At 42.6% G+C, this 144,179-nt stretch overlaps 1 protein-coding gene across 1 annotated transcript; it reads right to left on the reverse strand.

The window, feature by feature from the left end:
- Positions 1-4,818: 4,818 nt before the first annotated feature.
- Positions 4,819-103,224, reverse strand: LOC144604795 (uncharacterized). The gene is made up of 48 exons (XM_078419457.1): positions 103,152-103,224; positions 100,209-100,244; positions 98,572-98,646; positions 98,247-98,475; positions 93,620-93,737; positions 88,377-88,479; positions 81,155-81,234; positions 77,879-78,056; positions 77,609-77,731; positions 71,683-71,803; positions 71,457-71,595; positions 71,254-71,355; positions 71,105-71,177; positions 70,886-71,023; positions 69,889-70,047; positions 68,910-69,001; positions 67,836-67,962; positions 64,689-64,923; positions 64,544-64,605; positions 64,362-64,453; positions 61,457-61,602; positions 61,223-61,361; positions 60,816-60,920; positions 59,415-59,603; positions 56,321-56,566; positions 53,841-53,997; positions 52,422-52,547; positions 47,644-47,782; positions 46,292-46,320; positions 45,416-45,466; positions 44,264-44,315; positions 43,254-44,231; positions 41,788-42,877; positions 35,158-35,317; positions 34,812-35,044; positions 33,149-33,335; positions 32,794-33,019; positions 31,208-31,377; positions 29,833-29,902; positions 27,559-27,659; positions 27,439-27,470; positions 24,379-24,489; positions 17,535-17,586; positions 16,335-16,366; positions 15,525-15,635; positions 9,129-9,180; positions 7,793-7,910; positions 4,819-5,128 (listed from the first exon to the last, which is right to left on the reverse strand). The coding sequence occupies exons 1-48, from the start codon at positions 103,222-103,224 to the stop codon at positions 4,951-4,953; spliced, it is 7,635 nt and encodes a 2,544-aa protein (XP_078275583.1). The 3' UTR covers positions 4,819-4,950.
- Positions 103,225-144,179: the final 40,955 nt, after the last annotated feature.

The raw sequence follows: 144,179 nt of genomic DNA on the forward strand, positions 1-144,179 counted from the left end.
TCGGGGATACCGGGGATGGCCAGTTAATTGGTATTTCGTTGTGAGGTGATGGGTGTTAACTGGTTTCCCATCACCTACCAGGTAGTTTTCTATGGGCTATTGTGCCCCCTCAACGAGATGAACTGTTTAGGTCGGCTTGGGGCATTGTGAGTATGCTGATGTCAGCGCCCCAGTGTCTGGACTCCGACCTGGTTTCGTAGGTTTCTGCATGACCAATACCCATCCTTTGTTCTGGCCGTGGCTTTGCAGAAAAACCTAGAGACTGGGTTGTAAAGTTTTTACTTTTTGTGGCTGGTCACGAGGTCCTGCGGCCATTTTAGGACCCACGGATTGTGACATCCTTTGTTAATCTGACCGCAGCCTTTCTCCGCTATCAGCCCCAGTCTCTCGTTTAAAATGTCCAAACTGCAGCTCTTTGGTTTGGTGTTGCTTTCCAAATGAGGGAAAACTTCTCAAATCTTACACTGTGCATTTCAGGAGGGTGCACAGTGAATTTGTCCATTTGATGCTTAGAATGGAGGTCTTGAAATGAAAAGAAGGGACTTCCTGCAATTTATACGTTGTTGCCAAATTAAAATAATGTTCCATTTTTGAAAGGAAATGAATGAGATAGCACGTAAAACAGGCAACATACGATTGAATTTCTGTGCAATCTCATCCATGAGGTTCAATTCATCGTGCCTCCAGCTTCTCCCCACTTTTCTCCGTTATACTGGTGAATATTGTAAAGCTCACAGAAAAGCTAATTTTCCAATTTAACCCAGAACAATCCCAACTCGTCTCTTGAAAGTTTCCCCCTTTTCATTCCTGTCCATATGTTTTATACACCAATCACCTAAATTATGGCCCACAGTAAACAGTTCTAAAGATTGCAAATGTATTATATTGAATAGTAACAGACTTTGCACAAAAATTAACCTGACTGATAAAATGGACAGATACAAGGGAAATTAAATTAAATACAGATAACAATGTGATACTTTTCATAGGAAAAAACTATCGTGAGATAAAGTAAATGATGTAATTTAAAAAGAAATGCTAAAGCAGAAAGCATTGGTGTGTACCTACAATAACAGTTCAGGCTGCTGCTATAACATCATTTAAAAGGCATTTGGACAAGTACATTATTAGAAAGGTTTGGAGAGATATGGGCCAAACACAGGTAAGTCAGACTAGTTGAGATAGAGCATCTTGGTTGGCATGGACGAGTTGGCCCTAAGGGGCTGTTTCCATGCTGTATTACTCTAAATATTTAAAGGTGGCAGTTAATATACAATCTTTACAGACGAATAAATAGTAAAAACTATCTTTATAAAAACTATCTTTACAAAACACTAAGCCCCAAACAAAATAATGTATTCAATATATGAAAGAATCCTAAAGGGTTTTAGGAACAGAGGCAGATTTGGGCAATGTTGCATAGCACAAAACCCTTCTAATTTACTTCTAATTAAATTAATTCTAATTCTATTTAATTCTAATTAATTCTAATTAAATTTTAAAAAACAAAACCCTTCTAATTTACTGTAAGTACAAGAAAACCAATGCCAGTGATCGCTCCCTGACCAACTGCCTGGGTATTGAGCCCCGAATTATATTCAATGGACTATGTTAGGCAGGCAATATCACTTTATCCTCAACACTTTATATCAAGCGTGACGTCAGGGGTAACACCAGCTTCGGCAGTAGGGTGAACTCACAAGATATATTTTACTGAGAGGTGTGAGGAGGTCCAGGACTGCATGGGGGCGGGCACTGTCTCTCACCGTCAGGGCTCAGTCTTCCTCAAATCTGTGACAGGAGAGCACAGATAGCAGGGGGCAACCAACTTTTTTTTTCTTTCTTTTTCTTTCTTTCTCTCTCTTCCTCTCTCTCCCCTGGGGCTAGAATGCTTGGGAGTGGGCTGATGAGGTGCAGGTGGCCGAGCCAATATCAGCTAATTGGAGCCAGCTGTAGCTGGTGATGCTGGGGTTGGGCCCCTCCCGGCCTGGCAGCCAGTGATTGGGATCAGAGTAGCATCCCAATCACCATAGGGGACACTGTCACACTAGGTATATCACAGGAAGTGATCACAGGGCAGGCAGAGGAAAATGTTCAAGTATAATGCTCAAATTTCCTTCAAGAAATGTTCCTTCTGATCCTGAGGAATCTCTGGCCCAGGACTGCCCAGAGTGGAAAAGAAGGCAGGTTGAGGCAAATCAGGTTTATTGTCATGCGCACAAGTTTGGAGACGTACAGGTATAATGAAAATCTTGCTTGCAACAGTATCACAGGCACATAAACACTGACCATACATGGAAATATCAACCAAACCTCAATTATACACCTTCTGCAAGACAATGAAAAGAAAAGAACTAGGCAAGTTCATGAGTGTGGAAGAGATGGACCACGGTGTTCCGTTGCCACGTTGGGATTCGGGTTATGCAGGTCAGTTCAATGATCTGCTGGTTGTACGAAAGGAGCTGTTCCTGAGCCTAGTGGTGTGTGACCTTGGGCTTCTGTGCCTCCTGGCTGGTGATCGCAGCAAGAAGCGGACATGGCGTGGATGGTGTGGCTCTTTGACGCTAGATGCCCGCCTTCTCGAGGCAATGCCTCATGTAGATGCTTAGATGATGGGGAAGGATGTGCTCATGAATGACTGGGCAAAGTTCACCACTCTCTGCAACCCCCAGCACTTCTGTGCATTGGAATTGCCATTCCAGACCATGATGCAACCTGTCAGGGTATTTTCTACAGCACACCTGCAGAAGATTTTTTTAGAGAATTCAGTGACTTGCGGAATCCTTTTAAACTTCTAAGAAAGTAGACTGCTGGTGCCTTCTTCATGATTACATCCTTGTGCTGTGCCCAGGACAGGTTATTTGAGATGTTAACAGGGTCACAGTCACAACAGTTAACAGTGAGCTGCTATCTCACTCCACTCCCGACCCACCAATGAAAACTATTGTGTGGTGCCCCGGTTTCATCTTTCAGAGTCAGTGATTTGTTCCTTGGTCTTGTTGACAAGGAGCGAGAGATTGGTTTTCCGGCACGACTCAGGCAAGTGTTCTATCTCTTTCCCGTTCTCATTGCCAGCATTGATCCGGCCGGTCAGTGTGTAGAGAATAGACACAAAAAGCTGGAGGAACTCAGCGGGACAGGCTGCATCTCTGTAGAGAAGGAATGGGTCATTTCGGGTCAAGACCCTTCTTCAGACGGCTCTGAATCTGAGTCTGAAGAAGGGTCTCGGCCCGAAATTACCCATTCCTTCTCTCCAGAGATGCTGCCTGTCTCGCTGAGTTACTCCCAATTTTTGTGTCTTTCTTCGGCATCTGCAGTTCCTTCCTACACAGAATGCAGGGAAGATGTACAAGGATGTTGTCAGGACTTGAGGGCCTGAGCTATAGAGAGAGGGTGAGCAGGCTAAGACTTTATTCCTTGAAGCTCAGGAGGCTGTGTTGATCTTATAGAGGTGTATAAAATCATCATCGGGTGAATACACAGAATATTTTACCCAGGGTCAGGGAATCAAGAACCGGAGGACATAGTTTTAAGGTGAGAGGGGAACGATTTACTATGAACCTAAGGTGCAACTTTTTGACTCAGAAGGTGCTGGGTATATGGAAAGAGCTGTCAGAGGAGATAGTTGAGGCAGATGCTATAACAGCATTTATAAAACACTTGGACAGGTACATGGATTAGAGGGTTATGGTCATTGAGATAAAAATGTTGTTACCGACTAGCACTGAATGAGGTCTGCCACTGAGGAAGTCAAGGATCCAATTGTAAAGGGAGGTGCAGAAGCCCAGGTGTTGGAGCTTGCTGATGAGTTTGGAAGAGATGATATCCAAGCTTTATTCAATGGACAGCATAAAAATATCTTTCTTATAACAGGGTGACCAAAACTGAACATAACACTCTAAATGTGGCCTCGGCAATGTCTTGTTAAACTGTAACATGACCTCACAACTTCCATACTCCATACTGAATGAAAAGAGCCTCGCAAGTATCAGAACCATTTAAAATGCAGGCAAAATACCAGCTACTTATATTTGCAGCCTTCACACAGCCACTTCAACGCTATATTCATTCGAGGACTGCCTCTGTGACATTCAAGCCAGTTCTTACACAGTGGCAGTAATATTTTGGGGTGAAGGTTGGGAAATTAGCTAAAGAGTTAAGCAATTTCCATTTTCCACATTAAAAGGAGGCATTTGTCCAGCAGCTCTTAGAAAATAATATATTTGGTAGAATATTTTGGATGTGTTTGGTAATGACAGGTTTGATCAGATCTTTCTGCCCTTTGTAGATAGTCAGATCATTTATCCCAGGATGGGAAGATTTAAAGGGCATAGCTTTAATGGCAGAGTGGGAAAGTTTTAAGGACACATGTCAGGTGAGGTTTTCTTTCACACCGAGTGTGCGTGCCTGCAGTGCGCTGCCACAGGTGCTGGTAGAAGCAGGTACATCAGTGGTGCTTAAGAGGGTTTTTGATAGGTACATGGATATGCAGGGAAGGAAGAATACGGAAGGAGAAGGGTCAGAGGAAATTAGTTTAACATGGCATTATGTTTGGTGCATTCGTTGTGGGCTAAAGAGAATGTTCCCATGTATTCTGTTTCTGTATTTTTGTCCAAGACTATCTCAGATCTGGCAAAAAACACATTTGAAAATGTTAAGAAAATGGTATGAATGTGATGAATGAAATGCTCATCCTTGGTTCCATATTTTACAACTTAAACCATCTTCACAGATAATAATTGACCATGGAAATATGCTTGCAGTTATTTATTGATATGCTTTTGAAATTGAGAACAAGTAAGCAGTTTACAGAGCAATGTAATAATGATGCAGATTCTAAACGTATTATGATTGGCTAAATGTAATGAATTATATATTTATGCAAAGTGATAATAGATTGGATTCAATATCGTGCTTTATCATCTAGAAGAATATTTCAGCATTCGGCTTTTAGGTAGAAGACACAGGACAGACGTTCTTCTTACAGAGACAGGATGTGATGTGAGGGTAGGTGTACAGTTCATTTTCTCTACTATCTTGGCAAGTAAGTTCCACATCCCTATCTAAGGCCACCACTTCGTGACAACACTCACATTTGCGTTCAGTTTTGTGTGTCTGGGTATCATAGCTGGAAAATAAGAGGAGAGTTGTACATGTAAGAACAATGGTCTAGGATTATATAATTGCGATAATCAATGTAAACATTTTCATTATGGTAAAGGTTTATCTGAAATATTTAAGAGAATTTCATATTTGAATGAATGATGCAATGAGTTAAAGAACATCTTACCACAATTGAAATACAGCTATGTATAAATCAACAGAGAGATTGAAAGAGATTAAAATAAAATGATGGAAATAGACACTGAGTGGGAGATGTAGATTGCAACGAATGGATAAATATCATGATTAAGTTGTGCTTGGAAGCCTATAAACAGCCTCCTGCAGGTTTAGCATTCAAGTGTCAATAACAAGTAATTTTTGTGGAGCTGTATTGTAAGCAGGCATATACTTACACTGACTGTTACTGTTGTACAATGGGTTCAGGAATAAGTTCACAGGTTCTCATGTGCAAAAAATCTGGGATAAGTCACAGATGCAAGGAGTGGAGAGGAGTCTGCTACTACCTTAGCCTGTGAAGTCATGGTGCTGTATAGCACAGAAATAGGGCCTTTGACCCACCTTGTCTATGTTGACCAAGTTGGCATACTGAACCAGTCACATTTTGCTCACAGGCCACCAAATCATTCCTATCTGTCCAAATGTATTTTAAAAGTCATAATTGTATCCACTACTCCAGCTTCCTCTGGCAGCTCATTCCAGAAATGGACCAACCTCTGAGTGAAAAAGTTGCCCCTGAGGGCCCTCTCCCCACTCACATATATCATCTGCCCCCTAGTTATAGATTCCACTACCCTGGGGAAAAAAACTGTGAGCTTTCACTTCATCCATACCCCTGACGATCTTGTACACCTCAATAAAGTCATCCCTCAGCCTTCCATGCTCCAAAGGAAAAAAATCCCAACCCATCAATCTCTGCCTCTAACTCAAGCCCACTAGCCCAGGTAACATGTTAGTGAATCTTTTTTGCATCCTTATCAACTTACTAACATCTTCCCTTTCTCTGGGCGACCCCATGACTGCACACAATCTCTCAAGTGTGGCCAGTTGCAGAGAGGAGTTTTCTCACTGCACTGCAAAAAACTAAAGGTCGGAGCTGCATGAAAGATAGATTTATTATGAGTGGGCAGTGGGGTGCGCTGCCTGTCTCCTCAGGAAATTTCTGATTTGGAAGGATAGTGACTGTTTCCCCGGAGGTGGCTCAGGAAGATTCAACAGAGGCTGGAGCTGATGAAGAGGGATTTTTGTTGTTACCTTCAGTGAACTCCCTCCCCACACAGTTCTGCTTTGCCATAGTCAGCCGGGTGTTGGAAGATTTGTCAGCATGTTAGACTTTCCCGAGGGCCTCTCCTGAGCTGCGGGATGGGTCATTGACATGCCATTGACATGGTGCACTCCTTGCATTGCTGGATTGCACTCCCATTGCTTTTCCTTCTCTCCTGTGCTCTGTTCTACAGCAAAGTGCTTGGTACTGTCCGCGGTGCTATTGTAACTGTTATTGACTTTATAATGTTGAACCAATGATGTCTGGGTGCTCAACTGAGCTGCAACTTCACCATTCCTGTACCCATCACCTTTCAGAATGTTAACCTGCAGGAGTGGTGTGAAAAGTTATGTGCATCCTGACATTAATAGATGGCCTTGTGAAGGCAATGGCTGGGATTGTTGGCCCTTTGGCCATTGTCATGACCTCCAAGATGTCAGGAATGACTGCGATCTTCCTGAAGACTAACTGGGCAATGTCCCAGGCCCTGAGTAAGGGGATCATGGTGGGTGGGACATTCCTGCTGGTGGTCCCACTGGGGGCCATTGTACTGTGGGTATTACTCTCCAACATCCCATGCTTCATACCCGATCAGCCCCTTCTCCCCCCATCTCTGCCATCTGGGGGAGGTGCAGTCAGATCTTACCCCTAGCTTCTAATGCTCCCAACTTCTATACTCAATACTCTGATTAATGAAGGCCAATGTGCAAAAAGGCTTTTTTAGCACCCTGTTTACCTGTGACTACTTTCAAGGAACTATGTACCTGCACTTCCAGATAGATCCCTCTACTCTACGACATTCCCCCAGGGCTCTCTGCAATGACTTGTTTAAACCAATTCAGCTGATCACTGTTAAGGGTTAATTGAAATGCCGACCACAAATATGCTATGCAGCCCTTTTGATGATCAATAACTCGTTGTGTCAAATCTCAGTGAAATTTTGGGCAGCTGTTCCTGGGAGGCAATTTGCCACTTTACCAGGTTCTTGTGTTAAATCAAGGGGAAACCAGCATTATAACTTGAGACTCTATTTTAGTCAACTCTTCAGAACTATTACAAAAAAATCATCCTGATGAGATGTTGGGTGACCATGAAAGCTACTAAAGAAGTAAACCACATCAGCTTTGTTGTGTTCATTATCTCCATTCTGTCTTCATGGAAAAAGTACTTAAAATGTTGAATCTCCACCTTGGCAGAGAATATTTGGGAATATAAAGGGAATAACAAAAATATCATATGAAAGTGTGCAAAGTTAAATTTACATTTACCATATATCTCTCAAGCAGAACAGATTTGTTAATGTGGGAAGTATCGTTCTGGTTATTGTTTCAGTCTCAGTCATTATTTAATCTCTCACATGTAACAGTACTAATAATTCGAATGAGAAGCAAAAGAGAAAATACTTACTAAACTGAGCTGGCACAATTCCCTTCACACGTGTACAGTTTAACGTTTGCTGTACAGGTTGTACCGTGAACTACTTTTGTGACGTTGGTCATTCTCAATATCCGCTTGCACAAATCTACTGGAATGAATAAATGAACAATTGTAAACCTCATCTGCAATTGAATAAAAATTATTTTTGTAACTTGCATCACGGTGAACATAGTTCAAACGTCAGATGACTTTGACTTTTGGCAGATTCATTTACACTTGGCTATACTTAGCTATTTGCAGATTTTCCCCAGAATGCCCTTGGTACATGAAAGCTAACAATGTGAAATACATGCAGGTGAAACATAAGAATCAGGGGAAAATATCCTTTACAATTCTGCTATTGAAAATGAAAACTGAAAATATCCACAAGATTCAGCAGAACTCAAGGTGATTTATTTGTTTTGAGATAGGAATTGTTAGAGTTAAGGTAGGGCATGCCCAATCTCCAATATAACAGAGCTGAAAGAGAATGGAGAGGTATAGTCTTAAGGGCCTGTCCCACTTAGGCGATTTTAAGGTGACTGCCGGCGACATTTTCAAAACATTGTTTGTTTGTTGCTGAACTACAGCCAAAACTGTACATGATCGATCAACAATTTTAGGCCCACCTTACTCATCATTGTCCTATGGTGCTATGGATGAAATTTCATTCAAATTGGTGTTATATTTTTAAAGTTATTTTAAAGTTTAAAAAACCGCGCATGCGCAGTTGGGGCCCCGTTGATCTGGTACTTACGTAAGATGACCGCCGCATACGCGTTTGCGCAGAACAAGCACATCTGCGCCTGCGCAGTACAAACGAGTCTGCGCTTGCGCAGTGGGGGGCCCGTTAATCTCGGGTACGAGCCCGGCTCAGCTGCCTGTCTCTTGGGGGCGGGTTTGCTGGCACTGTAGCAGCGAGAGAGCCAGGCCTGGTGCCAGAGGAAGCACCCGAAGCCTGGGCCTGGGCCTGGATGTGCCCGGGTAACTGCGAGCCTAAGGTGGGCCAAGGAGGAAGGCGGCAGCAGCAGCAGCGGTGGCGAGGTCGGGCGTTGGTGGAGATGGAGGCTGAGGCCTGGGCCTGGTGCTGGGCCTGCCTTGGGCTCCCCCGTCCCCCCTCCACTCCCCTTCCAGCTCAGCGCTTTCCCCACGCCGCCCAAAGTCCAGCAGCATCGGCACAGCAACAGTGGGAGAGCCCCCGCCATCGACCCACCACACTAAACATGCAGAGGTTGCTGCACCATTGCATGGGAAGTTTGGGCCCATCGGGTCCACTTGGTCTAGTGTTCTATAAAATTAAAGTATTTATTAAAATATAAACATTTACCTGGTGGTTCACAACTGTAGCAGCAGTGTTCATCATCCCATTTTCTGTCAGACTGAACAAAGAGATTTAACAGTCAGATTTAATACTGTGTATGATCCAGGCATATATTGTTTAGCTTTAATTTAGTTCAGAGATACAGCATGTAAACAAGCCCTTTGGCCTAGGACTGAAAAGGAAGGGAAGCAGAACATAGAGAGTTCACATTTAAGAGTTTAAGATTTTTATTCTCTGCTTTATGTCAGAGGGATACCCACAATGTTTAGCCTTCTCTGGGTAATATTTGACAATATTTAAAAGTGCTTAAATTAGGAAAGGACACTGGGTTTCATTAACAGCAAGAACAAGGACACATCACTAAACCTGGAGAATGTACGGAGAAAATTCATAGTATTAAGGGGTTGGACACGTTAGAGGCAGGAAACATGTTCCCAATGTTGGGGGAGTCCAGAACAAGGGGCCACAGTTTAAGAATAAGGGGTAGGCCATTTAGAACGGAGATGAGGAAAAACTTTTTCAGTCAGAGAGTTGTGAATCTGTGGAATTCTCTGCCTCAGAAGGCAGTGGAGGCAAATTCTCTGAATGCATTCAAGAGAGAGCTGGATAGAGCTTTTAAGGATAGCGGAATCAGGGGGTATGGGGAGAAGGCAGGAACGGGGTACTGATTGAGAATGATCAGCCATGATCACATTGAATGGTGGTGCTGGCCCGAAGGGCCGAATGGCCTCCTCCTGCGCCTATTGTCTATTGTGTATTGTCTATGTGTCTGAGCATGAAGAACTTCCATTACTTGCCAAGATTGGTTGTTTGGAAGCCGAGGGTATTGAGAGGCCTTTTTAGAGGCATTCAAAATGAAGTGTCTAAAAAGAGGGACTATATCCATTTATGGAAAGATCAAGACCAGAGGGTGTAGATTTAAAATAATTGCTAGGGAATTACAGGAGCCATGAGCGGATTTAAAAAAAAAAATCTACAGTTTTTGAAAATCTGGAATAAAAACAGATGGATGTTTTTATATACTGGAAACACTCATCACATCAGACTGCATCTGTGGAAGGAGAAACAGAGCTAACATTTCTGGTGAAGACACCTTGTCAAAATTGGGAAGGGGAAAAAACAAGTTGATATTAAGCCTCAGGGAAGGTGGTGGATTGGCGGCAAAGGGTGTCCTTTGGAAAGGGCAAAAGAAATGCCTGTGATAGGGTGAGTGAGATCAGTGTCGAGTGGGAATAAGTTGTAAATAAAGTCAAATTGTCAGTGGGTTAATGAGGATGCTTGGTGGGAGAGAACATGTTAACTTGTTAATACAGTGTATGAAATGAGACAGATAAAGAGTGAGAACACATACAAATTAATGTAAAAGCTGTTAAATGCCAAAACTGTAACAGTTACTAGCAGTGTCAAACTGTGTTAATGGAAAATTCTCATATAGTCAGAGAAAATGGGTTACCTTAAATTGTAGAATTCAATTTTGAGTCTGGAGGAGTGTAATGTGTCCAAAATGGAGATTGCTGAATTGTTTCTCCAGCTCTGCTGAATCTCACTACAACAGTGCAGGAGGCCCAAAGAGTTAGATTGAAATAGGAGTCAGATAGTAACTTAAAACCAACAGGGTAGCCCCTCCAAACTGAACACAAGCCTCCTGCGAAGTGATCACCCATCTTTGCTTCCATCCTCCAATACAAAGGAGATCATTTGTAAGCACCAAATGCAGCTTTGAATTGTTGCTTCAGCAGGAAGAAATGTTTAGGTCTATGGATACACGGAAGAGAACAGGTCGCTACATTGAACAACAAGGGAAAGACCTTGTTACTGCTGGAAAGACAGCTGACAGGAGGAAATAGACCCCATCTGGGGCAGGCATGGGTTAGCTCCCCATGTCAGCAGGATCCAATACTATTCAGTTATTCAGGCAGAGGAAAATATGGAGCCCATTCAGCCAAGAAAGCCAGCAATGGAGAAAAAGAACAGCGGAAGAAAACCCCGCGTGAAATGGCCTGGAGCCTTGGAGATGAAAGAATGGGAGACCATAAATGCAGACCTGACCAGTATCCTACAGGGTGTCAGGGGTACAGTCGAAAGAAAGCTTGATAAGATGGGGGACATCATCTATGGCTATGGAGCAGAACAATATGGAGTAAGGGAGGAAAAGGAAAGGGCACCAGCTTTGGAAAGCAAGTCCAGACGGCAAAAGGAGATGGAATGCCTAATCCGGGAGAGAAGGCAGCTCAAGAAGCAGTGGAGGAAGGCTTCTGATAGTGAGAAGGAGGGCATCAACATTCTCCAGGGAAACATCAAAAGCCGTTTAGCAACCCTGAGACGAGCAGAATACCTGCGGAAATCACGAAAAAAGAAAGAACAAACGAGATCACGCTTCTTCAAGGACCCCTATAAGTTCGTAAAATCACTTTTCATCAAAGAAAAGGGAGAAAACCTGAAAACATCAAGGCAGGAGCTAGACGAGCATCTGAAAAGAATATATGCGGATGACAAGAGACACCTGCAGACAGCTATTCCATCGGACATTCCACCAATTGAACAACCAGAGCACCAGATGGACATTAATCCTCCAAAGTGGAGGGAGATGGAACAGACATTAAAGCGGGTAAGAGCATCTTCAGCCCCAGGGCCAAATGGGGTTACGTATCGACTGTACAAGAGTGCTCCTGATGTTCTTCGCTTCCTGTGGAGGCTAATGAGAGTGGCTTGGGAGAAGAGAATTATACCCAAAGCATGGCGCAGGGCAGGTGGAGTCCTGATTCCGAAAGAGAAGGAATCCACAGATATCAGCCAATTCCGCCCTGTCAGTCTCCTCAATGAAGAGGGTAAAAGCTTCTTCAGCATCATAGCTCAGAGGATGACCAGCTATTTAGAGAGAAACAACCTTGTGGATACAACAGTCCATAAAGCAGTCATCCCAAGGTTATGATTGTCATGTCATCCATGTAGGCCCTGATGGGTGGTAGACAGACTCCAGACCTCAGCTGCTCGCCTCCCACCACCCACTTGGAGGCCCTTATGATGACTTCCATAGCCATTGTAAAAATCAATGGGGAGATGGTACACCCTGCCATTATGGCTCGAACATACCAGCATGATTTGGCACCAAATCCAGACTGCAAGAAAAGAGAAGAGAGATCTGCATGTCATTTTCCTTGACCTTGCCAATGCGTTCTGAACTGTTCCTCACAGTTTCCTCTGGGCATCCTTTGACTTCTTCAGGATACCAGAGACTATCGCAAGCCTTGTCAAGGCTTATTTTGAAGATCTGCAGCTGTGTTTCACCACGCCAGACTTTACCACCACATGGCACTGCATGGAGATTGGCATAATGGCAGGATGTACCATCTCCCAATTGATTTTTACTATGGCTATGAAAGTCATCATAAGGGCCTCCAAGCGGGTGGTGGGAGGCGAGCGGCTGAAGTCTGGAGTCCGTCTACCACCCATCAGGGCCTACATGGATGACATGACAATCATAACAACAACAGCACCTTGCACTAGGCGCCTTTTAGGGAAGCTTCAAGAGAACATCACTGGGGTTAGAATGAAATTTAAGCCATCCAAATCAAGAAGCATTTCTATAATCAAAGGCAAACTGACAGATCAAAGGTTTTTCATTGATCAAGAACCAATCCCAACTGTGTCAGAGAAGCCAATTAAAAGTCTGGGGAGATGGTATGACTCTAAACTGAAGGACACTGATCAGGCAAACGAGCTTAGGCAAGAAATCATCAAAGGTCTAGTGAACATCGACTGATCCATGTTGTCTGGAAAGCTGAAAATCTGGTGCCTGCAGTTTGGGTTACTACCTCGCCTTATGTGGCCACTAACCATGTATGACATCACCATCACAAGAGTTGAGAAGATGGAAAGAACAATCAGCTCTTTTGTGACAAAGTGGTTAGGTGTTCCTCGATGCCTGAGCAACGTAGGCCTGTACGGTCAGGGGGTACTTCAGTTGCCTCTCTCTAGCCTCACAGAGGAGTTCACGTGCACTAAAGTCAGACTAGAGATGACCCTGGCAGAATCAAGGGACACTGTCATCCGAGCTGCTGCCCCAACCCTGGCAACAGGAAAGAAGTGGACGGCTAAGAATGCGACACAGCAGGCAAAATCTGCTCTCCACCAAGGCGACATGATTGGGCAAGTCCAACACGGACAAAGTGGCTTGGGGCTTGGCGGAAAGCGACCTTGCTGGAACAAGGCATCCTCATTGGAGCGCCGGAAGTTGGTCACGGCCGAAGTCCGCCGACAGGAGGAGTCGAGTAGGTGTGCCAAGGCTATGTCGTAAGCAAAACAGGGCCAGTGGATGAGATGGGAGAGTGTGGAAAAGCGGAAGATCAGCTGGAAGGACATGTGGGAGATGGAGGCGAGCAGGATAAGTTTCCTCATTCAGGCAACCTATGATGTCCTTCGACCCATCATGCCGCCTGTGTTCAACACCAGCCACGCTTAAGCACATCCTCACTGGGTGTAAAGTGAGCCTCTCCCAAGGACGGTACACCTGGAGACATAATCAAGTGCTCAAATGCCTGGCAGCGACTCTGGAAAGCAGAACAACCAACAATGCCCTGCTGCCCAGAACAACCAACCCAGTTCGGGAGGGGGAACAAAAGCAACGGAAAATTCCACCAAGGACAAGGTTTGGACAGCTGGAGGCAACCCTGGACTGGCAGATGCTGGTGGATGTGGACCAACGGCTTACAGTTCCATCAGAGATAGCCATCACCAACTTGAGGCCTGATCTTGTCCTCTGGTTGAACTCTCAGCGCATGGTGTATTTTGTGGAGCTCACAGTCCCTTGGGAGGATGCTGTGCAGGAAGCCTTTGAAAGAAAGAATCTGCGATATACAGAGCTTGCAGCGGAGGCAGAACAGCGGGGCTGGAGAGCAAAGATCTGCCCGGTAGAAGTTGGATGTCGAGGATTTGTGGCAACATCTACCGTAAGACTGATGAAGGACCTGGGGATCAGCGGACAAGCCCTACGCCAGGCTATCAAGGAAACATCACGGGTGCAGAGCGGAGTAGCCAGTGGCTCTGGCTGAAGAGGAAAGACCTCATCTGGTCTCCCAAATAAGCCGGCTAGGCAGATGCAGAGGGGGGTGGTTCTGGGATGCCAGAATGCACTGCTGAGCCTACTGGAGACGTTGTGGGTCCAATTAGCGAAACGTTGATGAAAGTAGGTGCCCACTTGATAACCCCAATGACGTGTCTGCCTAGCCTTTCTCAACATCGGAGGAGCATAGGTGAGTGCATAAGCCTCCCATCACCATCAAGTTGACATTTGGCAATTTGGATTTTTAACATCTTGTCCTGTGTATTTGGAAACATGTTGGTGTAAGTAGGAATAGTTGGAAAGGGAATAGTTGGTGGAGATGGAAGAACAGAACAAGGAGTCACAAAGAGAACAGTGCCTTCAAAATAGTAAAAGGGGAAGGGAAGGGAGATGTTAGAAACAAATTGAAGGTAACAGAAATTGTGAAAATAACCTGGTTAAAGTGGTAGGATGCGGTAATCTGGTCAGATGGATGGTAAGGACCAGGGGTGATCTATCTTTCCTCTGATTAGGAAGAGAGGGGTTGAGATAAACCTTTTTTTTGGATTGAGAGTTATCATGATTAAGAATTCATTGTGTGTGGCAGTAATGAAAATAGTTTCAATTGTCATTTTCAAGAGATGACTAAATGCCTACTTGAAGGAGAAGCAAATCAGAGCTACGAAAAAAGAATGAGTGACTAACTTGTTCATAGAAAGCCATTGACCTTGCATGGAATAACAATTCTGTGATGCATATTTAAATAGCATAATAAAGAGGGAGAAGTTTGGACTTTATTACCTTCCATCACAGTGAAGAATGTGGGGGGGGGGGGGGGGCAATGTGGTGGATGTTTATGTTAAATTTTATTTTATGTGGCTGTGTCTTGTTGCTTTTCACTTAGTATGGCTGTATGGTAACTCAAATTTCACTGCACCTTAATTGGTACATGTGACAATAAACAGAACTTGAAACCTTGAAACCTTGAAATCAGAAGCATATTAATATTTTGAGTGTGGATTTGCCAAGAGAGTCTGGAGAGGTTTGCAGGGGTCCCTGTCACGATTTATTCCGAGCAGCTCCGTCACAGAGGACTCTGTGATCTACGGACAGTTCCCAGGGACGCATTCAGAGACTGACATCGAAAAATGAAAAGGCACTTTTGTTCCTTTTGTTGTGTATTGAAGATTCTTTTGCTATTTTATGTTTCAAATTTAATGTTTTTTCATCAAATTATTCATTTTATAGTAACTGTTAATTTCAATGAAGTAATTCCATCTTTCATCCAATCACATCACTATCGAATTAAGGTTGCCAAAATTTAAACTAAATGTATCTTGCAACTTATTTATTATACAAACCTCTTTGCAATCTTGTTGATTGGCACAAGTCTTTGTATGTTTTACGACCCCATTTCTAGTACATCTGTAGGAAATACACATATTGTTCTGATCCTTCCAGATATCATTTATCTAGGAAAGAAAGAAGCAAAGTAAGTACATTCAGTTGGCTTCACAAAGAAAAACTACAAGCAATTAATGTCAACAATTCTGAATTAAATGGGCAGTGTCTGGAACTCCACAATTAACATTATAATTAAGCACAAATGTACTTGTTAAATATATGCCAAAGATTTCACAGCATTCATTCCAAAGGGACATGCATTGCTCTTGCCACCGGAAATAAAATGTGGGTGTCCAAATAGTGTGAAGGCTAGAAAGATGAAAGGTTGAACTAAAACCATGCCCAGAGTTAAAATGTCCAACAGTAGAAGGCATAGAGAAGAGTGGGAACGTTTAATGGAGATGTGCAGGACAGGTGTTTTCTACACGGAGAGTGGTGAGGACCTGGAGTGTAGGGCCAGGTGTGGTGGTGCAGCAGGCTGACTGCGGTGTTTAAACAATAAAGAGGCTTTTAGATATATACATGGAAGTGCAGGGAATAGAGGGATATGGATCCTGTTCAGGCAGATGAGATCAGTTTAACTAGGCATTGTGTTCGGCACAAACATTGTGGGCCAAAGGGCCCGTTCGTGTGCTATACTGTTCTATGTTCTATCTGATCATTAAAATGTTACACCTTTTTGATGGTCAGAAAGTTGGACTGAGAAACAAATTGTTTAATTGTGCTTATAAAACGTATTTTGCACAAAGGAAATTTCAAAATCCTACCTTTCTTCGTTGTCCATTATTATCCAGGCAACCTGTTTTTTTTTAAGAAAAAGGTTCATGAGTTCTTTTATTTTAATTGATACAATGATCAAATTGTGCATTGTTCATTCCAAACTTACATGTTGAAACACATTTCGTCTTGTCTTCAGATTTTATCATTCCTTTACAATTCTGCTATTGAAAATGAAAACTGAAAATATCCACAAGATTCAGCAGAACTCAAGGTGATTTATTTGTTTTGAGATAGGAATTGTTAGAGTTAAGGTAGGGCATGCCCAATCTCCAATATGACAGAGCTGAAAGAGAATGGAGAGGTATAGTCTTAAGGGCCTAAGGGTCCCACTTAGGCGATTTTAAGGCGACTGCCGGCGACTAAGTTGTCGCCGAACGTTCACCGGGGTGTCGTGGGCATGATCTTGAGGAGTCTTCAATGAATCGTAGCGGATCTCGGCACGTCGCAGAAAAACTTTCCGGATAGAAATTTCTCGGCGGCAGCTGGCTTGTCGCCAGGTATGGTAGCATATTGCGGGCGCTGTTGCATGTTGTCCCCAGGTTTGCTAGGTTGTCGCAGATATTAAATTAAGAAAAGGCATTTGAAGATACCAGAAGATAGTTTTGTTTAACCAATTTATTTACCGTCAGGACATTTGACAGGTAGATTGGAGGCGACAGTTTGAAGGTCAGGTAAGCGTGGGAATTTTGCGATATTTCCGAAGATGGTGTAATCTCTTAGCCAGGTGCTAGTTTCACAAAAAAGTAACTTGTATCGACCTGACTCGGCATTGTCGTGGTCATTGAAGCCAGGCCTGGTGCCAGAAGAAGCACCCGAAGCCTGGGCCTGGGCCTGGATGTGACCGGGTAACTGCGAGCCTGAGGTGGGCCAAGGGGGAAGGCGGCAGCAGCAGCAGCGGTGGCGAGGTCGGGCGTTGATGGAGATGGAGGCTGAGGCTTGGGCCTGGTGCTGGGCTGGCCTTGGGCTCCCCCGTCCCCCCTCCACTCCCCTTCCGGCTCAGCGCTTTCCCCACGCCGCCCAAAGTCCAGCAGCATCGGCACAGCAACAGTGGGAGAGCCGCCGCCATTGACCCACCACACTAAACATGCAGAGGTTGCGGCACCATTGCATGGGAGTTTGGGCCCATCGGGTCCACTTGGTCTAGTGTTCTATAAAATTAAAGCATTTATTAAAATATAAACATTTACCTGGTGGTTCACAACTGTAGCAGCAGTGTTCATCATCCCATTTTCTGTCAGACTGAACAAAGAGATTTAACAGTCAGATTTAATACTGTGCATTATCCAGGCATATATTGTTAGCTACAATTTAGTTCAGAGATACAGCATGTAAACAAGTCCTTTGGCCTAGGACTGAAAAGGAAGGGAAGCAGAACATAGAGAGTTCACATTTAAGAGTTTAAGATTTTTATTCTCTGCTTTATGTCAGAGGGATACCCACAATGTTTAGCATTCTCTGGTTAATATTTGACAATATTTAAAAGTGCTTAAATTAGGAAAGGCCACTGGGGTTCATTAACAGCAAGAACAAGGACACTTCACTAAACCTGGAGAATGTGCGGAGAAAATTCATAGTATTAAGGGGTTGGACACGTTAGAGGCAGGAAACATGTTCCCAATGTTGGGGGAGTCCAGAACAAGGGGCCACAGTTTAAGAATAAGGGGTAGGCCATTTAGAACGGAGATGAGGAAAAACTTTTTCAGTCAGAGAGTTGTGAATCTGTGGAATTCTTTGCCTCAGAAGGCAGTGGAGGCCAATTCTCTGAATGCATTCAAGAGAGAGCTGAATAGAGCTTTTAAGGATAGCGGAGTCAGGGGGTATGGGGAGAAGGCAGGAACGGGGTACTGATTGAGAATGATCAGCCATGATCCCATTGAATGGCGGTGCTGGCTCGAAGGGCCGAATGGCCTCCTCCTGCACCTATTGTCTATTGTCTATGGGTCTGAGCATGAAGAACTTCCATTACTTGCCAAGATTGGTTGTTTGAAAGCAGAGGGTATTGAGAGGCCTTTTTAGAGGCATTCAAAATGAAGTGTCTAAAAAGAGGGACTATATCCATTTATGGTAAAGATCAAGACCAGTGGATGTAGATTTAAAATAATTGCTAGGGAATTACAGGAGCCATGAGCGGAAATTTAAAAAAAAATCTACAGGTTTTGAAAATCTGGAATAAAAACAGATGGATGTTTTTATATACTGGAAACACTCATCACATCAGATTGCATCTGTGGAAGGAGAAACAGAGCTAACATTTCTGGTGAAGACACCTTGTCAAAATTGGGAAGGGGAAAAAACAAGTTGATATTAAGCCTCAGGGAAGGTGGTGGATTGGCGGCAAAGGGTGTCCTTTGGAAAGGGCAAAAGAAATGCCTGTGATAGGGTGAGATCAGTGTCGAGTGGGAATAAGTTGTAAATAAAGTCAAATTGTCAGTGGGTTAATGAGGATGCTTGGTGGGAGAGAACATGTTAACTTGTTAATACAGTGTATGAAATGAGACAGATAAAGAGTGAGAACACATACAAATTAATGTAAAAGCTGTTAAATGCCAAAACTGTAACAGTCACTAGCAGTGTCAAACTGTGTTAATGGAAAAAACTGACCCAAAATTATAGATGGAGGATCTGGCCAATTCTCATATAGTCAGAGAAAATGGGTTACCTTAAATTGTAGAATTCAATTTTGAGTCAGGAGGAGTGTAATGTGTCCAAAATGGAGATTGCTGAATTGTTCCTCCAGCTCTGTTGAATCTCACTACAACAGTGCAGGAGGCCCAAAGAGTTAGATTGAAATAGGAGTCAGATAGTAACTTAAAACCAACAGGGTAGCCCCTCCAAACTGAACACAAGCCTCTTGCGAAGTGATCACCCATCTTTGCTTCCATCCTCCAATACAAAGGAGATCATTTGTAAGCACCAAATGCAGCTTTGAATTGTTGCTTCAGCAGGAAGAAATGTTTAGGTCTATGGATACACGGAAGAGAACAGGTGAAAGGCCAAATGTTCCTCTCGCTACATTGAACAACAAGGGAAAGACCTTGTGACTGCTGGAAAGACAGCTGACAGGAGGAAATAGACCCCATCTGGGGCAGGCATGGGTTAGCTCCCCATGTCAGCAGGATCCAATACTATTCAGTATTTTGGATTCACCCGCTTATAGCTACGAACAGAATTAAAGAAAGAATATCCCTAGAGTCTGCGAGAGTAGGGGCGGAAGAAGACTCATTGACGGATAATAAGGCCATAGACTTAGGAACGGAAAAGACCATGAGCAATACATGCACTCAACAAGAACAATGCGCACAATCAGCATCCGAGAAGAGGCTTCAGGTCTGCTCCTGCAGGTGGATGAAAATAACATCTTCAAAGGGCTTGAAAATACATCAAGGAAAGAAAGGGTGCTTGAGGGAGGGAAAACAGGGACCTCGCATTGATAAGTACTTCCTGAGAAGTCAATCAAGTCAGTCGAATGAAGTCCAGCGACTGGAGTCTCACCAAAGTTCGCAGGGCATCAGCCCCCCTGATGAAGGGAACTCAAGCACAGTTATTCAGGCAGAGGAAAATATGGAGCCCATCCAGCCAAGAAAGGCAGCAATGGAGAAAAAGAACAGCGGAAGAAAACCCCGCGTGAAATGGCCTGGAGCCTCGGAGATGAAAGAATGGGAGACCATAAATGCAGACCTGACCAGTATCCTACAGGGTGTCAGGGGTACAGTCGAAAGAAAGCTTGATAAGATGGGGGACATCATCTATGGCTATGGAGCAGAACAATATGGAGTAAGGGAGGAAAAGGAAAGGGCACCAGCTTTGGAAAGCAAGTCCAGACGGCAAAAGGAGATGGAATGCCTAATCCGGGAGAGAAGGCAGCTCAAGAAGCAGTGGAGGAAGGCTTCTGGTAGTGAGAAGGAGGGCATCAACATTCTCCAGGGAAACATCAAAAGCCGTTTAGCAACCCTGAGACGAGCAGAATACCTGCGGAAATCACGAGAAAAGAAAGAACAAATGAGATCACGCTTCTTCAAGGACCCCTATAAGTTCGTAAAATCACTTTTCATCAAAGAAAAGGGAGGAAACCTGAAAACATCAAGGCAGGAGCTAGACGAGCATCTGAAAAGAATATATGCGGATGACAAGAGACACCTGCAGACAGCTATTCCATCGGACATTCCACCAATTGAACAACCAGAGCACCAGATGGAAATTAATCCTCCAAAGTGGACGGAGGTGGAACAGACAGTAAAGCGGGTAAGAGCATCTTCAGCCCCAGGGCCAAATGGGGTTCCATATCGACTGTACAAGAGTGCTCCTGATATTCTTCGCTTCCTGTGGAGGCTAATGAGAGTGGCTTGGGAGAAGAGAATTATACCCAAAGCATGGCGCAGGGCAGGTGCAGTCCTGATTCCGAAAGAGAAGGAATCCACAGATATCAGCCAATTCCGCCATGTCAGTCTCCTCAATGAAGAGGGTAAAATCTTCTTCAGCATCATAGCTCAGAGGATGACCAGCTATTTAGAGAGAAACAACCTTGTGGATACAACAGTCCAAAAAGCAGGCATCCCAAGGTTCTCTGGATGTCTCGAACACACCAGCATGATTTGGCACCAAATCCAGACTGCAAGAAAAGAGAAGAGAGATCTGCATGTCATTTTCCTTGACCTTGCCAATGCGTTCTGAACTGTTCCTCACAGTTTCCTCTGGGCATCCTTTGACTTCTTCAGGATACCAGAGACAAGCCTTGTCAAGGCTTATTTTGAAGATCTGCAGCTGTGTTTCACCACGCCAGACTTTACCACCACATGGCACTGCATGGAGATTGGCATAATGGCAGGATGTACCATCTCCCAATTGATTTTTACTATGGCTATGAAAGTCATCATAAGGGCTTCCAAGCGGGTGGTGGGAGGCGAGCGGCTGAAGTCTGGAGTCTGGAGTCCGTCTACCACCGAGCTTAGGCAAGAAATCATCAAAGGTCTAGTGAACATCGACTGATCCATGTTGTCTGGAAAGCTGAAAATCTGGTGCCTGCAGTTTGGGTTACTACCTCGCCTTATGTGGCCACTAACCATGTATGACATCACCATCACAAGAGTTGAGAAGATGGAAAGAACAATCAGCTCTTTTGTGACAAAGTGGTTAGGTGTTCCTCGATGCCTGAGCAACGTAGGCCTGTACGGTCAGGGGGTACTTCAGTTGCCTCTCTCTAGCCTCACAGAGGAGTTCACGTGCACTAAAGTCAGACTAGAGATGACCCTGGCAGAATCAAGGGACACTGTCATCTGAGCTGCTGCCCCAACCCTGGCAACAGGAAAGAAGTGGACGGCTAAGAATGCGACACAGCAGGCAAAATCTGCTCTCCACCAAGGCGACATGATTGGGCAAGTCCAACACGGACAAAGTGGCTTGGGGCTTGGCGGAAAGCGACCTTGCTGGAACAAGGCATCCTCATTGGAGCGCCGGAAGTTGGTCACGGCCGAAGTCCGCCGACAGGAGGAGTCGAGTAGGTGTGCCAAGGCTATGTCGTAAGCAAAACAGGGCCAGTGGATGAGATGGGAGAGTGTGGAAAAGCGGAAGATCAGCTGGAAGGACATGTGGGAGATGGAGGCGAGCAGGATAAGTTTCCTCATTCAGGCAACCTATGATGTCCTTCGACCCATCATGCCGCCTGTGTTCAACACCAGCCACGCTTAAGCACATCCTCACTGGGTGTAAAGTGAGCCTCTCCCAAGGACGGTACACCTGGAGACATAATCAAGTGCTCAAATGCCTGGCAGCGACTCTGGAAAGCAGAACAACCAACAATGCCCTGCTGCCCAGAACAACCAACCCAGTTCGGGAGGGGGAACAAAAGCAACGGAAAATTCCACCAAGGACAAGGTTTGGACAGCTGGAGGCAACCCTGGACTGGCAGATGCTGGTGGATGTGGACCAACGGCTTACAGTTCCATCAGAGATAGCCATCACCAACTTGAGGCCTGATCTTGTCCTCTGGTTGAACTCTCAGCGCATGGTGTATTTTGTGGAGCTCACAGTCCCTTGGGAGGATGCTGTGCAGGAAGCCTTTGAAAGAAAGAATCTGCGATATACAGAGCTTGCAGCGGAGGCAGAACAGCGGGGCTGGAGAGCAAAGATCTGCCCGGTAGAAGTTGGATGTCGAGGATTTGTGGCAACATCTACCGTAAGACTGATGAAGGACCTGGGGATCAGCGGACAAGCCCTACGCCAGGCTATCAAGGAAACATCACGGGTGCAGAGCGGAGTAGCCAGTGGCTCTGGCTGAAGAGGAAAGACCTCATCTGGTCTCCCAAATAAGCCGGCTAGGCAGATGCAGAGGGGGGTGGTTCTGGGATGCCAGAATGCACTGCTGAGCCTACTGGAGACGTTGTGGGTCCAATTAGCGAAACGTTGATGAAAGTAGGTGCCCACTTGATAACCCCAATGACGTGTCTGCCTAGCCTTTCTCAACATCGGAGGAGCATAGGTGAGTGCATAAGCCTCCCATCACCATCAAGTTGACATTTGGCAATTTGGATTTTTAACATCTTGTCCTGTGTATTTGGAAACATGTTGGTGTAAGTAGGAATAGTTGGAAAGGGAATAGTTGGTGGAGATGGAAGAACAGAACAAGGAGTCACAAAGAGAACAGTGCCTTCAAAATAGTAAAAGGGGAAGGGAAGGGAGATGTTAGAAACAAATTGAAGGTAACAGAAATTGTGAAAATAACCTGGTTAAAGTGGTAGGATGCGGTAATCTGGTCAGATGGATGGTAAGGACCAGGGGTGATCTATCTTTCCTCTGATTAGGAAGAGAGGGGTTGAGATAAACCTTTTTTTTGGATTGAGAGTTATCATGATTAAGAATTCATTGTGTGTGGCAGTAATGAAAATAGTTTCAATTGTCATTTTCAAGAGATGACTAAATGCCTACTTGAAGGAGAAGCAAATCAGAGCTATGAAAAAAGAATGAGTGACTAACTTGTTCATAGAAAGCCATTGACCTTGCATGGAATAACAATTCTGTGATGCATATTTAAATAGCATAATAAAGAGGGAGAAGTTTGGACTTTATTACCTTCCATCACAGTGAAGAATGTGGGGGGGGGGGGGCAATGTGGTGGATGTTTATGTTAAATTTTATTTTATGTGGCTGTGTCTTGTTGCTTTTCACTTAGTATGGCTGTATGGTAACTCAAATTTCACTGCACCTTAATTGGTACATGTGACAATAAACAGAACTTGAAACCTTGAAACCTTGAAATCAGAAGCATATTAATATTTTGAGTGTGGATTTGCCAAGAGAGTCTGGAGAGGTTTGCAGGGGTCCCTGTCACGATTTATTCCGAGCAGCTCCGTCACAGAGGACTCTGTGATCTACGGACAGTTCCCAGGGACGCATTCAGAGACTGACATCGAGTGCTGCTGGAAGGTGATCAACTCGGTGAAAGATTCTCTTTGGTCTGCCCGAACTTTGTTGACCTCCCGGCGGAACGAGCTGTGCATGGTGGAATGTTGCCGACTGGCCCGCTGCAGACTGCATGCGTATGTGCTGAGGGATGCACTGAAGCTTGGTGCAGCCAACGCCAAGGCATTGTGGGGAAGGACCACAGTCGAGGGTCCTTCTGCTGCTGGACATGGGGGGCAGGGTGTGGTGGAGACGCCCATCCAAATAAGGGAAGGGATTCTGTATCTGTATTGAATGTATAACCTCCGGGAATGCCGGATGGAGTTTTGAAAAGAAAATGTTTTGTAAATATTTATTTCTGGAATAAAGTATTTTTTTATATTAAAAAATATATATATATATTAATATTTTGATGTTAAAAAAATGAAAAGGCACTTTTGTTCCTTTTGTCGTGTATTAAAGATTCTTTTGCTATTTTATGTTTCAAATTTAATGTTTTTTCATCAAATTATTCATTTTATAGTAACTGTTAATTTCAATGAAGTAATTCCATCTTTCATCCAATCACATCACTATCGAATTAAGGTTGCCAAAATTAAAACTAAATGTATCTTGCAACTTATTTATTATACAAACCTCTTTGCAATCTTGTTGATTGGCACAAGTCTTTGTATGTTTTACGACCCCATTTCTAGTACATCTGTAGGAAATACACATATTGTTCTGATCCTTCCAGTTATCATTTATCTAGGAAAGAAAGAAGCAAAGTAAGTACATTCAGTTGGCTTCACAAAGAAAAACTACAAGCAATTAAAGTCAACAATTCTGAATTAAATGGGCAGTGTCTGGAACTCCACAATTAACATTATAATTAAGCACAAATATACTTGTTAAATATGTGCCAAAGATTTCACAGCATTCATTCCAAAGGGACATGCATTGCTCTTGCCACTGGAAATAAAATGTGGGTGTCCAAATAGTGTGAAGGCTAGAAAGATGAAAGGTTGAAATAAAACCATGCTAAAAATTGTCCAGGGTCACGTTTGGTTTGCTTGGTCTCAGCTGGGATCCTGGCTCGAGGATCCTGGAGCTTGTGCGTATGGGATTGGAGTTTATTTTTTAATTATAGGTCACCCAATAGATAGCTGGGAGATAGAAGATGCGAGATGTAGACAGATTACGGAAGGATGCAAAAACAACAGGGTTGTTGCAGTGGGTGACTTTAATTTCCCCAATATTGACTGGGACTTCCTCAGAGGAAGAGGATTAGACAGGAAAGAATTTGTTTGGTGTATCCAAGAAGTTTTAATTAACCCTTATGTGGATACTCCGACTTGAGGAGGGACCATATGGACGTTGAGGAGGGACCATATGGGACTGGCCAGGTGACTGGTGTTGCAATGGAAGACGAACTTGAAGATAATGATCACAACTCCAAATGTTTTAGGATTGATTTGAACAGGAATAGGTCTGGATTTGGGGGAAGGTACTCAATTGGGGCAAGGCTGAATACAATGTAATTGGGCAGGAGCGAAGGAGGGTAGATTTGGAGCAGTTCTTATTGGGTACGTTCACAGAGGGCACGTGGGAGTCACTTGAAGGCCAGCCGATCAGCCTGTTCCAGTAAGGAGGAGGGATAAGGATGGCACTGTAAGGGAACTGTGAGTGACCAAGGAAGTTGTCAACTTGGACAGGAAGAAAAAGGAAGAGTATGTCAAGTTTAAGAAGGTGGTATTAGACGGGGCTTATGAGGAATGTAAACTCAGTAGGAAAAATCAAGCAGGCAATTAGAAGGGCCAAAAGGGGCCATGAAATGTCACTGGCGAGGTAGATTAAGGAAAGCCCTAAGGCATTTTACACATATGCTAAAAAATATGAGGGGGACCAGGGAGAAAGTAGGACCACTCAAAAATAAAGGAGGGAATCTATGCTTGGAGTAGGAGGATATCAGTGAGGTACTTTGCATCTGTATTCACCGAGGAATAGTCTTGGAGGACAGTGAGATCAGTGTGGAGAATACAAATACACTGGGGCAGTTTGAGCTTGAGAAAGTGCAGGTGCTGAGACTCTTGAGGAACATTAAGGTGGATAAGTCCCCTGGGACTGATGGGATCTGTCTCAGGTTATTGTGGGATGGAAAAGAGGAGATTGCGGAGGCCTTGAGGAGGATCTTTGCTTCATCTCTAGCAACACACATGGTGCTAGAGGACTGGAAAGTGGACAGTATCATTCCTTTGTTTAAGAAATGAAGCAGCGATTAACCAGAGTAGGCCAGAGAGCTTCACGTCAGTGGTAGGGAAACAATTGGAGAGAATTCTTTGAGGTAAGATTTACTCCCATTTGGAAGAGAATGGGCTAATTAGGGACAGCCAGCATGGCTTTGTACGTGGCAGGTTGACTCTCACTAATGATTGAGTTTTTTGAGGAGGTGACAAAGGAGATTGATGAAGGTAGATGGTGTATACATGGATTTTAGTAAGGCTTTTCATGAAGGTCCCTCACTTATCTAGAGACATGTGATGAGATTCATGATGAATTGGTTGTATGGATTCAGAACTGGCTTATTCATAGAAGACAGAGCGTTGCGGTGGAAGGAATATATTCGGCTGGAGGTCTGTAACCATGGTGTTCCACGGGGACCTGTGGTAGGACCTCTGCTGTTTATGGTATTTTTAAATTACCCAGATGTAAATGTAGATGGTGAGTAAGTTTGCTGACGACCATCAAAATTGGAAGAGTTGCAAACAGTGAGGAATGCTGTCAGAAGATACAGCAGGATATCCATTGGCTGCAAAATTGAGCAGAGAAATGGCAGATGGAGATTAACCCAAGCAAGTGCAAGGAAAGAGTATACAGTCAATGGCAAGACTCAACAGCATTGATGTGCAGAGGGATTTTGGAGTCCAAGTTCTCAGCTCACTAAAGGTGACAGCACAGGTAGACAGGGTGGTTCAGGTGGCATATCGTATGTTTGCCTTCATTGCAAGGGACATTGAATATAACAGTCAGGAAGTCATGATGTACATCTGTAGGATTTTCATCAGGCTGCATTTGAAGTATTCCATGCAGCTCTGGTCGCCCCATTACACGAAGGATGTGGAGAATTTGAGAAGGGTGTGCAAGAGGTTTATCAGAATGCTGCCTGGATTAGAGGGTTTCAGCAACAGTGAGAGGTTGGATAGACTTTTATTGTTTTTTCGGGAATGTCGGAAATTGAGGGGAGACATGATATAAAATTCTGAGGGGGTAGATCTTCAGAACCTTTTCCCCAGAGTGGAAATGTCCAACAGTAGAAGGCATAGAGGAGAGTGGGAATGTTTAATGGAGATGTGCAGGACAGGTGTTTTCTACACGGAGAGTGGTGAGGGCCTGGAGTGTAGGGCCACGGGTGGTGGTGGTGCAGCAGGCTGACTGCGGTGTTTAAACAATAAAGAGGCTTTTAGATATGTACATGGAAGTGCAGGGAATAGAGGGATATGGATCCTGTTCAGGCAGATGAGATCAGTTTAACTAGGCATTGTGTTCGGCACAAACATTGTGGGCCAAAGGGCCCGTTCGTGTGCTATACTGTTCTATGTTCTATCTGATCATTAAAATGTTACACCTTTTTGCTGGTCAGAAAGTTGGACTGAGAAACAAATTGTTTAATTGTGCTTATAAAACGTATTTTGCACAAAGGAAATTTCGAAATCCTACCTTTCTTCGTTTTCCATTATTATCCAGGCAACCTGTTTTTTTTTAAGAAAAAGGTTCATGAGTTCTTTTATTTTAATTGATACAATGATCAAAATTGTGCATTGTTCACTCCAAACTTACATGTTGAAACACATTTCGTCTTGTCTTCAGATTTCTTCATTCCAGCTGGACAGAAACAGCCTTCATGATAATTAAGTAGATTTCCCCCCTTCTTCACTGAACTGAAAATTAGAATGCAGTTACCATATTATAGGAGGAGGCATTTATTGTCACATCGATTTCTAGCCTGTAATCCTAGCAATTGTGCCAGAAGAATGGCTTCAGGGATCCTCTTGCACCAACTCAGAATAATGGGTTCAGTGGAAGAGCATAGAATGCACATATAGTGCAGCTCTGGATCACTTAGTTGGAAATGCTGCATCTCCCTTTCCATCAGTGGGACCCAGAGATTTCCCAAAGATTGTCCACCAAAAATTCCTTGGTGTAATTCTTTCTCAATAACAATTAAATGAAAAAGGCAAATTCACTTAAAGTCTCTGGACTCTTACTTGGACTCTTCCAGTGGAGTGTTGTGCAGTAGAGGCATCGAGGAGTGCAGGCGCATAGTTACTTGAAAGTGGCATCACAGATAGATAGGGTGGTTAAGAAGGTTTTCACTGCATTGACATTCATCAGTAAGGGTGTTGAGGAGAGAGGTTGGGATGTTATGTTACAGTTGTACAAGATGTTGGTGAGGCACATTTGGAGTATTGTGTTCAGTTTTTGTCACCCTGCTTGCAGAAAGAACGTTGTTAAGCTGGAAAGAGTGCAGAGAAGACTTACGAGAATGTTGCCAGGCTTTGAGGGCCTGAGCTATAACAAAGGTTGGACAGGCGAGGACTTTATTGCTAGGAGTGCAGGAGGCTGTGGGGTGATCTTATAGAGGTGTATAAGATCATAAAGGGAATAGATAGGGTAAATGCACAGAGTCTTTTACCCAGGGTAGAGGAATTAAGAGCCAGGGGACATAGGTTTACAGTGCTGGGAAACATTTTATAGCAATCTGAGGGGCAACATTTTCGCACAGCGGGTGGTGGGTATATGGAACGAGCTGTCAGGGGAGTTGAGCCAGGTTCCACAGCAATACTTAAAAAACATTTGGACAGGCACATGCATAGGAAAGGTTTAGAGGGATATGGGCCATATGCGAGCAGATGGCACCAGTGTAGACAGGGCATCTTGGCCGGCAATTTGGGCGGTAGGGCCTGTTTCTGTGCTGTATGACTCCATGATGATTTGCTGCCAGCTGACAGCCTCTACAAATTAACTAACTTGGCAAACCTGTACTAATCTGTAGGATCATGGCTGTGCAGAGGAAACAGCATCAGCATCTCCTGTCTACTAGACCACTTCTTGCTGTTATTGAACATTTGGCAAATTAGTGGATGCTGGACTTGTGGTGAACGTAAGTTTTCGAAGTATACCACCCTAACTAATTGTGATGCCACTCTAATGTGAGCATCTTAAACATGTTCTCTGCACCCTTTCCAGTTTGACTACATCTTTCCTATAACACAGTGACCAAAACTGAACACAATACTCTAAACGTGGCCTCACCAACATCTTATATAAACTGCAACATGACCTCCCAACTATACTCTGGGAAAGAGCATAAACCTGTGCTCACTACCTTTTGTTTCCTAACCGTATGTGTATTCACCCTATCTATGCCGGTCATGGTTTTATACATCTGTGATAAGATCAGCTCTCAGTCTCCTACGCTCCAGGCAATAAAGTTCTAACCAGCACAACCTCTCACTATAACTCAGATCCTCAAATCTTGGCAACCTGCTCACAAATCTTTTCTACACGCTTTGAGGCTTAATGCCATCTTTCCTGTGTGATCAAAACTCAGCACAATATTTGAAGTGTGGCCTCAGCAATCTCTTGTACAGTGACAACATAACATCCCAACTTCTTTACTCACTACCATGACACCTGCATCACCTGCAGTGGCAGGGGGTAGTTACTGATGAGGGTTCGGTTTGGGTGGGAAGAGATGAGCCACCCAAAGAATTGCAGAAGGACTGGTCTTTACAGAAAGCAGAAAGTCTGGGGAGAGAAGATGTGACAGGTAATGAGATTACATTGAATGGTGGCGGAAATTCATGTCAGTGATGGGTCAATTATGTTGGGTGTGGTGGCTGATGGGGTGAAAAGTGAGGATCAGGGCAAATCTATTCTAGTTCCATTTGGGGAGGGGGAGTTAGAGCACTCCCTCCACAGATGCTGCTTGACCTGCTGAGTTCCCCCAACACTTTGTGCTTTGCTCAAGGTTCCAGCATCTGGAGTTCCTTGCGTTCTCCACCAACTAATTAAACTGAAACCATAAATCAAAATTGCCCCAATACTTACTTGTCCTCACAGTAATCGTCAAGTTGAGTAGCACATGCCTTATAAATTAAGTTTTCTGTACAATTCATTTCTAAACAAACAAAGAATCTGGTTTAAAATATATAACATTCTTTAAGTTTTCAGATTAACTATTAGAAGAGAAAAAAAATCAAGCATTAATTGTAAAAGAGTTGAAGGCCACATGCCAATATTTTGATACAAATATTAATTCAAACCCCTACACTGGAATTCCCAATTTTCAAATTAAACCTATTCATATTGCTTGGCCATGTAATTTTCCCATCCTTTCTCTTCTTGCCTTGTGTTGAAGTGGAGAAAAATAGCAGAGAAACCAGTTCCCTTAAAAAGTTCCTATCATGCTGTGCCTGTAAGTGTCCACGCTGACAAATTATATCATCATCATGGAGATTAATCCTGATCCAGAGAGACCAATGAAATTTAAAAAAAGGTGATTTCTGATGCCAGGATGGGCAGAGAGGCAAACAGAGAGTAGCAAACACTTGCCATATTTAGCCAATTTTACAAATAATGCACAGAAAAGACAAACAGCATGGATCATTAGAAATTAAATAGACAGTTGTTGGCTTCAGTCAAAAATGTAGAAGGTAAACCTTTTCTGGCTTTTGGTGACTCTCACTCACTTTAACTATGGGATAAGGTGCATGGTACTATCCACGAACTGGCAGCATTAAAAGATCATACTCTTTGTTCAATTTGTAGCAAAACAACACAATGTGATGTTGGAAGAGGATTAACTAAACAGAGTGAAGAACTTTTCAAATTGGATGGAAAGGACATGCACAGAAAGCCACATGAAACTATAAAGTACTTGCACATTGAGGAAGACAGTCCGGCTAGAAATTTGATTACCCAGTCTTTTTAGAACAGAACAGGACAGCACAGGAATTGGCCCTCCCGGCCCACGATGTCTGCGCCGAGCATGATGCCAAAACCAATTCTTATTTGTCTGCAGATAATCCATATCCCCCCATTCCCTGTCCTGAACTCCAATCACTAATCATCCTCAAGATGTTCCCAAACCTTTCCCTGTAAATGGCCCACTTGTCGGAATGCCTTCCTTCGACGAGTATCCTCTGGCCACCTGAACTTTACTCAGTTGCTGGCCAGTTGACACTTTTTATTTAATTTGGGCAGATCTTCCGTTGCACACAGATTGAGCCATGGTATTAAAATATTCCAGAAGTCTAAGGCAGCATTCTGCTCCTTCCCCACTTCTTCCTGATACCTAAAGTTAGCCTATTATCTGCCCATTTAAAATGGATGATACGTTGAATCAAAGTTAACAAATGAAAACACTTATAAGAACGATGTTACAAAGTGCGATTGGATGGTTTCCCAGATTCAAAGTACTTACTGCATTCGCCAGCAGGGGATCTCCAGTCAACACATGCGTCATTGCCGCAATTGTCAGCAGCAGATTGAATGATGGAACAGACAAGTTCTGTAGAATTTGTCACAGCACAGTCAAATAAACAATTTTCATAATAAGTAGTAACCAAATCCTTTGTGCAGTTTTCAAATGGTCTGTAGGGAAAATCACAAACAGATCAAAATAAATGCTTTGTTATATTTTCCTATGTCGTTTTACATTTTAAACTATACATTTGTAAATTACAAGTGTCATCAATATAAAGCTAAAACAAGTTTTTCTGCCTTAATTCCACTGAGAAATAAATTATTCTTCTGACATTCAATATCAAAATGATGTTAGAGTGGAAACCACCTGTATATTTTGGAGGATGGTAAAGAATTTGAAGTAGACTTCCACACAACATGTTCAGCCACTGACCATTGTGCAAACTCTGGCCTTGCCCCATTTAGTTCCTTCGGAGGGAATCTGGTTTCCAGAAATAGGTCCATTTCTCATTGAGAGTTCTAACCAGCAACATACTCTTCCTTACAAAATCAGATTGCGAGGACAATAAAAAAAATAATAAAACCCTGCATGTAGTGAAATTAAAATCATTTCTGTCAGTCAGCTAAGCGTGTCCCTGGTTTAGCCAGTCATCAAGACTGACAATGCATTTTCAGATGTGAATATTCTCCTTACTGTTCAAAAACTAGAATTCCTGCTTCTGTTTATAAAAAAAGGCTGCCAAGAAATTGGAGTTCACCAATGATTAAAAAAAAAGAATAAATGAGAACATAATAAAGGAATAAAGGAAGGCAAATAACCAAAGAAAAATGTCCAAGCAGAGTGGAATTCTGTAACACAGAACAATAGAGCACAGGAACAGGCCCTTCAGCCTGCAATGTTTGTGCTGAACATGATGCTATGCTGAACATGTGCTGAACTGATCTCATCTGCTTGCACATGATATATATCTCTCTATTCCCTGCACTTCCAAGTGCCTATCTAAAAGCCTCTCAAAGCCACTATTGTATCTGCCTTGGAAAAACAATCTTGGAGAACAATTTGTTGGTTGCACACTATGTAAGAAGTGGATTGCCTCATCTGCCATTCACAAAGGAACAAGAGAATATATAATGTGGCATAGATCCCAATCCTCACCCCTGTCCACCCCATTATTATTTCCCCAATGTTATAATAATACAATGTTTTCAGAAATTTAGTAGCTGTTATAAAGGTAAATCTTGTTATTTTATGTTGACACAGTAAAAAATATAACAATAATATGAATGAAATGTTTATCAAGAAAATAAATATCAGTACAGTAGATATTGTAAGACTTTAAATTATTTTCTTGGGAAAGATAAATACCATAAATTGTATCTGAAATATTTGCCAAGAGATTGTCCATTGTAAGGGGATGTCCTGCTTTAATAATGAAAGATATTTAGGGAGAGCACAGTTTAATGATTACATGGAGAGTCATGAGTTATGATCCCCAGGGTTCAGCATGGCCTCCCTCCAACTGCCCCACATCAGGTATTTGAAATGTATCTTGAATGAAATTAATAGCTTAAAATCATACATACTTTTCTAATATTTTCTTGCACTTTGTCTTGCAATTTTTGGTAGGGGGAGGAGTAGGAGTAGGAGTTGGAGTGGACGTTGGACAAGGTTCTGGAGGAGTTGCGACACAATATGGCTTGTTGGGGTCATTATACATCCAATCTCGTGCTGTTGTGGTGCAGCAATCAGGGTCCTCTATTATTCCATTTGGTCTAATGCAGTCATCATCGTGAAATGTTGTACAAGTGCCTAAAAGATAAAAGAAACACCAATTCTTGCAAATGCTCTATAGAGAACATTAAAACACCAGTAATTTCAATTTATGAATTAAGTGGAAAATGATCAAACAACACATTATGAAAATATAAAATCACATACCACACTGTCCTTGGGTATTATTCAAGAAGAAATGTTCAGCCACCCTTAACTTAAAATCAAGCCGGGAGGCAACAATTGTTGTTTTAATATCAGTGAAGTAAATATTTACAGCTCCATTGGGCAATTCAGTTATCCATATTCCATTTGTAGTGTAGGGAACCTTTTGTTGAATTCCATCAATTGTCAACTGTAAAATTATAAAACAGTTGCATTAAACCATCAGCTGCAAAGCAACAAGACTTGATGGATATTGCACATTGTTAACCAGGAGGTGTTTTATCTGTTCATAGTATTAATAAAAGAAATGTATAGTGCTCCTAAAGAAATCTATTTAAATAAGTTCAGTGTTCTCTCTTACACATTCTAATGGCACCAAATTCAGAAATAGTTATGCAATTCCATTAGTGACAGTGACCACCATCTAGAAAGATTAGAATATTTGTCTTAGTTTAGTTTAATTTAGAGATACAACGTGCAAACAGGCCCTTCGGCCCACCGAGTCACGCTGGAAGTGCCTTGAGAGCAGTCAGGGTTACCGTCGAAGAAGTACTGAAAGTACTGTCGTGTTTGAAGGTAGACAAATCTCCAGGGCCTGATCAGATATATCCGAGAACATTGCGCGAAACTAGAGTGGAAATTACGGGAGCCCTGGTTGAAATTTACGAGTCGTTCTTAAATACAGGAGAGGTGTTGGAAGACAGGAGGGTGGCAAATGTTGTGCCTTCTTTCAAGAAGAGCAGCAGGGAAAATGCTGGGAACTATAGTGGAGCATCTGTGGAGCAGAGGGATCTTGGAGTACGGGTGAATGGTTCCTTGAAGGTCGAGTCGCAGGTAGATAAAATGGTCAAAAAGGCTTTTGACACTTTGGCCTTCATCAGTCAAGAGTATTGAGTATAGAAGTTGGGAGGTATTGTTGCAATTGTATAAGACATTCGTGAGACTGCATATAGAATATTGTGTTCAGTTCTGGGCACCATGTTATAGGAAAGACATTGTCAAACTTGAAAGGGTTCAGAAAAGATTTACATGGATGTAAAATGGATTAAACCAGCATTTGCAGTTCTTTCCTACAAGGATGTTGCCAGGACTAGAGGGTGTGAGCTATCGGGAGAGGTTGTGTAGGCTGGGTCTCTATTACATGGAGCGCTGAAGGATGAGGAGAGATCTTATGGAGATATACAAAATCATGAGAGCAATAAATCGGTTAGATGCACAGTCTTTTGCCCAGAGTAGGGAAATCGAGGACATAGACAGTACATGGATAGGACAGGTTTGGAGGGATATTGACCAAGCGCAGGCAAGAGGGACTAGTGTAGCTGGGACTTTGTTGACGGTGTGGGCGAGTTGGGCCGAAGGGCCTGTTTCCACACTGTATCACTCTATGACTCTATGACCACGATCACCCGTGCACACTAGTTCTATCGTGCACACTAGGAATAATTAACAGAGACCAATTAATCTACAAACCTGCATGTCTTTGGAATGTGGGTGGAAACCAGAACACCCAGAGACCCAGACAGCACCTATAGTCAGGATCGAACCTGGGTCTCTGGTACTGTAAAGCAGCAACTCTACCGCTGCGCCACAATGCCGATCTTGCCAATTTAATTGAGCTAAGGAGGTCTGGGGCAGTAATACTGCAAATAACCAACAGAATACTCACCACATTTACATCATGAGTTGTGATGACGATATCAACTTTTCCATAAGAAATGATTAAGCCTTTTGGACATGAAAAGGGCGCAAAGGAAAAGCAATAGTAATTGTCCACTAGAACACGCAAATTGTATTTTGGATTCTGTTCTTCCATAAGCACGTAAGTGCATCGTTCATAGAAATTATAGGACAGCTGATTGAAGGTTTTATAATGTGGGTCACCATATACTTCACATTCACCTGGAAGAGTAAGGCATTTGTTTGTTTTGTGAAAAGGCAAACGAAACAACGAATGTTAATGTATAAATAATTCACCCTGTATTAGTAATTAGAAAAAAAGAAATGATACTAACATCCACATTCCCAGTCTGGACAGCCACATTCATTTATTACTTCAATGGGCTTTAGATTTTTGGCACATGTAGGCTTTTTCATCACACATTGTTTTACAATTATAGTTGTTCCATTGTCACATTGTTTAATAGCACAGTCTTCAGTCCATGTTCCAGTGCACTAGAATTATAGAATTGATTAATTGCATTTGGATTAAGAGCATATTTTTTTTCATATTTTAGATACAGCGCGGAAACAGGCCCTTCGGCCCACCAAGTCCGCGCCGCCCAGCGATCCCCGCACATTAACACTATCCTACTCACACTAAGGACAATTTTTACATTTACCCAGTCAATTAACCTACATACCTGTACGTCTTTGGAGTGTGGGAGGAAACCGAAGATCTCGGAGAAAACCCACGCAGGTCACGGGGAGAATGTACAAACTCCTTACAGTACAGCACCCGTAGTCAGAATCGAACCTGAGTCTCCGGCGCTGCATTCGCTGTGAGGCAGCAACTCTACCGTTGCGCCACCATGCCGCCACGGACAGAATATATGGACAGAATATATGGACAGAAAGGAACCACTAGGAGGTAGTGACCACAATATGATAAAGTTTAATCTGCAATTTGAAAGGCAAATGGAAGTAGCCCAGTATGCCAATTTGGTCGGCATGGACAATGGAGCAAAGGACCTGTTTCCATGATGTGCACCTAAATGACTGAATAAGTGGATTTCATTAACCATGCGTATTCAGCACATACCAATTTAATAATGTCTTAGAACAAGTGAAAAATATCAGTGTTCAAAGTCCAACTTTTACATTGATCTCTGGGTTTTTCATCCACTTCACAAGATGTTGTGAAAATATGGCATTAACCCCAACATTCACTTCCAATCAAGAGGCCCACATAGGCAAGCAGAAGTGGTAGGATCACTTAATTTGCACCCTCTTAAACCTCTCTATAACCATATATAACCATATAACAACTACAGCACGGAAACAGGCCCGTTCGGCCCTACCAGTCCACGCCGACCACTTTCCCTGACCTAGTCTCATCTACCTGCACTCAGGCCATAACCCTCCAATCCCCTCTTATCCATATACCTATCCAATTTACTCTTAAATAATAAAATCAAGCCTGCCTCCACCACTTCCACCGGAAGCCCATTCCATACAGCCACCACCCTCTGAGTAAAGAAGTTACCCCTCATGTTACCCCTAAACTTTTGTCCCTCAATTCTGAAGCTATGTCCCCTTGTTGGAATCTTCCCCACTCTCAAAGGGAAAAGCCTACCCACGTCAACTCTGTCCGTCCCTCTCAAAATTTAAAAAACCTCTATCAAGTCCCCCCTCAACCTTCTACGCTCCAAAGAATAAAGACCCAACCTGCTCAACCTCTCTCTGTAGCTTAAGTGCTGAAACCCAGGCAACATTCTAGTAAATCTCCTCTGTACCCTCTCCATTTTGTCGACATCCTTCCTATAATTTGGCGACCAGAACTGCACACCATACTCCAGATTCGGCCTCACCAATGCCCTGTACAATTTTAACATTACATCCCAACTTCTATACTCGATGCTCTGATTTATAAAGGCAAGCATACCAAACGCCTTCTTCACCGCCCTATCCACATGAGATTCCACCTTCAGGGAACAATGCACAGTTATTCCCAGATCCCTCTGTTCCACTGCATTCCTCAATTCCCTACCATTTACCCTGTACGTCCTATTTTGATTTGTCCTACCAAAATGCAGCACCTCACACTTATCAGCATTAAACTCCATCTGCCATCTTTCAGCCCACCCTTCCAAAAGGCCCAAGTCTCTCTGTAGACTTTGAAACTCTACTTCATTATTAACTACACCACCTATCTTAGTATCATCTGCATATTTACTAATCCAATTTGCCACACCATCATCCAGATCATTAATGTAAATGACAAACAACAGTGGACCCAACACAGATCCTTGGGGTACTCCACTAGACACTGGCCTCCAACCTGACATACAATTGTCAACCATTACCCTCTGGTATCTCCCATTCAGCCATTGTTGAATCCATCTTGCAACCTCACTATTAATACCCAACGATTTAACCTTCTTAATCAACCTTCCATGTGGAACCTTGTCAAATGCCTTACTGAAGTCCATATAGACAACATCCACAGCCTTGCCCTTATCAATTTCCCTGGTAACCTCTTCAAAAAATTCAAGAAGATTAGTCAAACATGACCTTCCAGGCACAAATCCATGTTGACTGTTTCTAATCAGGCCTTGTTTATCCAAATTATTATATATATTGTCCCTAAGTATCTTTTCCATTAATTTTCCCACCACAGACGTCAAACTAACAGGTCTATAATTGCTAGGTTTACTTTTAGAACCTTTTTTAAACAAAGGCACAACATGCGCAATGCGCCAATCTTCCGGCACCATCCCCGTTTCTAATGTCGTTTGAAATATTTCCGTCATAGCCCCTGCTATTTCTGCACTAACTTCCCTCAATGCCCTAGGGAATATCCTATCAGGACCTGGAGACTTATCCACTTTTATATTTTTCAAAAGTGTCCGTACCTCCTCTTCTTTAATCCTCATAATTTCCATCACTACTCTACTTGTTTCGCTTACCTCACATAATTCAATATCCTTCTCCTCGGTTAATACCGAAGAAAAGAAATTGTTTAATATCTCCCCCATTTCTTCCGGCTCAGCACATAGCTGTCCACTCTGACTCTCTAATGGACCAATTTTATCCCTCGCTATCCTTTTGCTATTGACATATCTGTAGAACCCCTTGGGGTTTACTTTTACATTACTTGCCAAAGCAGCCTCATATCTTTTTTTCGCTTTTCTAATTTCCTTCTTAAGATTCCTTTTACATTCTTTATATTCCTCAAGAACCTCATTTACTCCCTGCCGCTTATATTTATTGTATATCTCCCTCTTTTTCTGAACCAAGTGTCCAATTTCCCTGGAAAACCACGGCTCTTTCAAATTATTATTCTTTCCACCGAACAGGGACATAAACAGCTAATAAATAATAAAAAACTACCAATAGGCTGAACACTTTCAACAATACAATATCATGTATACCGAAGCAATAAATAGCCAATAAACCGTGCAATGAACCAGATTTAATAAGAGAACTTGAGCTAAAGGAACCACTAGGAGGTAGTGACCAGAATATGACAAGATTTAACCTTCAATTTGAAAGGGAGAAGGGAGAGAGAGAAAGGGACAATTACAGAATAATGAAGGCTGTTTCCACAGGTGGGAGAGTCTCGGACCAGTGGTCATAGCCTCAGAATGGCGCTCGTTTAGAAAGGAGGTGAGGAGGAACTTCTTTAGTCAGAGAGTAGTTCATCTGTGGAAGTCATTGCCACAGAGGGCTGTAGAGGCCAAGTCAGTGGAGGCAGAGATAGACAAGCTCTTGATTAGAATGGGTGTCAAGGGTTATGGGGAGAAGGCAGGAATTGGGATTAGGAGACAGAGATCAGTCATGATTGAATAGACTCGATGGGCCGGATGGCCTAATTCTACTCCTATAAATTGTGAACTTGTGAATGTAGTTGTGCAAATTTGCATACATTGATAATTTTTCTCCAGCTGCTATAAAGGAAATTTAAACAGTCCACTTTAAACATGGTCCTAAATTCATGAAGTGGCAGTTTTGAAACGACATTTACATCCCTCAAAATGCTGAAAGGGGAGCAGAGGGGAATACGAGTCTGGTAGTGAATTCTTGTTGGAGCTGTTGATAAGTTGGAAGGCTGATCTATTGAATGCAGAAGCAGGGGGTGTGCAAAGTGAAGTCCAGGGGAACTCAGGGGATTTCTGTTCTTGCTCTGTTTCAGTTCAGGCAGAAGGGAGATTGGTCAGACCCACCAGTACAAAAAGTCTCATCGTCACACCAAATGTAATTGAGACAGAAGAACTGGGAGAAAAAAAGAACACAATCCTTATCGGAGGCAGGATGGAAAGAAGTACTATCAAGACATCCATCTGCAGGAGCCTATATTTGTAATGATTGTTTGTGGCTTGTCTGTCCCATGAGATGAAGACAAAGGGATTCAGAAAAAGAATGGTAGAATCAGAGGTAGACCATGTAAAGCTGGAAACTGGCAACAAAAGCAAATAAATAATCAAGTTGTGTATGAGTTAAAGAAGTGTTAATGTATTGGAGAAAGAATTGAGGGGAGTGACGCTGAATGAGAGTTTCTGGGTATCCCATGGCAGATAAAGCCCATACCTTTGATTTGGAGAAATGACTGATTTTTGAAGAAATTGTTCTATGTAGCTACAAGTTCAGCCAGGCGAATGAGTGTATTGATAGAGAAGGACAGGAGGTTTTGTGGAAGCAAGGGTTAAAATGGTAAGCAGCATGTTAAAGCTTCAGTGAACAAAAAGACCCTGGGAAGGTCTTGGTCTCAGGCTTCACAGAACAACAATGTTACAGTCTTCCTCTCCTACCGGGACAACATATCATGGGAGTTACTCTCTGTACCAGGCAATGTCCCATTGCTCCGGACAGCGTCCCTTCCCATGAGAAGAGTGTAATTGGCCAATGATTACTAATACCTACGAGAATATATTACGTTTGTATTGGCTATTAACACTATCAGAATGTACTTAGATTGCTAATTCCATATGTCAATTAGAATGTAGGTAGCACCCAAGATTCCAATTGATTAAATGTCTGTATAAAAGTTGACGTTCATCAAGTTGAATACAGAGCAGTATGGTATTTGGGATTGTGCTGCTCTCCTTGTGCACAAGTAAATAAAGTGTGTCTGGAAAAGAGTGTATGTTGTCAGAGTCCTATGTTATTCGGCGATATCAGCTTCTGTTCAAGGAGGAAGCAAGGTCCCTCAGACCCTCTTGCTATGAAGGGCAGACGGAGAGAGAATGCATGTCTACGGTGACCATGATCCAACAATTTCTCCTTCGAATCTACTCGCATTCTCCAAATCAAAGGTGTAGCTTTGAATCTCCCCATACAGTCTACATGAGGAACTTGATTGACCATAGAGGTAAGCTTTGCTGGCCTGAGGCATTAAAAAGTTAAAAGCTCCATAAGATATTGGTTCCGTCTTGTTGAGCAGGGCAACCTCCTTGGTGATGTTTGATGGTGGAATCATGATCCAAAGAGAGCTATAAAGACATACTTGAGAGCTGACATTTGGCTTCCAGGAGATAAAGGTCAGTTCAGCAGACCACAATATTACCCGAGTCACTAGATTTGATGATTATATCAGGATTGTTTGTTCAGAGCCTGTTTCCGTTCCCTTGCTTCCACAAGACTCTAAGTCTTAATAGGCAATCTTCCCAAAAAAAGACACAAAATGTTGCAGTAACTCAACGAGTTATGCAGTATTTCTGGAGAACATGGATAGGCAACATTTCACATCGAGACTTTTCTTCAGACTGATTGTATTAGGGGAAAGAAATCTGGAAGAGATGTAGAGGTGAGACAAAACAAGGTAATTGATAGATGGATGTGAGAAGTCGACTAACAGCTGTGAGATAAGGGGAGTTGAGGAGGAAATGTGAAGCTAGAGGAAGAGTGCAGGTGGAAGTGGATATCATCAATGTCACCAAATTGAATATTAAAACTCACAGTATAGTTATTCTATATTAAAATGAATAAACTGAGTTTAGCTTGGTTGAGATTTTTGAATGAAAGCCACAACAGAACAACTGATATAGGTTAATTCATGAGGAAGCCAATGATCTCTTCTCAAAAACAGGTCGTTTTAAAGACCAATAAAAAATGTGTATGAAAATGCATTTTGGAGGTCAGAGAGGTCAAAAACTGTGTAAAGAAAACGGATAAGAATTTAAATATAGAGATGGAAAATAATGAAATAATTCTCAATTATTATATGTGTACTCCTGCATTCTGCCTGCTAAAAGTCATCTCTCTCCGGTGCCATCCTTAAACAGCATATATCATCAACGATCCCTACTATCAGGGCCAGGCCTTCTCACTGCAACATCATATGGGAGATACAGATGCATGAAGTCCAACACAACCAAGTTCAGGAAAAAGCTACCATCCTACGTCTATCATGTACTTGAATCAATCTGCACAACCCATCTTACCAGAACACTGTAGTTCACCTCCTACACTACCACTAACTTGTATATTCGCCCTAATTATGTTTTTTTGCACAAATGTCTTGTATTTTGCATACAGTATTTTTGTCTTTTAGAAAGTTTATGTGTCATTTCTGCATAATTTAAGTACAATTTGATTTTGTGTGTTTGTATGAATCCTGTGATGTTGAGGTCATTGTACCTGTATTTCATCATACTTGTGGGTATGAAGATAAACTCAACTTGACCAAACTTGAGTTATTAGTCAAAGAAATGCCATTTGCAGGAAGAGAAAATAAACCTTCAAATCAAGACAACAGAAAAACCCAGGACGAATGTGCAGGACTCAATGGGGTCCTGACTTGTTGCAGGCTTTTATCATAGAATCAGAAGCAGAAAGCTTCTCATGTATAGCTTATAGAAATAGCTGAAGAAACTCAAAGCATGATCATTCACAAGTAAACGTTAAGATAACAGTTCAACGCTCTTCCTCCAAAACACTTCACTTTCAGGACTACTACAATATATAGTTAATTGCAAAAAACATACCTGATGTTCTTTGTTCACACTGCAGGGACATGTTGTTGAAGGAGTTGTCGATATTACTGTGGTTGTAACTGTTGTGGTTGATGTTGTTGTGGTTGGAGTGGTTGTTGGTGTTGTGGTGGTTGGTGGTGTGATTGTTGATGTTGTGGTTGGAGTGGTTGTTGGTGTTGTGGTGGTTGGTGGTGTGGTTGTTGATGTAGTGGTTGGAGTGGTTGTTGGTGTTGTGGTGGTTGGTGGTGTGGTTGTTGATGCTGTTGTGGTTGGAGTAGTTGTAACTGTTGTGGTTGATGTTGTGGTTGGAGTGGTTGTAGCTGTTGTGGTTGTAGCTGTTGTGGTTGATGTTGTGGTTGGAGTGGTTGTTGGTGTTGTGGTTGTAGCTGTTGTTGTGGTTGGAGTGGTTGTTGGTGTTGTGGTGGTTGGTGGTGTGGTTGTTGATGTAGTGGTTGGAGTGGTTGTTGGTGTTGTGGTGGTTGGTGGTGTGGTTGTTGATGCTGTTGTGGTTGGAGTAGTTGTAACTGTTGTGGTTGATGTTGTGGTTGGAGTGGTTGTAGCTGTTGTGGTTGTAGCTGTTGTGGTTGATGTTGTGGTTGGAGTGGTTGTTGGTGTTGTGGTTGTTGATGTTGTTGTGGTTGGAGTGGTTGTTGGTGTTGTTATTGTTGATGTTGTTGGGGTTGAAGTTATAGAGGTTGTTGTTGTAGGGCTTGCTGTTGTAGTGGTTGTTGTTGTAGTGGGTGAAGGGGTAGTTGTCAGAGTTGTGATTGTTGTACTCAATACACAACATACTCTAATTCTGTAGTCAGGGCACATGAAATCTTTGAATGATGGGGTGCATTCAAGTCCTTCCGGCAAGTCACAGGTCACATTGTGACTTGTTTCAGAGATTGGTTTGTTGGGGTATTTAATGGCTTGACACTGAATGCCATTAGGTGATTGATTGGGATTACAGAGACCGTCCGGTGATTCATGATCTCCTCTGCTTGTCAAATTGGGCTGGTGTTCATTGGTCCAGTTTGACCACTGACCTGTACAAGGAATTGCTGCAAAGTAAAAGGAAAAAATAATGTCTAATGAAGGACGTATTGAAATGCAACCACTGTAAGCACATATCAGGGATCAACAAATAGTTGTATATTAAGTGGCCAAATTGTCTGTTAAATGTCAGTTGAAAATGAAAGGTAAGATCATTCTTATTTTCTTTGCAATATCTCCCCCCCCCCTCCCCCCAGTCAGGATTTCAATTAATTTCAAACCACATCTGAAAAATCACATATCCTCACTATAGCACAAACATATTAGCCCAGATGATGTACTCATTCTTATGAATGAATCAGCAAAGAAGATGTACAATGTTATTTGAGGATAAAAATTCAAAGCATATAAAATAAATATAAATTCTGCTTTTGCCAAGGACCCATGTCCTTCTCTGTGCTTCCTTCCCAATGCCCATTCACCTTCTTGCCCGCACTTACTTGTGGATAAGGTTGAAGATGTTGAAAATGTTGTTGGTGTTGTTGTTGTTGTGGTTGGAGATATTGTTGAAGTTGTGGTTGGAGATGTTGTTGATGTTGTTGGAGATGAAGTTGATGTTGTGGTTGTTGATGTTGTAGTTGTTGATGTTGTGGTTGGAGATGTTGTAGGTGTTGTGGTTGGAGGTGTTGTTGTTGTCGTGGTTGTCGGTGTTGTGGTTGGAGATGTTGATGTTGTGGTTGGAGATGTTGTAGGTGTTGTGGTTGGAGATGTTGTTGATGTTGTGGTTAGAGGTGTTGTGGTTGGAGAAGTTGTGGTTGGAGATGTTGATGTTGTAGTTGGTGATATTGTAGTTGTTGATGTTGTGGTTGGAGATGTTGTTGTTGTTGTCGTGGTTGTCGGTGTTGTCAGTGTTGTGGTTAGAGATGTTGATGTTGTGGTTGGTGATGTTGTTGATGTTGTGGTTGGAGATGTTGTAGGTGTGGTTGGAGATGTTGTGGTTGTCAATGTTGTAGTTGGTGATGATGTTGATGATGTTGATGTTGTGGTTGTTGATGTTGTGGTTGGTGATGTTGTTGATGTTGTGGTTGGAGATGTTGTAGGTGTTGTGGTTGGAGGTGTTATTGTTGTTGTCGTGGTTGTCGGTGCTGTCGGTGTTGTGGTTGGAGATGTTGATGTTGTGGTTGGAGATGTTGTAGTTGGAGATGTTGTTGATGTTGTGGTTAGAGGTGTTGTGGTTGGAGAAGTTGTGGTTGGAGATGTTGATGTTGTAGTTGGTGATGTTGTAGTTGTTGATGTTGTGGTTGGAGATGTTGTTGTTGTTGTCGTGGTTGTCGGTGTTGTCAGTGTTGTGGTTAGAGATGTTGATGTTGTGGTTGGTGATGTTGTTGATGTTGTGGTTGTAGGTGTGGTTGGAGATGTTGTAGTTGTCAATGTTGTAGTTGGTGATGATGTTGATGTTGTGGTTGTTGATGTTGTGGTTGGAGATGTTGTTAATGTTGTCGTTGTCGACGTTGATGATGTCGTAGTCGGAGACGTCGTTGGACTTGTCACAGTTGTACTTTCTAAAAAAAAGTTATTAAGTCAGTAGCAAAAATTTTACTTTGTGCATCAAATATATTTAAGGAATGGTTACAAAATAGATATGGCACTTGCTCTCAAGAATATAAGTAAATATTTTTAGAGATTAATAGGAATATTTAAAGTTACTACACAATTAACTTTACTGTAGCTTGACTAATCAAGCTCCGAAACTAATGTTAAACATGTGGAAAAATGAAATAGTTGCTGATCCGATCAAGAATAGAACTGTACAAAAAGGACACAAAGTGCTGGAGTAATTTTGCGGGTCAGGCAGCATCTCTGGAGAACATGAAGCGGTGACATGGAAGTTTTCCTCTTGATGAAGGCTTCCAACTTGCAATATCTCCTATCCATGTTCTCCAGAGATGCTGCCTGACCCATTGAGTTACTCCAGCATTTTGTATCTGTTTTTGTAAACCTGCATCTGCAGTTCCTTGTGTTTGAAGAATAGAACAGTGTTCTGGTGTTAATGCAAAATTTTAGCGTGAAAGGTAGCAACCAAACTTAAATTTATTAAATTTATTTCAGAGCTGCATTATTTTTCTGTGAGAAAATGACATTTACAAAATAGACTATGGGAAAATTGATTGAGCTTTAGCCAGGCTGCATTTCACCGGGGATACAAAACTACCAATAATATTCTCTTATTCTGTGGCTGGCGCAATGACACAGCTTAGTAGAGCTGCATGTTTTGTCAAATTCAGGTCATATCAAGCTCTTGGTACAGCCATGCTGTCCTCGTGGAAACAGACCGATCACTGTATAACCCTAGAGAACAGCAGTACTGTGAACAAAGGTTTGTCATTGTATAATACTGAGGTACAGTAGTGAAAGACAATGATATGACACTATTATATATTCCTTATACAGTATGTGTAGGTGTGAATTTTCACACAATATTGCAATGCTGCAAGTCTGGCAGGCTGTACGCTGTTCTGGCAGGTTCTATCTGTGTAACAATGGGGAGCAGTGATGATGGGCACATGTCACCACGATCTAACATGGGGGTGCAGTACTTACATGCATAAGCCTACTTCATTAAATCTTGAATTATTATAACACCCAGCTATGCATTACACACCTGTTGTGGTAGAAGTTGTAGTTGTAGGTACTGTAGGGGTTGATGTACCTTCTAAAGATGAAGATAGATAAGGATTAATTGATATATGTTGAAAGACAGGCAAATATTAATTGATATGACAATATGATATTCTTTCATCTAAATCTTCATTCGTATGCAAGCAAAATATGAAAATGAGTAATGTATATATATGATATTTTGGTTAAAGTGAACAGCATAAACATGTATCTCGATCACTTTCATATTTACTCAGCTAAGCATTTGCCATTCATTGTTCTTCACCTAATCTAGAACCTGGGATCATGTTTTCAGATTACAGGGTAAGAAATTTAAGCAAGTCAGGGAGAAACTCTCTGTGTAATCCTTCATCACACAGCAGAGGCCAAATCACTAAATAAATTTAAGAGAGACATGGATGGATTTCCAGCTACAAAAGGTATCAATGGGCAGGGGGGGAGAGGGGGAATATGGTATTGAGACAGAGCATCAGCCATAATGGCATTGAATATATGACATAGGCTCAATGGGCTGAATGCCAACACCTATTCTTATATTTCTATGTTTCTGTGTTTCTAACACCATATTTTTCTGCAAGGAATTGCATTTGTTTTATATCTGCTTATCCTCCATTTTTTAATCACAGAAAATTAAGTAAAATGAATAAAATTAAGTGTTAATTCCCTGACATCTATAGTCCTTGCTTAGCATTAAGAACAATTCTACATGATGAAGCTGATCTACAAAATGAGTTACCGCATGCTGCAAAAATTCATATACCAACCAGTTGGGTGGCTCTTCATTCTGTAGCTATCAATTATTGGTTTCCATCATGATTTATGCAGTTAATTGTCTTATTGAAAAATAAAGTTTGCTTACCACATATGACTTTTCCATCAGTGCATTCACTGTAAAATATTAAATGGTTAGATGATTTATTCTTAGGGAATCAGTACAATACATTCCTCATCCTCGACACAGTCTCCATGTCATTGGCAGTTATCTTTACACCATGGAGATGCTATAGGTTGATATATTTGTTCAACAGCAAAGTGGAGAGGGGTTATATTACCAACCGTTCTTCACTCACTAGTGAGGAAAGCCAAGAATGGTGTACACTTATCCAACTGGATGTCAGGGGTTTTGGGGAGAAAGCAGAAGAATGGGCTTGAGAGGGAAAGATAGATCAGCTGTGATTGAATGTCGGAGTAGAATGTCAGAGTTACAATATGCACATTAATTTAACTTGTTTGGTGGACATAGGTATCTCCTTTTTGTTTCATTAATCCATAGAATTGTGAAACAATGTCCCAGCCAGTCTTCTCCAATATTCCTGTGGCATGTATAGTTTCCTATATAATCTGGCAACAATTCTCATGTTCTTTGGAAATAGTGAAATACACAGAAGTAAAAGAAGAATGAAACAAATGCATTAAAGTACAAGGGAACGATAAAGTGTTGGACTCAGTTAGGTACCAATGATGGATTTTCAAAATGGCCCAACGATGCAAGTATTGCTTCTTGTTTGTTAATGTAAGCACGTCACTTTTAATTAGCGTGATGCTTTGTAAATAATTTCTCAGGGAGGCCATGCCAGTGGCAGAAGTTTGGACTTGGTTCATTGGCATTTAGATTCATAAATAATACAAAGGTCCATATTAATTGAAAGAAAATCATTAGCAAATCCCTTCAATCCACCACCTGTCAGTTCTTGTGAAGCCCCAATTATTACAGGTCTTAAACCAAACTTCCCAAATTTCATTACAGGTCCGTAATTGAACTATAAGAGCCACAATGTGCAATCATGAAGTGCCTTCCAGTCATCTAAATAAATGCCAATTTACAGCAAAATATTTCCCAATTCTGAAATAGGTTTTGGGTTAAGTCTACCAATAAAAAGTCAACGTGCAGCTTTAATACTATGCTTCTGTGCTTGCTGCACAGAAGTGAGGTATTCAGGCATGTTTTTGTGCGACAAAATCTTCTTTTCACTCTGTTGTCTTAATATAAACTGGTAACATGTCATCCCATTCTTTTCACCATCATGTATTCATTTAGCAACTCCACCCTGTGATAGCATGTTTCACATTCTAACCAGTCCCTGGAATAAAAAATTGCAATTGCCTTAATTTCTGCTTTGTTACTATGTTATACATTTGATCCCTTGTTTTCAACTTCCCATCAAACATAAATACTTTAATTACAGATTAGAAACTGTTAAAGCAATTTACCAGTTTCCACAGCCAATTATGTTTTCATTTGCGTGATATATTTGCCCATTGTAAAGGCAGGTGCACTGATGGAGATGGACACATTTCATGGTATTTTCATCCAGATAAGGAGCAGTCTCTGGGCACTTTGGATAGCAGCCTAATCAATAGAACAATGTAAAATTAGGATGAGGTATTAACATTTATTATCAAACATTTAGTTCATGGTTTCATCACTTAGAATTTAGTGACTAAGATGACACATCTTCAACATTCTGGTATTAGTTTATTACTGACATGGGTACAGTGAAAAATATTGCTTAGCATTCAATCCAGGCAGACTGTTCCATATATAATTACAACAGGTGGTGCAAATAGAGACAAACTAAACAGTGTTGCAGCTACAGAGAAATCACAGGTAAAAGAGTGTAAGGGTTTAAGGAGGCAAACATCCTTAGTTTATGAGAGGTCTGTTCAAGAGTCTGATAACAGTGGGGAAAATAGTGGGATATCTAGTTTTTATGTGTTTTCAAGATTTTGTATCTTCTGCCTGATGAGAAAGTGGAAAAGTGGGAATAACCGGAGCCGACTGGCGTGATAGACAAGGCTGTATCCACAACTCTGCAATTTCTGACATTCTGGCCCAGAGTAATTGCTAGACCGAGCTATGATTCATGCAGATAGGATGCTTTCTTCACTGCATCTGTGGAAATTGGGAAGAGTCATTGGAGACATGCCAAATTTCCTTGTATAAACAAAGACCCTCAGATGCTGGTTAATACACAAATGGGCACAATGTTCTGGAGTAACTCAGCAAGTCAGGCAGTATCTCTGAAGCACATGGATCAATGATGTTGTGGGTTGAGACCCTCTGACCCTTCAGTCTGAAGAAGAGTCTTGACCTGAATCATCACCTTTCCATGTTCTCCAGAGAAGCTGGCTGACTTACTAACTTTGTGTTCTTTTGTCAAATTTCCTTAGTCTTCTGAGGAAGTATAAGTGTTGGTGCTCTATTTGCAGTATCATCAAATGTGTTTGGAACAGCACAGAATGTTACAACTTACCATCTCTACTTCAGCACCATTAACCCGTTCACTGGGCAAGTTTTTTTTTCTCACTATTGGCCATGACCCAGGGGTGGCACTGAACACATTAATACTGACTGGGGTCTGAACTCCAAGTCGCTTCCTGAGGCGGTTTCTCAGGGTGAAATCTGAAACTCAACTGGACCAGTCACAAATGGATGACAGAGGCTAGGTATCCTGTGGCAAGTGACTCACGTTCGGACTCACAGGCTTTTCCACCAACTCCAAAAATATCCAGAGCAATGCAGCCTGTTTCAATGGCACAGGCATTCCCTCTCCCACTGACAGAGTGGCGGTAATTTGTATCAATACATTGCACTGTAGTTTGCTGTCTGGGTTTTTCTGACAGCATCACTCAAAACTACAAGATTTACGTTGAAGAAGGATAAACTCAGAAGTCACATGGGAACACCACCATCAGTAGGTTTCCTCCTTTTTGCACAATAATCTAACTTGTGTTGTTAATATAAGAAAATTACTGAAGATGCTGGTACAAATCGAAGGTATTTATTCACAAAATGCTGGAGAAACTCATCAGGTCAGGCAGCATCTCAGGAGAGAAGGAATGGGTGACTGACTTCATACACTTCACTTCCAATTTCCATCCTGCCCTTAAATATACCTGGACTATCTCCGACATCTCCCTCCCGTTTCTGGACCTCACCATCTCCATCACAGGAGACAGATTAGTGACTGACATTTACTATAAACCCACTGACTCGTACAGCTATCTGGACTACACTTCTTCCCACCCGGTCCCCTGCAAAAGGTCTATCCCCGACTCCAAATTCCTCCGTCAACGCCGCATCTGCGCCCAGGATGAGGTGTTTCACACTAGGGCGTCAGAGATGTCCTCATTCTTCATGAAACGGGGCTTCCCCTCTTCCATTATAGATGAGGCTCTCACTAGGGTCTCTTCTACATCCCGCAGCTCCGCTCTTGCTCCCCCTCCCCCCACTCGCAACAAAGACAGAATCCCCCTCGTTCTCACCTTCCACCCCACCAGCCAGCGGATCCAACAAATCATCTGCCAACATTTCTGTCACCTACAACGCGACCCCAGCAATGGCCATATCTTCCTATCCCCTCCCCTCTCTGCGTTCCGCAGAGACCTTTCCCTCCGTAACTCCCTGGTCCACTCGTCCCTTCCTACCCAAACCACCCCATCCCCGGGCACTTTCCCCTGCAACCGCACGAGATGCAACACCTGTCCCTTTACCTCCCCCCTCAACTCCATCCAAGGACTCAAACAGTCTTTCCAGGTGAGACAGAGGTTCACCTGCACCTCCTCCAACCTCATCTATTGCATTCGCTGCTCCAGATGTCAACTTATTTACATCGGCGAAACCAAGCGCAGGCTCGACGATCGCTTCGCTCAACACTTGCGCTCGGTCCGCGTTGGCCAAACTGGACTCCCGGTGGCCGAGCACTTCAACTCCCCCTCCCATTCCCAGTCTGACCTTTCTGTCATGGGCCTCCTCCAGTGCCATAGTGAGGCCTACCGGAAATTGGAGGAACAGCACCTCATATTTCGCCTGGGCAGCTTGCAGCCCAGTGGTATGAACATCGACTTCTCCAACTTTAGATAGTTCCTCTGTCCCTCTCTTCCACATCTCCTTCCCAGATCTCCCTCTATCTTCCTGTCTCCACCTATATCCTTCCTTTGTCCTGCCCTCCTGACATCAGTCTGAAAAAGGGTCTCGACCCGAAACGTCACCCATTCCTTCTCTCCTGAGATGCTGCCTGACCTGCTGAGTTACTCCAGCATTTTGTGAATAAATACCTCCTTTGTGTTGTTAGTACATCGTTATCACTTGATCTGAATCTTGGAAGTCGTTATTTAACAGCACTGTGGCAGTAGCTTCACCAGCAAGATTGCAGTGGTTCAAGCAGGCAGCTCAGACAATCAAAATTAAATGACTTACACTTTATCCTTTTGTCTCACATTGTTTTACCTAATTGACTTTAAATGGCCCACTGGATATGCCAGGTTGACTGGATGGAAGCACAAAGAGCAGATATTTCAGCCTAAGGACTAAGAAACTTGGAGAAGTTTGTGTCTTCAGGATGGTGGCCAAAAGATAGCCAATGATGAGACCCAATTACTCAAGAATTAGGGATCAGATGAGCAGATTTTTAGATTTATTCTGACTTCTGAGTGGTTAACAATAATTCTTTCGCAATCTTTCTTTCATGGATTTTGTTTTAGACTTTAGACTTCTGAGATACCACATGGAAACAGGCCCTTCGGCCCACCGAGTCCACACCGACCCACGAACAACAGCACTATCCTACACACTGGGGACAATTTATAATTTTACCGAAGCCTATTAAACCACAAACCTGTATGTCTTTGGACAATAGACAATAGACAATAGGTGCAGGAGTAGGCCATTCAGCCCTTTGAGCCAGCACTGCCATTCACCGTAATCATGGCTGATCATCCACAATCAGTACCCCGTTCCTGCCTTCTCCCCATATCCCTTGACTCTGCTATCATTACGAGCTCTATCTAACTCTCCCTTGAAAGCATCCAGGGAATTGGCCTCCACTGCCTTCTGAGGCAGAGAGTTCCAAAGCTCCACAACTCTCGGAGTGTGGGTGGAAACCGGAACAAGCGAAGGAAACCCATGTGGTCACGGGGAGAACGTACAAGCTCCGTAAAGACAGCACCCATAGTCAGGAACAAACCCAGGTCTCTGGTGCTGTAAGGCAGCAATTCTACTGCTGCGCCACTGTGCCGCCCTTTAATAAAGATTAACTGGTTCAGGAAAAAGAGACTCCTGTCTCCCCTACACCACTCTGGTTTACATGTCGGTCTGTTTCCACATTAACTTAAATATGCATCAGGAAATTGCACCAACTCAGCTTCACCAACATTTCCAGACATGAATGAAACAACAGAAAAACATGAGCAAAAACCATGAATAATCGTACAATATACAAATACACATAGATTGAAATCAATGTTGTTCTCCATGTCCTCTCCATGTTGATCTGAACATGTGCCACTGCTCAACAAAATATTGAATCGTGGCTCTTTGCTTGTGTAACTCAAATATTAGCAGTAAACTAGACCAAGTGGACCCGTTGGGCCCAAACCTCTCCTGCATTGGTGCAGCACACTCCCCCCTTCCCCTCCCCCCCACCATCCCCCTCAACCCCCCTCCTCCCCCCCTCCATCCCCCCTCCCTCCCTAGGAGATAGATTTAAACTTTAAAATGTGAATAACTTTAAAAATATAACACCGATTTCAATGAAACGTCTTCCATTAGCACCAAAGGGACGACGGTGAGTAAGGTGGGCCTAAAATTGTCGCACTATCGTGTACCGTTTTAAAGCATGTAGATAGATAAAGCATGGCACAGTGGCGCATAAGTAGAGATGCTGTCTTACAATGCCAGGTTCGATCCTGACTATGAGTGCTGTCTGTACAGAGTTTGTACGTTCTCCCTGTAACTGCATGGTTTTTCTCTGGTTTCCTCCCACATTCTAAAGACATGCAGGTGTGTTAATTGGTTTCTGTAAATTATCCCTAGTGTGTAGGATAGAACCTGTGTATGGGGGCCTGAAGGGCCTTTTTCCATGTTGTATCTCTAAACTAAACTAAACAAAAAAATGCACTTCTCACCCCTTTAAAATCAACATAAACATACATCATTAAAAAATCCAACCGCATAATCAAGTTATGGTAAAGTTATGAAGTAAAACCACCTTCAATAACTGCAGAGAGCTTTTTTTTAATTGTATGATTCGAACATGTTTTAGCTGTCAATGTTCCACATGGCTTGTAGTGCCAGCTACATCCATTGTCGTCATTATAATAGTCGCAGTAAACAGCTGCAACATAAAATGAAAAGAGTTAGCATACTTTTGTCAGTAAATGAGTTAACGCACAAATGATTAAAAAGAGTCGTTTCACATCATAATCCAAACACCAGGGATTGATAGGAATTATTCACAGGTTATAACAGTACAGTACAGTATAGTAGCTGCCATTAATTCAAAACAGTACAGTAGTTGCCATTAATTAAAAACAAGACCCATTCTTCAGAATATCTCTTCCAATGTTCAGAGAAAGTAGTAATCAGTTTGAAATTAAAAGGTCTAAGACAATTGAATACGTTAATTGAAAATAAGTGCTGGTCACCCACAGATGTACATAAGAACTTTATCAGGGGCCCAGCAATGCCACACGTTATTAGACACAGGGGTATCAGTATCAATAAATGACCTGCCCTTGCCAACAACCTGGAAGGCTATTTATATCACAGGTAAAGGGGGAACACAGTAAAGACTATTTATCACACTCTGAAGAGTGCATTTTCCAACATTTAACACACCTTGTGTGGGAGGTTCTAATCCCCCTACACTACTTAGACAATGGCTTGGGCTCAGTATGTGTGATCACTGTAAATTTTGTCCATTTAGGTGTATTGGCTCTGATTCGTCTGGTATTTATTTAGATCTTGATATTGAATCAGTAATGATTTTATACCACAGGGTTGATTTCATATTTATTTTATGCGTTGTTTTCTTGTTCACTCTCATAGGTTAGTGCCCTTTCATGAGTACAACTGATATTTAAGATATGTAATTTTCAACTATCATCATTTGATGTGTTTGTGTTGCGGACTCGACTAACATTTGATGTTGATGTATTGCTGGTGTGCCTTAACTAACCATTTTGCAGCTTCCACTGTCAGAAGCCTGCTGCCGGCTGCCTTGAGGGGTGATGAGAGTACACACCAGGATGGTGTGAATGGGCCATTTTGTCAGTAGTTCCTGGGAATGTGGGCCTGGACAGAAACAAGACTGTGGGCAGGGACAGATAGAACCAGTTAAAATGAAAGGGGAAAGTAAGGAGCAGATAGCAAATGAGTGGGGAGACCTCAGAACAAATAGAGCAGCAGAGGAACAAGTGACAAAATAAATTGCTAGTGAGGAGAAAGCAGTTATCAAAGTCTGTCTAGTAAAATTGTGTACAAATATGGAGGAGGAAAAGAAGTGCAGAAAAGAGGGAGTAAAGGAGGGAGCCAGGTGTTTGCTGGACATGAGGAGGCAGGAGTGGCTGAAGCTCTAGCATGTGTAAGGCAGATACTAATTTCTGTAAAACTAATAATTTGGACTTACGGCATCGTTCAGGAGTTCTCCAGCGAATACAAACACCAGCTTTATTACAAGCCTCTGCATATACTGCTACAGCAGTACAGAAACCCAGGTACTTCCCCTCCTTATCGCAAGCACAAGCTTCTTGGAGGCAAGCTTCATAGTATGGGTTAGGGTCAACCTGTTAAAATGCCAGGAGTCAGAAATCAAATCAGCACTTGGAAAAAAAGGACATTATCCTTCATTTAAGCGAGCAAAGTGTGTATTTTAAATGTCAACAACAGCATTAAAACAATTTTTATTCGGCTAGGCACAAAAGAAGATGATTTGCGTAGAACAGGGCAATGCAATGTTCATTTTGTTAGTGTGCCTACTGCAGTCCCAGGATTCACAGTAATTTTAAGAAGAGAAAGTGGTGCGACCCTTAGAATAGTGACTCTGGCTAACCAAATGGTTCCTGGCAGCTGCCTCACAACACAAATATGAAAAATGGAAATCCAGAACTGAACACAATATTCTAAATATGGTCTCACTAACGTCTTATACAACTGCAACATGACCTCCCAACTTCTATACTCAATACTCTGACTGATGAAGGACAATGTACCAAAAGCCATTTTTACCACCATTTTTACTACCTGCGACTTGACCTTAAAGGAACCATGCAGCTGCACTCCTAGATCCCTCTGCTCTACAATACTCCCCAGAGGCCTACCATTCATTGTGTAGGTCCTGCCCTTGTTTAACATCGGCAAACTTACTAATCTTGCCCTGTATGTTCTCATCCAAATCATTGAAGTAGATGACAAACAGTAAGGCGCCCAGCACCGAACCCTGAGGCACACCTCTAATCACAGGCCTCCAGTCTAAGAAGCAACCTTCCACTATCACCCTCTGTTTCCTACCTTGGAGCTAATTTTCTATCCATTCAACTATCTCTCCTTGGACACCATGCAATAAAATCCCTCAAAATAGTCTCGAGTAACTTTCCAACCACAGATGTTAAGCTCGCTGGCATATAGTTCCTAGCATTTTCCTTGCAGCCCTTCTTGAAAAGAGGCACGACTTTTGCCACCCTCCAGTCTTCCGGCAGCTCTGCTGTATTTAAGGATGACTCATAAATTTCCACCAGAGCTTCCACAATTTCCCCTTTGGTTTCCCACAATGTCCTCGGATATATCTGATCATGCCCTGGAGAATTGTCTGCCTTCATAAATGAGAGTACCTTCAGTACTTCTTCGACTGTAACACTGACTGTTATCAAGACACTTCCATTGACTGCCCCAAGTTCCTCTGCCCTACTGTCATTCTCTTCGGTAAATACAGAGGAGAAATACTCATTGAGGACCTTGCCCATCTCCTGTTGCTCCACACAGAGGAGACCACTTTGATTCCTGAGAGGTCCCACTCTCTCTCTAGTTACCCTTTACCCCTTTATTTTTTGGGATTGTCCTTAATGCTACCCGCCAGAGCTATCTCCTGGCCCCTTTTTGCCCTTCTGATCTCCTTTTTCAGTTTACTCCTTAGTTCCCGAAACTCCTCCAGGGACGCATTGATCCCAGCTGCCTATACCTGTCCCATGCATCCTTCTTGTTTTTGACCAATCCCTCAATTTCCCTCAACAGCCAAGCTTCCTTACGTTTGCCTGTTTTGCCCTTCACTCTACCGGGACATACGTACCCTGAGCTTTTGTCAGCACACTTTTAAAAACATTCAACTTGGCTGATGTTCCTTTCCCCTCAAATAACCTGCCCAAGTCAACTTGAGCAAGACCTTCTCTCATACCCTCATAGTTGGCCTTACCCCAGTTGAGCATTTTAACACGTGGGCCTTCTCTGTCCCTATCCATATCTATCTTAAACCTAATCGAACTGTGGTCACTAGTCCCAAAAGCCTCCTTCACAAACACTTCATTAACTTGCCCTTCCCATTTTCCCAATCTTAGATCCAGTGTTGCCCTCTCAAATGTGGGGGCCTCTACATACTGCTTAAGAAAGCTCTCCTGAACACTTTTGAGGAATTGCACCCCATTTAAACCCTTCACACTATGATTTTCAGTCAATATTGGGAAAGTTAAAATCCCCTACTACAACAACCTTATTTGACCTGTAGTCGCCTGGCATATTTGTTCTTCTAACTCCCGTTGACTATTCGGGGGTCGATAGTACACCCCCAACAAGGTGATCATCCCTTTCTTGTTCCTCAGCTTCACCCATACAGCCTCACTAGATGAACCATCCATGTGACCTCTGACCACAGCCGTGACATCCTCCTTAACCAATAATGCAACGCCCCCTTCTCTTTTTCCCTCACCCCTGTCTCTCCTGAAGCTTCCGTACCCCCAAAGATTGAGCTGCCAGTCCTGCACCTCCCTTAGCCAGGTTTAAGTAATGGCTACAACGTCCCAGTCGGTTGAAGCTATCCATGCCATAAGCTCATCTGCCTTACCTGTCAGGCCCCTTGCATTGAAATACATGCAGAATAGATTTATAATAATGTCTTACCTTACTGTGACATTGTTGAAACTCTCCAATTGGATTAATAATTATGGAACATTTCTTTGTTGCCCAGGGAGAACAAAATGGATTTTCCTCACAAGGGAATGTTTGATTTACTGAACTTGGGCAGGAATCTGTAGACTTCCAACTGTTTCCAAACTCAATGGAATTGCTTGCCAGAAAGTTAAATCTTGTTTTAAGATCATCTTCAGTGTTATCATTGAAGTTTCCACAGAGACCACACACTTTATCCTATGGTAGCGGTTACAAAAAAATCAAAATGTTGTTGAAGATGTTAATCAGGCATTCCATAGTCAATGTTCAAGTAAACTAACAAATAAGATGACATAATCCCCTATTCAGAAATATATGCTTTCAGCCTGCAAATATCACCATTTATGTTACAACATTTGATAATGTTATTTTTATACCCACATTGGTCCATACTAAATAAGTTAGTTTCCCCTCGGCTGACATATTAGAACTTGGCCACAGCATTACTGGTTTGGGGCAGAAGATCAATTGAGTATAATAGTTGGGAGCAATTTGGATAATAGTTGGCATGTCATGTTGCAGTTGTACAAAACATCGGTTAGCTCAGACAGTTTTGGTCTCCACACTACAGGAAGGATAAGATAATAATATAGAGATTGCAAACTTTCACCAGGATATTGCCTGAAATGGAGATATTTGATAAACTGGGCTTATTCTTATTAACAATATTGGAGGACTAACATCAGAGGCTGAAGGGTGACATTGTGGAGGTTTATAAAATTGAGAGACATAGGTAAGGTAGATGGAATCATTTTCCAGGACAGGGAAATCTATAATGAGAGAGCATAGGTATAAGGTGAAAGGAGAGAAATTTAAAGGAGATCTGAGGAGTAAGTTCCGACACAAAGACTGGTGAATATCTGCAATGAGCTGTCCGTACAGAGAGTGGAAGCAGATACAATTACAATGTTTAAAAGGCACATGGACAGGTACTTGGTTAGGAAATTCATACGAACAAATGGGATCAGCATAAATGGGCATTATAATCAGCATGGATAAGATGGGCCAAATAGATACGTTTTTGTGCCGTACATTTCTATGATTCTAAATTCTCCTGCATGAAAGAGGTTGGCAGGACAGGAGTGGACTGGAATACCAAACTGCTGGCCTTATTTTTGGTATCATATTTAAACAATGACCTCTTGGCCTCTGGTCTGAACAGTCACCAATGCCTCAGTCACTCCACTCGAGCACCTTTTCTTTTTGAGATACAATGTGGAATTAGCCGTTCAGCCCACCAAGTACACAGCGTCTATAGATCACCCTTATTTTAGATCCGCGTTATCCCACTTTTGTATCCTGCACGCTAAGGGCAATTTACAGAATTTACAATTAACCGCACATCTTTGAGATGTGGGAGGAAACTGGAGCACCTAGAGAAAACCCATACGGTCACAGGAAGAACATAAATACTCGGCACAGATAGCACCCATAGTCAGGATTGAACCTGGGTCTCTGGCACTGCGAGGCAACACCTCTACCGCTGACCCACTGGCAAGATCTTTGGGAAAGTATACTGGAAAACTGGGGGGGGGGAAACACAATGCTTTCATCTTGATTTTTGTAGGATTAAACTAGATGGTACCAGTAGTAATATACCATCCTATCCATAGAATCCTGCAATTATTTTTCTCTTATCTGCAAGAATCTGAAAACTGGTAATGGAGTAAAAACATTTTAGGGGCTGCACAGTAGTGCAGCAGTAGAGTTGCTGCCTTACAGTACCAGAGACCCAGGTTCGATTCTGACCATGGGTGCTGTCTGTATAGAGTTAAAACATTCTCTCTGCAATCACGTTGAGGAGCTTGACAGACTAAATGTTGTGTTTGGAATGTTGGGCTTATGGACCACTGCCTCTGGAAAAGGTTCAGCCACTGTATGATTGAGTTAAGTAGAAATGTCTGCACTCAGAGAGGAGCAAGTGTTTAGAATTCTTCAACTCTTGGGTCTATGTATCCTTAAACATGCTCACCTCTATGTCCTGTTCAAGTGTTCAACTGTTCTGAACAGTGGCTACAAATCAGGTGAAGTACATAACAGAAAAATTCATATATCACACACCATTACAGAGCTGGTTAGTGTCAAGACATCGTTGTAGGCCATCTCTCTGAACTCATTGCAAATGGCTCAGCATTTGTGAGTAGTTGTGGGAATTTACCACTCATAAATATTAATCCATGGCTAACCCATCTGAAATTTCTCCAGATGTATTATTTTTTCCATTGATGGCCCTGGAAAATTAAATGATCTGAGGGAAATTCATAGGGCATTGAGGAATGATGAGGAAAATTAAGATTTTATTTTTCACATTGGGTTAAAACCCTGAAGTTGTATTACGTGATTGGTCATACTTTTTCCTTTTCCATATCCAGTTTGATGCATATTTGCTGATATTCCATCAATATGAAAGCTTTCTTCTCTGCCAATATCATTACAATGTGTTTTGGTTCAGAGAATAATGCTTTTATTTTGGTCATCAATAGCCTCATCTAATCAAATATTTTTCTCCTGGGCATCACATTGCTGACAACTTGTCTGATAAATCTTCGTATTATACTCTCCATTGACGAACTGTACACTGCAAGGGCCAGGAAGCGAGCGGGCAAGATAATCTCTGACCCCTCTCACCCTGGCCACAAACTCTTTGAAGCACTTCCCTCTGGAAGGCGACTCCGGACTGTCAAAACAACCACAATCAGACATAAAAATAGCTTGTTTCCACGAGTGGTCGTTCCGCTCAATAACCAAAGTCTGTAGTTTCTTTTTTGCTCTGGTTTATTTTCACCCACATGTTTAGACCGTAATGTTGTTATTATTTTGATGTGTTTATGCTTTATTCATAATTGTTAACTGTATGTTTGTGTTGTCATTTGTGAGCGGAGCACCAAGGTACATTCCTTGTATATGCACATACTTGGCCAATAAACTTATTAATTCATTCATTAATTCATTCATTCATTCAGTAACACCTCAGCTTCCATTTGTCTGGGTTGAGGAAACAATTTCACAAACAAGAGAAAATGCTTAAAGTCAAAACTTGACCCACCTTCCAGCGTTGATCAAGTGTGACTGAGAACCTTGTGTGTTTGTCCCAAATCACAGTGATACCATTGGGGAATGTCAGGCTTAAATAAAGCCCAACAGTGTGAAGTGAATAAGAATCAACTGTGCAACTTGAATTAGAAATTTCAGCAGACTCTTTTACTTCCCCATCTTCCAAAATTATTTCATTTCCCTAAAAGACAAATACATTCTTGCAAATTAATGCTTAATGATGAGATTGATCATCAATGTTCAAAATCAAAATCAAAAATCTGCATTTTGACAACATTTTTAATCTGTGCTTTAATAGATCAGAGAATGGAGTATAAGTCATGGCATCACATTGCGGTTCTTTAGGAAGGTGGAGTATTATGTGTGGTTCTGCTTGCTCCACTACAGGAAGGATGAGGAAGCTTTGGAGAGGGTGCGGAGAAGGTTTACCAGAATGCTGTGGGGATTAGAGGGTATTAACTACACAGAGAGGTTGGACAAACTTGATTTTTTTTCCCTCCGGAATGTTGGAGGTTGAGGGAACACCCTGATAGAAGTATATAAAAGAAGTAAATAGGGGAATAGGTCGGGTAGACTGTCAGAACCTTTTTTCTCAGAATGGAAATTTCAAGGACTAAATTTAAGGTCATGGATTTAAGTTGAGGGTTACAAAGTTTAAAGGAGATGTGTGAGGCATGCTTTTTGACACTGAGTGTTGTGGGAGCCAAGAACACGCTTGCCAAGAGTGATGGTGGAGGCAGATTTTATAGTGGCATTTAAGAGGTTTTTAGATAGTCACATTCAATATGCAAGAATGGAGGGATATGGATCACATGCAGGCAGAGGAGATTAGTTGAATTTGGGATCTTGTTTGGCACTGACATTGTATGCCAAAGGGCCTATTCTTGTGCTGTACTGTTCTATGTTTGTTATTTTAAGAAAGCAGCAGCAGAAACCAGGAGGATGGAATCAGCGATGACGAATTAGATTGGCGAAGAGCTAGGCCGGTAGGAGCGGAGAGGGAACCGGGGTCTGGCCTACCACGCCCTTGTGATTAGCTGTGGAAGGAACTCCCTGGGAACAAAGGTAGATGGACGAGGAGAAGGACGTGGCGTCCAAGGAAGGAGATGGCAGGTGGCCCGCAACAGCCTGGGACTTGTCTGGAACAGGCACCACTCAGAAGAACTAGAGCGTGGACTTTGAAAATGGCTCCTAAACGTGACGCCTCTTGCATGCGGGCTTAGTAGACTATTTATGTAAACTTGCTAATCGTGGATCGGGGGCATGGCAATATTCTACTGGACCATTAGTACGAAAAATAATTTCACTGTGTTAGCAATTCACACATGTGACAATAAAAGCACAATTGAACCATTGAACATAGCTAGTAATAATTGTAAATTAGTAGATATACCTCAAAAATAATCTTAATATTTCTTGAACATGTCACTCCATTTTCACAGCAAGGAACATTTTCTATGAGCACTAGAAATGTACCACGTTCTCCTTTGCAATGGTCCTGAATAAAAGATTATTTAAAATAAATTAATGGAGTGCAGTTTATATTCCTGTAAACAGTTAAGTAATCAACACCAATCAGCATATCAATATAATGAGAAAAATGCGGAAAACGATTTTACTCAGAAACAATGAATGTGATTAATTATATAGTCAGGTTGAAGAGAAACTTTAAATTAACTATGTTGTCATTTAGATATTGGTAAAGTATTGTTATATCAGTTTAAATCTTTGTTTAGTGTTAAGCAGATTAGATGTATATATATGAATCATTTTCTCTTAAAGTAGGTAATTGCAATTTACCTGAACAAATATATATTCACAATTACCCTCGTATGTGAATCGAAAATCGTCAAATGTTATGTATTGACCTTCACCATAAACTTGACAGGTCTTTGTGCATGGCCTATCAGTGCAGGCCCATGAACCACCTTGGCATTTGCTGCAAGAAAAGGAACGGTGAAATTTGTCTCATTATATCAAGCACTTTTTAATATTTCAGATTTATCAGTTTTATCAGTTTTTGCTGGGCCTCACCACTTGCTGCAATCAAGTTGGATTTCTTTTCCTTTGGCATAACTACTCCCTTCATATAAACAAGGGCAATTTTCAGTCAAAACGCATTTTCCACTGCCATCTTCAGCTTTACCTTCAGGACAAACACATCCACGTACACATTTTGTCTGTTATGCAAAAGAAAAGTAAAATGATTTCTGAAAAATGTTTGTGTCATGATGTCAAAAGATATAAAAGAGCTCTATGAATATATAAAATGCTAAAAATTACACAATTGCTACATAGTTCCCCAACGCTTAGAAATGAGCCTGAAGAAGGGACCCAACCCAAAACATTGTCTGTCCATTTACTTCTGCAGATGCTGCCTGACCTACTGAGTTCTTCCATCACTTGATTTATTGCTCAGAAGTGGAAGACTCATTGCAGGGAATGAGAAAAAAAAGCAGAGCAATGAAACAAATGCATTGGCTCTGTGTCACAGAAGGTGAATACTGGTAATTTTCTGGAACTGTCAAGACATCAAAAGCTAAAGGACAATTACAGAAATAATGGATACATCGGTTGCATTTTCAAGAATTCTATAAATCATGGAATAGTTTCTGCTGATTGGAGGATGGCAACTGTAATCCTGCCATTTAAAAGGGGAAAGAGAAAACAAAAGAAACTGCAGTCCTGGTACCTGATCATCAATAGAAGGGACATTTCTAGAGCCGATTACAGAGGAATGATGTAACAGGAAACAAGGAAAATATGAACAAGATTAAACATTGTCAACATCGATTTCTATGAAGGAAATAGTGTTTTACAAACCTACTGGGGTTTTTTTTTAAATATAACTGGTAAGGTGGACAAGGACTAAGCAGTGGATGTAGAGTGATTGCATTTTCAAAGGTTTTATAAAAGTCCTACAAAATAGGATAGCATGCAAAATTGTAGTGTTTAGAAGTGAAGGACAGGAAATAAGGAAATGGAATAAATAAACATTTTTTGGGGTGACATGTGATAAAGTGAAGGATCCACTTATTTGGACTTCTGCTATTCACATATAATTTGGACGAGGGAATAAAATTAAATGGTTTGAAGTTTGCCAATGACATTAAGCTGGGTTAGATTGGGAATTGTGAGGAGGGTGACTGAGACATACTGAGTGAGCAGGATTTAGGTACATGACACGTGCAATATTATGTGGGTTATCAACTTCACTGGGAAAGTATAAAAGCACAGTGTATCATTTAAAAGCTGGGTGGTAGTGTGAACTGTGAGGAAGATCCTATGAGGTTGCAGGGTGACTTGGACAGGTTGTGTGAGTGGGCGGATGCATGGCAGATGCAGTTTAATGTGGATAAGTGTGAGGTTATCCACTTTGGTGGGAAGAATAGGAAGGCAGATTATTATCTGAATGGTGTCAAGTTAGGAACAGGGGACATACAACGAGATCTGGGTGTCCTAGTGCATCAGTCACTGAAAGAAAGCATGCAGGTACAGCAGGCAGTGAAGAAAGCCAATGGAATGTTGGCCTTCATAACAAGAGGAGTTGAGCAAAGAGGTCCTTCTGCAGTTGCACAGGGCCCTAGTGAGACCGCACCTGGAGTACTGTGTGCAGTTTTGATCTCCAAATTTGAGGAAGGATATTCTTGCTATTGAGGGCATGCAGCGCAGGTTTACTAGGTTACTTCCCGGAATGGCGGGACTGTCGTATGTTGAAAGACTGGAGCGACTAGGCTTGTATACACTGGAATTTAGAAGGATGAGAGGGGATCTTATCGAAACATATAAGATTATTAAGGGGTTGGACACGTTAGAGTCAGGAAACATGTTCCCAATGTTGGGGGAGTCCAGAACCAGGGGTCACAGTTTAAGAATAAGGGGTAGGCCATTAGAACGGAGATGAGGAAAAACCTTTTCAGTCAGAGAGTTGTGAACCTGTGGAATTCTCTGCCTCAGAAAGCAGTGGAGGCCAATTCTCTGAATGCATTCAAGAGAAAGCTATATAAAGCTCTTAAGGATAGCGGAGTCAGGGGTTATGGGGAGAAGGCAGGAACGGGGTACTGATTGAGAATGATCAGCCATGATCACATTGAATGGCGGTGCTGGCTCGAAGGGCCGAATGGCCTCCTCCTGCACCTATTGTCTATTGTCTATTGTTACGACCCGAAACGTCGCCTATTCCTTTTCTTCAGAGATGCTGTCTGACCAGCTGAGTTACTCCAGATTTTTGTGTCTATCTTCGGTTTAATCCAGCATCTGCAGTTACTTCCTTTACAAAGCAAATAGTATGCTGGTTTTCATAGCACGAACACAAAAGTAGAGGAATGATTTGTTACAATAATGCTTCACAAAATGCTGGAGTAACTCAGTGGGTCAGGCAGCATCTCAGGAGAGAAGGAATGGGTGACTTTTCAGGTCGAGACCCTTCTTCAGACTGATCAGGGGGGCGGGACAAAGGAAGGATATACGTGGAGACAATAATGTTACAATAATGCAGTGCCTTGATGAGATCACATTTGGAATGAAGGGAGTGAGACAAAGATTGACTCCACTGATTCAATCACATTTTTGTGGGCCAGGAATCACAGGAAGTACATTGGATTTCCTTCTCGACCTTTGACCAAATGTTGTGACAATTTATTGTCACCAATACTGAAATGAGCTTCTTGTTCTGCCTGTCTTTGATCATTACTCCAAGCCTACACATTATTATTAGAGTAATGTAACCAATATTGTACAATATCTTGATTTGAATGGTATGTTTAATTACATTTTGTACAATGATATTGTATTATGTTGTATTACAATGAGATTTGTATTATGTAAAATTATATTTTTGTTTAAATTGAGATAGACAATTTTGTGTTATGGTTCAGTTCTTTGTGTGGTATGCCGGTATATATAATTTGAACAGCTTGTTATATTGGACATCACTTACACAGGGTATTGCCAGGTTACTGCATTTCTTTCCACAGTGAATCTGATTTCCATTTGGGGAACAATGAACAAATTCCTTTCCCCCTGTGCATACTAATGAATTAAACAAAAACAGAGAATTATTTCAGGGAGATTTCGAAGCAGGCCTCTGATTATGACAACATGAAAAGATACTAATTTTACCTGTGGGCGTAGTTGTGGCTTCAGTAACTGGATTGCAACCAATTGATCCCCCTTGACAATAGCTGAAGTGACAAAAAAGGAGTTAAGGATCTAGTTTCATCTGGTTCACGGTCACATTTTAATGGTCTTTAATAGGTATGCTTACCAATCATCAACTTTCTCTCCAGGTTGAATATAAATCCCCTTGTAGTAACAGGAGCAGTCTGCAGCATTAACACAGGCTCCATTTTCATTCATGTACTTGCCCTTTGGGCAGCCACAGCCATAAGTTGGAGTATCCTTCACGTCACAGGTGAAATCAGTTTTTGTTAATAATTTGCAGTTCCGGTTACAGGTTGTCATTTCATTGTCAAAAATTTGGTTGTTCTCACAGGTTGTATCTGCAAACAAAAATCAGAGTAGGGCTGAGAACCAATGAAAGCCACACATAGAGCACTCATAATTATCTTCAGTAAGAAGTGTCATGTCGGAAAATCCACCTCGGTCAGGACAAGTATAAGTGGCCACCAATGCCAGATTTCAGCTGATTTTTTTCACTCTACATAATATCCAAAAAGTGGCTAAGTGAACTAGGTGACAATTGACACAGAAGATCAGTGTCGTACTGACACCATTCCTGGCTGTTTGGCAGTGGATCTTTCTAATAATGAGGAAGTATGTTAAGGGGACAAAAAACTTGGATTAACTCATCAGGTCAGACAGCATCTCCAGAGAAAAGGAAAAGGTGACATTTTGGGTCGAGACTTTCTTTATGTCCTATCCGCAAAAACCAGACAAAATCCATTTTGTCCAATTACTGTTCAGTCAGTTTACTTTCAATTGCCAGCAAATATTTTGGAAGCTGTTCCTGATAGAGATGTTGGGCACTTTGTCATGATCAGCCTATTGATCAATATTCATCTATGGTTCCATCAGACACACCCCATTCCAGACCTTGTCCACACATGTATAAATAATTTAAATTTCAGCTATGACGTGATTGATGCATCTCAGTCCTAGGAACAAAGTTGAAGGAATTCCTTAGGGCAATGTCCAAAACCCAAGTTTCTGCAGCTACTTCGTCAGGAACAATTTTTCCCTCATGTCAGAAGTGAGAATGTTCAATGAAAATCCAAAACCACAGATGCTAGAAATCTGAAATAAGATGCTGGAAACTCAGCAGATCAGTCAGTATCTGTGGAAAGTTAAAGACACTTTATTGAGACATTTGGTAAAGGGTAACTTGGTAGAGGTTAACTAGAGAGAGACAAAGCACATCTCCTTAAAGAGAAAGATGTTCTCTTCACGGAAATGCACATTAGAAGTCTAGAAAATAGGTGCAGGAGTAGGCCATTCGGCCATTCGAGCCAGCACCGGCATTCAATATGAGCATGGCTGATCATCCAAAATCAGTACCCCGTTCCTGCTTTCTCCTCATATCCCTTGATTCTGTTAGCCCTGCGAGCTATATCAAACTCCCTCTTGAATACATCCAGTGAATTGGCCTCCACTGCCTTCTGTGGCAGAGAATTCCACAGATTCACAATTCTCTGGGTGAAAAAGTTTTTCCTTATCTCAGTCCTAAATGGCCTACCCCTTATTCTTAAACTGTGACCCCTGTTCTGGACTCCCCCAACAGCGAGAACATTTTTTTCTGCATCTAGCCTGTCCAATCCTTTAAGAATTTTATATGTTTCTATAAGATCCCCTCTTCCTTCTAAATTCCAGTGAATATAAGCCGAGTCGACCCATTGTAGTGGGGAACTATCCTCATTATTGGATCTATCCGATTTTGGAACTATCCAATATTTGCAATTGGAAATATCCAATTTCATCAGTATTGAACATTCTCTCACAACAGGTCAGGCTGCATCTTTAAAGAGAGATGAGGGTTAACCTCTACCGAGTTAATCTACACCAAACTTCTGTATTTAACTCGGTATTATTCCGCAGATGCTGTCTGATATTTAATGTTACCGTAATCATTTCTCTCGCCTCCAGGATTGTGGATGCCACAAAATTACTTTAATGTTATGAGCAGAAAAGTGATTGGTTCTGCAGCAGTGAGTGGTTCACCTCCTGACTCATTAAAGTCTTGCACCATCTATAAGGTATCAGTCAGTAGCATAATTGAATGCTTCTGATTTTTTTGTAGAAAAGAAAACTGCAGATGCTGGTTTAAATCGAAGGTAGACACAAAATGCTGGAGTAACTCAGCGGGTCAGTCAGCATCTCTGGAGAGAAGGAAAGGGTGACGTTTCGGGTCGAAACCCTTTTTCAGACTGATTTTTTTGCATAGGTTCAAATTCAACATGATTGAAGAAGCTTGGCATTATCTAGGACAAATCAGCCCTCTTTATTTGCACACAATCAACCATATTGATCCACTACTGTGGCACAATATGGTTATACTGTATATAACCTACTGTGAAGGATGCATTGCAGCAATTCCAATGACTTTATATGCAACCTTCCCAAACACATGGTCTCCACTAATTGGAATCAACATATGGAAACACCAGTCCCTCCACAAGTTGCTCATATCTAATTCTGGAATTGCATTTGTGTACTTTCATTGTCATTGCATCAAATTCCTGCACGTCTCAGCATAACAAGGCAGGCGATGTTTCGGTTCAGGACTCTTTATCAGTCGAAAGAAGGGTTCCAACTCGAAATGCCATCAGTCCATTTCCTTCCATAGAGTTGCCTGACCACAGAGTTAACCCAGTAATTTATTTTTTGCTCAAGGTTCGAGCATCAGTGGTCTCTTGTGCCTCCATAACAAGGCAGATTATTGATATGAGCATAAGAACCAGCAGCACGATATACCATTTAATATCATGGCAGAACTGAATGTGAACACGTCCACTTCCCATCTATCTGCAGTAGCACAGAGAAAAAAATGCTAATGTAGGTACTCTAGATCTATGGCTACTCCAGGGTACTATCTTAGGTGATACCATAGCAGCAGAAAAAAGGTACATAATTTCAAGGAGGTGAAGAGCAAATTTAGAATAATGTCAGTAAACATGTTTTTCAAAGAGGAGTAATTCCTGTTGAAATCGATTGTAAGGGAAGATTTCAGAAGTCACAATGCTGTATTCATTTAAGAATCATCTCCTAATTGCAATGGAAAGTTAGTATAGTTAATATATTGAAAGGAAAAAAAAATCACAATAGAAACAAAGTTCACATGGTACCGGGCTCAGATCTCTACGCATCAATACACTGTAAGTTTTATTCAATGTCATAAACTGCTTTTGTTAACAGGAAAGGAGATGAATTTCTATGAAATTTAAAGACCTCAACTTACTGCAAATTGTTCCAATAAAAGGCCTCAGTATGACACCTCTTGAAGCACATGCATGAACATAAGCCCCCAGTGCAGCACAGATGCAATGATCAAGATTCTCGCAGTTGCATATGGAAATCTTGCACAGCTGTAAAAAAGTGCAAATATAATAATCACTTGTTCATTTAACATTATTAAATTCATGTAAACTGGAACCTAGAGATGACAACAAGAAAATACAAGCCATTTTACTATTTAAAACCAAAATGGGGCCTTATTTAACTAGCAGTCAGAACAAAGGGCGGTACGGTAGCGCAGCGGTAGAGTTGCTGCTTTACAGCGAATGCAGCGCCGGAGACTCAGGTTCGATCCTGACTACGGGTGCTGCACTGTAAGGAGTTTGTACGTTCTCCCCGTGACCTGCGTGGGTTTTCTCCGAGATCTTCGGTTTCCTCCCACACTCCAAAGACGTACAGGTTTGTAGATTAATTGGCTGGGTAAATGTAAAAATTGTCCCTAGTGGGTGTAGGATAGTGTTAATGTACGGGGATCGCTGGGCGGCGCGGACTTGGTGGGCCGAAAAGGCCTGTTTCCGCGCTGTATCTATATGATATGATATGATATGATTTTTGAGACCACATCTCATTCAACTTTGTTAGAAAAGCCGGTCACCATAGAATCCAATTTGCAAGATGCCTCACAAAAAGGCAGATGACTGGTCAGTCATCCCAGCTTCAGAATGTCATTACTCCTTTCATCAAGGCAGTACCCTAGGCCCAACCATCTTCAGCCATTTCATCCTAAAGTCAGAAGTGGAGATAGTTGCAGGTTATTGCCATTTGCCAGCATGAGCTGAAGTGCCATGCAATGGGCAGAAATGCCATGCAATGAGAATCTTCAGCAAGAGATCGGTTAACCATCCTTGCAAGATAATTTAAGAGATTATGAATGGGATGATAGGACAGGTTATGGTCTGTTTAGCTTTTGCCTCTTTTATATTTACCACAGATGTTGAATACGGCTGTGTGACTTTTCACTTTACTTAAGGCAGGAAAAGTTTCTATTTGTACATATTTACATAATGCTTGTCCTTACCTGATAATATTGAATGTAATCCACTGTGGAATGGCATTGAGCAAAAACACCATTTGTTTTCAGCAGAGCACAACGTTCCTTTGCGTAGAATTCTACAAAAGAAGTCGGATAAGGTATGATTGAATGTAGTCTGTGAATATCTTGAATTCAGGTATTAGAATCAAACTTAATTTAATACAGATATAGTGAAATAAACTGTGCTGGATCAATGGAGTTGCATGATGTTGCTAGAACGTTGGTTCAGAATCAAATCCAGGTTTTTGGAGCTGTGCAGCAGCAACACTATTTGCGCTCAGCTGTGGACTGGCAATTGCCTGCTTGAAATTCCATCTGATTGATGAACGTGGCATCCTGTTGGGAAGGGAGCATCCTAAAGCATGTTGGAGTAGAGTGGGTGGGTGGGTCTGAACCGAGGCCTCTGCATGGACTGTGGAGATCTGTTGAAAGAGGCACACTGACGATGGACACAAAATGCTGGAGTAACTCAGTGGGACAGGCAGCATCTCTCGAGAGAAGGAATGGGGGACATTTTGGGTTGAGACCCTTCTTCAGCATTGAAAGAGGAAGCTTGACAGAGATGTTCCGTCATTGAAAACTGTTCAGACCTGAGAACATAGAGCAGTACAGCACAGGAACAGACACATCAGCCCACAATGTCTGTACCAAACATGATGTCAAGACTAACTCTTATCTGCCTGCGCATAATTCATAATCCTTTCCCTGCATATCCATGTGCCTATGCAAAAGTATCTTAAATGCCACTATCTCAATAACTTAGGTTTTAAATACCATCATTGCATTTATATTTGGCCTTCTCTGTTTTCTCCTGTGGCTCAAACCCAAATAATCCAATTTGTTTGTGCCAAAATTGACATTATGGTCATCTGAGGGTATTTATGACATGATCCATGTCATAAATATACTGCTTCAAACTAAATACTTATTGCAGCAAAAAATTGGGGTGAGAACAGTACATTACCTTTTGCTGAACTGACACAAGTTGGAATTTCCTTTTCAGGAGGGCTGCATTTAACGTCAGTAGCCCATGAATGAGCAAAAATGACATGTGATTGTTCCACCACATTCTGGATAGAGGTGAAGTCATCAATAGCCTTGCCGTTAAAATTGCCACACAAGCCTAGAACGCAAAAACAGAAAAACTTTGGGAAAATGAATTTATTTAATTTTATTGAGCAGTTGTTTGAATTGAGAAACATCAGAAAATAAAAGCCTGTTTCTTTGAACTTTACAGAATTTAGTGCCCATTTCTGTTTGAGGTTATCTCAAAAATTGGATCGGGCATCTAAAGCTTATACAACATTAGATGTATATGAAATTACAATGCATTATCCAATGCTATAGTTTTCAGCCCCATTTTATGAAAACAAGGTAGCCCAGATCAGCATAACAAATATCATTTCATAATCACAAAAATAAAGTGCCAAAATGTTCAAATGAAGACAAATTCAATGATCAACAATCCAACCTCAGTGTTTGATCACAATATCTGATGTACTCAAAATATGCAGACATTTTCCTTACTCCATCATCATTCACAATTTTTTTGCTTTGTTTATCTTTCTGCAGCTCACAGTAATATGGAGCCACCTTTGTCATGGGAATTCAACACAGTTTTGGAGTGCAAGGAAGATGGCCACACACACACACAAGGTTACATTGCCCTCAATGCCTCAGCAACCTTTTAAACAGTTGGTTTGTGGCTGCAACGTCAATGTGATCTTTCAGTTTTAGCAAATTACCTCGCACACTACTGGACAAAATCTTGACAAGAGCAATGAATTTCTGCAGCTCCCTCTGGGAAATGGGTACCTTGCGATTTTTTGATTTGAAGTAAAAACTATGTCAATTTGATTTGCAATGACTGTTATGATTAATTGAGGTTATAAAACATAGTGCCTCTATTCAACTCAAGGAGTTTAAATCTTGTTCATTCCTAAGTAGTCATTTAGCCTTACCTCCTAAACTTCGTTTATTACCATCCAACAGCGAAACGTAAAGCTGCATAATGGGAGAAATCTGTATCTGCATTGTCAACCCGTGTGTTGCTTCAAGTTGAATGAAATGTGAAGATGGTTTAAATATTATAGTTCCATCTATGAAATAAAAGATATTTATTTAATTTAATTATAATTTCATCCTTAAGGGAACTTAATTTCCTTTAATTTTGTTCATACCTCTTTGCAATGGAAGTGCAACAATTTCTCCATTCAAGGTAACGTCACCATTATTATTGAATTCATACGTGGTCTATAAAAAAAAGGATTGTTTTCAAATATCATTCAAAATTGTAACAAAAGTATTAAAGCAATTCATAAACTCCTACCTTATGTGTGGAAAATATAATACGCCGTAAGCAAATATGTTTAGTTGCTTTGTGACATTCACGCATCTCAATGGTCACTCTCCAGAGATCCTCCTTCAGAGTCTACAAAAATATACATTAAAGTTTAGAACTTTAAGCTTACTAAACAAGGGTTAATATCAGAGTGACCATCTAAAATTGTTGCAGCAAAATGTCTCACTTACAGTAAGTGCAATGTATGTGCAATCTCCTCTCAAATTATAGTATTTCCCATCAAATGTTGTAATATGTGTTCCTTCTTCCACTTTGCAACTTCTGGAACAATTACGATGAGAACTTTTCCATAGTCCACCTTTGCAAACACTGAGAAAAAGAAGACCTCTATTGTTAGTAAAGCATTTGATGAGAGTGGATGAATGATCCACAATAGGATGAATTACAAGCTGTTACCTTGCTTCACACAAAGTGTTCCTTTTGTCTCCAGAATCATAAATGGTTCCACTGTATTCACAAGGACACTCTGATTTTCTGATGCATTTGTTCTCATGTCTTATGTTATCAAGAAGAGTGCCTGAAATTGAACAGAACACCTGCTTAAGTGTATTGTGTCATGAACAGGGTTAAGTTTAAGATTTTCACAATTGAAGAACTTACTAAATTTGATGATATGATGGGATTTGGAACTCATTAAACAAAGGGAATTTTAATTCATGGAAAAAAACTTGTTTCTGAGTTAGATGCAATGAAGGAAACCAAAAATATAACATTTGAAGATGGAGTTGTTCTTTGCATTCATCATGACTACTCCGTTATTCAATAATGTTAAGGCTGACAACTTACTTTGGTGCCTTAGAGACTCAGAGGCTGACAGCATCTCTGGAGAACATGGATAGTTGATGATTCGGATTGGGGCTCTTGTTCAGAATATTGGGGGTGGAGGTAGAGAGAGAAAGCTGAAAGAGAGGAGGGCAGGATAAAGCCTGGCAAGTAATAGGTGGATACAGATGAGGGGGTGGGAACATAGATGATAGTCAAGAAGTTGGACAATGGCAAGAGATGAAAAGACAGAGGTGTGAGACAAAAGGATTAAAGAGTTGTGAATTGTGAAGCTAGAGGACGGAATGTAGGTGGAAGGGAAGGTGGTAGGGCAAAATAGATATGAGTTCAAGTGGGGCACAGGAGGGAAAGGAGGCAGGAAAAGAAATGGGGTGTGAGAAAAAGGGAGGGGCAGGAACGCGTAGCCTTGTTATAAGCTATCTAATATGAGGTGTTGTTCCTCCAACTTGCTTGTACCACTCTGGCAATGGAGGAAGCGCAGGACAGAGAAGCCAGTATGGGAATGGAAGAGGACTTAAAAGGGTTAGCAACTGGGTGATCCAGTAGGCCTTGTCTATGCCTGGTCTCGCCAATGGACAGGAGGCTGCATCAGGAACACCGGCTGTAGTAGATGAGGTTGGAAGAGGTGCACCAGGACCTCTGTTTCACCTGGAAGACTGACTGGATGAAAGTGAGGGAAGAGGTACAGGGGCAGGTGTTACATCTCCTGTGGTTGCAGGGGAAAGTACCTGGAGAGGCATGGTTTGGGTGGGAAGGGATGAGTGAACTAGGAAGTTGTGGAGGGAGCGGTCTCTGCAAAATGTGGAATGCCGTGGGGATGGGAAGATCTGACTCGTGGTGGGATCACATTGGAGGTGACAGAAATGTCAGAGGATGATGTGTTGGATCCAGAGGCTGGTGGGGTGAAAGGTGAAGACCATGGGAACTCTCGCTATTCCATCTGTGGGAAAGAGGGAGTGAAAGCAAAACTATGGGACACAGAGTATGGTACATGCATGACAACAGAAGGGAAATTACGTTTACTAAAGAAAAAGAACATCTTCATGTTTTAGAATGGAGAGCCTCATCTTGGGAGCAAATGCAGCGGAGACGGAGCAATTGAGATTAGGTGACAGCATCTTTGGAAGAGACAGGGTAGGAGGGGGTGTAGTCTAGGTAACTATGAAAGTCGGTAGGTTTGTAGTAGACATCAGTTGACAGTCTGACCCCATTGATGGAGACAGGGGAGAGAGGTGTCAGAGATAATCCAAGTGAATTTGAGGGCAGGTGGAACTTTGTGATAAAGTTCAATGAAATCAACAACAAGGGAGGTGATGTTGTATTCAGGCAAGCCGCCGACAAGGGAGGTGCTGTTGTAATCGGGTAGGCTGACCTCTACTGTGTGGAGAAAGTTGCCAGCTCTTGGACACCTTCTCATATCCATCTGTCGACCATGACCCCAAAGATAAACACGAGGCCAACATCTCCCAGACAGTTTCCCATCTCATCACCTCTGACGTACTTCACAGTCTCCAACCTTATCGTTCTCCAACCTCGCACTACCCACTTCTATCTTCTTCCTGAAATCCACAAACAGAACAGCCCTGGCAAATCCATTGTTTCTGCCTGCTCCGGCTCCACTGAACTCATCTCCATATACTTTGATTCGAACTTACCCCCATCCCCCCCCCCCCCCCCGTCCAATTTCTTCCAACCTATGCCTGAGACACCTCACATGCCCCTTCATCTCCTCAATTACTTTCAATTTGAAGACCTCCATTACCTCATCTTTCCCATGGGTGTCCAGTCCCTTTGCACCTTCATCCCCCACCAGGAACGATTCAAGGCACACCCATTCTTCCTTAAACAACAACCCAATCAATTCCCTTGTACTAACTAACACACTCCTCCACCTTGCGGAATTTGCCCTTACTCTCAACAACTTTTCTTTTGACTCCTCTCACTTTCTTTAAGTTAAAAGGGCACTCACCCCACTCATAGGCACCAGCTATGCCTGCTATTTTGTCGGTTATGTTGAATATTACTTATTGCAGACATATACTGGCACCATCTCCCAACTTATTCTTTGGTACATCGACGACTGCATTGGGGCTGCCTCCTGCACCCATGTAGAACTCTTTGATTTCATTAACTTTACATTGGAGCCTCTTTTCTGCAACAATCCTAAATACCTTGGTTTCATCACGAGCAAAATATCAATCACTTTCTTAAATATCTCAGCAAATGAATCTTCAAAGTCTCTTTGTTTAGAACATTTCAAAGCTTCACTATCCTCTGAATATTTATCCGCTTCTTTCTTGAACAGTCAACCACCTATTTTGAGACTGTGATCCCTGGATCTAGACACGCCAGACCAACTCCTATCCCAGGAAGCAATCCAGTGAACTTGCAATGGAGCCCTTCCATCGTACCTCTTTTCTAAGATAGGCAGATGGTTGATCGTCAAATGGTTGGAACAAAGGCCAGAGAATAAAACAGTAGGTGTGAGACAAAAGACTTGAAGAGTTGCTAACTGTGAAGCCTGAGGAAGGTTGGAGGGAGGGGGAGAAATGGGTACGCATCCAAGTAGAGCACAAGGGAAGGGAGGATGGATGAAAGGTGGGGTGTAGGGGTGAAAGGAGAGGGGGAAAGGGCATTGTTAGGGGTTACCTAAACTTGGAGAATATAGTGTGATTAAAAGTTACCCAAGCGGAATGTGAGGTGCTAATCCTCCAGTTTGCATGTGGCCTCACTCTGGCAATGGAGCGGGCTCAGAGTTAGTATGAGAATGCAGTTCAAATGTTTAGCAACTGGGACATTCAGTATACCTTGATGGACCGAGCACAAGTGCTTGGCAAAATGGTCACTGAGTCTACGCTTGGTCTCGCCGATGTACAGGAGGCCACATCGGGAACAGTATGTAGTAGATGAGGTTAGAGGGGGGCATGTGAACATCTGTCTCACCTGGAAGGACTACAGGGGTCCATGGCTGGAGGTGAGAGAGGAGGTATAGGAACAGATGTCACATCTCTCGGGTGGTTGCAGGGGTAATTCCCTGTGAAGAGGATAGTTTTGGTGGGAGGCGATGAGTGAAACAAGGATGCAGATGGAGCGATCTCTGCAGAAGGTGCAAAAGGGTGGAAATGGGAAGATGTGACTGATGACCCCCTACAATCAGTCTGAAGATGGATCCTGACTCAAAACATCACCCATCTATATTCTCCAGAGATGCCATCTGACCCGTTGAGTTATACCAGCACTTTGTATCCCTTTTTGTAAACTAGTATCTGCAGTTCGTTGTTTTGGCATTTTCATATATATGCCCCAATGCAACTAAATAAGTTCTTTATTTTCCCATAAACATTTGTGCAATCAATGAAGACTTTCATCTAGATAGATCTTTCATCTAGATAGACCTTTCACCGTCCGGCGCGGCCTGGAACGTGGCAACCTCAACAGCCTGACCGCGGGAGAAGATGGCAGGGGAAGAAAAAATACATTCTGACCTTCCATCACAGTGAGGAGGTGACTGGAGGAGACTCACTGTGATGGATGTTTCTTTTTTTTGCGTTTTGCATTGGTTGGGGTTGTGTCATTTGCTTATTTTATTGCTCTTATTGTTGGACTGTGGGTGACGAAATCTCGTCCAAAGACTTGTTTTTTGGATGACAAATAAAGATATCCTGAATCCTGAATCCTGAATCCTCACAGCCTGATGTGATCCATATCAGATTATTGAGAGAGGCAAGAGGGGAGATCATGGAAGATCTTTGATGAAGATCTTTGCGTCTTTACTCACAGACAGGATCCCAGATGATTGCAAAGTAGGTAATGTTAGTCCTTTGTTTAAAAAGAGAAGCAGAGAGAATCTACGGAATTATAGGCTAGTGAGCCTCATGTCAATGGCAGTGAAGCTATTTGGGAGGATTATTCGAGATAGGATAATCTCTCTCTCAATGTCAGCAAAACTAAAGAGATGATGGTGGACTACAGGAGACAGCAGGGGAGTGGACACCTCCCCATCCACATCGATGATGCTGAGGTTGAAAGGGTCAGCAGCTTTAAGTTCCTCGGTGTGCACATCACTAAGGACCTTTCCTGAACACTGCACACGGACACAATAACAAAGAAGGCCCACCAGCGGCTCTTTTTCCTGAGAAGACTGAGGAAGTTTGGCATGAACGCCAGCATCCTCACAAACTTCTACAGATGCACCATCGAGAGCCTGCTGACAGGCTGCATTACAGTCTGGTACGGGAACTGTTCAGCCCACAGCCACAAATCACTACAGAGAGTGGTGAAGACGGCACAGCACATCACCGGCAACTGTCTCCCAGCCATTCAGGACAATTTCTACCGGCGGTGCCTGCGGAAAGCATGCAGCATCATCAAGGATCACAGCCACCCAGCACGCAGGCTGTTCTCCTTGTTACCGTCAGGCAGATGATAGAGGAGTATGGCTGTGCGTACCACCGGACTTAAGAACAGTTTCTACCATCGGGCCATCAGGCTTCTGAACTCATAAACACATTTCAAATCATATATGTTGATTTTTTTTTATGTTGTCTTTTTACCTATTTTTAATATTGTCTTTTTACCTTACTAATGTCTTATTTTTATTTATTTATTTATTTATTTTTAAATTTTATTTATTTTTTAAATCTTATTTATCCTTGGAATATTACTGCTGAGGTGACTCGTTGTCTTGTCAAATACATTTCATTGTACTGTTGACCCTGTGCCAACCTACATATGACAAATACAATTAATTATTATTATTATTATTCCCATTTGGTAGAGAATGGTTTAATTAGGGACAGTCAGTATGGCTTTGTATGTGGCAGGACATGTCTTAGGAACTTGAATTAGTTTTTCGAGAAGGTAATGAAGATGATCCATGACGGGCACTGAATGTTGTCTTCATGTATTTCTGTAAGGCATTTGACAAAGTCCCCCATTGTAGGCAGATCCAGAAGATTAAGATGCACGTGATTCACAGCAAAAAGGTCCATATGGAGGAAGGCTGTCAAATAAATGACAGATGGAGTTTAATCCCAGCAAGTGTGAGGTGTTGCACGTTGGGGGGTGAGGTGAAAGGGGAAAATATATAACTAATGGCAAGACCCTTAACAGCATTGATATATAGAGGGATCTCGCAGCCCATCCAAATTTCAAGAAAAATATTAAAAACATACTCAGCTGTTGCCAATTAATGAAGTATGTAAATATAGTGAAATAAAGAAAAGATTAGGAAAAAAATACCGAAACTTACCTTTCAAATGAAGGTTGCCAATACTATTCAAATGGATGCTGGTGAGTAGCTGGAAGGCCAGACATAAAATGTATCCAGCCACTCAGCCAACCAATTCCAGGGGTAAATTTGAACATGGAATTGAATGAAAGGTCAGATGCACTAGCACATTCTAAACTTCTGCATTGCAGCCTATAGTTATTGGCTCTGGAAACCAGTGTAGCAGTCCTCAAGAGACATGCTGGCTACCCATCAACATATTCTCTAAGTCCTACATAATGAATCTATCTTAGTCAAAATTGTAGTTACCTTTTGGACATTCACAAGTATTTCCAAAGGCATCTTTCTGTTGAGGATCTGGGTCAGTACAAGTTGAAATAAATGTTTGACCAAAATCACTGTAGATCTGATTCCCAGGGCATTCAGGTTTCTCTAAAAGATAAAATTCATGCATTTCACATTTTCAGTTATTATAAAGTACAATGGCACAACTGTCACTGTGCTATTTCTGAATGAAAATATTTGGTAACTGTAAGCTTAAACTGTATATTTATTTTCTCAATATGGAGAAAATCATACCACATCCTGAGATCTTCCTCCAATCCTCCTGAATTTGGCAGTGTCGTGCATATTCTTTTATAGTTGGGCAATGACCTTGATTTTTATAGGGAAAAGCACTGGCGTCCATTGCACACAATCCAAAGAAGGTACTAGCATCCTTACACGCAAAAAGTATTGTGAAGGTCTTTCTGCAATTCTAATAAGGAAAACAATAAACAGTAAAATCACACAGTTATTAAACATGCAGATGACCGTGAAATCTACTCTTAGAATTGAGTTTCAAATTAGGCCTTTCCTCTTGCTGCAATTTTAAGCAATTATATTTAACGTTATTATGTTTTCTAAAGAAAGGCATCACACTTTCAAAGGAGAGCATTTTTATTCATTGTTAGATCTATGTAACTGAACTTCTAAAGCATGGAAGAAATGGATCACAACATTACCATTTTTTAATTTAACGTCTGATAACTGATTACAAATGTGAAACAGAATAGATGGGAAGTTTGAGATTAAATGTTTAGCTTGCTAGCTGCACCTTGCACCTTATCATATTTTTGTTGACATTTTAAAAAATAGGATTTTAAATCATGTAACACTAATGACAGATGCTGCCTGACCTGCTGAGTTGCTCTAGAACTTTATTTCTTACTAGCCTGCAGTGTGTTCGCTTGCCACCATTTTAAATAACAGTATATTATTGGTCAGCTTCCAACCCTGTCCATAACCAAACAATATTAGAAAATGAAAGTAAGTTCCTTAGACTTTTGAGGGAAGTTAGTGCAGAAATAGCAGGGGCTATGACGGAAATATTTCAAACGTCATTAGAAACGGGGATGGTGCCGGAAGATTGGCGCATTGCGCATGTTGTGCCTTTGTTTAAAAAAGGTTCTAAAAGTAAACCTAGCAATTATAGACCTATTAGTTTGACGTCTGTGGTGGGAAAATTAATGGAAAAGATACTTAGGGACAATATATATAATTATTTGGATAATCAAGGCCTGATTAGAAACAGTCAACATGGATTTGTGCCTGGAAGGTCATGTTTGACTAATCTTCTTGAATTTTTTGAAGAGGTTACCAGGGAAATTGATAAGGGCAAGGCTGTGGATGTTGTCTATATGGACTTTAGTAAGGCATTTGACAAGGTTCCACATGGAAGGTTGATTAAGAAGGTTAAATCGTTGGATATTAATAGTGAGGTTGCAAGATGGATTCAACAATGGCTGAATGGGAGATACCAGAGGGTAACGGTTGACAATTGTATGTCAGGTTGGAGGCCAGTGTCTAGTGGAGTGCCCCAAGGATCTGTGTTGAGTCCACTGTTGTTTGTCATTTACATTAATGATCTGGATGATGGTGTGGCAAATTGGATTAGTAAATATGCAGATGATACTAAGATAGGTGGAGTAGTTGATAGTGAGGTAGATTTTCAAAGTCTACAGAGAGACTTGGGCCTTTTGGAAGGGTGGGCTGAAAGATGGCAGATGGAGTTTAATGCTGATAAGTGTGAGGTGCTGCATTTTGGTAGGACAAATCAAAATAGGACGTACAGGGTAAATGGTAGGGAATTGAGGAATGCAGTGGAACAGAGGGATCTGGGAATAACTGTGCATTGTTCCCTGAAGGTGGAATCTCATGTGGATAGGGTGGTGAAGAAGGCGTTTGGTATGCTTGCCTTTATAAATCAGAGCATCGAGTATAGAAGTTGGGATGTAATGTTAAAATTGTACAGGGCATTGGTGAGGCCGAATCTGGAGTATGGTGTGCAGTTCTGGTCGCCAAATTATAGGAAGGATGTCGACAAAATGGAGAGGGTACAGAGGAGATTTACTAGAATGTTGCCTGGGTTTCAGCACTTAGGCTACAGAGAGAGGTTGAACAGGTTGGGTCTTTATTCTTTGGAGCGTAGAAGGTTGAGGGGGGACTTGATAGAGGTTTTTAAAATTTTGAGAGGGATGGACAGAGTTGACGTGGGTAGGCTTTTCCCTTTGAGAGTGGGGAAGATTCCAACAAGGGGACATAGCTTCAGAATTGAGGGACAAAGGTTTAGGGGTAACATGAGGGGGAACTTCTTTACTCAGAGGGTTGTGGCTGTATGGAATGGGCTTCCGGTGGAAGTGGTGGAGGCTGGCTCGATTTTATTATTTAAGAGTAAATTGGATAGGTATATGGATAAGAGGGGATTGGAGGGTTATGGTCTGAGTGCAGGTAGATGAGACTAGGTCAGGGAAAATGGTCGGCGTGGACTGGTAGGGCCGGACAGGCCTGTTTCCATGCTGTAGTTGTTATATGTTGTTGTTATATGTTTATTAAGAGCATGGAATACATGTTGTTCATTGTAAAAAATGGCAACACGTTAATATGTACCCACATTCTACGTTTATTACTTTCAATAATTTATATTTCTTCCTTAATGACAATGGCCAAACCATTCCCGACTTCCATGGGCAGATACAAAGAATGCAATCTGAATTTTATACATCCTCCAACTTCACGTGAAGTCTGCCAGTTTGGTTTTTAAAGGGAGTAATCCTTTATCCTTGGCATTTTTCCATAACACATTTTGGTTTTCATTTGGACAAAGGACAGGTATAGGCAGCTGGGATCGAGTGTATCCCTGGAGGAGTTTTGGAAACTGAGAAGCATACTTAAGAAGGAAATCAACAGGGCAAAAAGTGGGCAGGAGATAGCTCCAGCTATTTCCCATCCTTGACCTATCCTAACTCTGAATATTCTTCAACAGCCAAGGATGTCCCAAATTGGGAGCTTCCCCTTTTCTTCCAATGACCATGTGGCTGTTCTGATCCCTCAGAGTCTTCAGCTCACATTCTCAACATAATGATTGGTCACTTAGGACAGAGATGAGAAGAAAATTATTCTCTCAGTATTTCTGATTTTTTTAAACTTTTAACCCTCGAGAGCTGTGTTTGCCTAGCTATAGATTATGTCAATATTTACACATATAGGGAACCAAGGGAAAAGGGTTCAAAGTTAATTTTATATGAATGTTCAGCCTTGACCTTATTGAATGGCACATTCTCCTATTCCTTATGTTCTTTTAACAGAATTAAGAAATTGAACAGAACTCAGTGGCTTAATATACAAAAGAGATTCATTTGTTGATGATTTAGCTTAACATTGTCTGCACTGGCACATATTAATAAGCGTGTATTCCTTGTTGGAAGTTTGATTGTAATTGTATTTAAATGAAATATTAATATTTAATATAAATTAATCTTTATTATTGTAATATAGTTGGAGTAATATGAAATTGTGTAGAAATGCAAAACTTACCCCGAAATTCTTAATTTGAGGTATGCTGATTGGACAATTACCAGGTGTAACAGAGTAACCACGAAGAGAAGTAGTAGTCACTATAAAAGAGTGAGAAAGTGACATTGCATTTTGAAATGCAGCTAATGTTATAGTTGATGTTAATGTTATTCTTGTGTCCAGTTCACATTTTTATTCCTTCATTTGCCAATTTATCTTTATAGTGCATTCTGGTTTCTATACATGATTGATGTGGATTAGAAGGTAAAATGGAGTCCCAAAATGGTGCGGACAGTCATAGAGTCAAACAGCATGGAAAAAGGCTTTTCGGCCCAGCTTGCCCACGCTGACCTTGATACCCTGATGCCTCTACACTAGTCCCACCTGCCTCCGTTTGGCCCATATCCCTCCAAACCTTTCCTATCCTTGTACCTGTCCAAATGTATTCTGTGTTGTTTTAGTACCTACCTCAAATACCTCCTCTGGCAGCACGTTCTATATACCCACCTCCAACTGTGTGAAATAATTTCCCCTCAGGTTTCTATTAAATCTATCCCCCCTCATCTTAAATCTATGACCTCTAGTTCTTGATTTCCCTACTATGGGTAAAAGACTCTGTGCATCTACCCTATCTATTCCCCTCGTGATCTTATACACCATTGTAATATCATCCCTCATCCTCCTGCGCTTCAAGGATTAAAGTCTTAGCCTGCCCAAACTCACCCTGTAGCCCAGGCCCTCAAGTTCTGGCAACATCCTCGTAAATTTTCTCTACACTCTTTCCAGCTTAACAATATCTTTCCTATAGCAAGGTGACTAAAACTGAACACAATATTCCAAATGTGGCCTCACCATCATCGTGTACAACTATAATATAGCATCACAACTTCTATACTCAATATCCTGACTGCTGAAGGCCAATGTAACAAAAGCTTTCATGACATCTCAATTTACCTGTGACGCCACTTTCGCAGAACAATGTACCTGTACTCCTAGATCCCTCTATTCTACAACACTCTCCAGAGACATGCCATTCACTGGGAAGGTCCTGTTCTGGTTTGACTTTCCAAAATGCAACAGCTAACACTTATCTGTATTAAACTCCATTAACCATTCCTTAGCCCACTTGCACAACTACTGAAGATTCTGCTGTAATTTTTTTATGTTGAGTGAATGGCAGCTATGGAAAAATTTGTTGAGATCAAACCAGAACAGCTACATCTGTTGAAAGTTAGACACAAAAAGCTGGAGTAATTCATCGGGTCAGGCAGCATCTCTGGAAGGAAAAGGTGACTTTTCAGATCAAGACCTTTCTTCAGATCGAGAGTCAGGGGAAAGGGATACGAGAGATATAGACGGTGATATAGAGTATGCAAAAAGAGAGATATAGAATAAATTAATTAAAGATATGCAAAAAGTAATGATGATCAAGGAAAGGTGGAGCCCCCACAGGTCCATGGTAGGCTGTGATCTAGGTGATAACGAGTTTTACAGACAGTGAAACTCAACAGAACGGCAGTGAAATTAGTACGACAACTAAGGTGGGGGGGGGGGGGGGAGAGAGAGAGCAGTAAGATCAGTGTGGAAATGGAAAGAGATTTAAAATGTTTGGCAACAGGGAGATCACGTAGGCCAAGGCGGACTGAGCGAAAGTGTTCAGCGAAATGATCGTCAAGTCTACTCTTGGTCACTTTCATCTGTGCTGATGTATAAGAGTCCACACCTGGAACAGCGTATACAGTAGATGATGTTGGAGGAGGTGCAAGTGAATCTCTGCTTAACCTGAAAGGGCTGTTGTGGTCCCTGGACAGAGTCAAGGGAGGAGGCACAGGGACAGGTGTTGCATCTCCTGCAGTCGCAGCTGGAGAGGGGGTGGGTTGTCCCTGTTGCGACTGGGGGGACGCGGAACAAGAGCGGAGCTGTGGGATACCGAGGAGACTCATGTGAGGACCTCATCTATGATAGAAGAGGGGAAACCCGTCCCTGAAAGAATGAGGGCAATAGACAATAGACAATAGACAATAGACAATAGGTGTAGATAGGTACATACCAGTTTTCATTGATTCAGCATGGAATCGGTTATTAGGGTCCATTGAAGATATAGTACAACAGGCTATTCCGCCCTGCTAGTACATGCACGAGACTCATCTAAACAATTCACATTCCTATTTCAGGAACTCTTACTTTCTTCCTCAAGCCATTATCTTCCCTCCCCCTCCTCCCTCAAACCCCCCCCCCCCCCCCCCCCCCCCCACCACCACCGCTCACCCAGCGTTTTGCTGTTACAATTGCTCTTTGCTGCCGTAAGTTCAAAATTGCAAATAATGAGAAGGGAAGATTTTCCTGAATCTCCCTTTGATAGAGGCCATCATATATTTACGATCACTAATTTTGTACTTCCCTTCAAGTAAAAACATGTTCCCTACATTTACCCTGTTAAATTATTTTGCAATGGATAAGCCTATGATGTCACTAATTGGCATCTCCTTTCTACGGAAAAGAGCTCTGGCATACGTCTAACTTCCAGTGTTATCCTTCCAACTTTTTTCTCCAATCCTTCAATATCATGTTGATTTGGCTATCGATTGAAGCTGAAAAAATAGTGATGGTTCACCACATCAGCATGTACCAAAGTCCTATACAACCAATGACTGTTGTTTTAAACTGCAGTCATTTTCACATTGCAGAAAACATGACAATCAGTTAACACATTAGTGCCAAAGGGCCAAAATAATCTATCTTTAGCGTTGCTGACTGAGGGATATGTATTTGCCAGTATTCTGTGAATAAACTCGGTACCATGCCAACTAGTTGCACCCTGATTCCTGGCCATGTTCACAGATTTTGTAACTCAACATCCCAATTCATCCTCTCCCAGATTTTGTGTAGACATTGAATTTCACTTTTCTAGTGTACTACAAAATTAGCTACACACATGTATGCAGAAGCATGAATGGAATTTCCACCCAAAAGGATGGGATGCAAAATGGCGATCTGCATGGATACTGGATCAGTGTTGAGGTGGATAGAGAATTGGTTGGCGGACAGGAAGCAAAGAGTAGGAATAAACGGGTCCTTTTCGGAATGGCAGGCAGTGACTAGTGGGGTACCGCAAGGCTCAGTGCTGGGACCCCAGTTATTTACAATATATATTAATGATTTGGACGAGGGAATTGAATGCAATATCTCTAAGTTTGCGGATGACACGAAGCTGGGTGGCAGTGTTAGCTGCGAGGAGGATGCTAGGAGGCTGCAGAGTGACTCGGATATATTAGGAGAGTGGGCAAATGCATGGCAGATGCAATATAATGTGGATAAATGTGAGGTTATCCACTTTGGCGGCAAGAACAGGAAAGCAGAGTATTACCTGAATGGTGGCCAATTAGGAAAAGGGGAGATACAACGTGACCTGGGTGTCATGGTGCACCAGTCATTGAAAGCAAGCATGCAGGTGCAGCAGGCAGTGAAGAAAGCGAATGGTATGTTAGCTTTTGTGAGGATTTGAGTATAGGAGCAGGGAGGTTCTGCTGCAGTTGTACAGGGCCTTGGTGAGACCGCACCTGGAGTATTGTGTACAGTTTTGGTCTCCTAATCTGAGGAAAGACATTCTAGCCTTAGAGGGAGTACAGAGAAGGTTCACCAGATTGATCCCTGGGATGGCAGGACTTTCATATGAAGAAAGACTGGATAGACTAGGCTTATACTCGCTGGAATTTAAAAGACTGAGGGGGGATCTTATAGAAACATATAAAATTCTTAAGGGGTTGGAGAGGCTAGATGCGGGAAGATTGTTCCCGATGTTGGGGAAGTCCAGAACCAGGGGTCACAGCTTAAGGATAAGGGGGAAGTCTTTTAGGACCGAGATGAGAAAACATTTCTTCACACAGAGAGTGGTGAGTCTGTGGAATTCTCTGCCACAGAAGGTAGTTGAGGCCAGTTCATTAGCTATATTTAAGAGGGAGTTAATTGTGGCCCTTGTGGCTAAAGGGATCAGGGGGTATGGAGAGAAGGTACAGGTTACTGAGCTGGATGATCAGCCATGATCATATTGAATGGCGGTGCAGGCTTGAAGGGCCGAATGGCCTACTCCTGCACCTATTTTCTATGTTTCTATAAAGCACAGAAATGGCTCCACAGCCCAATTCGACCATGGCGAACAAGATACCCCATCTAGGCTAATCCCATTTGTCCGCGTTTAGACCATACCCCTCTCAGCCTTTCCTATGTGTGTATCTGTCCAGATGTCTTTTAAATAATATTCCGCTTGGGTAGCTTACAGTCCAATGGTACGAACATTGAATTCTACAATTTTAGATAATATGAAACTATTCCCCCAAGCCCCACCCCTTTTCTCCCCCCCCCCATCCCTGTACCCCACCTGGCCGCGTGCCTATTTCTCCCCTCCACCCCCCCCCCCCCCCCCTGCTACTTTCCTCCCTCTGCCTTCACAATCTACAACTCTTCAAACTGTCATTATTGTAGATGCCCCAGCTACTTCCTCTGGCAGTTCGTTCTATATACCCACTACCCTCTCTGAGAAAATGTTCCCCTTCCTATTAAATCTTTCTCAGCTCACTGTAAACATATGTCCTCAGGTTCTTGATTTATATTCCCTGACAAAAGGACTCTGCATTCACCCTAGCTATTCCCCTTGTGATTTTATATACCTCTGTAAGATACCCCTCAGCCTCCGAAGCTCCAAGGAATAAATTCCTCTAGTCTTAGCCTGCGCAAACTCTCCCTGTACCTCAGGCCCATGATCTCGGCAACATCTTGTAAACTTTGTAAAACTTTTCTGCATCCTTTCCAGATCAATGGCATCGTTCCTATGGCAGAGCTGAACACAATGTGCCAAATATGGCCTCACCAATGCCTTGCACAACCCTAACATGATGTTCCAATTTCTATACTCAATTTCCTGACTGATGAAGGTCAGCGTGGTAAACGTTTTTCCCAATCCACCTGCGATGCCACTTTCACGGAAATATGTCCTTCTACTCCTAGATTCTTCTCCTCTTCAACACTCACCAGGGCCCCACTGTTCACTGTGAATGTCCTGCCTGGTTTGACTTTTCAAAATGCAACATCTCACATTTATCTGAATTATACTCCATGAGCCATTCCTTGGCCCACTTGCCCAGTTGATCAAAATTCCTCTGTAATTCTTGATAACCATTTTTACTGTCCATGATACCACCTATTTTAGTATAATGTGTAAACTTACTAATTATGCCTTGTACACTCTCACCCAAATTGGTGATGTAAACCACAAATAGCAATGGGCCCAGCATATCCCTGAGACACACCACTGGTCCCAGGCCTCCAGAATGAAAAACACCCATCTATCTCCACACTCTGCTTTCTCTAATCCTTTATTCCGTTAGCTAGCTCTCCTTGGATTTCATGCAATTTAATCATCCAAAGAAGCCTATCATTCGGAACCTTATCAAAGGCCTTGCAGAAATCCATAAAGACTATGTCCACGATGCTGCCCCCATCAACCTTCTTAGTTACTTCAAAAAGCTCAATCAAATTCATGAGACACAATCCATGCACAAAATCTTGCTGACTCTCCCTAATTAACCCCTGTTTTTCACATATCTCTTATTCCTCAGAATCCTCTCCAATAACTTTCTTATCATGGATGTTAGGCTTACAGTTTCTATGGTCTCATGATTGAACTTACAATTGAGACACTGGTTACATGTGTTCCTCAGTAGTTAAATTTTTCAAGAAGTACACTTTTCTAGTTTGAGCAAAGTATAGTCACCTTGCTGACTCTGGCAGATATTTACAGCTGGCTGATCCAATGTCCTGTTGTGTGCATAATAAAACCTTAAATAATATCTGCACATTAAAGTCAATAGATTGTGATTGCTTAGCCAAGCAACTGGAGATTTCACTGTATTTTTGCTGAGCTGAGGTACCATTGCCAAATCACGTATCTCAAAAGAGTCATCACGAATTGGAATGCAAAAGGATTGGAAGACAATTACAGTAAGGTATGAACCAATGAACCTATGAACCAATGGAAGTTCAGAAAAGGATGTCAGCCATTAAGGATACTTCACTCCCACAGACACACAAAGACCACAAACATTGTGGTTGACACCCTTCTCAGTGAGCTGATGAGCACCAAGATTTTGAAAGAGAAACCTTAAAATGTTGGTGATTGAAATACAATGGAGCCATACAAGAAATAATACCATGCATACGGGGCAGGATAAGGTGCATCTCCACAGCATCAAAATGGTGCTTTCGGATCCATGTACACACATGCACACACTTATACCCTATTCTCCTGCACACACCACAGTCAGTTCTTCAACAAATGTGCAATTAGATGTTTATTTAATTCAAATAAACTGTCAGGAATAGCACGGAATTCACCCGAATAGGTCTTACATCCCTCCTTTTTGTGGGCAGTGGGATCATTGAGGCACTTATCCTAAATAACTTTGTCAGTGGATACATTACCAAAATGCACTGCCCATGAGTTTGATCATAGTCTAGTGATATTTGTAGTGGCTTTGTGGAGTGCCTGTTGAAAGCCGAGTGTCAGTGTAAATAGTGTGTAGATGTTGAATTCCTTGCATTTTGCAAAATCACAGTTATTTGCTAGACCTAGGTGCTCCAGTGTATGTGAGGAAAGCTGCAAACAAAAAGGAGGGCTGTAAGACCTATTCGGGTGGATTCCCTACTATTCCTAACAGTTTATTTGATTTAAATAAACATCTTATACAATGCATGACAACTGATATCTGAGAATGTGTATAGCAGTGGGATAACATTAATAGAGTAAAGCAGATCCCATCAGGAAGTGTCTATTCTAAAATACAAGATTGAAGTGATCTTATCCAGAAATACGCCCTCATGCCTTTTGCTCCCAAAGTGCTTTGATTTAGGATTGCATAGCTGTGACCAAGCCAGCACAATGCAATCCATTTTCTAGGTATCCATTTTCTCTCTATCACTAACACTGCACAGTTCTACCTGCTTATTTCATTATTCAGTTCACCCTGTCTCATCATGGGGCTTTCATGTGCAATAAGAACATTTTAATATTTTACCAGACAGAGTACATCCAGAAAGTAATTAATTTCAATCAATAGACCACATGGATTTTTGCAGTTAAATTCCTATATTCATGTAAAATTACATTTTCTGTACTTCACATTGAGAAAAATGCCAAAATGTAGTAGAAAAGTGGATGCGAACTTACATACTAAAAAATTGTACTTACCCGGTTTAAGTTCCAGAATTTTATCTATCTTATTTCTAAACTTCTTTCCAAAGATTCCACAAAGTCCACAGACATGTCCACTGTACTTCGGGTGCAGTTTAAGCTGAAGAAAAAAATGTATGCTCAAAATCATTTGCATTTGCAGAATTTAGTTTTCTTACAGAAACATCATCACCCTCAAACTACATCACCAACAATTAATCCAAAACTAAATTCATTCTTTGCTGATCATTTACACATCCTGTAATTGTTATGATTTTATTAAAACAAACTTATAAAACGTTTAGATTGAAAATGGACAGTATGTCAGAAGTATCTCTTAAAGACATTATAAACCAACAACCAAAAACAAAGAAGTCTGATGCTCTGGGGTAATCATAAGGATGTCACTTTTGGGGTAACCACAAGGATTGTCCTCGATAAGGACAAGTCAGAGATTAAGGCAAATTGACAGCGGTTTGAATGAGTTGGCATTTAACTTAATCAATAAGTTAGAGGCATAAGGAACCGCAGACACAGGAATCTTGAGCCAAACACAACGTGCTGCTGTAACTCAGCGGGTCAGGCAGCAACTGTGAAGGATATAAGAAAATAACTGCAGATGCTGGTACAAATCGATTTATTCACAAAATGCTGGAGTAACTCAGCAGGTCAGGCAGCATCTCGGGAGAGAAGGAATGGGTGACATTTCGGGTTGAGACCCTTCTTCAGACTGAAGAAGGGTCTCGACCCGAAATGTCACCCATTCCTTCTCTCCCGAGATGCTGCCTGACCTGCTGAGTTACTCCAGCATCTTGTGAATAAAAGCATCTGTGAAGGAAACGGATAGGCGATGTTTTGGGTCGGAATCCTTCTTCTGAGTGATTACTGTAGTGGGGAAAGAGAGGTGGGAGTGGGCCAAATCCTGACAAGTGATAGGTGAATATAGGTGAAGGGGGTTGATTCGTAGAGTGGGTGGAGTAAAATGTGGGTGGAGTAAAATGATGTCAGATAAGGAGAGAAGAGGCATGAAATGTAAAGTCAGAGGGGGGGATGCAGCTGAAAGGGAATGTGCTGGGGGTGGTAGGAAGAGGGGCAGAATAGTGGGAGAAATGGGTGTGCACTGGCGGGAGGGGAGCACAGAAATGGGAGACGGGGCAGGGAGGGTATACTTAATATTGGAGAATTCAATCTTCAAACTGCAGGGTTGTAAGTTACCCACACGCAATATGAGGCACTGTTCCTAACATGTGGGGACACCCCCTTTCTGCTTTTCGTGGAGACGACTCCCTCCTCAACTCTTTGGGTCAGTCATCCATTGCCACCCAACTCACCCCTCGCAGCCACTTCCCCTGCAACTGCAGGAGGTGCAACACCTGCCTCATGCACCTCTTCCCTCTCCTCCATTCAGAATTATGAACTCTAATTGCTGTATTTACCGCTCTCTCTTATTTAACTGCAATTTCCTGTCTGCACAATCTATTGTGATTGCCAACCAAGTGTCAGCTGCAAATTCAAATATAGGAAGTTCAACTCTTATATGAGAGGAGTATTGAAGTAGTTGAAAGAGATACCTGTAGATGGTGGGAGAATTTAGTAGTGAGAGTAGCCAATAGACTTCAGTTGTGAATAGAACAACTGAAGAGGCAGCAAAGTGATATAATTAATTTGAAGTTTACTACAATGTTTAAGTGGAAAAATTTGGCAAAGCACTTTATTTTTACCCCAAAATGGTTTTAGTTTGGAATGCACGACCCAAGTGGGTGCTGGAGACAGTGACTCTCACCATATTAAATAAGTGTGCATTTGAGCACTTGTAGTACAAGATGTTACAAAGAGGAGGAGACTCAACATGAAATAATTACCAAGTTGATGGAGGTCTCTGTGAACAGGAGCAATAGGTAAGCAGGGCTCGAGGTCCATCATGGCATGAACAGGAGATTTGGGGTGAACTTAAGTTAAAGCATTAGGGGCAATTTTGATGAGATAAAAGTGTGAATAAGGGACTTGGCTGCAGATTGCTTGAAGTAGATGTGGAGACTTTGAAGTCATTGGAATGAGTAGGATGTGGGATTAGATCCTCATCTTGGGTCATTTTGGGATGCTGGATTCTTGAACAGTTTGGATAGCTACTAATTTCTACATTAGGCTAGAAAAATAATCTCCCAGAATTTCATTGTAGTAGGGAAACTGCGGGAATATATTATAGAGGAAATGGTAAATGGTCACTTGGGAAATAAGAACAGAAGTTTGCAGAGTCAGCAAGTATTTACGAAAGGGAAATCACCGTCAACAAATCTACTAGAATTTTTTTGATGTAATTGGTGGAATAGATGAGCACAAACCAGTTGATGTGATGCATTTGGATATTGAAAAGACCTTCAGGCCCCGGGGAGCCGCGCGAGCTGGAACAAAGGGCCTGTTTCCGGCTGTCTGACTCTATGACTAGGACTCGATATAGAGTACCAAGTGCAATATATCCAAGTTTGCTGATGATAAAAAGTGAGGTGGCAAGTGCAGTGTGTGCTGGAATCAGATGTTTGGGGGGATATTGATAGACAAATGAAAAGGCAAATATGTGGGGCATATACAGTGCATTCAGAAAGTATTCAGACCCCTTTACTTTTTCCACATTTTGTTACGTTACAGCCTTATTATAAAATTGATTACATTCATTTTTTTATCAGCAATCTACACACAATACCCCATAATAAAAAAGCGAAAACAGATGTTTAGAATTTTTTGCAAAGTAATTAAAAAGAAATAACTGAAATATCACATTAAGTATTCAGATCCTTTACTCAATACTTTTATTGAGGCACCTTTGGCAGCAATTACAGCCTCAAGTATTCTTGGGTATGACGCTGCAAGTTTGGCACACCTGTAATTGGGTAATTTCTCCCATTCTTCCCTGCAGCTCCTCTCAAGCTCTGTCAGGTTGGATGGGGAGCGTCGATGCACAGCTCTTTTCAGAGATATTCAATCGGGTCCAAGTCCTGGCTCTGCCTGGGCCACTCAAGGACATTCACATACTTGTCGCAAAGCCACTCCTGCATTGTCTTGGCTGTGTACTTAGGGTCGTTGTCCTGTTGGAAGATGAACCTCTGCCCCAGTCCAGACCACTCTGGAACAGGTTTTCATCAAGGATCTATCTGTACTTTGCTCTGTTCATCTTTCGCTCGATCCTGACTAGCCTCCCAGTTCCTGTTGCTGAAAAACAACCCCATAGCATGATGCTGCCACCACCATGCTTCACCGTAGGTATGGTACCAGATTTCCTCTAGATGTGACGCTTGGCATTCAGGCCAAAGAGTTCAATCTTAGTTTCATCAGACCAGAGAATCTTGTTTTTCATGGTCTGAGAGTCCTTTAGGTGCCTTTTGGATAACTCCAAGTGGGCTGTCATATGCCTTTTACTGAGGAGTGGCTTCTGTCTGGCCACTCTACCATAAAGGCCTGATTGGTGGAGTGCTGCAGATATAGTTGTCCTTCTGGAAGGTTCTCCCATCTTCACTGAGGAACTCTGGAGCTCTGTCAGAGAGACCATCAAGTTCTTGGTCACCTCCCTGACCAAGGCCCTTCTCCCCTGATTGCTCAGTTTGGCCGGGCGGCCAGCTTTATGAAGGGTCCTGCCGTTCCAAAGTTCATCCATTTAAGAATGACGGAGGCCACTGTGCTATTTGAGACCTGCAATGCTGCAGAAATTGTTTTATACCTTTCCCCAGATCTGTCTTGACACAATCCTGTCTTGGAGGTTTATGGACAATTCCTTCGTCTTCATGGCTTGGTTTTTGCTCTGACATGCACTGTCAACTGTGGGACCTTATATAGACAGGTGTGTGTCTTTCCAAATCATGTCCAATCAATTTAATTTACCACTGGTGAACTCCAGTCAAGTTGTGGAAACATCTCACGGCACGGTAGCGCAGCGGTAGAGTTGCTGCTTTACAGCGAATGCAGCGCCGGACACTCAGGTTCGATCCTGACTACGGGTGCTGCACTGTAAGGAGTTTGTACGTTCTCCCCGTGACCTGCGTGGGTTTTCTCCGAGATCTTCGGTTTCCCCCCACACTCCAAAGACGTACTGGTATGTAGGTTAATTGGCTGGGTAAATGTAAAAATTGTCCCTAGTGGGTGTAGGATAGTGTTAATGTACGGGGATTGCTGGGCGGCACGGACTTGGAGGGCCGAAAAGGCCTGTTTCCGGCTGTATATATATGATATGATATGATATGATAATCAATGGAAACCGGATAAACCTAAGCTCAATTTTGAGTGTCATAGCAAAGGGTCTGAATACTTATGTAAATGTGATATTTCAGTTATTTCTTTTTAATTACTTTGCAAAAAATTCTAAACAACTGTTTTTGCTTTTTTATTATGGGGTTTGTGTGTAGATTGATGATTAAAAAAAAAGAATTTAATCCATTTTAAAATAAGGCTGTAAGGTAACAAAATGTGGAAAAAGTGAAGGGTCTGAATACTTTCTGAATGTGGCAGAAGGAATAAAATATGTAACATATAATATTCAGTAGAAAAAAATAGAAAAACAGAGTATTTTAAAATGGTGAGAGGTAAAAAAAACTGTTTAGAGGTAGCTAGCTGGCTGTCTTAAGACGTTCAGCACTGAAAGTTAACATGCAGGTCCACCATGCAATTCGGAAGCTAAACAGTATTTGATCTCTTTTGTAAGAATAGTGAGGCTGTACCTGGAACATTTTGTGCAATAATGATCAGTCTATCTTTCTATTGACGTGGCCAAAGCAGTGCACCCCAAGTTAATGAGACATAAAATGTGTTTGCTCAGATATAGGAAATATTTGTTCCTATAGGGTGCAATTTAAGCAATACATTTCTATGACACTGATAAAATGGTAGTTTCTCTGAGGTTGCACAGAGCCATTTTTGAGAAATGTGATTTTGCTTTCATTTGCCTCTGAGAGAAACTATTCAGTTGAGCTGCATGTTGTGGAGATTCACACTTACACAATTCACAAACGTGGGGTAGAATTCACTCCACTGGAACATATGAAAAACGAGTGAATAAATCAACACGAGATTTAGTTTGATTCTGCTCACAGTTCTTGACAGATGTGCAGCTTCACCTTATAGAAACTGCGATAGGGGCCATTTTCAGATAACACAACCACCTCCACTTCATGCAGCCATCGTTTATATCCCATTAAAGCAAATCGAAACATAATTCATGGTGTCATTACTTACTTTACTTGCTAAGAAGGAAGATAGCAATTAAAATATCTCACCGATAATGTATTGTTACCATTCCAGATGAGGGAAATGGAATGCTTCTTGTTGGAAAATTTGATGTTAACTCCATTGCTATGAATATTGATCATCTTGTTGTCAAATGGCAAAGTTACTCTATAAATAATGGTGACATGAGAGTTGGGTTAAAAATATGTTTGCAACAAACCTTAAAGTCTTTTAAATCCCTAATCATTAAATAGGCCAAATTGTACTTGATTCAGGGCCCAATTTTCCTCAGTCTCCAAATCCCAGTGTCAGGCATTAAGGAATGACCACCTGGGTAAGTAAGCCTTAGCTGGCAGGTCAACCCTCCAGGATGCTCCTGTCAGCCTTGTGAACAATATTCATACATCTCTGATAAATGCATTAAAAGCATTGCAAAATCTTGAAAAGTATTTTTTTTAAATACTTAAAATGCATTGATTACTAACAAACAACTAAAAATATTAAAAGCCACAGTAACTCAAATACAAGTCTGTACCTACCTTTTGCCTCAAGGGTCGAAGGTCACTATCCACACCCTAGCCCTTCTGTTTGTCAGCCCTTCTTGTTGTAAAACTAAATGTCTCAAGGAAGTCCAAAGCATAATGAATAATGAAAAGCCGATAATCTACAGAACTGCCAGCCATCGGTAAGCATCAAGCAGATGCTGGAATGACACCTTTCCGATTGATGCCTGAACAACTGATGAATTTAACAAGAATGATGAATTTAATAAGCCATAGAATTACCCCCCCCCCCCTTTCATGCAACCTACCTCATTCCTCAAGTCTGCAATAAGTCTCAGACTCACGATTTGTAAAGATGTCAGCGACTTATTTCACCTGAATAACTGACTGCTTGTGTTTAATTTAGTTTAGTTTAGAGATAGAGCATGGAAACAGGCCCTTCGGCCCAGCGAGTCCATGCCAAACATCGATCACTTGTTCTCTCTAATTCTATGTTATACTACTTTCTCATTCATTCCCCAGGGACATTTGGGATAATTTTGCAGAGGTCAATTCATGCACAAACCTGCAGGTCTTTGGGATGTGGGAGGAAACTGGAGCACCAGGAGAAACCCACACAGTCACAGGGAGAACGTGTAAACTTCACACAGATAAGACCCAAGATCGGGATTGAACACTATGAGGCAGGGACTCTACCAACTGTGCCACTGTGCCGATCTTAATGGTTCCAATTGATTTTAACTGAATTGCCTCAAAGTCAATAAAACTTCAGATCTCGATAATGGCCCTGAATGACAACATGCAGTCAAGTACAACTAAACATAGATCTGTAGTACAAAGACTCCAGCCACAGCGTGATTATGATCTGTATGTACCTCTACTGTTATCAGTTATAAAGTTGGTGAAAAGGTGAAAAGTAGAGGATTAGTGTAATGAAATGCAAAATGATTAATTTTGGTCAGATAATATCTAATAATGAAACTAAACAAATTTAGGGTCAGTAACATGTGGAGAACAGATAAGTGCATGTAGTATAAAAGTAGAAAACTAGAGGTTATGGCAACTGTAGAAATGTATATGGGACTCAAGTCTAAAGGACATGGGTGTAGGGTAAGGGTTAAGAGTTTTCCAGGGGAACTGACAAAGAATGTTTTCATCCATTGGGTAGTTGGAATCAGGACTGAACTGAATGAGTGGCTGCATGAGTGCATCCATTTTCTGTGGATGCAGGTTCCTTCAGAAAATGTAATAGGTATCTGGACCAACACATAAATTGCCAAAGCATAGATGGCTATGGATGAAGTGCTGGCAAATGGGACTAGTGTAAATGGGTAATTAGTGGTTGACAAGAACTGAGTGGGCTGTTTCTGTGCTGTGCTATGGCTTTTGAATAAGTTTTAAAAATTGCTAAAATCAAATGGTTACGGATCTTTGGAAAACCTCACAAAGCAAAAGCAAAATGCAATCAAATGATAGAATTACTGCACACTCCAATGGACAATAGTGTGTTTATAGATTATGTCCACCACAAATACATTTATTATTCAGGACATCTATATACTAAAACTTTCGTTTGTTTGTTCCTGAACTACAGCCAAAACAGTACACGATAGCACGACAATTTTAGGCCCACCTTACTCACCGTCATCCCTTTGGTGCTAATGGAAGACATTTCATTGAAATCGGCGTTATATTTTTTAAATTATTTACATTTTAAAGTTTAAATCTATCTCCTAGGGAGGGAGGGGGAGGGAGGGGGGAGGAAGGGGGGGAGGGAGTGGGGGGGAGGGAGGGAGGGAGGGAGGGAGGGAGGGAGGGAGGGAGGGAGGGAGGGAGGGAGGGAGGGAGGGAGGGAGGGAGGGAGGGAGGGAGGGAGGGAGGGAGGGAGGGAGGGAGGGAGGGAGGGAGGGAGGGAGGGAGGGAGGGAGGGAGGGAGGGAGGGAGGGAGGGAGGGAGGGAGGGAGGGGAGAGGAGGACAAGGGAGGGTTGAGGGTGAAGGAGTGGGGGGGAGAAGGGGGGGGCGGGGGAAGGGAAGGGGAGTGGGAGGTGAGGGGGATGGGGGTGGAGGGAGGGGGAGGGGATGGGGAAGGGAGGGGAGGGGCAGGAGGGAGGGCGAGGGTGAGGGATAAGGGAAGGAGGGAGGGAGGGAGGGGGAGGGGAAGGGCCGGGGAGGAGGAAGGGGTGGGGGGAGGGGGTGGGGGATGGGGAGGGGGGGAGGTGAGAGGGGGGAAGAGTGGATGGGGAGGGGGGAGGAGAGGGTGCTGCACCAATGCAGAAGAGATTTGGGCCCAATGGATCCACTTGGTCTAGTGGATCCATAAAATTATAAAGAGTGATATCCCTGTAGTGAGGAAGCACTATGCGTAAGGACTGCTGGATATACGTTAATATACATGATATAACTATTGATCAGTAATGAATTTCTGTTCTCCTTGCTCATCTAGCCTGAAACCAGCTTATTTTCAAAAATATTTCTTGAAGGAGCAGTATGTTGCACCAACGAGATGTCTGGTTTCAAGGCTAGAACTGTGGGTGGCGCAGTGGCGCAGCAGCAGAGTTGCTGCCCTCTGGCGCCAGAGACCAGGGTTTGATCCTGACCATGGGTGCTGTCTGTGTGCAATTTGCATGGTCTCCCTGTGATCACGTGGGTTTTCTTTGGATGCTCCGGTTTCCTTCCACATTTGAAAAACATACAAGTTTGTAGGTTAACAGCACTATTGTACGGGTAATTTTTTGTCAGTACGGACTCAGTGGGCCAAAGAGCTGTACCTCTAAAACTAGAACCGACAAGCATAAGATAAAATCAATCAATAGCTTTGTTATTTCACCCAGCTGTAAAGATCAGGGTTTTTATTTCTCATGTTTTCACTTGACAAAGCAGAGGCCATTTAGCCCATCGAGTTTTTGCTAGCTCTCTGAGCAATCTCATCAATTCCATTCCCCAATTTATTTCCTTGAAACCAATTTTCTTCACATTCCCAAATACTCCATCCTTATTCCCCTGCCACCTATCTACACATGGAATACGTTACTGTAAACATTAAATCCATCGACCAGCAGGTTGTGGGGACATGGGAGGAAACTAGAGCACTCACGGAAAAGTCACACAGTTAGGAACTTGCAAGTTCTACATAGACAGCACTCGAGTCTGGAATTGAAGCTGGGTTGGTTGAAGCTTGAGGCCCAGCACGAAGTGTTTTGTCACTGCGGCACCCAATTTTGGGTCAACAAACCGAATTAATTTGCACTGAAGTTTACAACAGATTACATAATGATTGACGCAGAGCAATTGTTTAACAGAACAATATTTCTGCAACTGCAAAGTTTGCTTTCCCCCAAGGCTGCAATAAGAATTTAACAGCCTCACGTGCTAGTCAAATCTACTTTTAGCAGTGTGGCACTGTCATCTTGTGTTATTTTTTAAGTATTACTGTATGGCCCTCCGGAAGAAGGATCACAAGAAATGAACAATCAAATTACATATCTAGTTTTCTCTTGTTGTTAGTCCGTTTTAATATTCCGCAATTGGGAACAAATTCAGGAATCAATATTGTGTAATAGCATCAAATATCTATCAGAAAGTGACACTACTAATGGCAAAATGGTTTCCTATATCAATCACAAAACAATCAATGTACCTATTACTTGATAAAGAGGTACTATATTATTCCAAGTTTTGAAAAGATTTTCCATCATCACACAATAGCATTGCAGTTATTTTTAAAATTAACGCTATTAAAATATATTGAATGTTCAAAACTTTGAGATAAGGATCTGGAGGTATGGCGCATACAGATAAGTTATGCGTAAATCACAGGGAGTCACGGTGATAGAGTTGTAGAGCTGCTGCCTTACTGCACAAGAGCCCTGGGCTCAATCCTGATCTTGAGTGCTGTTTGTGTGGAGTTTACATGTTCTCCCTGTGACTGTGTGGGTTTCCTCTGGGTTTTCCAGTTTCCTCCCATATCCCAAAGACATGCAGGTTTGTAGGTTAATGGGCCTCTGTAACAATGTCCTTAATGTGTAGTGAGTGAGTGAGAAAGTGGGATGACATGGAACTAGTGTCAACGAGTAATAGATGATAGGCTTGGTCCCGTGGGCTGGAAAGTCTGTTCCCATACTGTATCTGGTCTTAAAATGACAATCAAAAGCAATCCAGCAAATTTCAACTTACATTTGGTTTTTAACCTTAATAACTCCATTATTCACAACAATCACGGTGGTATCAATTTTAATGAATATCTCCTCCAGGTCTCCAGTTAATCCACGGCGGACTTTCACCTCATATGCATCAAGCCCTTCCTTGCATAGCCTGCTCATGATGAAGTCACAGGTTGATGCAAAGTAGAAAGCTTCATTGTTAAATGTCCTGAAAGACCCTGTTCCCCATGTTTTGCAGGTATCTGGAAGAAAAGGAGAACTCCCTCTGTCACAACAACAAAAGTTTAAAATCAATCTAAATGTTGATCAATCAAATATTCTGAACATAATGCACTTACGATGATTTTCTCGTGCTTCAGAGACGTCTCGGATTGAACGCCTGAACACTTGGGTGAGGACATCCTGATCCAGATCTTTTACAAAATAATATTTTAAAATTACTACTTATAGAATATACAATGCTAGTATACAGTTTGTTTTTGTAGGAGCAAATGGAAAGGCCACGTGGAGTTGGCGTTCTAAGTCATGAGCGATTTATTTAAACTGGTGTGCACCAGGAGACTAGTCAAAGCTGATCTCCTGAGCGTGAGATTCGTACAGCTTTTATATTCTAAGCTGACAAGATTACACAAAAACTTGATTAACAATAAAACTAGGTCTTGATTACAGAATGGAAGTTACCGAAAGGCTTAATTAGATAACCAACGGTCTTAATTACAGAATAAAATGATTATCCACAATTCTAACTTAGCTGACAGTAGTTCCAATTTTCTGTTACAATGGGTGCACACTATAACATAATCAATGAAGTTTCTGAAACTTGGGTGTCGTCACTGCTGCTTTCTATGTCTCTACTTTTAGGCTTTGTCTGCAGTTCCCAGTCACCACATTAGCACAATCAAATTCCTATTTACTCGGTATTAGCCCCCACTATTCTTTCCTCTATACCAATTTTCGATATTATTTTTGTGCTTATATCCTGTTTTATTAAATTAATTGAAAAAACTGCAATCATTCTATTTTCAAAAATGTTGCATTTATCATTGTGTTTCCACCATGAACAAATATAAAATGTGTATAAATATAAATTATATTTCAAGCAGTTTTTGAATTTGTTTTAATTTTTGAACAAGCATTGACAAAATAAATCCATACAATTTGAACAAGTGATTTATCGTGACGCATTGGAATAGCCATTATTTATGGTTTTAAGAACAATATTTTATGGGGTTTAGAATCCCTGATTATTTCCATTTGTGGACTTTTCATCCTTTATGATCGGAACATGCCTTTTCTCATTCAGGATTGATATAAATTGTTTAATGTTAATCTACATTTTAGCTATGTTATTTACAGTTTTCAGTGACACTATAAATTTTATGGAGTTCATCAATAATGGGTAGCTTTTATATTTCACAATGGAGACATGAATTGCTTAAAAACTAATCCTTTCCTGAGGCATGACAAAAGATATGAATTTCATGTGGGTACCCTTGACGTATTGCTGAAATACACAAGAAAATGGGGAAATGGTGTAAAAGAATGCCCGGATGCCACAAAAGTTTGTTTTATGAGGCGATTGACAAAAACAGAGGAGTGAGTGTAAGGGGTGACGTCCAGAGTGAGGGACCTGAATGGAAAGAGGAGTGGTTGTCACTTGTGAGGCAAAGGAAGGGCTAATTGGGTAGGGGACCGGCTATTAAGAACTTCAAGTGCGATTAACTTGTAAACCAAACTGACAAGTGAAAAGGTATGAAAAACAGAAATGTGGTTCATCATTAAAAGAAACTAATTAAAGGATAATTATACTTTCAGAAAGATATCTATGCAAATCTGTCAATGAAAAAAGGCAGAAACATTTCTATCAGTTCCTCAATACCAACTTGGAATTCAATTAATACATTCTAAACTATTGAGTCTGGATGTTCTCACTACATTACAAAAATGTTTCAATTGCTTGCTGATGTTAACTTACCAAATTTGCTCGTGGAATAGTCATTGCCAGATGAGTCTGTGATAGAAAAGTAACAAATATGGAAAATAATTCACTTGCAATGTTTCTTTCTGCTGCAAACCACTGGTTATTCTTTGTTTTTGACATTCAAATATTGTAGGTCAACAGTTATTTTGATTATAAGAGTAAAATATTTAATTATCACTAATTAACATCAAGTTCATAACAGATCTGAAACACAGTTAAATTCAAGGGCACACTTGGAGTATAGTGTTCAGTTTTGGTCACCCTGCTATAGGAATCAATCTTCCATCTGGAAACTTAGCAGCAGGCAAGGCTAATTTTGAAGTTACTCAGTAACACTTCTTCTTCGTAGGCCTGCTTTTCAAACCATTTTGTAAAGTAGAGATGAGATTGAAGGATGGGTTGGGAGAAAAGAGAGACAATTGGAATTGATAGACATCCGATGCAAGACTCAATGCATCAATCTTTATGCAAGGCACTCTGAACAGCACATTTTTTTATACCTCAATAGAAATAATGTGCAGGACATGTTTTTTTTACTATTTAGAAAATGTAACAAAGAAAAGTAGGAACAGGCCCTTTGGATCACAATGTTTGTGCTGATCATGATGCCAAGATAAACTAATCTCATCTATCAGCACATGATCCATATCACTAAATTCCCAGCACATCCTTGTACCCATCTAAAAGTATTTTAAACACCACTATCGTATCAGCCTCCACCATCACCGCATCAGTGCGTTCCAAATATCAACCCATCATCTGTGCAAAAGATTTGCCGTGTACATTTCCTTTAAACTTTGCCCTTTCACCTTAAAGTTATATCTTTCCAACTTTAACATTTACATCCTGGAAAAATGATTCTATCTGTCGTCCCTATCTGTGCCTCTCATAATTTAATCTATTCTATCAGGTCTCCCATCAGCCTTCAACCATCCAGAGTAAAATTAGCCAAGTTTCCCTAATTCCTCCTTATAGCTAAAAGATACAAAGTGCTGGAGTAATTCAGTGGGTCAGGCAGCATACCTTGAGAATCTGGATAAGTGACGTTTAGGGTCAGGACCCTTCTTCAGACTTATCCTCAAGAAACCCATGTTCTCTTGGTATGCTGCATGACCAACTGAGTTACTCCAGCACTTTGTGTCTTTTTTTGTAAACTAATATCTGCTGGTTCCTTGTATGCATCCTCTTCTTATAGCAAATACTCTCTAATTCAGGCAACATTCTGTAAACCTCTTTTACATCCCCTGGAAAGTCTCCACATCCTTCCTGTAGTGTGGTGACCAGAATTGCACACAGTATTTCAGGTGCGACCTAATCAAAGCATTATTAAGTTGCATCATGACATCCTGACTCTTATACTCAATGCCCCAATCTACAAGTCAATCATACCATATGCAACCTTTACTACTCTATCTAATGGTGTGCCACTTTCAGGGAGTTATGTACTTAGAGGGCATGCAGCGTAGGTTTAGTAGGTTAATTCCCGGAATGGCGGGACTGCCATATGTTGAATGACTGGAGCGACTAGGCACTGGAATTTAGAAGGATGAGAGGGAATCTTATCGAAACATATAAGATTATTAAGGGGTTGGACAAGTTAGAGGCAGGAAACATGTTCCCAATGTTGGGGCAGTCCAGAACCAAGGGCCACAGTTTAAGAATAAGGGGAAGGCCATTTAGAACGGTGATGAGGAAAAACCTTTTCAGTCGGAGAGTTGTAAATCTGTGGAATTCTCTGCCTCAGAAGGCAGTGGAGGCCAATTCTCTCAATGCATTCAAGAGAGAGCTAGATAGAGCTCTTAAGGATAGCGGAGTCAGGGGGTATGGGGAGAAGGCAGGAACGGGGTACTGATTGAGAATGATCAGCCATGATCACATTGAATGGTGGTGCTGGCTCGAAGAGCCGAATAGCCTACTCCTGCACCTATTATCTATTGTCTATTGTCTATAGACTCCAAGATCAATCTATACATTAAAACTATTAAGGCTCTTTCCATTAATTGTATACTTTCCCCTTACATTCGACCTCCCAAAGTGCCGCACCTCACACTTGACTCAGATTAAACTCCATCTGCCATTTCTCCAGGGGTGCAGTGGTGTCGGAGCTCCGGCACCTCTGTTAAAAAAAAGCCAAAATAAACAGCGGGGAATTTTAACTGGCGAGGAATTTAACAGCGGCCGCTCCGACACCAGTTACAGCTCCGGCACTTAAAAAACTAACGCTGCAAAATTGCATTTCTCTGCTCATTTCTGTAGCTGATCGATATCCCGCTATGAACCATGAAAACTTTCCATGCAGTCTTCAACTGTAGCAATCTTGCTGTCATCTGCAAACTTCAATTCAATGGTTCAGTGGTTCGATGGATATTTATTGGCACATATGCAAATAAACATTACATAGGGAGAAATTAACTTTGCATATAATGCCTGTACCACCATGTTTGGCACCATTTCATCAAGTTCAAAGTCCGGATTCCCGCATGTTGGTTCTATAGGAGCAGATTCCAATCCCCTCCGTCGCCCATTACACACTCGGACTGTGAATCATCGTCTCTCTCTTCTCACTAGCCATCGACTCCATATACACTAACCGACCCATCTACATTTATGTCTACAGAGGCACAGGAACTGCAGATGCTGGTTTACAGAAGAAGGCACACATTGCTGGGGTAACTCAGTAGATTAGGCAACATCGACAATTGGCATTTCTGGTCGGAAACTGCTTCAGACTTCGACCAGAACTTTCACCAGTTCATGTTCTCCAGAGATGGTGCCTGACACACTGAGATACTCCAGCACTTTGTGTCTCATGTTACAGTGCCCCCTCCCTCATGTGCTGCTCTGATCCCTGTCACCGGCAGACAGACCAGGAGAAGCCAAACCTCAGCACCATGAACCTTGCCCAGCTGCCATAGATCACCAGCTGCCTTAGATCACCGGCTGCCATAGACCACTGGCTTCCGTAGATCACTGGCTCCCTGGACAGAGATCCGGATTGAGCCGAGGCCATGGCCAAAGGAGGAACTGCTGTATCCAATTAGCTGCCATTGAACTGGCCCTGCTGCACCTCGGCTTCCTGCTTAAAAACCAAAGCAATTCCAGCAAACGGGAAAGGAAGAAAGAGAGAAAGGAAGGAAGCACAATGGGACAGAGGGAGGCAGAGAAAAAGTGGAAACTAATTCCATAACTCCCTATAATCACTCATCAAGACCTTGTGCCTCCTATCACTTTGGCTCTGCCTGACTTTACTATTCCCCACTGTGCTAACAGTTACATAAATATAATTTGCATTACAAAATATCAAAGCAAAGAGCTGATTTCTTTGGCAACTAGTAACTAGACTTGGTGCCAACAGCTAAGGATTTCATTTCCGAGATCTGAAAAGGCCGACTGATTTGAATGAATTGCATTAATTTTCTCAGAACTAAAATGTTACTAAGATAATCATTATTCTTAGGAAAATATTGTAAAAAGTGGAAACAAGAAAGCAAGTATATGGAAATAGACCCATACAAATCAAGCTAATTACGCTACATTGCAAATGACACATTTACATTGCTAAGACAGAATGTAACTCTGTGCACAAGATGGGAAGAAATAGAAAAAGGCATTTAGTAAACGAAAATTGTGAAATAAATAAAGATGAAAGGCTTAAAAATTATTAAAAGAATTAATTCTTATTATTGATACCTGTGCCGTCATTGTTGCCTGAAATTGGTGACCATTAACGATGAGCATTGGAGAAGTGAGCAGAGGGACCTATGCTTACTTGGTTGTACTAATTTCCAACTGTTGTTTGTTATCTATCACCATTACGCATAAAATAGAAGCATATGTAACCAGGTAAAATCATTAACTAACGCAATACAAAAGTTTTAATTATCAACAATTACTTGTTACTTGGAATAATACCCTATAACTTAATCAATTTGCTTCAAAAGTGATACATTACAATGGAAATTCAGCAAAAATAATTAGAATGTTTTACCTTTATTGAGGGTAAGAACCCAGAACACAACCAACAGATTGACTTTCATTGTTGGTGCTGCTGGCAGACTTATGTCACTTTGAATGATTTTTATACAAGATCAGTTCATTGATATGCAAATAGCATGCGGAAATGAAAACTAGAAATATTGGTTTCTAGTCATTACATCACAGGCGATTGTAAAATACCAATGCACATCCTTATTGCAACTGTAAAAACATTTTGCTTTCTAAAGAAAAAGATTGCAAATTAAATAAAGCATTGAAAATAACCTTACTGCATTTGGTCTCTTGTACGTTCATATAATTGGTCTTACCACCCCTGCTTCCAAGACCTAATGCAATCAGATAGACATAAAGTGCTGAAGTAACTCAAACAGAACTGTCCTGGCAGACTCCACAAACAAAACTGTCCTGGCGGACCCATTGTTTCTGCCTGTTCATGTCCCACTGAATTAATTTCCACCTACCTTGACTCCATACTATCCCCCCTGGTCAAATCCCTCCCCACCTATGTCCAAGACACCTCACATGCTTTCCGTCTCCTCAATAACTTCTGGTTTCCAGGCCCCCACTGATTGTGGAATCAGTCTGAAGAAAAGTCTTGATCTGAAACATCACTTATCCATGTTCTCCAGAAATACTGCCTGACCTGCTGAGTTACTCCAGCACTTTATGTCCTTTTGGGTATTAACCAGCATCTGCAGACCTTTGTTTCTACCGAATGTCATCAATTGTTCTGAAAACCTTACTTTCATAATCCCACACTTTGGAGGTAATATAGAAGAGTTTATCTTTCCCTATGTTATGGATATCTTTCAATTTATTAAATATTCAACCATCTATAAACCATAAATCACTCCATGGCTAAAATTAGCAAAATCAATCACTTGTTTATTCACAGACTGAAGATGGACTATTAATGGTTTGATGAAAGCTTAAGTTGTATAAGATATTCATACGTTCATTCATAAAACCTAAACTGACAATTTACAAGCACGACAATATGTAAAGATACCATGAGTGGAACCCCACTGATAATTATCTATGGCCTTTAATATTCCTCTTAATAGATTGGATAAGCTGTTCTATAATATGCACCCATTATTCATCAAGAGTAAAAGGTAGTCATAGTTTCAGGAAAAAAATTACCTCTACATTTGTACAGCCTCCATTCAATCTGTCGCTCTATTTGCCACATTCATCTAATCTAATGTGCAAACTTTAAAATGTATAGGAAATTACTTAGTCTGGCTACCAACACTTGGAAAAAATTACAAAACAGTGAGTCCAAAATTAAATAAAACTACAACAAAAAGCTTATCATCTTTATGAAACACACAAACATAGAAGTTCAGGAATAAAACTGAGGGAAAAGAATTAGAAAAGAGTTACAGGCAATGAAGGCGAACAATAGCAATTTTGATCTGGGAAGTTATGCAGTGGGGGTTTATGTTTAAGATAGACACAAAATGCTGAAGTAATTCAGTGGGTCAGGCAGCATCTCGGGAAAGAAGGAATGGGTGACATTTTGGGTCGAGACCCTTCAAACTGATATCAAGGTAGTGGGCGGGACAAAGATAGGATGTAGGAGAAGACAGGAAGACTAGTGGGCGAACTGGGAAGGGGGAGGGGAAAGAGAGGGACAGAGGAACTATCTGAAGTTGGAGAAGTCAATGTTCATACCGCTGGGGTGTAAACTGCCCAATCTGAGAGTCTGTTCTATATTTTGGCTGTGGGCTGATTCATGTCTCAGCTAATCAATATTTAATTTCGATTCTATATTTTCTGCTCATCTGTTTCAAGCTCTGTCAACGACATTGCAACTCAATAAAAGCAAGAACATTGACAGACATAGCATTACAGAAAACAAATCACATGTCCATTCTATTATCTGCTGTACAATCAGCACACTAGGGGGCAGTAGAGTAGAGTTTCACGAATCATTCACAGATGCCCTGATAATTATTGGAAAACTAAAGATAAAACAAAAAACAATACTCAAGGCCTTGCTATGACCATAATTCAGGCAAGTAGCCCATTTAATTTTTTTTACATGACTTAAGCACTGTTGAGAACCTAGATAAGATTGAACAAACTTATACTAACTTAAAACCGTATACATCATATTGTATTGAAAGAATTGAGGCCGCCTTTCAGAGGAGAAGTAAAATGGCTATGTTTGAGATCCTTAAATTGATATCATTAAATTACTTTGAAGTTAATTTCATTTGAAAAATACTCTTTAGACTCAAAATGTATGAAAAAAACAGATAAAGCATATGCCAAATAATTCAGATGCTAGGAACAGGCAACATTTAATACAAAGGAACCACAGATTGCATTTTATACCAAAGATTCACACAAAATGCTGCAGTAACTCAGTGGGTCATGCAACATCTCCGGAGAAAATGGATAGGTGACGATTCAGGCCGAGACCCTTCATCAGACATTTATTCTCAGACCTCAATATCAAAATATTACAGTCTAGGGAGCATGAATTATATAGTTTATTACTCATGAATGTACCCATTGGGTCCAATTTAAAAGACAGTGATCATCAGTTAAGGCTTGTGGCAATAATTAAAGCCATTGTCTATAGTTCTTAAGGAGGAAGTGCTCATTGCCTGCTCCCAATGGTTTAAGACATTTCAAGTTCTGGAAGTTTCAAAGAAGTCATGGAAAGGATGAAAGAAATAGCCATCCAAGTGAGACAACTTGACATCACCTCCAGGATTCCCAGGCAGGCTGAAGAGTTCAGTGTGATGTAAGAGCAAATTTAAATCTGTTTAATTTATCTATTGATTTCTCAGAATGTTGGTGTTCTTGAAAGGCCAGCATTTGTTGCCTATTCCTATTTGGCTTTAAGAACATGGTGGTGAGCAAGCTTCTTAAAATGCTGCACTCCTACTGGTGAAGGGTCTGCTACAAAGCTGTGGGGAAGGGAGCTGGAGAATTTAGACCCAGTTCCATTTACCACATGGTTCAATGCCTTCTACGCCTTGGTGATTCATGTGTTCACACCGATAATTCTTAGTTGTTGTGCGAGTAGCTACTTTTACCCAGTGATTAGGGTTGTTCACCAACAAATAATCCAGCAGTAATGAATGGAATGATTGAAAATCTGATTCCCTGCCTTTCCCATTATGTTCCAACAACCCAGTATCTTCTTAACTGCTCAAAGAACCTCCAAAATTATAATAGAAAATGGAATGGTGCAGATTAAGTCATTTTGCCCCCTATGTCTGTGCTGGCTTGTGGGAAACCATTTCCATTTACTTCTTACTCTAATTCCTTGCATTTTCTCCCCTCCTAATAGTTATTCAATTCCTTTTTTCAAAAATTGTTATTAAATTGGCTGCCAAGCTTCCACTTCAAACAACATGAACCTAAATGTATGTCATCTGGTCACCCATAGAATGTAATTCAACTGTGAACTTAATACAGCTCCAACAATTAAAACTATACTTTAAAATAAGAATTTTTATACTCCGATCAATTGTAAATTTTAGCTGCAGTGCTTTCCTTTCTATAATTTTAGTTTTAAATCACATACGTTTCTTAAGTTTTGTCTGAGATGCAATTATTGTTCTTGTTTTAGTATTTAATGGGCTGACTCAGAGTTTAGAATTTAATCCTTCAGGTAAGTCCAACAAATTACTATGCTCAAGGGACACTTGTTCTCTGAGTTGACAACAAAGCAAACATATTACATGGTTCCAATTGTTGGCAAGACATTATAGAGTTAGTGATTGAGTTGATAATATGGAAACACACCAAGAAATTATCAAGAAAATAAACTTAACTAACAATAAACAATGTATTTATAAAGTGAACTAAATAAATAGTAAAATTATACTGGCAATTAGTTCAACGTGAGGAGGAAATTGATATAAACTTGAAAATCTCCTGTTTAGATCATGCTTTAGGTGCCGAACAATGGCTGCCTCTGCCAATGGTCTGTCTTGTCTTTTTCTTTGTTGTTTTTAACTATTGTTAAATGTATGTTTTAGTCTGCCTTTAGTTTTGTTTTATGTGGGGTTTGGGAGGGGTTTTGGGGGAAATGTATTTTATCTCTTTCCTTGACAGAGATGCAACTTTTTTTGTATCGTATCTCCGTCCGCGCTGCAGCCTAACATCGTGGAGCTGGCGGCCTCTTGCTGGGGATCGACCTCGGGAGCTCCAACTGTGGGAGTCTGCAGACATAACATTGTGGAGCTGGTGGTCTCTTTGCTAGGGATCAACCTTGGGAGCTCCAACCGTGGGAGTCTGCGGATTTAACATCGTGGAGCTCGCGGTACCTGGTTAGGGATCGACTTTGGGAGCTCCAAGCCGTAGGAGCTTCTACAGCGCCGGGACTTACGATCACCGGCTGCGGGAGCTTCGATTATCCTGACTGCAGATGGTTCAACTGCCCTGACGTCAGGAGAAAATGAGGAAAGAAGATAAGACTTTATTGCCTTCCATCACAGTGGAGAGTGTGGTGGATTAGCTGTGGTGGATGTTTATGTTAATTTTTATGTAGTTGTGAGTCTTGTTGCTTTTTTTGGTATAACTGTATGGCAAAATCAAATTCTTTGTATGTTGCAAAACATACTTGGCTAATAAATTAATTACGATTACAATTCTTTTCAGTTCAGGCCATGAAGATGCAAAGGAAATGTTCAAACTTCCCTTTAAAGGACTCATGGGTAATCAATAAAGATGGGGAATTTTAGTCATGACTAAGGGAATATTGTTGGAGAACTATCCTAATTCCATTTACAAACATTTGGTCCCTTTGCCACAAAAAAAGAAAGTGTTTCAATGTATCTCGATACACCTGACAATAATAATATACTAAACTAAACTATGCCTTGGTTATATGAGAGTTCATCTAGATACATTTTAAATGCTGAGCAAGCGGCTGCTTCTAGACAGACTGCAAACACCCTGCAGGTTAGGCAGCTTTTCCTCAGATCCTCCCCACCCTTCTTACTGTTCGCCTGAAATTTATAGCCTGAGAGTTTAGATGTGTCCATTATTGGGTAACAATTTACACAGTTTCTAACCACCTATGCCCGTCATTATTTTGTGTCCATGCGTCAGATATCCTCTCATCTTCACTCCAAAGAAAGCAAGCCCAGCCTATCCAGACACAAGAGATGACTGATGTTGGAACCTGGAGCACAAAACAAAATCAACGGGCCAACCAGCATCTGTGGAGGTAAAGGGATTGTCAACATTTTGAGTTGAGACCCTGCATCAGGACATACCAGCCTATCCATGCTCTCTTCATAACTCAAACATTCTAACGTGGATAGTAACGTGGTAAATCTACTCCGCACTCTCTCCAGTGCATTCACATCCTTCCTACACTGCGGCTATCAAAACTGCACACGATACTTCAGATGTGATGTAATCAAGGTTTTATGTTGCCCTGTGCGTAGGAAGGAAATGCAGATGCTGGTTAATTTGAAGATAGACGCAAAATACTGGAGTAACTCAGCGGGACAGGCAGCATCTCTGGAGAAAAGGAATGCGTGACGTTTCGGGTCGAGACCCTTCTTCAGACTGATGTCAGGGGAGTGGGCGGTACATAGATAAGGAAGAGTATAGAAAAGGAAGTGTAAAGTGTGAAAACTGAACAAAGGGAATGAAGTTCAAAGAAAATGTAGAATAGATCATTGTTAGTTTGGAGAAGGTAACAACAAAACAAACAGAGATAAAAAAATGTTGTTGGAGACAGCAAGACTGATCGGAGAACTGGGAAAGGGATAGGGGATGGAGAAAGAGGGAAAGTAAGGGTGACTTGCAATTAGAGAAGTCAATGTTCATACCACAATGTTGGTAAGCTGCCCAACCAAAATTCTTCAGTCTGAAGAAGGGTCTCGACCCGAAACGTCACCAATTCCTTCCCTTCAGAGATGCTCGCTGTCCCACTGAATTACTCCAGCATTTTGAAACCAATAGTCTCTGACCTTCCATGTGGAGACTTATCAAAGGTCTTATTGAAGTCCATGCACATCATATTGTCTTCTACAATACCTCATTTAACAAATTGTTCAGATAGGATCTCCTGCAAAGCCGTGCTTGTTATTCCTGATCATCTCCTGATTTCCTTGTGTAGATTAATCCTTTCCCTCAGAATTGTTGCCAGTAACTCCCTTACTACTGATGATAGACACGCTTATTCCTGCTGTCCTTATTGAATAAAGATAGCATATGTGATATCCTCTGGTCATCTGGCATCGAAGATAGGCACAAAATGCTGGAGTAACTCAGTGGGACAGGCAGCATCTCTGGAGAGAAGGAACCAGAAGGATCCAGCATTTTGTGTCTATCCTCCCTTGTCACTATAGCTCTCTTAGTCTATTACCACACTTCTCTGCAGATGAACCAGCCAAAGTGTCACAAATAATACTGTTTGCTTCTTCCTCCCAGGAGGCCACACTCCCCTTTGGTGTCCAAAATTATTTATCTCAATAAGAGAGGGATGGTCACAGAGGAGCCAATAAACTTGTGGTGATCAGCTCACCCATCAAAATTTGCAATTGTCTTCCCAGTTATTTCATTTCGTGCAACATTAATGAATGTGACCATTTTGTGATTCAAACAGATCAAGTAATTGGAAGGAGAGTTTATAAGCACAGCTATGTTCTGGATTATGAAATAAAATGGCTGAAACATCAGTACAGGAAAACCAAGGAGAAATAAAAATGTTAGACTTAAGGGCCTGTCCCACTTTTGGCGATTTAAAGGCGACTGCCGGCAACTGTCAAAGTTATAGCAGATCGCCGAACTTTTCTTTTAACCGATGACAATGACCACGACAGTGCCGGGTCAGGTCGAGATTACAGCGTCTTCGGAAACATTGCAAAATTCCCAGGCTGTCAATGCTTCTCTGGCGTGCTAATTTTCGCTGAAATCACTGACAAGTCGGTAAGTACTTGAGAGTTTTGAACTATAACATCTTGTATGGGTTACTTAAAAACCAAGCATCACTGTAACAAGGCATAAACTAGATTTACTTCCAGTTTACTAATAGCTGTATTAAAAAAAAAAAATTGTGGTTAAGTGGATTTTTGTGAAAAGTGTGTGGGCATTCTTTGAAAATGTACGGAAGATGCATATCTGGTTTCTGGGTTGCATATCTGGTTTGGAAGCCTACTTTAAATGTAATGGCTGATGGCTATAAACATCGCGAAAATTCCCACGCTTACCTGACCGTCAAACTGTCACCTCCAACCTACCTGACAAATGTCCTGACGGTAAATAAATTGGTTAAACACAAGCATTTTATGGTATTTTGAAATGACTTTACTTATTTTAATAAGTAAATGTGCTTCTAAATGCATTTAAGAGAACCTAGCAAACCTGGAGACAGCAGGCGACAGCGCCCGCAATAAGCAATGATACCTGGCGACAAGCCAGCTGTCACCGAGAAATTTCACTTCGGATGATTTCTCAGCGAAGCGCTGAGATCCACTACGATTCTTGGAAGACTCCTCACGATCATGCCCACGATACCTGGCAAAATGTCGGCGACAACCTAGTCAACGGCAGTCACCTTAAAATTGCCTAAAGAGGGACAAGCCCTTTAGTAAACGTAGTAAAAAAGGTCATGGGGAAAAGAATCACTTAAAATATTTAAATTTTAGGACAGAACGGTTTTCATAGAAATTGCCCATTCGTTGATCACAACTTTCCAAAGTTCTGTATTCAGGGATTGGGGCGATGGTACCATGGTGCCAGCAAAGCCCTCACTAGAGATAGACAGATTTTGGAGGCATAAGGTGGGAATTTGCCAGGATTGACTGGATGAATCGGCTTGCAGGTAAAATGATGGCTGGCGAGTGGAACGCTTTAAAAAGTGCGATGGCAAAAATACAGGGGCAGCATGTTCCTGTTAGGGTGAAGGATAAAATTCACAATGGAAGAAGTCATCAAAGAATAGTTGCAGAGCATTGTTTTTCTGATTAGAGTCAAGGAGATCGGCATGAGTCCACTGATTTTTGTTATCTACATTAACAATTTGGATAGCAATGTAGTTGACTCCGTTAGGAAGTTTGCAGTTTACACCAAAATTGGTGGTATAGTGGACAATGAGGAAGAATATCTAAAATTAAAACAATTGAGAAGGTAGGCTTAGGAATGGCAAATGGAATTGTGAGTAGTTGCACTTTGGCATGTCGAACCAGGCCAGGATTTGTGCAGTATAAATGTTAGAGCCCTGAAGAGTGTTGTGGAACAGAGAGATCTGGGAGTACAGATGCATGGCTCCCTGAAAGTGGTGGCTCAGGTGGGTAGGGTGGTGAAGAAGGCATTTTGCATGCATGCCTTCATTGGGAAGGGTATTGCATATATAAATTGGGACATCATGATACAGCTGTACAAGTTGTTGGAGTAACAGTTGTGTGCAGTTCTAGATGCCCAGCTGGAGGAAAGAAGTCATTAACTTGTAATAGGTGCAGATTTTATTCGGCAGTATGTTACTTGAACTTGCGGGCTTTAGTTATAGGAGAGACAGGATAGGGTGGGTCGTTTTCCATTGGAGCATAGGAGGCTGAGGGATGAGCTTTTTGAGTAGTACAAAATGGGTAAAGTTCAGTCTTTTTCCCAGGGTAGAGGATTCTACCATCAAACGGAATAAGCTTATGGGGAAAGGGATGAGGTTTAAGAAAGAACTCAAGATAACTTTTTTTTTCACCCTCTGGGTAGTTTTAATTGGAATGAGTTGTTGGTGGAAGCGATCATGGCGGATACAACTTTCAAAAGATATTTGGACAGATGGAAGGATAGGATGGGTTTATAAGGATATGGCCAAATGCAGGTAACTGGGACGAGGCCAGCATGCCATCTTGGTCAGCATGAACAAGTTGAGCCGAAGAGCATATTTCCCTGCTGTGTAGCTCTTTGATTCTATATTTCTGTCACTCATTATTTACAAGGAAGTACAGTAGAAATAAAATAATTGTAGAGATGCCAATTCCATTTTAATCCCATGATTGGAATTCATCATCAGAAACAGAAAGGCATGTAAATGAAAAATATAAGATGACAAGCCAGAGTCTCCACAAACATTGGAACAGGTTGGTCTTGTTTGATATTCTAAGTGATTGCTTGAGGAATTTATTTCCACAATGAGTTCGACTGATCCTTGGCTAGGCAGACATTGCAAATAAGGAAGATTAACACATGCATGCTGATTAAAAGCTTGTGTACTTTAGTATATAGATTCTATTCCAATAAAAATAACCAATTTTTTCAAGCCTCTCATTGTATTTGTCATAACAAATATGTAAAGTCCACATGATTCCTTTAAAATAATAACTGAGCCTCGATAGCCCTCCAGGATGGACATAGGATCACTGAATTCTCAATGATTCGCCGAGTCCAGTAGTGGTATTTTAAAACTTTTAGTTTAGAGAAACAGTGCGGAAACAGTCTCTTAGGCCCATCGAGTCTGTGCTAACCAGTGATCCCTGCACACTAACATTATCCCTCGCACACTAAAGACAATTTACAATTATACCAAGACAATTAGCTGACAAACTTGTACGTCTTTGTGCACATCACATTGCCCTCTTCAAACCTCTTTTAACAAATTGTTCAGATAGGATCTCCCACCTGCAAAGCTGTGCTTATTTTCCTGTTCATCTCCTGATTTCCTTGTGTATTTTAATCTTTTCCTTAGAATCTTTACCAGTAACTCCTTTACCACTGATGATAGACTCGCTTATTCCTGCTGCCTTATTGAATAAAGATAGCACATTTGATATCCTCTGGTCATCTGGCATCTAGCTTAAGGACAGTGAAGGCCTAAGGATCTGTATCAGGGCCTCAGCAATCTCCCGCTTTGCCACCTAGGGATGTATCCACCTTTTAATGCTCGTTAAGATATCTAATATCTCCTTTTTAATTATAGTGTACTCCAGAATATACCCATCCATGTCCTTGAAATCTGCAATCATGCTGTTCTTTTCCTTAGTGAATGCCAACATGGTTTACATTTAACCACATCAACATGCTTTGCCTCCACACCTTATTTTTCTTTTATCAAAGCCTTGCCGTCCTTATCAGCCACTTCTCCAGAAAGAAGTTAACCCTGAACTAACATGATTTCACTTTTAAAAGACTTCCACTTGTCAGATTCAGCTGCAATTAGCTGCTGCCAGAATATTTTGGCAGATCTTAGCATCTGATTGTGAAATTAACCTGCCAAAAATTTAGGATCTTCATTTCTGAATCATCCTAATCTCTTTGTATCACTTCGAGGAAACATGCAGTGTACGATTATTATACTCAAAAAGGTCAATCACAAGCAATTCAACAACTTGACTGATTTAATTTCCTATGATTACTGCCCCTTGTCTACTTCCTGGTTTAAAATGATTTCCCGAATACACCTTTAAAAATTCTAATCCCTTCAACCCTTTCACACTAAGGCAATCCCAGTTACTAAGGAGGAAGGTGAAATCTCTCGTGACTACAATCACATTGCGCTTATACCTCTTTGTAATTTATGTCCTGCTGAGTGTTTGGCAGATTGCACTTTATAATGTTCCATTTTTTAATTCTTAGCTATATCCACATGGCCTCACTTTTAGAGCCATCTAAGACATCCTTCTTCATCACCGCAATGATGAGCTCCTCATTGACCCCTTCTATTCACTTCCTCATCTATAATGCCTGATGCTTGGCTACTCTATAACACTGAGATGCCATCCTTGCCCTTCTCTCAACAATGTCTGCAATTTCAACCATATCATGTTTCAATTTGGTGAGTTCAAATGCCTTATGAGTTATGCCCCTTGCATTAAAACAGATGTAATTTGGCCATCAAATTCTCCAATGCATCTTTATATGCCTATAATAGACACATGCCTATTCCTGGTCTGACTACTGAATTTAGTTTTTCTGCTATATTTTACTGTATCTCCATGGCTTCAACCATTTACCTTCTCTGTGCACCATTTCATTTCCAGAGTGGTTTAAATGCTCCCAAGCAGCACAACCAAAACTCCCGGCAGGGTTGTGGGTTATATTCTGGTTCAGGTGCAACCCATCCTACTTTTTACAGGTTCCACAACCACCAAAAACTGTCCTGGTGATTGAAAAATCTAAAGCCATATGGGTGATCATTGGTTGGCTCAGACTCAGTGGGCCGAAGGGCCTGTTTCCACACTGTATCTCTAAACCTAAACCCTACCTCCTGCCCTGACCTTTTAGCCGCTCATTCGTCTGACCCTTATTGCTATACTGACTCGAATTTGGCATCAAAAAGTAATCCAGAGATTACAACCTTTGAGGCCCTGCTCTTCAACTTTGGGACTAGCTCTGTAAATTTGTGTTGCAGAACCTCTTGCATTTGCTTGTGGCATTAGTACCAAGGTGGGCCATGATCCCTGGCGGACCACTCTCCCTTTCAGAATGTCCTGCAGCTGCCAATAGACAATAGATATTACACAGTAGGTGCAGGAGTAGGCTATTTGGCCCGTCAAAACAGTACTGCCATTCAATGTGATCGTGGCTGATCATTCTCAACCAGTACCCCGTTCTTGCCCTCTCCCCATACCCCATGACTCTGCTATCATTAAGAGCTCTATCTAACTCTCTCTTGAAAGCATCCAGAGAATTGGCCTCTGAGGCAGAGAATTCCACAGATTTACAACCCTCTGAGTGAAAAAGTTTTTCCTCATCTCTGTTCTAAATGGCTTACCCCTTATTCTTAAACTGTGGCCCCTGGTTCGGGATCCCCCAACATTGGGAACATGTTTCCTGCCTCTAGCATGTCCAATCCCTTAATAATCTAATATGTTTCAATAAGATCCCCCCTCATCCTTCTAAATTCCAGTATATAAGCCCAGTCGCTCCAATCTTTCAACATATGGCAGTCCGCCATTCCGGGAATTAACCTAGTGAACCCACGCTGCACGTCAATGCCCTGAGATGTCTCTGACTCAGGCTCCAGGGAGGCAACATACCATTCAAGAATCTCATTTACAGTTGCAGAAACACCTATCTGCTCACCTTACAATCAAATCCCTTATCACTATATGTGTAGGAAGGAACTGCAGATGCTGGTTTAAATCGAAGATAGGCACAAAATGCTGGAGTAACTCAGTGGGACAGGCAGCATCTCTGGAGAGAAGGAACCAGAAGGATCCAGCATTTTGTGTCTATCTTCCCTTGTCACTATAGCTCTCTTAGTCTATTACCACACTTCTCTGCAGATGAACCAGCCAGGATGTCACAAACAGGGCTGTTTGCTTCTTTCTCCCAGGAGGCCACACTCCCCTTTGGTGTCCAAAATGATTTATCTTGATAAAAGAGGGATGGTCACAGAGGAGCCAATAACCTTGTGGTGATCAGCTCACCCATCAACATTTGCAATCGTCTTCCCGGTTATTTCAATTCGTGCAACATAAATGAATGTGACCATTTTGTGATTCAAACAGATCAAGTAATTGGATGGAGAGTGTATAAGCACAGCTATGGGCTGGATTATGAAATAAAATGGTTGAAACATCAGTACAGGAAAACCAAGGAGAAATAAAAATGTTAGACTGAGTAAAAGTAGTAAAAAAGTTAATGGAAAAAAGAATGTCATTTAAAATATTTAAATTTTAGGACAGAATGGTTTAGAACAGAATATAATAGAAATTACCCATCTGTTGATCACAATTTTCCAAATCTCTATATTCAGGGATTGGGGCGATGGTACCATGGTGCCAGCAAAGCCCTCAATTGAGATAAGCAGATTTTGGAGGCATGAGGTGGGAACTTGCCGGGATTGACTGGATGAATCGGCTTGCAGGTAAGATGATGGCTGGCGAGTGGAATGCTTTCAAAAGTGCGATGGCAAAAATACAGGGGCAGCATGTTCCTGTTAGGGTGAAGGATAAAATTCACAATGGAAGAAGTCATCAAAGAATAGTTGCAGAGCATTGTTTTTCTGATTAGAGTCAAGGGGATCGGCATGAGTCCACTGATTTTTGTTACCTATATTAACAATTTGGATAGCAATGTAGTTGACTGTTAGGAAGTTTGCAGATTACACCAAAATTGGTGGTATAGTGGACAATGAGGAAGAATATCTAAAATTAAAACAATTGAGAATGTAGGCTTAGGGATGGCAAATGGAATTGTCAGTAGTTGCACTTTGGCATGTCAAACCAGGCCAGGATTTCTGCAGTATAAATGTTAGAGCCCTGAAGAGTGTTGTGGAACAGAGAGATCTGGGAGTACAGATGCATGGCTCCCTGAAAGTGGTGGCTCAGGTGGGTAGGGTGGTGAGGAAGGCATTTTGCATGCTTGCCTTCATTGGGAAGGGTATAGCATATAAAAATTGGGACATCATGATACAGCTGTACAAGTTGTTGGAGTAACAGTTGTGTGCAGTTCTAGATGCCCAGCTGGAGGAAAGAAGTCATTAACTGGTAATAGGTGCAGATTATAACTCAGCAGTATGTTACCTGAACTTGCGGGCTTTAGTTATAGGAGAGACAGGATAGGGTGGGTCTTTTTCCTTTGGCGGCTGAGGGGTGAGCTTTTTGAGTTGTACAAAATGGGTAAAGTTCACAGTCTTTTTCCCAGGGTAGAGGATTCTACAACTCCACGGAAGAGGTTTAACAAAGAACTGAGGGGATCTTTTCTTTCACCCTCTGGGTATTTTTAACTGGAATGAGTTGTTGGAGGACGCGATAAAGGCGGATACAACTTTCAAAAGATATTTGGACAGATGGAAGGATAGCATGGGATAAGGATATGGCCAAATGCAGGCAACTGGGACGAGACCATCAGGCCATATTGGTCAGCATGGACAAGTTGGGCCGAAGAGCATATTTTCCTCATTGACTCTATATTTCTGTCACTTATTATTTACAAGGAAGTGCAGTAGGAATAAAATAATTGTAGAAATGCCAATTATTTTTTCATCGCATGACTGGAATCCCTCATCAGAAATCCCTCATCAGATTCATTGTATCTGACATTGTAACAGGTTGGTCTTGTTTGATATTCTAAGTGATTGCTTGAGGAAGTTACTTCCACAATGAGTTCGACTGATCCTTGGCTAGGCAGACATTGCAAAATAAGGAAGATTAACACATGCATGCTGATTAAAAGCTTGTGTACTTTAGAATATAGATTCTATTCCAATAAAAATAACCAATTTTTTCAAGCCTCTCATTGTATTTGTCATAACAAATATGTAAAGTCCACATGATTCCTTTAAAATAATAACTGAGCCTCGATAGCCCTCCAGGATGGATGTAGGATCACTGTATTCTCAATGATTCGTCGAGTCCAGTAGTGGTATTTTAAAACTTTTCGTTTAGTTTAGTTTAGTTTAGAGAAACAGTGCGGAAACAGTTCCTTAGGCCCATCGAGTCTGTGCTGACCAGTGATCCCTGCACACTAACACTATCCAACGCACACTAAAGACAATTTACAATGATACCAAGCCAATTAGCTGACAAACTTGTACGTCTTTGTGCACATCACATTGCCCTCTTCAAACCTCTTTTAACAAATTGTTCAGATAGGATCTTCCACCTGCAAAGCCGTGCTTATTACTCGTGATTTCCTTTGTGTAGATTCATCTTTCACTCAGAATTGTTTTTTTTTAATTATTTGTTTTTTTTACTCAGAATTGTTACCAGTAACTATGTTACCACAGCTGATAGACTCGCTTATTCCTGTTGCCCTTATTGAATAAAGATAGCACAATTGATACCCTCTGGTCATCTGTCATCTCGCTTAAGGACAGTGAAGATCTAAGGATCTGTATCAGGCCCTCAGCAATCTCCCACTTTGCCACCTGGGGATTGTTAAGATATCTAATATCTCCTTTTTAATTATGGCGTGCTCCAGAATATCCCCATCCATGTCCTTGAAATCTGCAATCATGCTGTTCTTTTCCTTAGTGAATGCCAACATGGTTTACATTTAACCACATCAACATGCTTTGCCTCCACACCTTATTTTTCTTTTATCAAAGCCTTGCCGTCCTTATCAGTCACTTCTACAGAAATAAGTTAATCCTGAACTAACGCTATTTCACTGAATTCTCAATGATTTGCTGAGTCCAGTAGTAGTATTTTAAAACTTTTAGTTTAGTTTAGTTTGGAGAAACAATGTGGAAACAGTCCCTTAGGCCCATGGAGTTCTGTGCTGACCAGCGATCCCTGCACATTAATACTATTATACGGCATCAGAAGAAAACATTAAAATATTTGCAGACCTTAACTAAAAACTGAACATATCATGACTAACAAATCAAAGAAACTATGGAACTGTAACTAAAGGACTGAAGATTGAACGTGGCGAGAGACAAAAGAGACTCAATGAACTCTTTTACAGAACAGACACAGAAGACACTGCTGAAAAACAAGCTTTCTTAATTTTAGCTGGCATGGTGGAGCAGCGGTTGAGTTGCTGCCTCACAGTGCCAGAGACCCAGATTCAATCATGACTATGGGTGCTGTCTGTATGAAGTTTGCACATTCTCCCTGTGATCATGTGGGTTTTTTCAGGGTGCTCTGGTTTTCTGTCACATTCCAAAGACGTAGAGGTTTGCAGGGTAATTGGCTTCGGTAAAAACTGTAAATTGACCCTAATATCCAATGCATATTTATTTATTTATTTATTGTCACATATGCAAATAAACATTACATGGCCAAATTCATTTTGTAAATAATGCTGGTGCCGCCGTTTATAGTACCCTTTCATCAAGTTCAAAGTCCCGGCTTGGCCAAGCTCAGTGTTGGTGTCCTCCACTGGTGCTCCACCTCTGTAGTCCACGACTGATACACGCGTTCGGCCTCTTGGATCAACCCCAGGCTATTGCAGGGCTTCCAATGGCCCAACCCACCCTCAATGCACTGTAATGTTTCCCGCAGCCGGTCCGCTTACCGGCCCTCCATTCGACTCCTTACACTCTGGGAGGGCAAGCAGGGCCTCCAAGCGGGTTCCAAGTCCGCGGCACTGGTCCTAGTAAGCTGGGCCTCCAGCGGTGTCTTCCGTCCCCAGCGGGCACTTTCCCAGTCTGCGGCAGGTGAGCTGGGTCTCCATGGCGGGTTCCGCTCTGCGACGTGGGTCATCCGTCCACACCGGGCGAGTCAGGCCTACCGGGTGGGTCCTCCATCCGTGGCGGGTGAGTCCCTGGTCTCCAGCAGGCAAATTTACAGATTGAAATTTATAGATTGAAATTTACAGGTTGCAATTTACGAGTCGTCTTTAAATACAGGAAGATTGAAGGGCGGCCAATGTCGTGCCACTATTCAAGAAGGGCCGCAGGGAAAATAAAGGGAACTACAGATGAGTGAGCTTAACAACAGTAGTTGGAAAGTTACCAGAGGGCATTCTGAGGGATAGGATATACAGGCATTTGGATGGACAAGGATTGATTAGGGAGAGTCAGCATGGATTTATATGTGGGCAGTCGTGTCTCACAAATCTGATTGCGTTTTTTGAAGACATGACCAAAAAGGTCGATGACAGCAAAGCCGTTAGGCGCAGCCAACTCATGGTTAAGCTTAAACTTCTTCTTCAATATTTTGCCAGTGAATACATTTTATTTTAGCGAGAAAACTGATTAGCCATCAACGCAATATCTAAAAAAACCAGCAACAATTATGTCTGTCTCAGACATTAGGCATGTTTCCCCATACGTGCCATATCAGTAATATACAAGGACAGTTATATTTTTCTGCAAAGAATTGGTAATGGCATTGTAACTGCAAATTATCTGAATTATAATTCTTTGAGGCCACAAAATGCTGGAGTAGCTCGGCAGGTCAGGAAGCATCGTTGGAGAACATGGACAGGTGTCCTTTCGGGTCGAGACCCTTCTTCAGAACTTGGAATAGGATAGACATCTGGGCAAACTACCAACTTGCATTGGGAAGTCAGCAGTAAATCAACTAGGGTCACAGTGACCTGCACGCAAGTTATCTTGCAATCTCTGTGGTATCAATTTTCCCTTTATGTGTTACGGGAGCTCTGAGAAGTTAAATGCATCAAAGATTTCTCAGAGATAGCAAAGGAGGAAGTACATAGCACAAATACAATGTACACAATGCAATATTTATGCAAATTTTATACACAACTAAAATAAATATCATAAAATAAGTTAAAAAGTTGAGACTGATCTCCAGATTATAAAGCTAACAAGAAAATGAGACAAAACAATTGCCAAAACGTTTTGCAAGGCTTCCAACAGCTTCCAACAGCAGGTATATATGCAGGCAGATCCTGAAGGGCACTGAAAGAATGCTTTTTCAGGCAAATATGTAGCCACTAAATTAAAAACAGGAATGCTGGAAATACTCAGCAATTCTAACAACTGTTGTGAAAAAAGAAACAGTGTTAGCATTTCAGATTGAAGGCACTTTCTCTGAGGCAGGATCCCAACAACAGAGGAGAAGAGCTTTATTCTCAGAAGGGAATTGGCAGTGAATTTGTAAGTAGATGAAAAACTGCAAATGTTGGAAGAATGTACAGATATAGAAAATACTGGCAACACCCAGCAGATCAGGCAGTATCTATGGGGTAAACAGAGTTGATGTTTCAGGTGAAAGATTTCTGTTTTTGTTTACTGAGTTTAATTTACATAGCCATTCAAAATTACCTTTCAAAGGCAGAAAAATTGCACATTTAATTTGGGACCAGATCACTTAGAATGGCAGAAAGTTCAGAATCAGAATAGCCAGAATAGCCTTTATTGTCATCCAAAAAAACAAGTCTTTTGGATGAAATTCCATTACCCATAGTCCAACAATAAGAGCAATAAAAATAAGCAATATCACACACAATCACAAACCAACACAAAACAAAAAAAAGAAACATCCATCACAGTGAGTCTCCTCCAGTCACCTCCTCACTGTGATGGAAGGCCAGAATGTATTTTTTCTTCCCCTGCTGTCTTCTCCCATGGTTAGGCTGTTGAAGTTGCCAAGTCGTGGCGGTCGGGACTCCCGACATTGAAGCCCCCGCCGGGCAGAGAAAATCCCGCGGCCCGTTCCAGGCTGCGCCGGATGGTGAAAGGTTCGTAGTGGGCCGACCCAAGCCCCACGATTCAGGACGGGCGAAGACGCTGCCGCTGCCGGAGCTCCCGATGTCGGCCCCCACCCAGGGACCTGCGAGCTTCCGATATACATGCGATCCGCGCCGAAGCTGAGTCGCAGCCGCACTCGCAGCGCCACCACAGCCTCCAAAGACAGCCAGCTCCGCAGATGGTAAGTCCGGTCCATGGGCTCTGTGAACTAGAGCCCCAGGTGGTCCTAGCAGGAGGCTGCCAGCTCCAGGTGTTTGGCCGATAGTAGGCCGCAGCGGGAATGGAGACACCACCCAGAAAAAAAGGTTGGGTTTCCGTTCGGAAGAGACAATTTTACAGTTCCCCCCCCCCACACCACACATAGTACATAACCACAATAAGCACATCACATCTAAACACTACAATTAAGACAAAAAAACAACAAAAAACATAAAAGACATGATGGATCAAAATATTCCAGACTAAATTTTCCCAGCTTCAGGATTGGATCAAAAGACAACTCACAGCCTGAGACCATGAGCCTGGTCAGAGCAAACTCTGAATTAATTTGCCAAATAGCAACGCTGGTGTTTGTGCATTTATTGAGCCATAGAGTTGTACAGCAAGAAAACAGGTCTTTTGGTCCATCTATCCAAGCTGACCAAGTTGACATATGGAGCGAGTCCCATTTACCTGCATTTGGCCCAAATCTCTCTAAACCTTTCCGAAATATACATCTGTCCAAATGTCTTTTAAAAGTTGTAATTATATCCAGTTCTATAGCTTCCTCTGGCAGCTCATTCTAGATAGGAACTACCCTCCAAGTGAAAAATCTGCCCCTAATGTCCCTCTTAAATCTCACTCCTGTCACCTGAAGCCTCCACTTCAGATCAGAATCCTTTCCCCTGGAAAATAGACAGTGAGCGTTCATCTTATCTCTGCCCCTCATGATTTTGTATTGTCACCCCACAGCCTTCTCTGCTCCAAAGGAAAATGTCTCAGCCTATCCAACCTTTCCCAATAAACTCAATCCCACAAGCCCAGGTAACACCCTGGTGAATCTCTTTTGATCCCTTTCAAACTCAATGACATCCTCTCAGTAGCTGGGATCCAGAACTGCACACAGTGCTCCAAGTGCTGTCACACCAATTACTTGCACATCAGCATTACGATATGCTCAGTACTCAATACTCTCACTACACTGTCCACCTGAATCACCACTTTTATGGAACCAATCACCTGCAATCCCATATCTGTAGGTTTTTAAGTAACTAGAAAGTAATGTTTTTTTTATTATTTTGTCGGTGAACAGGATGTTTCATGCAATAGGTGGCTCATGATAGATGAGAGCATAAAATCTCTATCGTGCAAATCTAAATAAAGTAGAGGTGTGAAAATAGAAACATGAAAGGAATTGTTCACATATTTCCTGGAAATGTTGACTCATTATTTTCCATCAGATTATCAACTTAACCTTGCTTCCAGGAAAGCACCCAAAACCAATTTCTCTTGAAACCATTCAGTTTACAGAGTCCATCATCAAATTGCAATGATTGTCTTTTTGAGATCTGTAACATCAAATACATCCTTACTCGTATGCCTGAGCTGCTTTAGCTACGGAGCCCAAGATCACACCGTTCTCATCTTCCCTGCCTCATGATCATTCCAAGTTGTCTGGAAAGCCTCCTGTGGCCAATGTTCTTGTCCACATAGTTCTGAGCCTCCATGAGAACTCTCCCAACCAATTCCTATCATGGCAGTAACTTTTTTTTCGTAGTGCCTCATTCTTATTAAATTGCCTCCTTCATCATTTCTTCCTTATCCCCATCATGTCCAATCTCTTCTATTGCTCTTAGGTGTGCATTACCATGAATGGGACACATATCCTTCTATGCAAAATGTGTGACTGACCAATTGGGCAATGAAAATCCTGGCAATAAGATGTCAAATTGTTAGTTCTCTAGTAGGCAATGGTTGGCAGGGACAAGTTTCAACTATTCCTTATACGCCCTGGGGGAATGCTCTCGCATATTATCCTCCCTCAAGAGGATATCTTGAATAAAAATGTTTATACAGTGAGGCCCTTCTCATGGAGTCATAGGGAATCATACAACATGGAATAGCCCCTTCAGTCCAACTTGCCCATGCCCAAGATGTCCCATCAATACTGGTCCAACCTGCCTGCATTTGGCTGATATCTCTCTAAACCTTTTCTATCCTTGCACCTAGCCAAATGTCTTTTAAGTGTTGCTATAGTACCCACATCAACTAGCACCTCTGGCAGCTCCTTCCATATACCCACCACTATCTATGTGAAAAATTTGTCCCTCAAGCATCCATTAAATCTATCCCCCCTCACCTTAAACCTATGTCCTCTGTTTCTTGATTCTCCTACTTCGATTAAAAGACTCAGTGCATCCACCCTATTTAATCCCGTCATTATCTTATACACCTCAATAAAATGACCCTTCATCCTCCTGTGCTCCAAGGAATAAAGTCCTGGTCTGCCCAACTCCTCCCTTTAGCTCAGGCCCTCATGTTCTGGCAACATCCTTACAAATCTCTGCACACTCTCCAGCTTTGAAGCTTTCTGGATCATTACCTTCTTTAGGATGCACCCTCATTCAAGAATGCTCCTTTTCTTCTGTTATCTCTACCTGTTCAATGGTTTAATGGATCTATTTTGACCAGATGTACAGATGAACAGTGAAATTCTTGGTTCGTATACAGTTTAGGAAAGTATTGCCATAGCCAAGCACAATCCCTGATTAGTACAAAGTGCATAGAAATAGTCCATTGGGACCGCATGCAAGAGCCACCAGGTATGGGTGCCATTTTCAAAGTTCAGTCCGGTCCATGCCCTCAGTTTTCTGACTCCCGATCCAAGCGACACTGTTATGATATAATGTATGCTATGAGAGATTGAACGACTTAATAAAGTCCACGCATGCGCGTGGGTTCCATATATTGAAAACATGTCTCCAAACATGGCGGCAGTGGTGGGGCATTAGAAAATTGCTTTTTCTGCCGCCACCTGAAAGTCCTGGCTAGGACAGTTGGCAGCTAAGGACAAGTGCAATTGTCAAGTGCCGATGGTTAGATGCGTGAGCAGGATTCAAGGCAAAGAAAGAGTAATTCCAGCCGCAAAACGACATGACTACGCCAGGGGAAGTGCAGACGACCGTTCAGCAGCACGCTGAGACGGGTGCGAGGGACGAGGGAACTAACAACCAGCAGCCTACGTAGCTAGCAACCGGTCGCACTCCACAGCACGCTACCGGTCCGCCTCCCGTGAGCGGTGTACGACCACCGACCCCATTGGCCGTCAATCGCGGAGTGATTGAGGGTTGGAAAACATGGCGACAGATGTAGACAAACTGCAGCATGGTCGCACAGCCAGGCAGGCAAACTCCAGCCTACCAAACGGCATCGTTTCTCCATACAAATGGCCCATCAGGACCTGAGATTTACAACAGTTTCGTATTCACCAGCGACGAGGAGAAACATGAACTGGCTGAGATCATTCGCGCGTTCGAGATCTACGCCATTGGCGAGAAGAATGAGACTTGTGAGCGGTACCTCTTCAACAAGAGACAGCACGAAGCAGGTGAGAACTTTGAATCTTTTCTCGCTACCCTGAGAACACGAGTGAAGTCCTGCAACTTCTGCCAGTGCATGATGGACAGCTTGCACCGTGACAAAATCATGCTTGGCATTAGCGACTCGCAGATGAGGAAGCGTTTGCTGCAAGAGAGGAGGCTCACTCTCAGCGGCTGTATCGACATCTGCAAGAGTGCTGAGACTGCTGAGTCACAACTCCAAGCTTTCACCGACGGTGGAAGTAGCAAGTCTGCTGCTACTGTCAACAAAATCAGACAGCTGAGCGGCAAGAGAGGCGCTGCTGTGCACGATCCACACAAGCAATGCAGTTGGGCTAAGCCAAAGAAAAGGAATAAGACGTGGAATAAGACCACGATGGATGCAGAAGGTTTGCCTGGTTAAGCTGCTCAACCCCAGGACAAACCACAAATATTCTGTTGAGTTCATCGTGGTCAGTGATGACTTCACACTGCTGCAAGGGAGCAAAGCTAGTCAGCGATTGAATTTGATCACTGTGAATGACGACAGTTTTCACCGTGTACACACATCGTCTGTCGTAAAGGAGAAAGGCTGAAGAACGCTATGCAGAGGTGTTCGACGATGCACTGGGAGAGCTGCCCGGTGAAGCCCACCTGCAGATTGACGAGGAAGCGCAACCCACAGTCTTACCGCCACGATGCTTACCCCACGCAGTAAAGCAGAAGGTGTAGACGGAGCTGGAGCGTATGGTAGAGCACCACGTGATCGCACCAGTTCACGAGCCGATAAATTGGTTCAGCCTGCTCGTGGATGCGAAGAAAAAGAATGGCGATCTCCGTGTGTGCATCGATCCACGACCATTAAACAAAGCGTTAAAGCGAGAACACTATCCCCTTCCAGTTATTGCGGACATCTTGCTAGATCTCGATCAAGCGAAGATCTTCAGTAAGCTAGACATGAGCTCAGCTTTCTGGAAGGTGAAACAGGACGAAGAGTCCAGCAATCTAATGACGTTCAACATGCCTTTCGGTCGTGGTCGGAGACGCCGACTGCCATTCGGTACAAGTGCATCATCTGAAATCTTCCAGCGAAGATTACATCAAGCGCTCGAAGGGCTAGCTGGAGTGATCTGCGTCACAGACGACATCCTCGTCTATGGTAAAGGAGAGGTGATGGAAGACGCGATCATCGACCACGACTCGAAGCTCGAACAGTTGCTTCAGCGATGCGTACAGCAACACATCAAACTCAACAGAGACAAATCCCCTTCAGAGCAACTGAGATACCCTTCTTAGGACACGTGATCACGAGCACAGGACTGCAACCCCATCCCAAAAAAGTCGCTGATGTCGTCAACATGCCAGCACCCTCAGATGTGCAGGGTGTGCAGAGGCTGGTTGGATTCGTCAACTACCTGAGCCACTTTCTACCCAGCCTGTCTGACACCCTAGAGCCCATCAGACAGCTGGTGAGACCAGACATGGTGTGGGACTGGTCTGCTGAGCGGGACAATGCGATGTTCAAGATCAGACAGATAGTGTCTGAAGCACCGATCTTAGCGCACAACAATCCCAAGGAGGAGCTGACGATTCAATGTGACGCGAGCAACAAAGGACTGAGGGCAGCCTTGCTCCAAAAGGATTGTCCCATCATGTATGCGAGCAGAGCAATAACCAACAACGAATCGCGATATGCTTTGATCGAGAAGGAGATGCTCGCTGTGGTATTCGTAATGGAGCGTTTACACCAATACACATTTGGTCGTTTCCCCAGCGTGATCAGCGATCACAAGCCGCTTGGAATGATAGCGAAGAAGCCGGGGGTGAAATCACCAAAGCGTCACCAAGGAATGCTACTCCACCTACAGAGCTATGATCTCCACATCAGCTGCTGTCAGGGGAAGCTCATGCATCTTGCAAATACACTGTCGCGTACAGTTAGCGGTATTCCGAGCAGAGAGCAAGCATTCGAGGAGGTCACCATGGTGTCGCACTTGCCAATTCGTAATGAGCGTCTCCAGCAAATTTGCGATGAAACAGTGAAAGAGGACACGCTACAGATGCTGAAACGCGTCACCATCAGTGGTTGGCCGAGCGAAAGCGATACGCTACCAGAGCAGATCACGCCTTATTACAGCTTAGGGGATGAACTCGCAGTACAAGATGGTTTGATCTTCAAGGGCGAGCGCGTGATCATACCGCTAAGCTTACGCAGAGACATGAAAGAAAATATACACTCTCCACATCTGGGCAACAAAGGCTGCCTACGACGAGCACACGATTGCCTATTCTGGCCTGGCATGAGCAGCGACATCAAGCAGTATATCGCCACATGTGGTGCGTGCCGCATCTTTGAAGCCAGCCAGCAAAAAGAGTCGCCTATGAGTCATGAGCTACCGACGAGGCCATGGGAGAAAGTCAGCACAGATCTCTTCTCATGGGACGGGAACGATTATCTCGTCACCATGGATTCCCATAGCAACTTCTTCGAAGTAGACCGGCTGAGAGACACGAGCAGTCCAACCGTAATTCGCAAGTTGAAGGCTCATTTTGCGAGTTACGGCAGCCCGACACAAGTTGTGAGCGATAACGGACCGCAGTTCACATCAATCGCATTTCGCCAGTTCGTGAGGACATGGGATTTTGAGCACCTGTGCAGCAGTCCCGGTAATAGCAAAGCTAACGGGAAAGCAGAATAAGCCGTCAAAACAGCGAAGCAAATCATGACGAAGAGCAACAAATCGCAATCCGACCCCTACCTTGCGATGTTGGATCATCGTAATACACCTTCGCAAGGGCTGAGCACAAGTCCCGCTCAGCGCCTCATGAATCGTCGCACACGTACACTTCTGCCTACGACAGCAAGCCTACTCGAACCCAGAGTAGTGCACGATCACGAACGCATGAAGCAGCGCATTCAGCAACAAGCTGACAATTTCAACAAGTCAGCTAAAGACCTTTCCCCACTTCACGAAGGGGATACAGTGCGAATGCAACCCCTCGTACAAGAAAAAAAGAGTTAGGACAAAGCCATCGTTTCTCGCCAGCTTGATGAGCGTTCATACCTGGTGCAGACCCCTTCTGGCATCCACCGTCGCAATCACGTACATCTCCGCAAGACCAGCGATAATCCACCAGGCAAGCTAGTCGCACGCCAACACGCGAAGCACGGCCAGACCATCAATGACCAGAGCGCGTCTACAACACCGACCACAACTAACACGACACAGGCGTTTGAACAACAGCCAGCGCCGGCTGAAGGGAAAACAGCTACAAAACAAGCTGACAAAAACAATGACATTGACGTGAACAAAACAATGAAAACTCGTTCAGGTCACACAGCGAGACTGCCACTGTATCTCAAAAACTATGTCAAACATTGATTTTGTCATTATCAATTGTTATATTTGATGATGCATGTTTTTATAAATGACTAAAAGAAATGGTCATGGAAAAGGAAAGGTACTTTTACTTGAAAAAAACCTGTCAGATGTACAATGTCTGCTCGCTTGGCATATAACTGTCCAGTGAAAAAAACGTTTTTTTCTCACTGGACAGATATATGCCAAGCGAGCAAACATTGTACATCTGACAGTTTTTCTCTTTTGGAAAAAGGGGGGATGTTATGATATGTCATATGCATGTAATGTATGCTGTGAGAGATTGAACGACTTAATAAAGTCCACGCATGTCTCCAAACAGAGACCAGTCTGCTGCAGGACCTCTAGCCATCACCTTGGTCTGGATTGTCCTTCGAACTGTCCTCTCCTCACCCAGCCACCTTCATCTTTCATGCCCCCTGGGGTGCTTCCTGCAGCTAACCTTGATGGTGCAGAAGCTAAGACCCCGGTTCAGAGTGTTACTGGCCTTGCTCCTGTCACCACCGGCTCCCTTCATCCTCTCTCCTGTTCTCCGGTCCTCAGGGGATAAGCAGGGGCCTGCTCAGCGGCTTCCTGTCTCTTGCTCACTTCGACATTCTCCTTACCAAACCAGGTACTCTTTTGTTTGGTGCTGTAAATTACATTCTTGGCTTATCTTGGGTCTTCTGGTAAACTGTGTGACCATTGGTGATACAAATATCTCTGCCAGGGGCCTCAGAACATTCTAAGATACACTTGATCTTATTACAGCCATCTGCGGAGATCCTTTTCCGAGGTTATCACTGGATTTCTGACATCCCAGCATGGGATAATCTATGTCCGCAGATTTACAGGTTCTATCACCCCTTTCCGGCCTGACAATTCTCCATGGATATGAATAAGTGCAGGCTTACTGTTCTGTGCAGGTTACAGCTTGTTTCACACCCGTTTCTTCCTTCCAGTTTCCTGGCCTCTACTCTGCTAGCCAGTCAGGTTCTTGTTCTGATCCCCAGTTGGCGCCTTCTTGGACTCACAGGGCAGCAATGCTCCGTACTCCACTGTCCTTTGTGGGTCTTCCTCACTGCACCAATTTGTAGACGGAAAGAATTCACATGGAGCCTAAGGGTTCAGCTTCAGAACAAGTAGTATAAGAAAATAACTGCAAATCGAAGGTATTTATTCACAAAATGGTGGAGTAACTCAGCAGGTCAGGCAGCATCTCGGGAGAGAAGGAATGGGCGACGTTGAAGGGTCACGACCCGAAACATCACCCATTCCTTCTCTCCCGAGATGCTGCCTGACCTGCTGAGTTACTCCAGCATTTTGTGAATCAATACCTTCAGAACAAACTCTCCTTATTACAAGTTGGATAATTTGGGAGACAACTACCTTTGGGGAAGTACTCTCTGAGCCAAGGTCGACATTAATTTTACACTCTTCTTTATCTACTCCCCTCAACCCCCACCGGTTATCTCTACCCTATGTGCACTGTGAGTTCATAGGATGAGGCAAGTTATTTTGGCTATTCTAAGCTCTAGCATGTTGTGTGCTACATAAGCTGTGTTCAGTTCTGCTTTTATCATGCATGTACAATGATATGTTCCCACCCTGGCGTCTGACTACTGGTTGCTATGTGGTATGCTTTTAGTTTGCTGCGAGAAGTTGTGAGTGGAATGATCCACTTTCAACCTGTTGTCCAGTGAGCCGTATCGCCCAGCCCACCGTCTCCATTTACATCAGATTATCGTACTCTTAATTCTATGACCTTCAATTACCCTCGTCTTATACTTTAATGCTATTTTGCACCAGCCCGCTGTTTTGTACGTGTAGGTGTATTTACCATTACTGCATTTCACAAAATGCTGGAGTAACTCTGCAGGTCAGGCAGCATCTCAGGAGAGAAGGACATCTATTCACGTTAGACTGCAACTGTCATGTAACTTGTCTAAATCACACGAGACCCAATGTGCATCATCCACAGAGCTCATTCTCCCTCCCCGTTTTGTGTCACCTCAAACTTGGGATTGTTAAACATAGAAACATAGAAAATAGGTGCAGGAGGAGGCCATTCGGCCCTTCGATGTTACATTTACATTTCTCATCCAAATTATTGATATCCATTGTGAAGAGCTGGGGCCTGAACGGTGATCAGTGTGGAACCTAAGCAAACATTATCTACTATCTGGAAAGAGACTTGTTTATTCCTATTCTCCGTTTACAATCCATGCCAGTATATTACCCTCATTTAAATGTGCTTTAATTCTGCATGCCTTCCTCTTATGTGGGATCTTATTAAAAGCCCTCTGATAGTCCAAATGCATCATATCCTTGGCTCTCTTTTATCTATTCCAAAAGTTCCATCGTCGTAAATCTCCACGCTGAATCGTTCCATACTGCCCTTTGAGTTTCTCCGGGTACTTTCCCTTTAAAACTCCTTCTCTGAATGAATGAACGAACAAACGAACGGACGAATAATACTTTCCCTCACCTTAAACCTATGCCTATTTGGTTTTGTATACCTACCGAGGGAAATGAACAGCTGATGATTGGAATTGAGACCTTTCCTCATGACTGAAAGAGAGAGGGGAAGTCGCCAGTGTAAAGAGGAGTGGTAGTGGGGTGGAGGAGGAGTGGAAATTATGCAAGAACTAACAAGCAATAGGTTGATGCAGGTGAGGAGGGGTTAATTGGCCGATAACAGTTAGTTAGGGGAGGGGAGGGAAGGGTAGAGATAGCAAACGAGGCTGGGACATGATATGTGGCAAACAAAAACTATTCAAAGCATGAGAACAGCATAAGAAAGGAATGGGTACACGAAGAAAGTACAATATTCTTTGTAATCCACAACATCACCAATTTTTATGTCTACCGCAAGCTCACAACAAAGCTCCCAGCACCAGTCCCTGTAGTCACCACACCACAGATTGTCGTCTTCATCTGACCGATTCTCTTATTCCTACACCCACTAGAATGTGGTACTGAACAGTAATCCAGAAATTAGAACCTTTAAGGTCTTGCTCTTTAATCTATGGCATGGCTGTCTAAATTTGTGTTGCAGAAACTCATGTATTTTTTACCTTGACATAATGAGTACCAATGTGATCATGACATCTAGCTGGTAGACACAAAATGCTGGAGTAACTCAATGGGTCATGCAGCATCTCTGGAGAGAAGGAATGGGTGACGTTTCAGGTTGAGACCCTTCTTCAGACTTTTGGGTCGAGACCCTTCCATGACATCTAGCTGCACATCCTCAAACCTGGAAGGCAAGGTCCAAGGGTAAACAGCCAAAGGGAGGTAAAACACCCTTAACAATCTCATTTGCAGCCACAGAAACTCCTCACATTACAATCAAATCCACTCCAGTTCTCTGAGTCTTTTACGCCACTTCTCTGCAGTAGAACCAGCCAAAGTGTCACTAACTAGGCTGTTGGTTCTTTCCTCTGGAAGGCCAACTTCCAATAGTGTCCAATATTATTTATGTCTTTGGGAAGGGAATGGTAACAGAGGAAACCTGCACCACCTGCCTGTGCTCACTGCTCTGCTGGGCAAACACCCATCACTTTTCTGCCTATGCAGCCAATAGCTTTAAGATGACCTGTTCACAGATCAATATTTATAATGGTCTTATCAGTAATTTAGGTTAGTGTTACACAAAAAGCTGATACTACCCATGATTCAGAATCATGTGAATGGAAAAATTATCAATAAGTACAACTTTGTTCTCAGTTAAGAACTAAAGTGGCCTAAACAGCACTACAGAAAAATCAATAGAAGAGAAAAAAAACATACTGAATTAAACATACTGGTAAAAGTAGAAAAAATGTACTCTAATGGAAAAATGTCATTTAAAATAACTAGAAGGATGAGGGCGGATCTTATTGAAACATATAAGATAATTAGGGGATTGGACACATTAGAGGCAGGAAACATGTTCCCAATGTTGGGGGAGTCCAGAACAAAGGGCCACAGTTTAAGAATAAGGGGTAGGCCATTTAGAACAGAGATGAGGAAGAACTTTTTCAGTCAGAGAGTGGTGAAGGTGTGGAATTCTCTGCCTCAGAAGGCAGTGGAGGCCAGTTCGTTGGATGCTTTCAAGAGAGAGCTGGATAGAGCTCTTAAAGATAGCGGAGTGAGGGGGTATGGGGAGAAAGCAGGAACGGGGTACTGATTGAGAGTGATCAGCCATGATCGCATTGAATGGCGGTGCTGGCTCGAAGGGCTGAATGGCCTACTCCTGCACCTATTGTCTATTGTCTATTGTCTATCTCAGGACATGATAGTTTCCATGGAAATTATCCATCAGTTAATCAAAAATTTCCCAAGCTGTCAATTAAGGTATGGGGGCTTCAGCTTGTGAAATTGTTCCTGTCACTCAGTTATTTAAAGAAGTGACAGAATTCAGATAATAGCACATTGCAAACAACATTTTAATCCTCAGCCAGCTACTGAAATCAGTGACAGAAAGTCTGATACTTGTACAGGTATAAGACAATATGAGATAGTCACCATAAATTATAATAACAGGTTAGTCCTGTTTGACTGAATTGTTTGAGAATTCAAACAATTGACCGTTTGTACAAACAATTGTACCGTTGACCCTGTGCCAATCTACATATGACAAATAAAATTCATTATTATTATATGATTATTTATTCAAACACTTGGTTTCAAGTGTGCTTCCTGGTCAGGCAGAACAAAGTAAACACAAATAGTATGCCTGGCCGACTGTTTTTGTGTAGATTCCTCCTTAGTTTTGTTCTTGCTCTGGAGATTTAATAATTTGGAGGAACAAGATAAACAAAAGAAGCGAGACCCTTGCACATGCATGGTGCAATGCTTGGCCTCAGGACATCCCAGTGTACCCGAAGGTAATGAAGTCATTTTGGAATGTAGTCACTGTTGGAATGTAGTCACATTTCTTCTATTCTAATCTTACACTTCGCATCTAATCTTAGTCTTTTCATCTCTGGCCTTTGTTCAACCATCTGCCAATCAACCGCCACCCTACCCTCACCTGCATCCACCCATGACTCGTCTGGCTTTGTCCTGCCCCTCCTCTCCTCCAGCTATCCTATCCTTCAGAACTTTTCAGACATGCACACCCAGGAACTTGGAAGTTATTGACTCTCTCCATCTGTTGATGAAAACAGGTTTGTGGATCCTCGGCCTTCCTCTTCTAAAGTGAACCGTGAACACCTTGGTTTTACTAACATTGAGAACAGGGTTTTTCTGGCACCATTCAATCAGATGATCAATCTCCCTCCTATACTCTGACATCATTATCCGTCATTTGTCCAACAATGGTGGTGTCATCAGAGAGTTTAAAAATGGAGTTGGAACTACGTCCGGCCACACAGTCATGGGTATAGAGTGAGTAGAGTAGAGGGCTGAGAAAACAGCCTTGAGGAGCCCCTGTGCTGATGGTTGTCGAGGAGGAAGTGTTGTTGACAATACCTACTGATTGTGTTCTATGTCCGAGGAAGTCATGGGTCCAGTTGCAAAGAGATGCGCAGAGACCCAGTCCCCAGAGCTTGGTAGCAGTATGGAGGGGAGGGGTTGTAAACCGCGGTCTAGATGATGGAGGCACATTATTTTGGGAGGTACAAGGGATGGCACTTTACGGCCAGCTGTTCCAGGCGTGGAGAGCAGAAGTTAAACAGGACTGCCACAACTGAGCACCACAAAGAGTTTACCATGAGGCACACGTCTCTGCCTCTCACTTTCCCCGATTCCTCCATTCGGTCCATGGAATCAATGGAGAAACCTTTGGGCTAGAGAGCAGAGTCTGGGGAGCTGGGGGTGAGCCACATCACTGTGAAAAAGAGCACACAGCATTCCCACATTTCTCTTCCAAAACACCATTCTATACATTTAAACTCTTGACATGACCCCCCATCGTTAGATCTCTATTCCTACAATATGCTTCCTCTTTTCTCTTTATCCACCAATGATATCTTTGGACATCCAGGCTTCTCTATATTTGTTATCATTGACTTTCACCTTTACAGGAATATGTTGGCTTTTTGAATACTTCCACAGTGCAGATGTAGATCTACCTGGAAATTAGATCTACCTAAAGACCCATTCGCAGACAAGGTCCAGCAACACTACTTCCCTTATTGGGACTACGGTGGCGGCTCCCAAGGGTCGGGCCATACCACTACCGACCACTCGGCACGGGAATGGACCGGTCCAGGGGGGCAGCCCTTAGCTACGGGTATAAAGGACGGGGTTTTAGGCGCGATCGCTCTCTGGCAGACTCGACTGGTCTAGAGAACGTAATAAACACATCACTCCTGAAATACCATGGTGGTGGACCGCTTCACGTGGTGGCCGGAGGCCATACCGCTGGCCGACACATCCACAGTCACATGCGCTCGTGCGTTATCCGCGCACTGGATTGCTCGCTTTGGGGTGCTGGTAGTCATCTCCTCGGACCGGGGGCCACAGTTCACCTCTGAGCTGTGGGTGACCATGGCTCGCCTGTTGGGTGTGCAGCTGCAACACACCACGGCTTATCACCCGCAGGCAAATGGCCTGGTGGAGAGGTTCCACCGGCCGCTCAAGGCAGCTCTGAAGGCCTGACTCTCCGGCCCGGACTGCATGAACGCCCTACCATTGGTTGTGCTGGGCATCCGGACTGCGCCTAAGGAGGACTTGGCTTCATCTTCAGCGGAGCTTGTGTACGGGCCGCCGCTCACGGTGCCCGGCGAGTACGTGCTCTCAGCGCCAGGGCAGCAGGAACCGCCCTCATCCACCTTACAGCGCCTTCGCGAGCGAGTTGGCAAGCTCGCGCCCGTGCCGACGTCCCGCCACGGGACATTTCACCCGCACGTGCCATCGGCCCTCCGGGACTGCGCCTATGTGTTCCTGCGCCGTGACGCCCACCGGACGCCGCTCCAGAGGCCATATGAAGGCCCGTACCGGGTGCTGCAGCACTGACAGTCAACCTTTGTGTTGGACATGGGGGGCCGGCCAGAGGCCGTGTCAATTGACCGCTTGAAGCCGACGCATTTGGGCATTGACCAGCCTCGGCCGCGAGGTCGCGGGTTGCCCAGCCTCGGCCGTGAGGTCGCCCCCCTTCACGGCTCCCTCCACCTGTCCCTCCACCTGTGCCTTCGTCGGCCCCTCTGTCGGACGATTTTGTACGCAGTCCAGTCGGGTTGTGCACCAGCAGGTGCGTTTCGTGCCTCCGGTTCAGGGGGGGGGTCCTGTGGCGGCTCCCAAGGGTCGGACCATACCACTATCGAACCGCTCGGCACGGGTATGGACCAGTCCAGGGGGGCGGCCCTTAGCTACAGGGATAAAGGATGGGATTTTAGGCGCGATCTCTCTTTTGCAGACTCGACCGGACTAGAGAACAACAACGAATAAATCCCTACCTGCCTCCTGGCCTTTATTTTGGGCTTATCGACGCGCCACAAGGTTGAAAGAAATGCTGTGAGCCACTGACTCCCTGGAAGGGCTGTGGTGGTCCTTGGATGGAAGTGAAGGGACACGTGTTACATCTTTCGTGGTGTCAGAGAAAAATTCATCAGGAGGCGGCACAAAAAAAATCTTTTTAATCGAGCATCTTCAGGAAATGCTGAAAAGTAGATAATCTCTCTATCTGAGATGGCCACCACCATAGGCATCAGTATCTATCCTGCACTGTTGGTTTCACTGGAAGTAGCTTGGTCGTCTGAGCACAAGATGGTGTAAGGTCCTAACAATTGACAGGATTTTGTGCTGCGTGTGTGTGTTCCAAATCCTGTTGTCTTTCAGTTGTTTATTCTTGTCTTATCTGAATGTGACTGAACGACATCTAGTGGAAAAATTACCTGACCTATCTTGTGCAACAGATGAAATATAATTCAGCCAATTAAAGCCATATTAATACTAAACTTAATGATTGAAATATTGTGTGCTTTTCCGATCCCCACATTTTTGAAAGAATATGACTGGAGCAAGTGCAGAGATAATGAACCAGAATGTTACCTGGACTGGAGCACTTTAATTATGTGGAGAGGTTGGATGGAATGGATATGTCTTTCCTGGAGCAAAAAAAGGTTGAGAAGTCACCTGATGGAGGTGTATAAAAACATAGGTGTTCACGGTATGGATATCAAAACCAAGTGGGCATAGGTTTAAAGCGGGAGGAGGTAGTTTAAAATGGGGTCTGAGGGAAACATTCGTTATGCAGAAAATGGTTGATATCTTCAAATGGTGATGGCAAATCTTCAAACATATGAAACTGCAGGATGTAAAATTAGGTGTTAATGTTGAATGGACAAAACTCACTGTCATCCCTGGAGTTCTTTACAAGAATTCCTCTGGGCCATATTCTACCCAAATCAACTCCTTTTGAGCATGGAGTGTTTTAATGCAGTTGTTGACATTTAAAATATACATTCTGCTTGTTTAAATGATGGCTAATAAGTCTTTTTTTCCTCAAGTGTTGATTTAATTTCTGACTCTCTGGCATTTTAATAGGTTGACCCGAACCCATACTATGATGCTTGTCTCCAAGAAGCTTGTGCTTGCGATAAGGAGGGGAAGTACCTGGGGTTCTGTACTGCTGTAGCAGTATATGCAGAGGCTTGTAATAAAGCTGGTGTTTGTATTCGCTGGAGAACTCCTGAATGAGGTCACAAACTGGCTGTAGTGAAGGGAGCTACTGTGTCCTTCTGTCCCCCCAGTAGCTCCGTTCACTACAGCCAGCTTGTGACCTCTCCACTCATCTACTAACCTACAGGTAGATCCCATAGCTATTCCCAAGATTAAAACCTCCTCGTGGCCTGAGCTGAAGGAAGCCCTTCCTTCAGCAATTTCAGAAGACTGGATCATCCCAGCCAGGATTCACATGCCTGATATTTACGCGTAGTGTTGTACTTCGTGGTCCGGTACCTGTTGTACCTTTGGTGACTCTGGAAGGACCACAAGTACACGTGTATTAAAGGTTACATTGCTGGAGCTCAACTCCAGGCTGTTTATTCCGTGGCCACCTGCATCCAGAGTGACCGCCTAATCACATCAATCACTTATATACACAGCCATACAAAGTAGTCCTTGGATACACAAAGTAGTCCCAGCAATATCACAACATCCCCCTTGTCTTATATATTACAACATCCCCCTTGTCTTATATAAAATTGTTTTCTTTACCATTCGAGGGCTAAAATATATTTAACAAACAAAACCAAAACACCATTGCTTTTTTCAAACAACTAAACACAATTAAACACAACTGCTTTTTTCGCCATCATGGTGGTCACTCCTCTGCGGAATTTCACTCATCTCCGGGTGGTCACTCATCTCCGGGTGGTCACTCATCTCCGGGTGGTCACTCATCTCCGGGTGGTCACTCACTCCGTGTGGTCACTCCACAGATATATACATTTATACAAAAGCATCAAATATAATACATTAAGCTTTCAGTACACAGATCACTACACAGGTCATTAAACACAAAATATTCATTTTGTTCCATATCTTCTCCTCAAGAAAACGTGCTGTGTAGATCAAACGTAGTGTAGGCTCTAGATGCTCCACCACCATGATTTGCCTGCCACTGCTGGGCTGGCACTGCTGGGCTCCCACTGCTGGGTTGGCACTGCTGGGCTCCCACTGCTGGGCTCCCACTGCTGGGCTCCCACTGCTGGGCTCCCACTGCTGGGTTGGCACTGCTGGGTTGGCACTGCTGGACTCCCACTGCTGGGCTGGCACTGCTGGGCTCCCACTGCTGGGTTGGCACTGCTGGGCTCCCACTGCTGGGCTCCCACTGCTGGGCTGGCACTGCTGGACTGGCACTGCTGTAATCGCGGTGCGCTGGCCCCGCCCACAGGTGCTCCCTGGCAGCTGCCGTTCAACTTTTCGAACGTGCTGCCGCTGGCCCCGCCCACAGGTGCTCCCGGCAGCTGCCGCTCAAATTCGAACGCGCTGCCGCTGCCTCGGGCCCAGGGCCTCCCGACTCTCCGGTCGACGCGCTTGGGTAAGTACGCAGTGCCTCGGCCTTACCGGCCGCTGCACCTCCGCGGGTGGTCGGTCCCTCCGGTCGCCGACCCCCTCCGGTCGCCGCACACCTCCGTGGGTGTCAGCCTCCCCCGGGGCTTCTTCTGTCGCCACACACCTCCGTGGGTGTCGGTCTCCTCCAGGGCTCTCCCGGTCGCCGCACACCTCCGTGGGTGTCGGTCTTCCCCGGTCACCGCACACCACCGCGGGTGTCGGGTCTCCCGGTCACCTCCGGTAGCCACACATCTCCGTGGGTGCCGGTCTCCACCGGTCGCCGCACACCTCCATGGGTGTCGGTCTTCCCCGGTCACCGCACATCTCCGTGTGTGTCGGATCTCCCGGTCTTCCCCTGTTGCCGCACACCTCCATGGGTGTCGGTCTTCCCCGGTCACCGCACATCTCCGTGTGTGTCGGGTCTCCCGGTCTCTCCCCCGCGAAGCAGTCGCAGGCTTCTAATCTCGGGCCTACACAGGTGCTGGGGCGCGACGTGGGCCTACACGCACCGCCCCCAGCAGCTTGCAGCGTCACGTCGGCAACTCGGCGCCGACTACTGAGCAGGTAACTATACCAACTCACACTGGCTCTGTCGGGATGCACTCCAAACGTCCCGTACCGAGCTGGAAACTTTTCTTTTGTTTTGTTTCCCTTCAGGGCTTTTTTTTCTTCTTTTTTTTCTTCTTTTTAACCTTTTCTGCTCGGGCATGCTTCATTCCCTCCCTAGGCGAAACACCAAGCCGCTGCCACCATGTTGTACTTCGTGGTCCGGTACTTGTTGTACCTTTGTTGTGACTCTGGAAGGACCACGAGTACACATGTTTAAGATGTTATCATGGTGGAGCTTAACTCCAGGCTGTTTATTCCAAGGCCGCCTGGATCCAGAGTGACCGCCTAATCACACCAATCACTTATATACACAGGCATACAAAGTAGTCCTTGGATACACAAAGTAGTCCCAGCAATATCACAACATCCCCCTTGTCTTATATATTACAACACGTAGCAGGTTCATCAGCTTTCTAAACCACTAATATCATCATTCCCCAATTACTCTCACCCCACCCAGACGCTGTCTCACTTCCCCCTAAAAGTTACAAAACCTCTCCTCATCACTGGCGCTCCCACTGGTCGCCCGTGTATCATCTCACACCCCCTGAACCATATCGGCCTACGTATCTCCTAGGCATACATGTATGCCTTTGGGATGTGCCTGACAAATCTCGATCATTTATTCTAACTTGTGCCAAAATTCTGCATTCACACATGTAACTCTAATTGAGATACAGTAGATACAAAATGCTGGAGTAACTCAGCGGGACAAGCAGCATCTCTGGAGAGAATTAATGGGTGACATTTGGGTCGAGACCTTTCTTCAGACCAGCATTTGCAGTTCCTTCCCTCATGACTCTGAGGGCAGTTCAGATTGAATGCTCTGCATTTCTCCGGGCTGAAGGATTTATGAATGGCAGTAATCAGTGTCATGGGTTGGCTGGAGTCATCAGGATTATGGGCCTGCTATTGTATGACCTCAATAGGTGTCATCCCAACAAGCATGGTTGGGCGTAAACAACTTCTCTTTACTGGCATATTCCCACGTCAAGTTCCCAGGTCAGCATATCGCAGTCAACCATGTCACCTTCCTCATTAACTATTACAATGACTGCTACCCGGTGAACACCCACCTGTTGTACCCATCTCCATTCATCTCTCAGATTACCCGTCATTAACTAATTGTTCCCAATATTGTTCTAATTCCTCTCTCCCTCCCCCTCTCCCCCCTCTTTCCTCCTCCCCCCTAACTGTTCATTCCATTCCTTACATAAAAGACAAATGAAGCACAAAACAGCACATCTGTAAAATCAGAGTATGTTCTGTGCAATCTCCCCCTTCTGGGTCACTGGCCTCATAATGTCAGCAGTATTCCCTTTCATATGAAATGTTGACCATTCTTACTCTCACTCCTCCTAGATCTTATTTCAAAGATATTCTACACAACCATAAACATACTCTAACAAGCTCCCGAACATGTCTTTTGACTCCCCTCTGGCAACCCGAACAGTCAGTAACCACCTTTCACAACTGGTGGCCCTGTCTTACCAAACTACCCAGTTCTATCTGATTACTAGTCCCTTGTACGTATACACACACACACACACACTCTTTTATCTGCCTCTTCAGCTCTCCACCATGTTCTTTGATATGCTGTACTCCTGTGGCTTCTAGTCTGAACAGATCTAAGGACTTGGTGTTGTAAAAATACTAGCTCCCTTAGACTGCTGAGGTTGCTGGCCACATAATGGGGAAGAAGTAGGGTCTCAACCCAAAACATCACCCATTCCTTCTTTCCAGAGATGCTGCCTGTCCCACTGAGTTACTCCAGCATTTTGTGTCTACCCAGAATTAGCGTTGTGAGAGCTAACTCTCTTGAGTACAAATATACCACTTATTGCTAGACAGACAAATATGTCTATGGTCATGCTTTTTTTTTAAATGACAAAATAAGTTTGGTCTGCAAGCTTCCTTTATCTCTGTCGTAATGGTGTGAAATAATTTAAGCTGAAGATTTCTGGATTGTTGTACGCAAAAGGGTCCTGACCTGAAATGTCACCTATCCATGTTCACCAGAGATGCTGCCTGACCCGTGGAATTACTCAAGTACTTTGTGTCTTTTTTTCAATTCACATATTCAATTGTCTTCACCCTTTTAATTTCAAACTGATTTCAATTAACACTAGAAGGGATATTCTGAAGAATGGGTCTTATTTTGCATTAATGGCAGCTATTTCCATATAATATTATAACCTGTGAATAATTCCCATCAGTAGTTCTTCAGTGATGTTTGGATTATGATGTGAAACAACTCTTTTTAATCATTTGTGCGTTGACTTATTTACTGCCAACAGTATGCTAACTCTTTTCATTTTATCTTGCAGCTGTTTACTGTGACTATTATAATGACGACATTGAATGTAGCTGGCACTACAAGCCATGTGGAACATTGACAGCTAAAACGTGTTCAAATCATACAATTAAAAAAAAAGCTCTCTGCAGTTATTGAAGGTGGTTTTATTTCACAACTTTACCATAACTTGGTTATGCTGTGGGATTTTTATGGTGTATGTTCATGTTGATTTTAATGTGGTGCAAAATACTTTTTTTTGGTTTAGTTTATTTGGAGTTACAGTGTGGAAACAAGCCCTTCAGTTCCGGTGCACTAGTTCCATCCTACAAACTAGGGACAATTTGCAGAAGCAAATTAACCCACAAACCTGCATGTCTTTGTAACGTGGGAGGAAACTGGAGCACACGGAGAAAACCCATGCGGTCACAGGGAGAACATGCAAACTCGGTAGAGACAGCACCCATATCCAGGATTGAACCTAGGTCCCTGGCACTGTAATCACTACTTATGCGCCACTGTGCCGTGCTTTTTGTACCGCTAATATTTGAGTGCTGAGTTACACAAACAAAGAGCCAAGTGTAGCGACCATAGGGATTGGTCCTGAGAGTCGAACCCTTGGATTGGCCAGCGGGGTCACGTGGTTGTTTTGGCGCCCAAAACCGTTCAGTTGGGAGAGGACTTCGATGTGCATTGTTTAAGTTTAATGGTTGTCTGCGATCTCGATTGTTATCTTTGAAACTGAATATTGCTATCGCAATAAACTTCTTTGACAAAGCTGCACTTCTTCAGACTCGCCACATTGGTGACCCCGACGTGATCTTGCTGATCACCCACCATGCAAGAACCTATCGCTCCTGTTCCGGTTTTACAGCCCGGCATACCGCAGCTATACGCGGTCAGCGTTCATCTTCCTCCATTTTGGGCGCACCAACCACACCTTTGGTTTGTGCATGCCAAAGCACAGTTCCATCTGAGAGGCATCTCGGTGGACGAGACGAAATATTACTACCTGGTGAGTGCCGTTCCGCCTGAGACGTCCGCGCGTGTGATGCAGTTCATCACGTCCCCTCCTGCAGACGGCAAGTACGAAGCGCTGAAGGTAATCATGCTTCGAATCTTCGGGTTTAGTAGACACGATCGTTCCGAGAGGCTTATGCATCTGCCAGACCTCGGAGATCGGCTGCGGTCCGTCCTCATGGCCGAAATGGTGGCGCTGGCAGGCGAGCACAGGGATTGTCTCATGTTTGAGCAGGCATTCCGGGAGCAACTCCCAGAAAACGTTAGGCTTATGCTCGGAGTGTTCTTTCGAGGACCCCGTGGCATACGCGGAGAAAGCCGATGCGCTCATGGCGTCGAAATCGCGAAAATACAGCTCGATCAACAGAGTCTCGGTACCATCGGGCAGCCCGCCGCGACACCAAGATGGCGCCGTGACTCCCGCCATCTCTCCAAAACCCCGCAAAAATGAGCCGCACAAGCGCGGCTGGTGTTGTTATCATCTGCGATGGGGTGGAGAAGCCCGCAACTGTAGCTCACCTTGCACCTTCTCAGGAAATGCCTCGGCCGATCGTACATAGAGGCAGTTGCGATTGGCCAAAACCGCCGCCTCTACGTCGTGGATCGATTCACAGGCACAGAGTTCTTAGTCGATACGGGAGCCATAGTAAGCATCGTGCCGTCGACCGATCCCGAAACTCGATCGGGTAAGAGAGGGCCTACCCTCATCGCGGTCAACGGTAGCACCATCCGCACGTATGGTACGCGGGCAATGCATCTGTCTTTCGGTACCTGTACATACGAATGGTCGTTTATCATCGCAGAAGTTGGTCAGGCGATCCTGGGCGCAGATTTTCTCTGGGCCTTTTCGTTAGTTGCTGATGTCCGAGGTAAAGGACTTCGATCCTCCGCTAGCAGCGATGAGCCCGCTGCTCCACCACCTGCCACCCCGCCCAGCCCGACAGTCCAGGCCGTAGTCGTGGCCTCCGGCCCGTATGCTGCGGTTCTGGCTGAGTTTCCGGATCTGCTCATTCAGCGGTTTGACGCTCCCTCTACAAAGCACGGCGTTGTCCATTATATTCCCACCGAGGGGCCCCCCGTTTTCGCTCGGGCCCGGAGAATGCCGCCGGACAA

The sequence above is a fragment of the Rhinoraja longicauda genome, chromosome 23, assembly GCF_053455715.1.
Source record: "Rhinoraja longicauda isolate Sanriku21f chromosome 23, sRhiLon1.1, whole genome shotgun sequence".
Taxonomy (NCBI): Eukaryota; Metazoa; Chordata; class Chondrichthyes; order Rajiformes; family Arhynchobatidae; genus Rhinoraja; species Rhinoraja longicauda.

What these genes read in the sequence shown, in the direction of transcription:
- LOC144604795 (XM_078419457.1), bottom strand. Translation starts at nt 103,224, where the DNA reads ATGGCCTCGGCTCAATCCGGATCTCTGTCCAGGGAGCCAGTGATCTAC. An exon ending in CCAGTGGTCTATGGCAGCCG is followed by an intron (nt 100,245 to 103,151) that starts GTGATCTAAGGC and finishes TTTCTATCACAG; the next exon opens with ACTCATCTGGCAATGACTAT. An exon ending in CACTTGATCAACGCTGGAAG is followed by an intron (nt 56,567 to 59,414) that starts GTGGGTCAAGTT and finishes CCGCTACCATAG; the next exon opens with GATAAAGTGTGTGGTCTCTG.